The sequence below is a fragment of the Podarcis tiliguerta genome, assembly GCF_965153285.1.
Source record: "Podarcis tiliguerta genome assembly, chromosome: 9".
Lineage (NCBI taxonomy): Eukaryota > Metazoa > Chordata > Lepidosauria > Squamata > Lacertidae > Podarcis > Podarcis tiliguerta.
Genome location: NC_139542.1, coordinates 57,754,116 through 57,877,119, shown reverse-complemented (window position 1 = coordinate 57,877,119; position 123,004 = coordinate 57,754,116). Strand labels below are relative to the sequence as shown.

The 123,004-nt window shown below is 44.0% G+C and overlaps 1 protein-coding gene and 1 long non-coding RNA gene across 2 annotated transcripts; one reads left to right on the top strand and one right to left on the bottom strand.

Annotated features, from left to right (window-relative positions):
* Positions 1-16,630: 16,630 nt before the first annotated feature.
* On the bottom strand, positions 16,631-23,677 carry LOC310657428. The gene is made up of 2 exons (XR_014501775.1): positions 23,573-23,677; positions 16,631-17,729 (listed from the first exon to the last, which is right to left on the bottom strand). It is a non-coding gene; the product is annotated as an uncharacterized lncRNA (long non-coding RNA).
* On the top strand, positions 23,317-87,138 carry GABRA4 (gamma-aminobutyric acid type A receptor subunit alpha4). Its single transcript, XM_083458321.1, has 9 exons — positions 23,317-23,955; positions 24,172-24,290; positions 53,209-53,276; positions 55,588-55,808; positions 55,904-55,986; positions 59,336-59,479; positions 61,964-62,116; positions 70,338-70,597; positions 85,024-87,138. Exons 1-9 carry the CDS (start codon positions 23,873-23,875, stop codon positions 85,564-85,566), a joined length of 1,674 nt encoding a protein of 557 aa, XP_083314447.1. The 5' UTR covers positions 23,317-23,872; the 3' UTR covers positions 85,567-87,138.
* The last annotated feature ends 35,866 nt before the right edge of the window (positions 87,139-123,004 follow it).

Sequence of the window (123,004 nt, the reverse complement as noted above, 5' to 3'; positions counted from 1 at the left end):
GGTAGGTTCCATCGCTGGCCCCTCCCAGCCTGGCACTCTAAACAGAGGTGGGTGTCCAGTTCCGGCTGCCATTTTGAAATTCCCACAATGCATCAGAGAAACCCAGAACCCACTGATGAAGAAAAAAAGGGACCCACCATAGAGCACTTTGTTCAGGATGCTCTCAAATTTGGAGCCAGCCCTAAATTGATTAGACATCTATATTTACTAGAGCAGGCAAACTTTTAGAACTCTTACAGGAATTATTAGGCGTTTGGGATTGTATCCAGGGGTGGCTTTGCCCCATTTCTGCTTGTGTGTTCGTGCCCACAATGGACCTCAGGTTTCTGGATCTGAGGGAGACTGAGGCAATACTAACTGAGGGAAGTGCCAACACAACCCATTAATGTGGATGGGAAACAGTGAGATAAAGCTCAGTTGAAAGTGTTAACGTGTGTGTGGCACCTAGAGAGAATTTATTGAAAATGATGTATCGTTGGTACATCAGACCGAGTAAACTTGCCGAAATGTATAGAAATCAGGACAAAGCTTGTTGGAAATGCAAGGAGGAGGGGAATTTCCTCCATATGTGGTGGACTTGTACTAAGGTCAAAGCCTTCTGGGACATCATATATAATGAATTCAAAAAGGTATTTAAGTATAATTTCAGTAAAAAACCAGAGGCTTTTCTGTTGGGGTTAGTTAGTGAGGAAATGAAAAAAAAGAAGATGTAAATTTGTTTACATAGGCCACAACGGCTGCAAGAATACTTCTGGCCCAGAAATGGAAGCAGCAGCAACTTCCTACACTGGAAGACTGGCAGATAAAGATGGTTGAATACGTGGAGTTGGCAAAGTTGACGGGGAAGATCCGGATTCAGCGTGATGAACTGTTTCAAAAGGACTGGAGCAAATTTATATTTTATATGAAAGAAAACTGTAAACAGTTGAAAACGTTTGTAGGCCTGAGCTGAAATGTTTGGTAATGTGAAAATAAGGAGCTGGTTTACATATAAGGGGGTGAATGCTAAAAGATAGATATAAGGTAAAAAAGTGGTAACAGAAATGTGAAGAATTGGTAAAGCTGTGTGGAAGTCAGATAGAGGGAGGGAAGGAGGTTGATGCTTTGTGTAAGCAATGTCTTAAGTTATGGATTTGTGTTATGAAAATGTAATGAAATATGGAACACTCAATAAAAATCATGTTAAAAAGAAAGAAAGTGTTCACGTGTGGGTGGATGTGCACATGGAAATAATGGATCTGTGTGACCCATGTGTGCACTAAAACTCAAAGTGCTCAGGAAGCAGGAAAGAGTCTGCTCTGGTGCATCAGAGTGCTGGTGATGTGTGTGGGAAGGTAGGAGAGAATATATTGTTTTGATATTATCCCTCCTCACTCACGCTAGTGAGTAAACAGCAGAGCACACCCCCTTTGCAACTTATAGGAAGTAAGTTGATGATTCATTAGTGTCCTTTAATTAAGCAATCCAGTCTGGATTGTTCCTGGTAAGTTTCCCCTTTATTTTCCTCTTATCTTAAAATAATAATAGCACAACACAGTCTTCTTTAAAGAAGTTTTACTCACATTCAGTTCACAGCAGTGATCTGGAGGCAGGCTTTATCTTGTGGTTACAGTGAAAAGAAGTCTGAGCTACACCTCAGACTTACTGCTTGTGGGCTCCATCCTATGTGAAGGTTGAGCCATTCACTGGCCAAGAGCCAGCAGAGCGAGAGTCCAAGAGAGAGATGGTTGCGTGGCCAACCCTTTTATCTGGTCAGCTAGGGTCACACCCATCTACCTGGTCGCACACAGGGTGACGAAGCTGCAGAGCAAGTATGAGAGGAAGTCCTCCCTGTCTGGAGCCACATTCCCCTGTGTGTCCATTCTAGGCAACAAGAAAACGTTGTACTTGACTGCTCTAGTAATAATACATCCCACAATGTGAACATCAGAGCACTCCCTGTTTTCCAGCTGTGCTAATGTCCTTAGTTCCTGGGAATGAAAGAGGACAGTGCCAATGGCAACTGCATGCAACAGCCACCATCTTTACATGCTAGGCTTGTCATATGTCAGGAAAATTCTTAACATGTCCTGGTTTTCGGGTCTAAAAATGGAGTCCGGGGAAAATTTCGCTGAAATGGCAAAATGTCAGGGGAAACCCGGATGTATGGCAATGCAATGGAAAAAGCAGAAGAAACAGCTCAAAAAGCTTAAAATCACCATTTTTGGGGTAGGTTTCCTCCAAGATTTGGGTTTGTCCCCCCCCCCAAAGCTTAACAAAGCTCAACAACTTTGCGGGTGTCAGGAAATTTATTTTTTGAAATATGGCAACCCTATACATGCTGCAATCACTGCACTTCCAAATTCATAAATGCCAGAATGGGGGAGGAAGACCTGCCCTTTGGGTCAGCGACTTACAACTGTGGGCTTAATGTGACCTAAATTCCAAGCTTCTGCAAGGAAATGCATGAGACACATAAGAAACTGCCTTTTACTGACTCAGATCAATTGGACTATCCAACTCAGTACTGTCTACACTGGCTAGAGTGGCTGTTCAGGGTCCCAGACAGGGGGCAATACCTAGCCCTACCTGGAGATGCCAGGAATCCAGTCTGGTACTTTTTGCAAGGCAGATGCTCTTTCACTGAGCTACGCTACCACTTTAGCTGTGGCTTTTGGCTGCCTTGCACCATCACCCAAAGCATCTATTTTGGTAAAATAATAAATTTTAATTTATACCCCGCCCTTCCCAGTTTAAAAATCGGGCTCAGGGAGGCTAACAGCAAATATAAAACATGGATTAGAATGCAACTTTAAAACAGCATAGAATACAACAAAAAATGCAGCATCAATATCAACAGAATTCAAAAATTCAGGGGTCAATTTGGGGAGGGAAAACAACAGAACGTATGCACGTTGATCACAATGAAACATGCCTTCCATGCTTCACATTTCCAACTCAGTGTGGGGAAAAAGAGTCTGGGGGCCTAATTTATTAACTGCAGCCCAATTATTGAAGATGGCTTAATTTGCCTTTAATGTTCAGTGACTCCATGACAGAGGGTTTTGGTGCTCAAAAAACTTTGCTGCAAATGGGGAGCATGTTGCAGGATCTGTTCAGAACCATGCTATATCATTACTTTATGCAACATTAAATTAACAGCCTGGTGTTCCTTAATTGCATCAGCATGTTATTGGCTCTCTTGGAGCACTGGAGATGAGGAAGCTCTTCGGGGAATCGCAGCTGATTAATGAGAGTGCGTCAAAACTTGTCAGAAGCCAGCAACCCCAGTATGTTTCCCCTATGGGTGAAGATGATAATGAATGAGATATGAAGACAGGCATGGGGGAAGGGGCTATAATGAAAAACCGCTCACACCCTTAGCTAATGCATGCTTATTGGGAAGTAATTTCCTTTGAGTTCAATGGGATTTGCTCCCATCCAAGTGTGTATATAGTGCCCTGGCTCAACCAGTTGAGGGACCGTTCTGGTAACGGTTACTAGGAAAAGATGGTTCAGATGCTGGAAGTGTGAGGTTTGCAGCCTAATCACAAGTGCATGTTTTGCTAGGCAAGCACAGGGCTAGTACACAGAGAGATCTTTTGTTGTTGTTGAAATTTAATCTTTATTGATTTTAAATATTAAGTCCCTTCACCACAAAAAGAACAACAAAAACAGACCCCACCAATTACAAAGAAAATGTTACATATAAAATAAAACTCTTCCATATGTTGAGTCTTCCGTCGTCCTCAGTATGGGTCCTTTGTTTCCTTGTTGACTGCATATTTGTATAATCTTTAACTTAACATGGGACGCGGGTGGTGCTGTGGGTTAAACCACAGAGCCTAGGACTTGACAATCAGAAGGTTGGCGGTTCGAATCCCCATGAAGGGGTGAGCTCCCATTGCTCGGTCCCTGCTCCTGCCAACCTAGCAGTTCGAAAGCACGTCAAAGTGCAAGTAGATAAATAGGTACCACTCTGGCAGGAAGGTAAATGGCATTTCCTTGCGCTGCTTTGGTTCCCCAGAAGTGGCTTAGTCATGCTGGCCACATGACCTGGAAGCTGTATGCCGGCTCTCTCGGCCAATAAAGCGAGATGAACGCCGCAACCCCAGAGTCGGCCACAACTGGACCTAATGGTCAGGGATCCCATTACCTTTACCTAACTTAACATAAATTATCCATTGTACACAGAGTTCTTAAACTTCCTAGATAGGATCCTTTGTATGGCCTACTTCACAGACAAGATAATCCTTTACACTTCCTTCTGTCTCTGTTTCAATCATGCTTCCAAGCTAAGCAGACATGTTTTGCTGATGCTGATGGCTTCAGCCAGTTTTTCCTGAGACTACCAACATTTATTTTACTGCAACTTAGAATTATTTTCCTGCATACTACTTTTTATATTTTCTGCCTGCATTGAAATGTAAGTAAATCTTTTTTTGTTTATCATGCCAAAATGGCGACGAAGAGGGGGAGGTCAGCAGACCACAAATCAAAGGGCACAAAAGGGTGTGATTGCCTAATTCCAAGTTTTAGTAAGGTGCAAAGCTACAAGTGTTTTACTCTGCTAACAGACTTCAAAACCCACTAACTTTTTGTATGTCTCCCACACACCTAAGAAAGGAGGTTTACATTTTAATCTACAGATATAATCCATTTCCTACAGGAAGTATATGTGGCTGAAGCTTGAAAGCAACAAGGAGTTACAAAAAGTTACACTCCATCTTTGTACATTGCAAGGGGCGGTTACACTGGAAAATCTTTATGCCATCTGGCAGAATTTTATCTTGTACACAAATAAACTTCGCTTAACAATAACAACTTATACTGCCTTCCCGTCAGATCTGGAACTCTAGAGTTAACTTTAATTTTTGAATGCAATATACAGTGGTACCTCGGGTTACATACGCTTCATGTTACATACGCTTCAGGTTACAGACTCCGCTAACCCAGAAATAGTACCTCGGGTTAAGAACTTTGCTTCAGGATAAGAACAGAAATCGTGTTCCGGCGGCACGGCGGCAGCGGGAAGCCCCATTAGCTAAAGTGGTGCTTCAGGTTAAGAACTGTTTCAGGTTAAGAATGGACTTCCGGAACGAATTAAGTACTTAATCTGAGGTACCACTGTATGTGATTTGTACCATTCTTTGTCCCTATGCTTCTTAACTGGATTTCTCTTTCACTCTCTTTTTCTTTGGATAATATGGCTTGCTTTGCATTAAAATTGATTAAAAATGTTTGTGTTTTTTTAAAAAGGACACTGAGCATGGCGTTGAAGGTGAATAGGGTCAGGTAATCACTGAGAAAGTTAGCAAGATCAGCATCAGATTACGAAACAGAATCATGGATCTGAAGGAGGAAAAACCAAAGAAAAGATAGTAATCTATTCTGGCACTTTGGGGACAGGGAAGTGTGAATGGAGAAAGTTGGAGAAACAGAAACTGGGCTATTGGCAAAGCAATTAATAAATGTTAATAATATGTCTGTGGAAAAGACGTCCCCAGGAGCTTAAGAATTGGTCTAAGTGGAAAGCAGGACTGGTGGACACACACACACAGTTGGATTGATTTACCCTTGAGGAATAAGACAAAAGAATGGGATAAATTTGATTCTAAAATGGAAATATAGTTAGATAATATTCAGCTTTGTATCCCAGCATATGAGCATGATTCCTTTATCTACTTTTTGAATTAGCTGGTGCTTCAGCTATCACATTCCCAGTTTAAAACTGGTTTGCTTGGGAATTGAAGTAATGTGATTAAGCAACTCCTGTTTTAATAGACGTTTTGCAGATCTGGCTTGAGGTTCCTCGTGCTGCTTAGTGGTCAGTTTGTCACTTAAAACAAAATAGGAGGTAGGATCATCTGGTTGGCTGGATTCAGATGAACAGTTTTCTTCTACGAAGATGCACTGACTTTTGAAGTCTTATGGTGTTTGGAATTAAGGAACGCAATGCATTTCAAGCACCCCCGCCCCAAGAATCCCGGGAACTGTAATTTACCCATCACAGGGTTACAATACCCAACATCCTTAGCAATCTGCAGTTCCCATGATATTTGGGGGGGGGGGTATGTGCTAAATATGTAGTGTGTGTGCTAAACAACTCATCTTATAAGGTTGTGTCTAAGACTGAGCAAAAATCCCCTGCTTAAGAGTACAGGTATTTATGGGCTGTGGCCAGCAGTCCCAATATATTTGTCTTTTCCAAATCCATGCAGCCAAAATACAAACTGGCCGACTCTGGGGTTGTGGCGCTCATATCGCTTTATTGGCTGAGGGAGCCGGTGTACTGCTTCCAGGTCATGTGGCCAGCATGACTAAGCCGCTTCTGGCAAACCAGAGCAACACACGGAAACGCCGTTCACCTTCCCACCAGAGCGGTACCTTTTTATCTACTTGCACTTTGATGTGCTTTTGAACTGCTAGGTTGGCAGGAGCAGGGACCGAGCAATGAGTGCTCACCCCGTTGCGGGAATTCGAACTTCCGGCCTTCTGATAGGCAAGCCCTAGGCTCTGTGGTTGAACCCACAGCACCACCCGCATCCCACCCCTATTCTATACTCTCCTTTAATTTATTGTTAGAATGTCATTTTATGTGTATTGTTAAAAAAAATAAAGTTTTAGCAGAGCAGGTATTTTACAACCTTCAGAATGGACTTTTAGGATTACCATTTTACAATTTTGCTGCACTGGAGATGGGACGTGGCGATTTGCTATTATACATGAGCAGACATCTGAACCCAGGCAATTGCACATCTGAGTGCAATACTCCATTCAATGCGTCCTTTCACCATAGTGGGACTGATCATTATGCACAGTGTTGTGTGTGTGGGGAGAGGAATTATTTTATTTTGTAGTGAGGACCCTGTAGCAATCATTGTAAGCTGGAAATCAGACTTCCAAATCCCATATTGAGTCCACTGTTACTGTGAGCCGACCGCACTGCTGAAAAATCCGTCACTGTTGTTTTTCTGATGGGATACTATAATGGAGTTCTTTTCAGAGCTACATTTGCAAACACTGCTCTGTTCAGTAACCAGCAGATGGTAATCAAGAGCAGATTGGAAGCCTGTCCGTTGAGATTTAAGCACAATACTTCTGTGGCGTACTGAGCGTTTGCCAAATGAAGTTACAGTTTACAAGTTCAGTTCTAAATGCTGGATTGCTCAGCTCTTTCTAGTTCATTGAAGTGTACGGGAGTCTGAATTGTCTGGCCTATTTGGAATTACAGACCTTTTTTTCCCTGGGATGTCAAAGAAGTTTACATCTGCTGTCAAAGCATCCGCTCTGTTGCAAAGCGAACTGATTGCCTGTCCCGACTGAGGAATGGCTTGAATTTGAGAACGCATAACATATATTCCATCACAAACAACTTATAAGAGGTAAGATTTTGGGCTTGGGGGGGGGGAATCCTTCACTACAGGATGCAATAAATGTGATAGTAGTCATGCTGGTCCAGTAAACTGGTGATTATTAATGGATACTGCCAGATATAAAATAGTGGCATTAAATCTTAAGATTTAGAATGTTGTAAAGAAATTGGACTGTGTTCTCAGAATACTCTTAATGGAGGTATGAACAGTGTTTACTTTCTAAAAGAAGGGATTCTGGTTCTCGGACCTAATATGTTCACTCAGAAAATGTTATTTGAAGCCAAATGGTAAACTATCCTAATATATAGTGTTTAAAATCCGATATTCCCCTTCGATATAGCAAATTACACAGCATTGGCTGTGTGAATATTTCTCCTTGACATTTTGTGGTACTATCAATGGAGCTTGGTCCATTAGGGTAAATGGAGAACTGCCCCATTGACCTCAATGTGTCAATCTTCCTGCCTGTCAGTCTTCCTCTTCCTTGGCCACACTGTTGTCCTTGTAGAACTCAACAGATAAGTGGATGGGTGGGAATTAGAATCAATTGACTCTCCCGGTCACTGGGCCAGGCTCCACCTACTGTCCGGGTTCCCTGTATTCCACACCACCAAGCTTAATAGACACCAGCTACTACCACTGAATATGGGCAAGGGTGGCGCTGCGGTCTAAACCACAGAGCCTAGGACTTGCCGATCAGAAGGTCAGCAGTTTGAATCCCTGTGACGGGGTGAGCTTCCGTTGCTCAGTCCCTGCTCCTGCCAACCTAGCAGTTCAAAAGCACGTCAAAGTGCAAGTAGATAAATAGGTACCACTCCGGCGGGAAGGTAAACGGCATTTCCGTGCACTGCTCTGGTTCACCAGAAGGGGCTTAGTCATGCTGGCTACATGACCCGGAAGCTGTATGCCGGCTCCCTCAGCCAAGAAAGTGAGATGAGCGCCGCAACCCCAGAGTCGGCTACGACTGGACCTAATGGTCAGGGGTCCCTTTACCTTTACCACTGAATACTATTTACCAACTATGGACATTGTGCAAACTTATAAGGGCAAAACTATACCTTCCATGAAAAACAAGGGGTCTTCAAGAGCCATATTGGGCAGGGGTCGGCAACATTTATCTTGCCTGGGCCAGATCAGTCCCACAGAGATCTTTCTGTGGGCCGGATTGCCTGCGGTTTTCAGCGATTTTTGGCATCTGCACATGCAGATGCGATTTTCGGCACTGAGGAAGCGAGTCCCTGTGCCACACTGCACCGGTTTAGCACAGTGCACAAGCATGCAGCTTGGTTCAGGGGCGGCTCGGGGGCCGGTCAAATGACCTCCGTGGGCCTTAGATTGCTGACCCCTGCTATTGGGGCATGCTGCACTTGTGTGCAAACCTCACAGGTGAGCGAGGAATGGATGAGCACGGTAAGCTCAGCCTTTTCTCTTAAACGCCATTGTTTAAAGCAAGTAGCCTCCTCGACTTACAGAGGCTTCCTGCTTCACACAGTCACCCTGCATGAGCTGGAGGGTAATGGAGATAGCAGCATGGTATGTCCATGTGTGAGCTCAACATGCTCGTCTCTGCTCATGGCTAGGGTTTACCTGCAAGCAGAGTGCTGAAACGGGGATCTGGATTGCAGACAAACTTGCTGGCTCAAATATTGAAAGGTCCCTTCCAGATGAGCAGCTTATTGTGCATTCATCCCAATGTGTTTGCATGAAGATTGCATGGAGGTTAGATGAACTCAGCTATTTATCAAGGATTCATTCTAATTGGCCTGTGGGGAGGCTCTAGATGGCTTTAAGCAAGCACCCCCCCACACTTTCCTTGTCCTTGCCCAATCTTTGCAGGAAGCGGGTTTGTTGCGCAAGAGTGCCCAACTCGATTGCGCAGCCTGAGATTGCCAGAACATGATTGAGTCCCAGCTGTAAGTGGCAACAGCCTGGAAGCACCTGAAGCCACCACATTTTAAGAGTTTGGCTCAGAATGGCACCTGATCTGGGGGCACTGTTCTATTCATGGAGTGTGTGAGCAATAATGTGCTCCCCTTGCTAAATTTGGTTGAGAATCAAGAGCTTTGCCTTTATTGGTTCATCCTGGAGTTCACATTTCAGGTGGCACTTCCTCTAGGGAAAGGGGAGCTGGGAGCCGGGTTGAAAACTCTGGAGCCGCACCAGTTCTTGCTTCTAGCTGAGGGCAAAGGCTAAGTCTAGGTCTACGTTCGCCCCACTCTTTGCTCTCACCTTCACGGTCACAGAAGGAAATGTGGCCTTTTCCCTTCACTGCCTCGCCTCTGCCTGCCAGCCCCTTTTCCACAGCCCTGCAGCAGCGTGTGAAAACTGTAGAGGGATTGTTACAGTTGCTCAGGGCAACAGGAATTTATGATACGTTTTGCATCATAATTTAGAAGCCTCAGAAGGGGAACATTGTGTGCTGAACAGCTCTCCCCAAGACTCCTCCCAAACATCCTCGCTCTCTCTCTTGCTGCAGGCTATCAGAAGTCGAAATAGCCATTTAAGAAACAGCTGGGAGCAACCAGGAAGTAGACAGGACATATCCTTTAGGCCTCCTTTGTTTCATCGGCTTCCTTCTGTTTCTCATTTGTTCTTGCTTCCCTGAGCACTAGCAGAAGAAATGATCCCCTGCTCTGGATACTGCCAAGCGCATTGCATTTTCTTTCAAACAAACAAGCCAAACAAAATATCATCTAGCAGGACTTTCACAGAAATCCAGGGTGGAGACAGATGTCAAGCTACCTGCCGCTGAGGATAAGTCTAGATTTGCACAGAGGCTGTATCTGACATGACTGCCAGCAGTGTTGAGAGGTACCATTGGAGCAAGACTTGGGGGGCAGAGGTCCAGGGCCCCACTCAGCAGAATGAGCAGAAGGGACCCTAAACACAGCAAGGCTGCATTTATGGATGGGGGATGAAGTCAGTGCACATTAATAGGCGAAAAAATGAACCTGATCTGCACTTTCTGAAATGATATGTGAACAGAAACACAGCAATCCTTCACCGTCCACAGTTCTCCAAGCTTGCCATGGAGTTTTCTTACCAAATAATGTGTGCAAAAATACTTATATTCAGGGAATGTGTTCATAAAGGTGTACGCTAGGGGAAATAACACCATATCAGGGGGAATTGCTTGCAAAATATGCATCTTAGGAAAAACTGCATGCAAACAACAACAACAACAAAAAAAAAAACTTGAAATTGATTCCTCCCCAGCTACATTTAAAGTCAGTGGAGACACATTATCATCTAAAGAGCCCCTCTCATAATTCTTTTAAGACCAGAGTCCAAAACTACCCACCCGAAGTACTAGTAAAATCTCCAGGGCAACTTTACACAATCCATTTCCTATGGAATAGAAAGGCGGCACAAAAATGTCATGTTGTGTAATAATCCTTTAGTTTGAAAGACAGAGACTGAGCAGACAAGAGCCAAGCAGCCAATCCTAGTCCAAATCTGCTTCTGGCCCATAAACAACAGTACCATCCTTTGGACTCAAAGACTTTGAAAGTTTAGAAAAGCTTTCAGGTTTTTTTTTTATCTTGACAAACCTCTACTCCCAAACCAGTTCCTTCCACTTTCCCTGGCCAGGCTGGTTTTTTTAGCTTCCTCCCTGGTGAGGGGATGAGCTTTAGGATGGCACAACTGGGTTTGATTGCCATTCGGGACTCTGAGGCTCATTTCTTTTTCAGGCTCTGCCCTAAACTGTTGAGGCATTTCAGTTCCCAGGAGAATATTCTGGAAGGTGGCAAATTCTCTGCCTCAAAACTGAGTGAAGAATTTTAGGTGCATCCACGAATCTAGTTTTGATTCTATCTAATATTAATTTAACATTGTTGAAGGAAGCAGTTGGCTTGACCTGTTGGATCAACTCATCAACCTCTGATGGATGATCTAGAAGGATTGTTCCGGCATCACTTTCGCTGCCCTCCCCCCCTTCTTCCTTCCAGCCCTTAGTACATATTGCTTCCTTCATCTCCACCCCCAATGAAAAATGTTCAGAGACGGTTTCACTCTCAAATTGTGGAAGAATTCTGCCACTCTCCTCAAGTATACTCAGCAAACCTCTCTCCCCTCCATGCTTCATTAACTACAAATATGGTGGACAATTTGGGGAGCCATTATCATTCACACCATACATTGGTGGTGTGATATTGTTGCCTGCCACCCCAATCTCTGAGCGATGCAAGATTCCAGAGGTTCGAGGCTCTCACCAAAGGTTCCGTTTCATCGGAATGAGGGACAGCAGAGACTGTGGTTGTTGGTTAAAGCAGAGTTCCGTGCTCAGCGGAAGGATGAGGAGTACGTGCTGCATACTCTTGGTTGCTTTATTTACAGTTCAAAGCAGTTATATTACAGAAAGACATCTTGCCTCTGCCGGAGCAGAAAAGCATCCTCTCTCCTCGACAGCTTGGAGAGAAACAACACAGTGAAAAACAGGAAACCAGTGTACGTCACATCCAGTCTCCCTTTCCCGTGAGAAACTCCAACAGTACAGTACAGACTGTGGAATGTAAACACCTGTCTCGTGACAAGCCCTTTCGCTGCACAGTGAAGGAAAACAGAAACCAACATCCTCCCCCTTTCTGTGAACATCACTGGGCAGCGTGTTCGTACAATATCAGTACAAACCCAACTTCTGCACATAGGTACAGTGTTGATCCCTTGATACAATCTTGGATAATACATCAGCAGGAATTTTATTACCTGGCATATAGGACACCGTTACGAGTCCCTTCTGAATACATTCCCTAGCATGCTGCAATTTTAATTGCAAGTGCTTCGTGCTTTGCTTACAACCTTCAGACTTCAGCAAAGCCAAACATGCTTTGTTGTCCTGGTAAACCTGGATTGGACATTTGACAGGAATTTTCATATCTTTGCACAATTGTATCAACCATTCACAATCCTTAAGTGAATAAGACAGTGCATTCAGTTCAGCTTCACAAGTACTTAAGCTAACTTCTTGCATGACCAATCAAACAGACCCTGATTGTACATGTAGCAAACTCCAGACGTACTTTTCCTGTCTTCAGTGTCACTTCCAAAACTTGCATCTGCAAATATCTCAAGACCACCAGACTTCTGATTGTTAAATCTCAGTCTGTAATGCATAGTGCCTTTCAAATACCGCGCTATGCGTTTCAGAGCTTTCCAATCCTTGACACTAGGATTGTTGACTTGTCTGCTTAGCAAATTACAGCTAACAGCAATGTCTGGTCTTGAACATCTGGCAATGAAGTTTAGCTTGCCTAGCACACTTCTGTACAGTGTAGAGTCAGAAAATGCTTCTCCAGTGTCATCTACCTGATAACCTGTTGTCATCGGTGTGTCTACAGGGTTAGCATCCATCAGGTTTAGTTTGTTTAACACATCAGCAATTTTCCGTGACTGGTGTACTAGAATGTTACCATCTTGATCTCTCTCTATTTCTAGAGATAGGTAGTTGTTTACCTCACCAAGATCTTTCATGTCAAAGTGCTCTTTCAGTTGAGCTAGGGCGTTATTGTACATTGCGACATCTTTCCAAAAGAATAATAAATCATCAACATAAAACAAACAGTACAGTTTCTTTTGCCCCTCCTCTTTGACAAATACACATGGATCAGCTTTCCCTTGCTGAAAACCTAGAGAAAACAATACTTCAGTGAGTCTTGTGTGCCAACACCGTGCACTTTGTTTGAGACCATAAAGGGATTTCTTCAGAGCACAAACAAATCCCTGTTTTACCTGTACGCCATCAGGTGGAAGCATATAAAGTGATTCATCCAGAGATCCGTACAGAAAAGCTGTATTAATATCATGGTGACTAATGTGTAGATTTTCCTCTGCAGCTAGCTTGAGCATAAGCCTAATGCTTTCATACCTCACTGTGGGTGAGTAGGTCTCGTGATAGTCTTCACCTGGTACTTGTGCAAAACCTCTGGCTACCAATCTGGCTTTGTGTCTGACTATCTTGCCATTTTGATCAGTCTTCGCTTTGAAGACCCATTTGCTTCCAAGCAGTTTCATTCCTGGAACTACTGGAACTAGCTCCCATGTTTTGTTCCTTTCCAAGGAATCAAGCTCAGTCTTCATGGCATTTAACCATGGTTCAGCTTCCTTTGAATCCAAACCCTGGATTTCTTGGAAACTTGAAGGTTCAAATACCTTCTTGGAGCTTTTAACAGCTGTTACTGCTATCGTAGCAAATTCATCAGCAAATCTCTTTGGAGGTTTGCCTTTTGTGGCTCTCTGTGACCTACGAATTAGCCTTAAGTCTTCAACACTCTCCTCTTCCTTCTTAGGAGAAAAGCGACCTATTGTGAACAATGGTTCTTCCAATTCTTGATCAGAGCTTTCAGAGGGTCGCATAGAGGCTTTCGCACTCTTGAAATCCTCTGAATCACCCGATTCAGTTTCAGATTCAGACTCAGAACCTTCATCAGTGGGTGTGGGTTGTTGTGGTTGCTTCTGACTATCCTCAGTCTCATCACTGTCATCAGGATAACATTGGAAAATTCCCACATTCTCCCCCCACTTTGCATTGTATTCAACACTTCTCGTGAGCTTAATTGTCTTAGAGTCAGTCATCATTATTCTGTAAGACCCTTTCTGATAACCTAGAAAGATACCATGCAATCCACGCTTGTCTAACTTTGAATTTTGTGGTGAATGAACCCACATGTCAGAACCAAAAATTTTCATGTGTTTGATGTATGGCTTCTTGCCAAACATCTTCTCATAGGGGGTACAACCAATCGCTGAAGATAACCTGCGATTGTAACTGTAAACAAAACACGAGAGAGATTCGGCCCAATAACTCTCTGGAAGATTGGCATCATGCAGCAAGGTTTTTAACCCTTGAAGCAATGTCTGATTTGCCCGTTCCGCAAGTCCATTCTGCCATGGCGAGCGAGGACTAGACAAATCGTGTTGAATTCCTTTCTCAGTCAGAAAAGCTTCAAACTGCTGAGAAGTGAATTCTCCCCCGCGATCACTGAAAAGAGTCTTTATCTTCTTACCATGCACATTTTCCAACCAAGCACAGAATTCCTTGAACCTAGGAAAAGCCTCTGATTTCTGCTTGAGATTGTACACAAAAATATATCTAGAAAATGCGTCAATGAGAACCATGAAGTACCTATTTCCACCCAAAGAGGGCGCTAGTGGTCCAACCAAATCAGCATGAATGATCTGGTATGGTTCCGTAGCTTGCCTACTAGACACCTTACCTTTGGCAGCCATTTTCACCTTGTTTGCTGCGCATGCTTTGCACTTCATGTGGTACCTGCAGGGTCTAATAGTCATACCTTCAACCAAGGCAGGCATTTTAGATACTGCCTCAAAATGCAAATGACCAAATTTTCGATGAAAATCATGAATACATCCTGCATGCAAACTTTTGTTAGAACCTGCAATGCAACAAGTGTCATCCTGCACAACATCATCATAATACAAAACAAACAAACGATCAACATATTCAGCATGCAATTCATAGTCATTTTTCTTTGTGATGATGCACTTCTTGTTCTTGAAGGAAACGTCAATGTTCCGCTCATTCAGTTGTCCAACGCTGAGCAGATTATGTTTGGCGTCTGGCACGTAAAGGACATTCTGTATCGATAAGTCCAAACTGTGAAGAACAACAGTTCCGTAGCCTTTACTGGGAATAGTGTGGTCATCCGCCTGGTGAATCGCACCTTCCTGCGGTGTAAAAGACACAAAAAGTCTCTTATCGTTGCACATGTGGTGGGTCGCCGCCGAATCAACAACGAAGAAAGATCTAGACGTCTTCTGGACCTCTGCAACCTTTGGAGTGAAGCGTGAAACCATAGCCTTGTGCTGCGTTGTCCTAGACACCGGACCTTTGCCTTTGCCTCGGCCTTTTCCACGCGATGAGCTTTCGCTGCGCTGCTCTGTCTTGGCCCTGGGATATCTGCATTCCCTCTTCATATGGCCTAGACGTCCACACGAGTAGCATTTCACTGCCTTCAAAGCTTTGGCGCCATCTGGTGGTTCCACTGCACTATGGGATGACGTCTGTGAAGACTCCCCCTTGCCCATGCAGCTAGCACCCCGGCGATCTGCTTCATTTAACACCACGGCAGTAACAAAGTCCACTGTTAGCTGAGCTGTTGGCTGCACAGCAATCTGGGTTGCAACAGACTCCCAACCTGAACCCAAAGATTGTAGTATCATGAAAGAATACACAGCCTCTGGAAAGTTGAGTTCTCTCTGTTGCAGCTCATGTCTCAGATTTTGCATCTCCATCAGATGTAAACGCACATCTCCACCTTCAGCAAGAGCCATATTATGCAGCTTGTTAAAGTAAAACATAGTAGATCCAGCTTCTGTCCTTAAGTGAGCCTCTCTCAAAGAATCCCAAATTTCTCTGGCTGAGGTCTTATCACGCAATAGACAGAGCTCTTCTGGGGATACTATCAATGTAAGTGTTCCCCGTGCTTTGGAATCCTTAACTTTCCATGCATCTGTAACTGGAGCTGGGGGGGTTTCTGTAATGACCTCAAACAAACCCTCTTTCCGCAGAATTGCCTCTGCATACAAAACCCAGTCGGCATAATTTTTCTTGTTGAGCTTAGGAATCCCACAAGCATCCTGAAGGGCCATCATGACTCTGGCATTAGCCTTCAGCGTCATATATGCTGCTTTAAATCTTGCTGCGTCACTGCTGCACCTGCTTTATTCCAAAAGCGCACTTAAAAGTTACTTTCGATTTCCCCAGCATAGTAACTTGAGCCTGGGAGCCATTTTCCTATTCCCGGCAAAACGGCTTTAAAAGTTCAAAGTCCAGCCATAAAGCCATTAACTAGAAGCTGGCAGGCTGCCCGGAGCAGTAGCAACATACCTCATCAATCATGTTTATGCGCAGAGCAGATTCCAATCCGATCTGTCCCTCTGCATTCCGATCCTTTGCCGGCACTCCGATTCGACTTCTGGAGCCCATAACCACGTGTTGGTTAAAGCAGAGTTCCGTGCTCAGCGGAAGGATGAGGAGTACGTGCTGCATACTCTTGGTTGCTTTATTTACAGTTCAAAGCAGTTATATTACAGAAAGACATCTTGCCTCTGCCGGAGCAGAAAAGCATCCTCTCTCCTCGACAGCTTGGAGAGAAACAACACAGTGAAAAACAGGAAACCAGTGTACGTCACATCCAGTCTCCCTTTCCCGTGAGAAACTCCAACAGTACAGTACAGACTGTGGAATGTAAACACCTGTCTCGTGACAAGCCCTTTCGCTGCACAGTGAAGGAAAACAGAAACCAACAGTGGTGTCATTATGCTATATGGTTTATTTACACATATATACAACCTGAGCCTACAATGGAGAGGCTCACAGCATCAACAAGCCAAGAAGGTCTTGCTTCTCCCATAGCCACGGCCTTGGCTCTCAGCAGAAATCAGGCATGTCTCTGTCTCTCAAGTGCCCAGCCTGCTTCTAGCCTCTAGCTCACACAATTCAACCCTGGCTTTTGTCCTTCTAACTAGCAGCTAGTTGAAGGAGGGCCCCCACCCATTTTTCCTCTGGCACGGAACCACTTCCTTTCTTACCTTAATGACCCATATTTAGAGGGCATTGCCAAGAAATGTGTCTTGTTGAATTCAGGAATTAGAAGGCACTCAGGTACAGGCTCTCCCCACACCCCAAAACTCACAACACTATGTTCAGTCAGCGGGATCATGAGGTGTACAGTGCAGTCATGATCTGAAACAAGGTTTTAACCCCACACATTTACCACAACCCTCAGCCCAGCCTGTATTCTGAGTGCACTGCAGACATATAAACTAGGAAGAGTGGGAGTTATAAGCAAAGGATAACATGCAGAGATATGCATAGATGACAGCACCTTCTGTGGATGCCATAATCACCTCTACTGTCTCCTGTCCATCATCAGCAAAATAGTTTTGTGAAATATGTTTCCAGTACATTAAAATACATGGGTGTAGCTAAAGGACAGAAAATATGAACCCTATGATTGATTTAGAATTAGAGGGACTTGGAGACTGAAAGGTGGAGCAAACAGAGAGCACATGGCCTTTGGAGGAAGCATGAGCCTGAAAGCAAACTGATGTATGTAACCTGAAATGAAAGAAAGGGGAAATCACAAAGGAGGAGTATACATGAGTAGCCAACAGGTGCAGGGTGAATGTCAGGTGGGCTAAAGCTCAGAAAGAGCTCAGGCTTGCAAGAGAGATTAAAAATAATTTTAAAAGGTTTCTTCGGCTATGGTCAAAGCAAGAGGAAGAAGAAGCAAGCAATAGGTCCTCTGCGTGGAGAAGATGGAAAATTGCTATTGGGTGACAGACAGAAAGTGGAACTGTTCATCACCTACTTTGCCTTGGTCTTCACCCAAAAGGAAAGTGATGCCCAACCTGGTGATAAGAGAATAAACGATGGAAGGAACTGCAGCCCAAGAAAAGAGGTGGTAAGGGAACACCTAGCTATTTTAAATGAATTAAAATCTCCAGGGCCTGGTACTAAAGGAGCTTGTGGATGTAATCTCAGCGCCTCTGTCTATAGACTTTGATGATTCTTGGGGAACAGGGGAGGTCCCTGCAGAGTGGGCAAATGTTGTCCCTATCTTCAAAAAGGGGGGGAAAGAAGACCGGGGTAACTACCAACTGGTGTGCTTGGCAATGATACCAGGGAAGGTCCTAGAACAGATCATTCAACAGTCAGTCTGTGAACACTTTGTTGTTGTTTAGTCATTTAGTTGTGTCCGACTCTTCGTGACCCCCTGGACCAGAGCACTCCAGGCACTCCTGTCTTCCACTGCCTCCTGCAGTTTGGTCAAACTCATGCTGGTAGCTTCGAGAACACTGTCCAACCATCTTGTCCTCTGTCGTCCCCTTCTCCTTGTGCTCTCAATCTTTCCCAACATCAGGGTCTTTTCCAGAGAGTCTTCTCTTCTCATGAGGTGGCCAAAGTATTGGAGCCTCAGTTTAGGATCTGTCCTTCCAGTGAGCACTCAGGGCTGATTTCATTCAGAATGGATAGGTTTGCTCTTCTTGCAGTCCATGGGACTCTCAAGAGTCTCCCCTAGCACCATAATTCAAAAGCATCAATTCTTTGGCCATCAGCCTTCTTTATGGTCCAGCTCTCACTTCCATACATCACTACTGGGGAAACCATAGCTTTAACTATACGGACCTTTGTTGGCAAGGTGATGTCTCTGCTTTTAGAATCATAGAGTTGGAAAGTACCCCAAGGTTCATCTAGTCCAATGCAGGAATCTCAACTAAAGCATCCATAACTGATGACCATCCAACCTGTGCTTAAGAACCTCAAGTGAAGGATAGCCCACAATCTCCTGAGGGAGTCCATTCCAATGCTGAACAGCTCTTACTGTCAGAAAGTTCCTCCTGATGTTTAGTCAGAATCTCTCTTCTTGTAATTTGAAGCCATTGGTTTGTCTTCTACCCTCCAGAGCAGGAGAAAACAATCTTGTTCCCTCTTCCATGTGACAGCCCTTCATGTATTTGCAGATGGCTATCATATCTTCTCACAGTCTTTTCCAGGCATAGCAGCCACAAGGCCAGTAGCAAGTTCTTCTAACATCATCAGTCAGGACACCTCTATACAATATTTAGTGCTGAATTAATCTAGCACCACTTTAAGGATGTTCACTGCTTCCTCCCCTCATACAGTCTATGGGTGACTTTGTGCATTTCAAAGGCATTAGGAGCAGGACATTCACTGTTGCAGCACTTGCCTTATGGAAATCCCTTCCTACTGACCTTAGATAAGCACCAACTGTGTTAAACTTCCTTCAGAGTTTTCTGTTTCCATGGCCTTTCTCTGAAATGTGACCCCAGCAACATGCAACATTGATCAATGTGATTTTATTTTATTCTGAATTTCATGTGGCATGTTGCATTCTTCCGTTGTATGCTGCTCTGGTTTTTTTAAATGTGTGTAATTAATTAACTAAAATAATGTTTTTTATTTTATTGCAACTTGTGAAGTGCACATGTGTTTGATGAATTTACTGTCGCATTTTTCTCTATATGACAGAATCCAATATAACAATTTTATATGCCATTTGGTTGTATTTGAGTTTATTTCCAGTGGACATTTTATTTTTATTTTTTGCATTTATGGGGAAATCTTTGGCTATGATATCTATCACTGGAAAACAGTCACACTGGTTTATTGTTTTGGGTACAGAAAGGATTTGTACAAGAAGAAGAAGTCAAAATTAGCCATTCTATTAACAGGTGGAGCCTTCCTGTTGGCTGTAGGTGCAGTATGCAGGTGTCAATATCTGAAACAGATACACAAGAATGCAGGACACTGCTTTCTCTAATTCCTGAATGGTGTATGTGTGTGTGTATGAAAGAGAGAGAGAGAGAGAGAGCACATCAGGGTAAGTTGTAGGCAAGAGAACAGAACCAAGTCATCTGGACTGCAGCAGAGCAGAGCACTCACTTTGCTTTTGTGATGAGAGAAGGATTGTGTTTCGTTGAGAAGGTCTCTCTCCCAGCTCATCCAAGCAAATGACCAAATAACTCACAGCATTTCCAGACTGCCACTCTTTCCCTATTCAATCACACACTGGCAGGTTGCACAAGAAAGTTGATTTGGAACTCTTGCGTAACAAAACCCACCCGCTATTTTTTTTGCAACAAGGAAAGTGATGCCAAAATGCACTGGGGAGCATGAGATGATAACATTTGCTGAAGGCAACATTGTCTAACCTCCCTGCAGACAAATCAGAATGAATGATTGATTTAACAGCCATTGCTGTTACCCTTGATGCAAGCATAGCAGGATGACTGCTCAATAAAAGGTTGCTTCCTTTGCCTGTCTTCAAACTTACAACATTCAGTTTCACTGGATGATCCCAGGTTCTAGTATTATGAGAGAAGCAAAAAAACCCTCTCCTTATTAAATTCTCCATACCATCCATGTGTAAGGGACGCAGGTGGCACCACAGAGCCTAGGACTTGCCGATCAGAAGGTCGGCGGTTTGAATCCCTGCAATGGGGTGAGCTGCCGTTGTTTGGTCCCTGCTCCTGCTAACCTAGCAGTTCAAAAGCACATTGAAGTGCAAGTAGATAAATAGGTACCGCTCCAGCGGGAAGGTAAACGGCATTTCCGTGTGCTGCTCTAGTTCACCAGAAGCGGCTTAGTCATGCTGGCCACATGACCCGGAGGCTGTCTGCGGACAAACGCCGGCTTCCTTGGCCAATAAAGCGAGATGATCGCCGCAACCCCAGAGTCGGCCACAACTGGACCTAATGGTCAGGGGTCCCTTTACCTTTACCTTTACCATCCATGTGTAAATTTATACACTGTTATTCGTTCCCTTCCCTAAACTTATAAGCCCCAAATATTGTAGCTTCAGACTTGTCCACACAGGGAAGTTTTTCCAGCCCTTTGGTCATTTTAGTTGCCCATTTTCTGAACTTTCCCAAGATCTACCATAACATTTTGATGTGCAGCAGAGGCCCCAGAGTGAACTGCTAATCATTCCTGTTGCCAGTCACTGCTCTCTCCACACCCCTCTTCATTGGAGCAGGAACAGGGATGCCAGATTTAGCCATAGGTCCTCCAGTTGCTGGTCCCCAAACTAATGTGCATCCAGGACTATAAGACTGTAAATCTCATTTTCCTGTTTTGAAGAATACTGATACACTTCCATATAGCAGTAATAGAATTCATGCAGAATACTGTATGCAAAGAGACCAAATCTAGATGGGACCTAGTTGAATTTCCTAAGAAGAAGAAGAAGAAGAAGAAGAAGAAGAAGAGGAGGACGAAGAAAGAAATGCAGCCAGAGCAAATAAACCTGCAGTCTTCTCAAACTCAGGCAGGCCTTTGTTTTAAAGAGTTGCTTATCTAGATGGAAGCCCTCTGAATGAACAATAAAGCGAAGTAAAATTTAAGTATAGCATCACAGAGTCTCTCTGTGCGTTCTTTATCCAAAGGACTCAGGAGGGCACCTTTAGAGGAACAAGATCTGAAGTGCAATCTGGAAGAATTCAAGGGTACAACAGTACTGAAGATAATCAGATTCCATTTCAAAGGCAAAGAAGAAAAGAAAAAAGTAATGAGACGCTGATGTGTGCTGGTTGGTGATGCAGGGATAAATGAATCATTTAAGCCGTAGTTCTCTACAGACCTACCTGGAAGGTTAGCCTTAGTCGGCTCGGTGGAGCTTACTTCTGAGTAGACGTGCACAGGATTGTACTATTCAAGTTCTACCTCCACACCTGTATTTAAATAACATTTAAATACAGGGTGGCCTTTGGAGCCAAGAATCCCTGCTGTGGGTCTGGCTGGCTCAAACTGTTTGCATGAAGCACATTTTCCAGAAGAAATCCAGCCAGCTCTGAAATCTTTCTAAAATGGATCTGTGGAAGAGTTACCTAATCCCTTGGTGCTGGTGTGATGGAAATTATTTGGGTCACCAAAACCTGGACTTGATTGTGCCGTTCCAAAGGCACTTATCTGACTGCCACCCTCTCTGAAGCTGACATCTCTCTGTTGAGTGGCCAGGGATAATTAGCCGGATTATATGCATTTGGTAGGGAGAGCACTGTTTTTAGCATCGCAGTGCACTGGGAGGGCTCCTCTTCCTCTAGCCCCCTCCTCTTTAATTTTATGCCAGGATCTCTGTAGGAAGAAATCGCCTTGTCACCCAGCCTCTCCTATCAAAGGAGCGCACATGTGTTCAACCCAGCTCTTTATTCTCCCCTGGTTTCATTGTCTTTTTTTGGTGCCTCCCTCTCCCTCTCTCCCTCCCTCCAAAAGACAATCAAGACAAATGAAGACTTCATCACCATGATCACGGCCAGGACATCTGGGAAGGAATGGGAGAGAGAGACAGAGGCATGCACAGCTAGAATAGCTAGAGAGAAACTGTGACAGCAAGTCTGCGTCATTCTGGGATGTGGGGTTTCGAAGCAGAAGTGAAAGTGGTAGCGTTGCCCGTAGGCAATGAGGCTGGATAATGACAGGAAGAGGAGGGGGGATGAAGGTCCCTGAGGGCCATTGTAATGGAGGAAAGGGAAGCCAAAAAGAGGCGTCTGCACAGGCAGTTGATAGGGGTGTGTGTGTGTGTGTGTGTGTGTGTGTGTTTGAGAATGCGGGTCCTTGCTGGAATTTGCAAAATGACTTTTCTTGCCAATTGCTATGTGTGTGCTCTCTTCTCTCCCATGGGGAAACAAAATTGCTCTTGAGGGATACCACTAGCAGTTTTTAATCCACATTAAGGAAGGAACGATTAGTAGTGGCTGTTGCTGATCAGGTTGCGTTTTCTAAGGAGTCTGAAGCCAGTCCAAAGCGTATGGGTTTGGAAGTCTTTCCTACTGATCCCAGGTGTATAAAAGTTGGTCATTTCGTATCCATGGCTTGTGAAGGGAAGATGCTAAGCATATGCTGAAAGCCACTCTTTCCTGAGCGTTTCTTACGTTTCAGGACATATGACTTGGCCACGGGAACAGACTTAATAAGGAGATTCGTGTTTAAGCCTAAATGGGATCTCTGGAAAGTCTTCAGTTGCAAAGAAGAGGAGCTTTAATTAAACCGGTTTGCAAAGGGAGTCCTTCGGACTTGATGGTGGCGTAGCTCAGAGGCAGAGCACAATGCGAAAGGCTTCGGGTTCAATCCCAGACATCTCCAGTCAGGGTTGAGAGACACTCATTGTCTCCAGTTGACAATACTGAGGCAGAAGAAGGAATAGCCTCCTCGCTACAAACCATCTCCTTATGTTCCCAAGTGGGAGGGCGCTTGGAAGAAAAGGCGCTCTGCACACGCTCAGAGGTGCGGGATCAACAACACGTCATTGCCATCGCTTAAGATTTCCAGAGAATATGAGCCCCGAGGTTCTGGGGCAGGCCTCTTGACGGAGGACCCGCCGCCGCCCCAACTCTCGCTAGAAAGAGAAAAGTACAACATACACCCACAAGAGGGGCCCTGAAACCATGTTGCAAAATAAAATAAAAAATTAAAAATCCTCCTGGGGCGGAGTAGCGGGGCGGAGTCAACCAGGAGAGAGAAGAAGAAGAAAAAGAGGTGGGGTTTGGAAGCCTGTTGCCCCCTGGAGTGGAGGGAAAGGGACTTGGGAGCGGAGGCAACTTGCGCGCGCGTCCTGCGTCTGAGCGCGCCACGCGTTTGGCAACGGGAGAAACCGACGCGATGTAGGATCGGGGCGGCGGGGGTTTGGCTCAGGGGATCGGGGCCCCAGCCCAGCCCAGGCTCGCCCCCTCACCTCCTCCTCTGCTTTGGTCGATTGGCGTCTGCCAGGCTCCCTCGCTGGCTCTCCAAGGCAAGCAGCAGGCACATCGAGCTTGTGGCTGGGAAGAGCGGGTGCGCCGGTGGCAGTGGTGGTGGGTTCGCTTCCCTCCCTCTCCTCCTCTCCACTCCACCCCGCTCCTCTTCTTCTCCGTCTCTCTCTCTCTCTCTCCACCCCCCACCCCGCCTCTCCTCCTTTTCGCGGCTGTGTGATCTCTGGACAAGGCGTTTAGTGACGGGGGAACGTGCTACCAGGCTTAAAGTATGGCAAGCAAAGATGGTTTCTGCCAAGGAGCCAGCGATCGCGATGCCTTGGGGTCTGTCTGTCACCTTCCTACACTTCCTGTGCCTGACGACCTGGTGAGTAGCAGGGCAGCATCCCCACCCCCCCACCCCTCCGTCCAATTCCCTGGCACCCCTTACTTGATGCCCCGGATTTGGGAAGGGGAGAGAGAGGATGAAGGTGAGTTGGCGAGGGCTAAATCAAAGCTGCCACCTCCCTCTCCCCGCCTCTCCTTTCTTCTTGTCTCTTTCCCACTAAAATGCTTTTGTGCTTCTACCTCCACTCCCTTGTAGCCTCACCGTGCTCCCGGGACAGCTCAAAAAGGAGGAGAAATTATGGCCGGAGAATTTCACGCGCATCCTGGACCGTCTCCTGGATGGTTATGACAACAGGCTGCGTCCTGGATTTGGGGGTATGGTTACTGTGTACGGTCCCTGCTGTCTGTGCTGAGTCTGCCTGTGTGTCTTGTCTGTGGGGGAAATTCGCCTAGGTATGCTTCTGTGCCTTTCCAAACCAAAACAAAAACAAAGTAATGATGATGGTTGATTTTCTCTTGTTGTGCGCCTTCCACAAACCGCGTTGAACCCGTTTCCCTCCTCCAGCTCTGCTATATCTGATCACTTGGATGGGGAAGGGGGGGGAAGAAAAGGGAGGGAGAGCCTTCTGATTCTTTACATCCCCCCCCCCTACAAAAAAAAAGAGAGCCACATTCCAGATTGTGGCACCCAAAGCTGCTCCTTCGATGCTTAGAAACGCCACAGCCACCCACTGGTTCTAGCACAGCTGCTCAGACCAGTTTCCTGGGTCCTGTTTTGGATTTCGGGCGGCAGCTTGTCAATCAAAATTCCGCTACATGCTTAACATGAGTAGGGAGGAAGTTTGGTCTCCTCCTCTGAGTTCATATCCTTGGCGATCCAGCAGTGGCAAGGCGGCGCTGGGGAACATTCCTCCCTGCCAGTTTCGGCTACCTCCTCTCCCCTGCCCCTCTCTGATTCCACCACATTAAGCAGAGAAAACAGGGATTTAGCAGCTGGGCCCCCATTCCTCCCCACCCCCCGCCCAACCTCATCTGCAGATTGTGTACATGGTGGTAGGAGAGAAGTTGAGAGTTGGTTGCCTGGATCCTACCACTTTGGGGGCAGCAATCGCTTGGCATTCTGTCAAAGGAGAGCAAATGCAGCTGCTGCTTCTGATTAAAAACACACCCGCACACTCAGGCAGTGAGGCTATGGGAGGTTTTTTTGGTTTTTTAAAAAGAAATCTTGCACCTGCATCTGATGATCTTGGCAACAACGTTCACATCGAAAGCCCCATCCTTTGCAGGCGGTAGCAGCAGAAAGTGGAACGCCCCCTTCTTTAGCTCGCATTTATGCCCCCTCAAATTTTTTAGCTCTCGTCCAATACATGGGGACCTCCAGATTTTGTAGCAGCCGCTCATCCTGGCTTTGCTTAATTGCTGCCCTCGCCGCTGCGTTAATTATACTTGTTCATTTTTCTGATTTAGCAGGTTGGGTGGCTGAACTTTGAGTCAACCCATGGCCAGATTTGTGGGTTGGATTTGTGACATAGGAGGTGCAAAAAGTCCCACAGGATCAAGTAACACTCCGCCTCCCCTGTGCTTCCATGACAAAGTGTTGAGGGCTGGCTGCAGCGCTTCCTTGTTTCTGGAAACGGGCATGTGTCAAAATGTAGGATGAGGCGATGGAGTTATTTCGGAGGCTACTATGCAACCAGCACTGAGCAAAGACTTTGCTGAGGCTTGTTCTGTGAAAACATTGTGCTTCTTTCTTTAAGTGCTTAGTTTAGACATGTGATACACCTACGCTGGCATCTATGCCGGTAATTTCCAGATATGCTGTTACCCAGTGCAGTCATAATGGGAAGCAACTTGGCACTATCAGTTCCTGCTTATTTTAGACATCTTTTCAGTAGAGTTGGGCTGCTCTGAGGTCTGTTGAAGAACACGAAGCATAGATGAAGTTAACCTTATGACACTCAACCAGCGACACGATGGTTTTCTTGTCTCTTTTATACATTTCTGTCCAGCGTGCATGCGCAGATATTGTCTGATCAGAAATCACATAGATGTTTTGCATGTGTTTTTGTGAGATGATAGCTTTTACTTGATCCACTTTGGTTGGCATAAGGTTCTGGAAACTTTTGAGTTACAATAGAAAACTTTACCAAGATGATTAAAGGCAGCCAATTTTTTCTAGCTCAGCTCCAAAGAACCGTGGCCCAAGTTAGACATAAAGAGAGCTTTTGGATTTGTGGTTCATGAACAGCAGCTCTCCATGTCACATGGCAAAGTCCTTTTGAGGGAGATTATGAAAGTGGTTTGTGATACTGGATGCAGGACTAGTCTGAGATATTTTGCTGCCTGAATCCAAGGACAATAAGATGACCAGACTGGTAGCTGGATCTTATTTCCAACACTGGCGATGGGGCATTATGCTTCCATAGAGAGCAACAGACTAGCTGAGGGAGTGCAGGCCAGGTCAGGCCTCAAACACATCTCTGCCCCCCAGCAACTTGCTGCCACTCCCTGGCTCTCATGATTGGATACCCGAGGAAGCTGCCCCACACTGTCCAATGGTAGGGCCAGTCCTGATGGCATAGGAGACTACAATTCAAAGGGATGGGGAGGAATCAAAAAGTATACTGGACCCAACTGCTTAGGCACAGTATGAACTTATGCATGTTGTTCAAAACTAAGTCTCACTATAATCAGTGGGGGTTGCTGTCAAGTAAGTGAGTTTAAGACCGCAACCCTAAAACTGTTCTTTTGCCTATATGTGGAACAAAATCAGACAACTACATGTAATGTTTAGAATATTTTCTCTCATCCCAACTATTTAATTGCTTCAAACATGCGTGTTTGCTTCTTGAATAGCACACATGGGGCTTAAAGAGTTTAAGGTCTTTGAGTTATATGATGTTCTACTGACCCAAGAACTCAAAGGAATTGCTTCCTGCTAGTCTGTCCCCCGGCCACGTATCTTAAAAATGTTTAGAAGGCTAAAAATGGTGTACACACACAGTTAAGTCCAGTCGCACCAGAAGCGGTTTAGTCATGCTGGCCACATGACCCGGAAAGCTGTCTGAGGACAAACGCCGGCTCCCTTGGCCTGAAAGCAGAGATGAATGCTGCACCCCAAAGTCAAATTCAACTAGACTTAACCATCCAGAGGTCCTTTACACACACACACACAAACACACACACACTCAAAATGATAACTTTTTTGTCTCTAAAGTGAAGCAAACATTTGCATTAATAAGCAACTAGAGTCCCTACATGACTGAGAATCAGCTCCAGAAGTGTTGAATGAACAGATGTATCAGCTTCTGGCTCCACAATGATGTGTCCCACAAACCATAGCTGGCCTGCTAAAATGCATGATCTCATCTATTTTACATCTTGTGCAGATTTCATAGTCACCTGAGAAAGAGGCTGTTAATCTTTCTGGAATAAATGCCAATTTTAGGGTCCCATAAATGATTATATGTCACATTATCTATCTGAGGCACATAAAGTCATATAATTGAGAGGTACCCTCAGGGGCCATTTAATGGTTGGAGAGTCAGTGGTTCAGATAAATAGGAGTATTGCTACACAGGATTCACACTGAGATGACTCTAGATTGGGGTGGGATTCCTGTGACAAGAAGATTGCACACATGACGGTCTGCCTAATTTCCAAGTAGGGCAGCCATCACCAACAACATAAAGAAACAGAGTAAATGGATAACATAAAAATAGTTATAAAGGGCAGAGATTCGCATATAATTTTCATGGGCTGATAGAGTCCATTTTAGAAATAATTGCTATAATTTAAATACATCTCACCAGAGTGGAGAAGACTGTGACCAGGTGACTTGTCTACTTGCTCATCTTGTCTCCTAATGATAACTGCTGATGAACAAGTTCTGCCTTCACTTAAGTATATATTTAAATTGGGTCACACTGGGCAGCAGGAGTGCCATCTTGAATAAAATATTGGAGTGGCAGGTAAGGCCCACCCCACATAATCAATCACAGGACGCGATGCACGCACACCAATTGAATGGCAATGTCCATCAACTTTGGGGGCCGCCCCGCCCCCCTCAAAATTTTTATTGGGTGGTGGGCAAAGGGACCTTAGCTCCTAGGAGTTGTCTCCTATGCAGAGGAAGGTGCTTCCATATAGAGGAATGCTCTCTGTAAAGTATGGCGTATGGGTGTTCTCTGTCAAAATCCCAATGCAAGCAATTTGTTCAAACCTGTGGGAAGAGTGACCTGTTCCTCACCGGTGACCTACTAGCAGTGGCGTAGCGTGGGTTGTCAGCACCCGGGGCAAGGCAAGTAATTTGCGCCCCCCCCGCTGCACAGTCCCTCCCCCAGATAGTCCCTCGCTCTCTCTCCGCACCGCACCGCACGCCTGGCACCCTCCCCTCCACAGTGGGCGGTGACCCGGCGGCTCGGATCGGATTCGCACAGCCAGCACTGCAGTGAGAGAGAGAGAGAGTGAGCCAGGTAGGGGCAGAGAGCTGCGAGTGCGAGCGTGCCCCCCCCGATGTTGTGCCCGGTGCGGCCGGCCCCCCCTGCACCCCCCACACTACGCCACTGCCTACTAGGCATGGGGTGGAGGAGGGCTGGCAGAAAGAGAGAAAAGCAGGTGGCAGAGGGGGGGGGAGGGGGTGATTTGATCCATTTTCAGTTCCTAACCCTACCCACTGCTGGCTTTGTCCCCACCCACAGCTGGCTTGCAGCCCCTGAAAGATAAAAAGGTAAAGGTAAAAGACCCCTGACAGTTAAGTCCAGTCGCAGACGACTCTGGGGTTGTGGGGCTCATCTCGCTTTACAGGCCGAGGGAGCCGGCGTTTGTCCGCAGACAGTTTTCCCGGGTCATGTGACCAGCATGACTAAGCCGCTTCTGGCACAATGGAACACCGAAACCAGAGCAGCAAATGGAAACACCGTTTACCTTCCCACCACAGTGGTACCAATTTATCTACTCGCACTGGTATGCTTTCGAACTGCTATGTAGGTTGGCAGGAGCTGGGACCAAGCAACGGGAGCTCACCCCGTCGCAGGGATTCAAACTGCCAACCTTCTGATCGGCAAGCCCAAGAGGCACAGTGGTTTAGACCGCAGCGCCACCCGCACCCCAGAAAGATGGTGACCCTTAAAAGGAGAAAAGGTTGTCCACCCTGGTCCAACATGGGGCAGATAGTGGATATTTGGGCTGCTTCAACAATTACAGTTATAGGTTTACACCTTAAGGAGAAATGTGTGTAAATGATACAAGCATGTGTTTGGAAACACTTTGTCTAGTACAGGTATGTCCGCTTGAGAGGCGAAGGTGCATGTTTGATGGCAAGCCCGGGTTATAACACTATCCCTGTACTCTGTAGGCTTGGTAGGCCCTACTCCAAGGGACTTACAACCTCAAAAGAGACCCAAGCGGAACAGCAGAGGCAGAGGAAGGAAATTTAGGTAGGGTAAACAGGAGAAGGATGCAGTGGCGTAGCGTGGGGGGTGCAGGGGGGGCCGGCCGCACCGGGCGCAACATCTGGGGGTTAGGGTTAGGGGGTGCAAATCCACGGGTTAGGGGGCGCAAATTACTTGCCTTGCCCCGGGAGCTGACAATCCACGCTACGCCACTGGAAGGATGTGCAATTATTTCAAGTGCATGTACTTATTTTAGCTACATGTGACTGACAATGCAATCCTAGGCCCGTCTCCTTGAAAGTCAGTCCCACTAAGCCTTATTGCCGGCCGGGTGTGCACAGGACTGCAGTCTTAGATGCAGTATTGGGTATTGTGAATAGGGGTTTGTTCCAAAGGCTTTGCAGAAAAAGAAGAGCTTTGAGGAGGGATCTGGAGGAAGTGAAGGTAGTTGGCTTCCTAGGTGCATGCTAGGAGTGGATCCTAGGCAGCCAGGGAGAAAAGATGGAGGAGTTTCAGGGAGCATTTGGATAGCTAAGGGTGGTGAAGCTGGATAAGTGAAGGTTTGTTGGGATACAAGCGCAGAGAGATGAGGACTCTAAAGGTAAGAACAAGACACTTGTGCAAAATCTCATGACGAACAGGAAGCCAAAGCAGGAATTTAAGGATGGGCTTTATATGATCTTGAGTGATGAGGAAGGTGGAAAGTTTTGATAGCAGAATCATGGATGGACATAATGGACCAAGATGAAACAGTGGAAGACCACTTCAGGTGTGGAATGGGGCAGCTGATTCTTGTTGAATGAAGATCCAGCAGCAGACCTGGGGTTGCTGCCATGTAAATGAATGAAGCAACCTTGTAAACTAGGAATGTTGGAGAACGACCATGCATAAGATAGGGTTTACTTTGTGTTCACATTTGGAATGGAAGGAAAATTTAATGAAAGCCCTAGAAAGAAAACCTTTGAAATCCAAGTTGGGTGCTGGGCCATTTTTGTTGCTTCTTTGTCCAAACTCAAAAAGATGAACAGTTTTTAAAGCTCCTAAGAAGCAGATTGAATAAAAGACTCTGATTTGGGGAGATAGTATCTAGCCTTGTATTGTCCATTTTTGTGGTAAAGGTACCTTTCTGCTGAACTAGAAAGAACTCATATTATGATTTAATCGTGATTGTATGGCAGTGTGCAAAGGTTTGTTTCTTTGACATAACTCAGAATAGCAGCAGCTGATTAATCATTAAAATATTCTTTTTCTTCTTCGTTTTTTTCTTTTTTGCTGACAAACTTTTATGCCAAAAGTGTTTCACTTTTTTCTTTTCTTTTTTTTTGGAAACCATGTAATTCACCAATGAACACATAAGTAAACAAATGTCAGAGAGCATGGCAAGATTCAATGAGAAGAGAACATTTAATGTTAAAGTTGTGTTCCAGGTTGACAAGCAATGGAATATTTAATGTTCCTGCTGAATCATGTTCTCCAGCACATTTAGCTCTAGTTAAATTCTGTACGGATTTCGCAGGAGCTGGGTTGACATGTCACAGATTCTGTGAAAGCACCTGTGTGGCAGTTGTTATTATTCATAAAAACACAGAATCATAGAATTGTAGAGGGTACCCAAGGGTCATCTAGTCCAACGCCCTGCAATGCAGAAATCTCAGCTAAAGCATCCATGACAGATGGCCATCCAACCTCAGTTTAGAAGCCTCTGCTTAAACCTTCTTTTTAGTTTCATTTCAACCTTTTATTTAGTGTTAAGGGAGGGGTAGTATCTCTTGTTGGGGACACATTGTGCTCCTTCTGGGGGAGTTTGCCCACCTTTGGTCCACACCCTGCACTCAGCTTTCACCTGTGACTCCTAGAAGCTGCCAGCATGTGACCATGGCCACACCCAATATCAAGAAGAACACTTATCTGCAAGGGCTTAAGACCTAAAGGTGAAAGCACTTTCTTGAGGGGGCTGGGAGAGACTACCAGTGAGGCAACTTTTCCACGCCCCATCTCTCTCTCTCTCTCTCTCTTTCTCTCTCTCTCCAACATTATACCTCTATCATACTTCTGCCTGTGTCCATTTAGCTTAGTTTTAATCTCAACCCTAAAGGTAAAGGGACCCCTGACTGTTAGGTCCAGTCGCGGACGACTCTGGGGTTGTGGTGCTCATCTTGCTTTATTGGCCAAGGGAGCCGGTGTACAGCTTCCTGGTCATGTGGCCAGCATGACTAAGCCACTTCTGGCGAACCAGAGCAGCGCACGGAAACGCCATTTACCTTCCCGCCGGAGCGATACCTATTTATCTACTTGCACTTTGACGGGCTTTCGAACTTCTAGGTTGGCAGGAGCAGGGATTGAGCAACAGGCGCTCACCCCGTTGCGGGGATTCGAACTGCCGACCTTCTGATCGGCAAGTCCTAGGCTCTGTGGTTTAACCCACAGTGCCACCTGCATCCTAACCCTGATTAAAAGTGCACTGGCATGAAAAATGTAGAGGCTGAAACAGAATGGGTTGACTTCTGCTGATAAACACCTTGGGTAGGATCCGGCCAAATTTTAAGTCACATGGATTTCCTGCTGAAATTAATGGGCCTTAAATGTGTCAGCTTGGCTGGGCTGTGCCCCTTGTGAATTATAAATAAAATCCGACCGGTTTATTACAACAAATCATCATGTAACATTCTGCTTTCTAGGTTAGAGCAGAATGACGTGTAAGCGTCTGCTGAAGCCTGGATGTTTTCCAAACTCCCCACCCCCCCAACCCGATAAATATTTCCTTATCAGTAATTTTGTCATACAGCTTTCCTCGAATGTGGAGATACTGTTGGCTTTCTGTTGATTTCCTAAAGATGGCATGTACCCAGATTCAAAGAAATCTGAAACCATCTTGGCTTCAGTAGAGATTTCATCAATTGCAACATTGCCTTAGACTCTCAAAATTAGTCCTTGTCAGTACACTGCTTAGCATTTGTAGGGTAAAAGGCTGAAAAAATGAGTAGGAAGTGCCATCAGCTTGCTCATCTAGAGAAGGGGATTTGTACCACCCTGCTTTTTAAAAGTGGGCGTATGAATGGTTCTAACAGCCATCAGCCCAGCCCCCAGGCACTCTGAGTTCCAGCCACCCCTGGTTATCCACCCTCTGCTTCTTCTAGGAGTTCATACCCAAAAGAGGTATTTTAACCGGAAAACATAGAGAGACAGAGGCATTAAAAGACAGTCAATACAGAAAAGAAACCAGATGATAAAAAAACTCCTAACTTCTCTTTCGACTCTTCATTGATAATAATTTGCTGGGCTTGAACTTATAATTTTGGAAGTAAGAATGTCCATTCAGTTACAACAGGATTGGAACCATGATAGGTATTCTCTTCTCCAATCCTCTCTCCATCCCCCCTCTCTTCCTCCATGCTTTAGAGGTGAATTTTACTTCAAATCTCTTGATCAGCCAGACCAATGGGTTGGGCTTTGTGTGCCCAGCCACAGACTCCTCACCCCCCTGGGAGCCAAGGCCAGGAAAAACAAGACACAACGCAGTAGGATTAAAATTAGGCCACAACTTTATTAAATTTCAGATGTAGGAAACCTTGGCTTAGGCATTTCACGGTTATCCCTCTCAGCCCCCAATTGGGGACTGAGGCTGGGCAAGAGCGAGGGCGAGGCAGGAAATATGGGGGAGACTGCAAAATGGATGTTTACGCAGCTGCCCCCTCCAGTTCTGCGAGTTTGACCATACACTGAGCACTCGTGGCCAGTGACTCCCTGCGAAAACCCCTCTAACGGGGCCCTGCTAACAGCACTGCACGAGGGGTGCGTAACCATGCTACCCCTCCATTCCGTTGATGGACTAAAGAATACCACCCAAGGCCTAAAATCACCAAAGTTGTGACAATTGCTATGGGGAAGGCAAAACCTGCAGAATCTGGGAAACAAAATCTGGGAAACAGCAACCATCGTGCGACTGCAGCAATGCCCACGGACCTGAAAAGGAAAAGGTTAACCTGCAACAACCTTAAAACAGTTAGAGAGGGTGGGTGATAAGGGATGCGGGTGGCGTTGTGGGTTAAACCACAGAGCCTAGGACTTGCCAATCAGAAGGTCGGCGGTTCGAATTCCCATGACAGGGTGAGCTCCTGTTGCTCGGTCCCTGCTCCTGCCAACTTAGCAGTTCGAAAGCACCTCAAAGTGCAAGTAGATAAATAGGTACCGCTCCGGCGGGAAGGTAAACAGTGTTCCCATGCACTGCTCTGGTGCGCCAGAAGCGGCTTAGTCATGCTGGCCACATGACCCGGAAGCTGTATGCCAGCTCCCTTGGCCAATAAAGTGAGATGAGTGCCGCAACCCCAGAGTCGGCCAGGGGTCCCTTTACCTTTACCTTTGGTGGTCAAGGTGAGCAGTCATTACTGTTACTTGAAGTGACCAGCCATTGTGCAAGTTAACTTTGAAGATGGACCTTCCTTCTCTATTGTTAAAAGGGAAATGAAGCAGGAAAAGAGTCATTGTCTCTCACGACATAGATATTCCTTAAAGATCACCAATTATTCACCTGGCAGGAAGTGTATTGTGATGGAATGGGCATTGAGTGTAAGACAGCTCTCGAACCACTCTTTGTCTGCTTTTTTGGCGTAGGTGACTCACCCACGCCAAACAAAAAGTGGTTCGAGAGCTGTCTTACACTCAATAACCAGCACTTTGGACCAGCTTTTAATTTATAGCTAGACAGGATCTGAAAATGTAACTAAATTGTGTTTTCTCCGCGCTGTTACCTGAAATATTTTTGTAATGTTGATGGTGATTGGGATTTTCATGCTGTTGTGCAATTACAGTTCTACTATAGTTGGATACCTGTTTGGACATCTGGAGGGCTTTTATCGACTTATAAGTACAATCTTGGATGGAAGTACTGCTTGATATTGTATTATCAATGTGAGTTGACAGTGTTTATTGGCACTGTGTATTTTTCTTTCCTTTTTTAATATCATGTTTTCTTGGTCTTTTCCCCCTCAAGAATTTTTTGTCCAAGAGTTTGGAATCTGTGATTTTCAGGATACCAAGGAGGGATTTAGGCTTGTGTTTAAAGCTATGCTTAAGGAAAAAAACTATTGGATAACTAGCCAGAATATAAGCTGATGCAGGCCATATGATAAAGATAAATTCACGTGACTCCTGTAAAACGTTGTCAATCATAGCTTCTGATCTCAGTAAGAAAGGAATTCAATTTGCTGTAGGTTTCTTTCAGAAACATACATAATTTCTGGCTTCTCCTTCAACTGTATATGTTATAAATGACTTATATAATAACGTGAAACAAATGCCAGTCACGAAGCATGACTAGTTTGGTAATTTAAAGGGGGGGGGGGAATAAGAATTTGAGACTTGATGTGAGATATTAAAAAAAACTATGTTTCATATTTAATTATCAATATTTGATAGCCTATATTTTGTAACCGCATACCACTTGCTATTTTATGTTTGTAATCTGCTAGCTGCTGTTCCTTAATAGTCGACAATTTATCACTCAATAGTAATTGTTTAAAATCAGCATTGGCTTGTGCTAAAAGGAGTCACATTGGTTCTTTGCAACATCTGGAACAAACTCATTTATATCAGTCCTTCATTACAACACTTTACTGAAATACAGAAACATGGTCCTGGTTTGTACATCACAGTAAGCCATGCCAATCCCTGCATGCTTTGATCCTTCCCACTGGTGTGTGGGAGAAACAAACCATGATCCCTGGCTTAGCATCATAATTTGTTTCTTTCCAATCAAACCTAAATCTGTAGCCAGAGTTTGCTCTTGATTTATTCTTCAGGGTTTGTCTGGAGTGAAACAAATTACGATACCCAGTCTGAAGGTAACATTAAGCCAGGGATTTGGGTTTGTTGCTTCTGCACACAAGGCAGGTGAGATCTGTACATTCACAGCAAATCGTTAACTCTGGTTAACCGTGGGAAACAATATTTATTGGCCACCAGCTATATTTCACCCAGTATTAAGGAAATGGTTGTATTTAGAAAAAAAGAGAGAAGAAGAGATAAAAGGAAATACTTCTTGTCATCAAAATCTTTGGCTTAACAATGTTGCTTTGGAAGAAGTTGTTATCTTGGTTTGCCTCAAATATCTATCTATCTATCTATCTATCTATCTATCTATCTATCTATCTATCATCTATCTATCATCTATTTATCCATCATCTATCTATCTATCTATCTATCTATCTATCTATCTATCTATCTATCATCTATCTATCTATCTATCTATCTATCTATCATCTATCTATCTATCATCTATCTATCTATCATCTATCTATCTATACACACACACACATATATATGTATATGGCATATTTCACTGAGACAATTTAGGATGATGCACAGCACTTGTTCATTAGCAGAAAACCTGACACTACCTTATTCCAACGTGCAAAAGCAAGTCAGACTCTTGCCAACTACATTATATGATCATGAAGTATAGCTGTAAGTTAGAAAGCATGAGTCCCACTCAAATAATTTAAGTGGAATAGTTTGCTGATAGATTCCTGCCAATGGGTTAATCTTTCCTTGCATGGAAGACGATACTGTGTCCTCACATGGTTGATTCTGTGCCTGGTGCAGGGACCTGCAGAAATAGCTCCGTTTATGGAGCCTTCCCCTGCTAGCTCCCCCTAGTTAAGAATTGGGGGAAATGGAGCTGTCCATCTCCTGCTGATCTTCTGTATTCGCAAGGCTTTGGAATAACCTTTCAGCACCTTGGACAAGGCACGCATACAGACTGTCCGAAAGAGCTTTATTTATCTCTATCTCTTTGATTTAGGAGGGCATTTGTGAATAATGAACTTATGCATTGTGAACTTCGAATTTTCTTTTTCAACTGACTGCAGGATTTACAGCCTCTATGTATTTTTTTTAATAAAAAAAACATTTTATTGTATTTCGGCTATCATGCTAGCAGCAGTTTGATACATCAGTGATGCTTTATTATCTTTAATTCTAAAACACTCTGAGCTTCTCATCATGAATGTACAGGGGGAATATGAATCTGGGAAACAAGCAAAATGCCCCAAAGTCTTCAGGATTTGCCATATATTTGGAGTTGGGAGAGCCAAGACAGATGAGGCAATAACAAAGCTCTTCATGAATTAACACGCTAAAGTGTCTATTTTAATATATTAGCTCATTTTCAGATTGCTCACAAAGTGAGAAAAAGTTCTTTAATAGTTTCTCAGACCCTGTGTTTGCTTTGGAGTAGGAGCGGTCATTAAAGTCAGTGGGAGTTGAACCCACCAATTTTTGCTTTGGGGGGGGGGGACGACGACTCATATTTATAGGCTCCATGTGCACAGATGTATTGCTTGGTCCTTGAAAGCCTGGCGTCTCAGCAGTAATTCACTGATCAGCCATATCTCTACCTTAGAAGCAGGGGAGGGCTATAGTTCAGTGGCAAAGCAACTGTGTTACATGCAGAACAACTGGGATAGACCCCTGCCTGAAATATTGGAGAACTACAGCTATTCAGTCTAGAGTAGATGATATTGAGTTAGATAGACCATTGGGTTGACTTGGTATAGGGCAGCTTCCTATTTTCTTAAGGGCCTTAAACCACAGCTGTTCAAATTTACCATGTCACTGTTAACTTTCAGAATGTAATTCTTTGGTTCCTGGATGGGCATCCCAGGGGTCATAGCATTCTGCTGATCTTCCTCCCCATAAACCGAGAGAGGGGTTTGCTGGTGGGGCATGAGTCTGCTCGTAGTTTCCCCAATGCATTCCTGAATGAAAGGGAGGGCTATAAAAAGCCCAGCAAGACTTGGTGGTTCTGCCATCTTCAATTTTCTCTCTCTCACCCCCTTTGGATTATGTTTGCGTGAGGTGCTCAATTCCTTCTCCATAGCTGAGACATGCCACCATCTCAAAACTGATGGCTAACAAAATCAATAAGCTCTCAGTAAGGAAAACAATTGTCAGCCAACTATCTTGGGCCAATCTCCCTAACCGAAGGAAGGCCAGTCCTTAGTAATGGCAGAAAGAAGCAGAAACGTCAGGGTTATTATTGTAACAAAAAGTGCAGTGAGCAATTCAGAAAAATGTACCCAACACTTCAGAAATGGATTTGTGAGGAGCAAATGGGGTAGCCATTTTGTGGCCGTGGGCTATATCAATTTAGGCCTCTGACCTTGTTTCTCACTACAGTGGTACCGCAGGTTACATACGCTTGAGGTTACATACGCTTCAGACTCCGCTAACCCAGAAATAGTGCTTCAGGTTAAGAACTTTGCTTCAGGATGAGAACAGAAATCGTGCTCCGGCGGCACAGCGGCAGCAGGAGGCCCCATTAACTAATGTGGTGCTTCAGGTTAAGAACAGTTTCAGGTTAAGTACAGACCTCCGGAGCGAATTAAGTACTTAACCTGAGGTACCACTGTATTTATTGGTTGTTCAAGCTCATAGTAAACCAGTGTTATAATTACACCTGCTTATTTGGCTCCATACATTACCCATTGCTCAGTTCTAGAAAGGCTACCAAATCACTGCATAGTACCACTTCTTGTGCTGTATCCATACTTCCCAATGCTTTCCCCAAAGGATGGAAAACTTGTGGCCTTTCAGGTGATATTGGACCCCAGTTCCCCTCAGATTCCTACACATGAGTATGAGTCTGGCAGAGACACATGCCGGACTGGCATGTTCTCTCCCTCCTGGTCGTTCGTTCAGGAGATTCAAAATCTTTCTCCAGCCCGAACATTACAGCGACTGATGCCTTAGAGGCATCAGTACACGTCAGGAACAGCAGAGTATAGTCAGCCAGTGTACAGACTCAGTAGCCCAACATTTTGGCTAAACTACGTTTCTTTACATATACACACTCGGAGCATCGTAACTCAGCTCCTTCCTCTTCAGCATCAGACAGCAAAGAGAAAGAACAAAGGACAATTGTCCTACATCACAGAAACACAGTAATACAAACATCCTGTCTCTGTCACTTCCCACAACGTGGAATGAAAACATACACCATCATGTGATATAACCAATCCCATGACTGCGACACGGGGAAAGAATCCTAACAGGTCAGTGCTAGGGAAGATGGGAATTGGAGTTTATCAACTTTTGGAGGGACACAGGTTCCATATCCCTGTCCTACTGTCATACCAAAAGTTTCACCTGAGCTGTCAATTTACTAGACAAGCCACTATCCCCTTGAGTACAACCTTCTACAATATGATGATGATGATGGTGGTGATGATGATGATGATACAGATCAACCTTCTGGGGTTGTTGTAAGAACTACGAAGACGTTGCATGCAATGCACTTTGCCCACTTGAAGTTTGATATATACATGCCAAGAGTGATTATGGATTGGTTATTCTATAACTATAATTAGTTTTTTTATGGTTTATTTAAGTGTTAAGTGTTCTCAGGTTGGATTTGGTGGCTGTTCCTCACAGATACTGATTAAAGGATGTAGCCCTGACACGACTTACAAGTTTGCCTTCTCTTCAATGGGATTTGCAAGCTTGTAAGTATTACCCAGATGGTCGCCTTAATCTTTAACATGCCATTTTAATTGTTACTAATTTAATGCAACAGCATAGCTTATCCACTCCCACTTATCACTAGAGTTTGCTGTTCTTTCAGAAGGAAATAATCAGGGGGACTGCAGTGATGCTTATAGCCACACACACAAAGCGCTCAGTAATTTCTAAGTGAAGGATTTGGGACAAAAAAAGGATGGGGGACTGATACATGAAAGCAACCTTAACAAGAAAAGCTGAATGTGCACTTTAAAGCACACTCAGTGCACTTTTAAAGCACATGGCTCCCCCACCCCAAATCTTGGGAAACGTAGTTTGTTAAGGGTGCTGGGAATTGCAGTTCTGTAAGGGGGAGGGGTAGACTAGGGACACGGGTGGCGCTGTGGGTTAAACCACTGAGCCTAGGGCTTGCCGCTCAGAAGGTCGGTGGTTCGAATCGCCGCAACGGGGTGAGCTCCCGTTGCTCGGTCCCTGCTCCTGCCAACCTAGCAGTTTGAAAGCACGTCAAAGTGCAAGTAGATAAATAGGTACCGCTCTGGCGGGAAGGTAAACGGCGTTTCTGTGTGCTGCTGCGGCTTAGTCATTGCTGGCCACATGACCCGGAAGCTGCACGCTGGCTCCCTCAGCCAGTAAAGCGAGATGAGCGCCGCAACCCCAGAGTCGGCCACGACTGGACCTAATGGTCAGGGGTTCCTTTACCTTTACCTAGGGGGTAGACTACAGTTCCCAGCATTCTTTGGGGAAAGTAATGCATGTTGGATATACTTTAAGTGTATGGTGTGGAGAAGGCAAAAAGGATGTGGATTTAGCCCTGCTTTACCAGAGAAACCTACTTAGCCAATGAGCACAATGAGCACACACTTCACCTGCCAGGGAACGATCCCTTCCCTGGCTACATTTGACACCCACACGATCCCTTGTGATAAGTAGGAAAGAAAACTGGAGAAAAATGATACACAGTGAAATTCTGTTTGTGTTTACTCAGAAGCAGAAATGTTTTCTCTAGAGAACACTCTGGCGTTTTTAGCGGAACTCACATTGTGGTATGCCTAGGATTGCTAAGCCCCATTGAACACAACAGAGCTTCCTTCTGAGTAGGCATGCATAGGATTGCACTGAACAGAGGACGAATGCCAAAATATAGCTGTCCTTTGTCAACAACAAACTGTCACTGTTTTCTGTGTTGAATATATACTATATGGTAATTTATGGACCCAATAGGTATTTGCACATGTTGCCATGCAACCAGTCCACACAGATATATATAAATGAGCAAACCAGTGATATTTTAGGGAGCAGGCTAGCAGGCAGGGCCCATTACTTACGTACATCACAGGAGCCTACACAACACAAAACACTGTTGCCTTATGTAGCTTTTATTTTATTCGTTTTTATCTTATATTTTGGAAATGTACATCCACGTTTTTCCCCTTTAATTGTTTGGGGGGGTCCCCAAGAGAGTGGGGCCCTAAGCTACAGCTTGTTTAGCTTATACGTAAATCCGGCACTGAAATCCGTATCTCATAGGAGCAATCTAGGTGTTAGGTGCAAATGAGCCTAACCAAGCCTCTGTGTTCTTTTATTTGAAAATGAAAAACATTTTTGGAAAGGGCCAAGTCTGGGTGGAGGGGTGCTTATCCTATTTTCTGCTGACTGGTATTCAGTTCCACTTAACTCCCTGCTCCCTGCTTTTCCCCTCTGTGGCTTTGCAAGCTTCTTGGGCTCCTGTAGCAGTGGGCGGAGCTTGGGACCATAGCTGTCAACTTACAGATTTGAAAATAAGGGACCAGCCGCCTCAAAAATAAGGGATCAGCAGCCAAAATAAGGGATTTTTTGGGCACAGCTAGGTTCAGCTTCTAAGTCCCTCCGAGCCAAAGGCAGAAAGCCCAGCCAGCAGCCAAACGAAGCCTCAAGCTTCTTATATATTTATTATTTTGGAGATAGTTGGTAAGTCATTATTGTGTGCACTGGGAGTTTTGCCCCCAGTCCTGATCTGTAATATGGGTTTAAATATACTGACCTACCTTGAAGGCTTCTTTTAACCATTACTGTGATGATTATACACGGAGTGCTCTGACAGCTCAGAGAAAATGTAATAATTATAATACTCCAAAGAACTTCACCCTTTGGAAAACGTGACTGCATTTACCCTGGATCAAAAGACATTTCTCTGCAGGAGTTCTAACCCTTTTTTTTGTTTATTAAAAAATATATGATTTGATCTTAAGTTCCTTCTCCAGTAACCAGACAGATAATTGCAGCAGGGGTGTGTACGTGGGTGCAGTTAATCATAAATATAATGAGGGTTGGTTCAGGAGCTTGTGAACTGGGAAGCGACTATATCATTTGATGCTGATTGTTTTAAACTTTTAAAAATGTTGTATTTTGAATTGCTGTCACTCGCTCTGGGATGTTAGAATGAAGAATGGGTAATAATAATAATAATAATAATAATACTTGTTAAAAAGGTAAAGGGACCCCTGACCATTAGGTCAAGTTGTGACCGACTCTTGGGTTGCAGCACTCATCTCAATTTATTGGCCGAGGGAGCCGGTGTACAGCTTCCGGGTCATGCGGCCAGCATGACTAAGCCGCTTCTGGCGAACCAGAGCAGCGCACGGAAACGCCATTTACCTTCCCGCCAGAGCGGTACCTATTTATCTCCTTGCACTTTGTGCTTTCGAACCGCTAGGTTGGCAGGAGCAGGGACCAAGCAATGGGAGCTCACCCCGTTGCGGGGATTTGAACCACCAACCTTCTGATCGGCAAGTCCTAGGCTCTGTGGTTTAACCCACAGCACCACCCGAATCCTTTAATAATACTTGCTAGTGCTTGCAAAATGTTTTGTGTGTGCTATTCATCACCTGATGAAGCCTCTAGCCCACCTTTGACCCAGTCATATTTTTACCTGCCCTATAGCTAATGTCATATATGACATGTAGTCACCAACATGTAGTCCTTTTGGACCCAGAAGAGGGTGGAACTGTAGAAGGAATGGGGGTGGAGCAGAAGGGGTATAATGGGGTGGGGCGCACTTATATGCACTCCGTCAATGTGGGGGGGGGGGCTGGGAATGGAACCCCCATGTGAAATCCTCCCCACCTGTATTCAGTGCAAGCTTTCACTTAAGCCTTAGTAGCCAGCCTGTCGGAAAACAAGAGAAAAATTGGAAATGCAAAGAATGTGGTTTTCTACGATTCTTCGGAGATAATTTTCATACAACAAGTGTTCCAAGAAGCCATCCGTATAATTGGCTTCATACTTTTGTTATAAACTTATTCTGCTTACCTGGAAAACAAAATTGTCAGTGTCATTTAAGCCATGAAGTGAGGCTGATGGGTTTTCCAGGCAGCTGTCCAAATGGCAAAACTGGATGACTCAGATGACTGCTAAGAAGATATGGGCCTAGTATTTACCTATACATTGTCTTTCTTGATTTCTTTCCCAGGTTGGTAGTGACTGAAGTTATTACCATCTGTCTACTGCTCAGTGACCTTGGCAAAATTAGATGGTATTCTTAGCACTGTCCCCAGTGGACAGGTGTCCTGCTCGCGAAATTGGCCCCAGTTGATACCTTGTTGGCATCTTTAGCTGATAGGCTGAGTGTTGAATAACAGTGAAAAGCAAATTACCTCATAATTTCTTCAAATGACCTTCTTTGAATCAGGAAGATGTCATCGATGTGGTTGCAATCTTCAGTATATCTCCCCTACAGGAATGTTTTCAAACTTCTTTTCCTCTGGGGATGCTTTCTATGTAGACATCATATTTTTTTGTTTATTGAGGTGTCCCAGCACATACCTATTGTGTAACCTCTGCATGTGGTGGCCAATGAGTTGCTTTACAGATGAACTCCCATCAGCCAATGGTCAGGGATTGTAGTCGAACAACATCTGCAATCCAACTCCATGCTGGCTATCCTTGTTTCACGGGATTCTGGACAGGTCTTTGAGCACAGTCTCAGCTTGCGAGGGGAACTTGGCAGAGAGGTTGATATTTGCCTTTCCATCATATTAAACACCACACACTTGCCTGAGACTACTCACTGCAGAAAAGAAAAACCAATAATGGCATACAAACCTTAAGAGGAGGTTTCTTATGACCTCCCTCCCTAAGGAACATGCAGGGCCACACAGCTTCAAAACCATACCAAGAAAGTAGATCTATTTGGTACTGCATAAACTACTCAGCAGCAGGGCTACAGAGCTTCTGTGATTCTGAAGAACTGCCGCATACAGTTTGACCTGCTGAGAACTGCAGTTGTCTTTTTAAAAAATGCACAACCAAATTTCTAGGTAGTGTGGCTACAGATATATCGGCTTGAACGTGTGTGGAGAAACCATTTCAAGTCTATTATTGCAGCTACGCAGACTAAAACATCATTTTTTTCTGTGAGTAGGGTGTACAGTTATACAAAACGAGCAGCAAATATACGCTGACTTCATAGTTTTGTGGCTGTGGTGAACATTTGCTCTTCTAGTTGCATGTGTGTGTGTGTAGGTTAGTTCCTTTTGTATACAGTGGTACCTCGGGTTACATACGCTTCAGGTTACATACGCTTCAGGTTACAGACTCCGCTAACCCAGAAATAGTGCTTCAGGTTAAGTACTTTGCTTCAAGATGAGAACAGAAATCGTGCTCCGGCGGTGCAGCAGCAGCAGCAGGAGGCCCCATTAGCTAAAGTGGTGCTTCAGGTTAAGAACAGTTTCAGGTTAAGTACGGACCTCTGGAACGAATTGAGTACTTAACCCGAGGTACCACTGTATAAACCATGCTCAAATCGATGCACAGGTTGAAAATCCCATAGAAACACTAACAGCAAACTGAAAGATAAAAAACTAAAAAAAGGGGAGATCGGAGAGCACCATACTTACACCCTAAATAGTTGGGACCAAAATACTTCCAGGAATAGAAGTGGCTTCATTAGGGCAAACGAGGTATTGACTCACCAATTTCAGTGTACCCTCAGTAAGCCCCAGGCTGCCTCGTTTCTCACATGCAACCAGTCAGAGGGTGGCTCTGCCTGTGATTGGCTGTGGTGCCACCCACTGGAATTTGCTGCCAAGGAGTGTGGTGGAGTCTCCTTCTTTGGAGGTCTTTAAGCAGAGGCTTGACAACCATATGCCAGGAGTGCTCTGATGGTGTTTCCTGCTTGGCAGGGGGTTGGACTCGATGGCCCTTGTGGTCTATTCCAACTCTATGATTCTATTCTATGATTCTATGACCTTTCTGCCTCCCATCCTGCCAGCCCAAATGGGCACCGGTCATCACTAGCGCCAACTCTATGAGCCTGTCTGCCCACACAGAACTTTTGAGGAGCTCTGCTTGATTCCCCAGTGTGGTGTAGTGGTTAAGAGTGGTAGTCTCATAATCTGGGGAACCGGGTTCGCGTCTCCGCTCCTCCACATGCAGCTGCTGGGTGACCTTGGGCCAGTCACACTTCTCTGAAGTCTCTCAGCCCCACTCACCTCACAGAGTGTTTGTTGTGGGGGAGGAAGGGAAAGGAGAATGTTAGCCGCTTTGAGACTCTTTTGGGTAGTGATAAAGCGGGATATCTAATCCAAACTCCTCCTCCTCCTCCTCCTCCTCCTCCTCCTCCTCTTCTTCTTCTTCTTCTTTCCCCCCATTTGTCTGCCATACATGTTGTTGGGAGGGATTCAGGAAAAGGCCGTCTCTGTGGCAGCACCCAATTGATAGCACTCTCTTTCCCAAGAGAGCTGTTTGTGTTGGTTTTTTGCACAAAGTGAATTTTGTATGTTTGTGCGTGCTGGCAGGCCTTTCCGGTTACTGAATGCTAAAAATTTATCTTTTTTTCTTTTTAAAAAACTTGCTCTTTCTGTAAGCTTGCATCTCTGTATGTGTGTGCTATAAATAAAAATTATTAATCCTTATGGCTTATGTGTGTGGTACGGAAGCTGTACTACCCAGGACAGGATGGGGTTGTGCAGGGTTGTTAAGGCAGCAGAGAGCATTGTTGGCTGCCCACTCTCCACCTTAGAGCAGATTTATGCCACAAGGTGCCATAGGAAGGCACTGGACATAGTTAAAGATCCATCGCATCCTGGTCACTGTCTCTTCGAGCTCTTGCCATTGGGACGGAGATACAGGACGATGAAGACAAGAACGAGCCGTCTTAAGAACAGCTTCTTCTCCAGAGTGATCTCGGCTCTGAATGGGAAGCCCCGACTTTGAAAGTCAACTAATCTCCCTTGCTGTATCATACTGTATTGTTTAATTGGTGTTTTTATGGAGCAGTCAAGTGATTTTGTTGTCCCCGAAGGGGGCAATGACAATAAAGATTTATTATTATTATTATTATTATTATTATTATTATTAAATTCTGATGGTGTTCACCACCCTGGGCATCCTGGAGACGAACTGGGGAAGCAGGATATAAATATTTTTGTGTGCATTAAATGCATTATGAAAAAAAGAATAAGTACCATACCATCTTAGAGAAGTCCCGACTTTGTGCCTAGCGCCAGTAATGGGACATGGTCCAAGGTCACATTCAAAGAATTATAAATGCTAAGTGTTACTTAGTGCTTTCAAGTGTTCAAAGAGATTCAGATAGGTTATATAATCCTTACGCATCACTAGGCGACACCAGTTCTTCAAGAACAGGAAGCAGCATATTAGAGATGCTCCGTAAGGTGCGCAGGACAAAGGCTCTTGCGGGCTTTCAAGGCAGCCCCTTGAACTGGGCTGAGAAACTAACGAGGAGCTTGTGCAGGCCAAGAAGACTTGGAATACTAATGAATTGGAAGTCTGTTGCTGCTCTTGAGCAACCAGCCTAGATATCTGAGTAGGAGAGGGAGAAATGCAACTGCCCCCCCCCCCGTTAGCCCACCTATAAAAGCATTTTATATTCATAAATATTTATTATCAATTTAAAGGCGTGATTTGCTGGGAAGTTACAGATCTGCCTGCTCCAAATGTGCTTTCCCACACCGAAACAGTCCCTCTTCTGTTCTGTTCCCAGTTTGCCTGTTATCATCTCAGCTGAAACTGAGTGGCACAGAGTTAGGCTCAGCAGCCGACGTGAGATGGGGGGTGGGGCAGCCACTGGACACTCTCCCTGTCTGATGTGAAACTGAGTAATAATTGGATTTTGCACTCAGTTGCTTTCCATTCTTTGGAATGTTTCTTCCTCTGAACGGTGATTCATACTTGACAGTGCCCATTGCAGTGTGTGTAAAGCTCCCCTACTATTTAGCTGACATTAAAAATGCTCACCACGGAATCTATAAATAGTTCCTAGAAGGCAAACGGGGATTTTTTTTAGAAGGTCCACCAAGGAGCAGCTTTTAATTTTCTCCAACCCAGCATTAGCTTGCTCTTGTGTAATAACTGTATACCTTAGCATCAGAATGTTCAGCTGTACTGTGAGCAGATGTTTTTCTTTTCAATGTGGTAATAAAACAATTTCCCTCAGTAGCACCTTGTTGTGCCACGTTGCCTGGGTATGTTAAGTTCTAAACCAAAATAAATTTAGGTATTAAGGATAAGCAGGTCCTGGCTGGCATTTCATGTTTGTGTCTTACACTTCAGCACGCAAGCTGGCACCCAGGGTGTTCTGTACTGTCTGAAATGGTGTTAAATTAGTCTTTGAATTCCTAAACATTTCCCTCACTACTTTTGGTCTCACACTTCAGAGTATGTTTACTCCTTTAGGATTAGCTTGAGGTTCAGTTAGTAGATCTTACTATGGATGTTTTCTATTGCTGGTTGTTTACGTGTTGCATGCACTGGGTGGTTCAAAGTATATTATTATTTAATTTTCATAGTGCTTTTATGACACATGAAATTCCAGAGAACAACACATTAAAAAAGAGAGAGCAGATCTCTGCCAAAAAGAACTAACAATCAGTAGTGCAGGAAGCAGAGGGAGGGAAGCAATAGAAGGAATGTGGGCTTTAAAAAAATGTATCTATAAAGGCTTTAATCAGTGTTTTTTCAGTTGATGTGCACTGGAGCGCAGTTCCGGCACCTCTGTGCCAGGCGCCATTGTGGGCCAGCGCTCCCCACCCACTTCTTGCCTTTACATACTTCTGAGAAGCTCAAAACGGACATTTCAAGTCAAAATACAAGTCTACACTTTGTTAAGTTCTATGACTCCATCTTGAGGGACGCAGGTGGCGCTGTGGGTTAAACCGCAGAGCCTAGGACTTGCCGATCAGAAGGTCACGGTTTGAATCCCCGCGACGGGGTGAGCTCCCATTGCTCGGTCCCTGCTCCTGCCAACCTAGCAGTTCAAAAGCACACCAGTGCAAGTAGATAAATAGGTACCGCTCCGGTGGGAAGGTAAACGGCGTTTCCGTGCGATGCTCTGGTTCGCCAGAAGTGGCTTAGTCTTGCTGGCCACATGACCCAGAAACCAATAAAGCGAGATGAGCGCCGCAACCCCAGAGTCGGTCACAACTGGACCTAATGGTCAGGGGTCCCTTTACCTTTACCTTAAGACTCCACCTAGCTCCTAGCCACATTTGGTCAAGCTATGGGGTGGAGCCAATTCGTATTTCCTTTTCTTCATTCTGCCTCCTGTGTAGCAGCGGTGAGTTTTAAGCTTTCCAGCCAGGCCTCTACAATTGCACATGTCTTCTTCTTTTTCTTTGGCGATCACTTGTAGCCGAGAAAGATTGTCTTCCATAAACACGGTTTTAACAATGAGTCCATAAGTGACTTTGGAGGCCAATTCTGGATCCACACATCCTTCCACAGTGGGGACTTAAGTTTCTGGGCGGGAGTTGATCATGGTGAGGGTTTGCCAAGCGTGCCTTCCTCTTAGCACGTTTCTTCCTTTTGTCCTGAGTTTGAGCATCTTCAAAGTCTACGACACCTTTGGTAAAGGCTGTTCTCTAATTGGAGCACTCACAGGCCAGTGTTTCCCAGTTGCCGGTGTTTAGATAAATTTTAAAGATTTGTCTTGAGAAAGTCTTTAAACCTCTTTTGTTGACCACCAGCATTACGCTTTCCATTTTTAAGTTCGGAATAGAGTAGTTGCTTTGGAAGACGATAATCAGGCATGCGAACAACACGAGCCGTCCAACAAAGTTGATGTTGAAGAATCATTGCTTCGACACTGGTGATCTTTGCTTCTTCCAGTACACTAGCATTAGTGTGCCTGTCTTCCCAAGTGATATGAATTTTTTTCCAGAGACACCATTGATGGAATCTTTCGAGGAGTTGGTGATGGCATTTACAAGTGGTCCGTGTTTCACAAGCATACAGTAAGGCTGGTAGTACAATAGCTTTGTAAACAAGCATTTTGATTTCCCTGAGAATGTCCTGGTGCTCAAACACTCTGTGCTTCAGTTGGGAGAAAGCTGCACTTGCTGAGCTCAGGCAATGCTGAATTTCGTAATCAGTGTTGGCCCTTGTGGCAAGATAACTGCCCAGGTAGGAAAAGTGATTGACACTCTCCAACGTTACACCATTGAGTTGGATTTGTGGCACTGCAGAGGGGTTGTTTTGTCCTTGTTGGTGCCACACTTCGGGTTTTTTTGGATGTTGAATGATAGGCTTCTGTGAAGATATTTAGAATGGTTTGGAAGTCATCCTCTGAGTGTGCACACACTACATTGTCATCAGCATATTGAAGCTCTAAGATGGAAGTTATGGTAACTTACTCTTTGTTTCCAGCCTACTCAAGTTAAAGAGCTTTCCATCTGTTGATATATGATTTCTGCCCTGGTGGGGAGTTTCCTTTTGACAATGTGTAGGATCACGGCAATGAAAACAATTATTAGAGTTGGGGCTATAACGCAACCCTGCTTAACACTTGCTCCCACTGTGAGTGGGTCACTTTGAGAGCCATTGTTATCTGCAGTTGTTTCTATCATATTATCATGGAGGAGCTGAAGGATATTCACAAATTTATCTGGGCAGCCGATTTTCAGAAGGACAGTCCACAGGGCATTACGATTTAGTGTCAAAGGCCTTAGCCAGGTTGATAAATGCCATATAAAGGGGATGGTTTTGCTCTCTGCATTTTTCTTGAATCTGTCAAGCAGTGAAAATCATGTCCACTGTCCCCCTAGAAAGTCAAAAACCATTTTGGGATTCAGGAAGGATAGCCTCAGATATAGTTAGGAGGTGGTTTGCTAAGATCCTTACAAGAATTTTGCAGGCCGCAGTTAATAAAGAGGTGCCTCTATAGTTTCCGCAATCTATTCTCTCACCTTTTTTAAAAAAAGGTTGATAATTTTGGCATTCCTATAGTCTTCTGGGATCTCCTCTCTCTCCCAGATTTTTTCGATGAGCTTGTGAAGTTGTTGTGTCAGATCATTTCTGCCCACTTTGAAGAATTCGGCAGGTATCCCATCAGGTCCGCTGGCTTTGAATCAAACAAAAGCAATCCGTTGGATTTCCAATGACAGTTGAAGCATTAGTTCTGTGTGCTTTGGCATGTTAGCTTGACCACTGATACAAGATCTTCAGGTGTGTAAAAGAGAACCCAGCAATGCAAAAGCTTTACACACATGGAAGCAAATGCCCCACAATAAGCAATAAGTTTACGACAAGGACATCCAAGCCAGATGTAGAGTGAGTCCAAAATGGCCTTGCAGGTGAAGTAGGGAGGCCTGGCAAGCCTAATTTTGCCCATAGGCCAGAGGTTTGTCAACCCTGTGCTAAGCGAATAAAGTCATGTTCAGAAAAGCTGTCATTCCAACAGGAAGATGTGGGGACTTTCAGGAGTTGATTTCAAGCAGCTGCACAATCTTGATGACTTATGAATTAAAAATGGAAAGTCAGAAAAAAGAGATAGAAGGTGAAGACTTTTGAACTAGAAAATTGCAGGAGCTGATTGAGGTGACTGTGATCTGAACATAGCTTGTATATTGCTGCTTTGTTGGGAAAAGCTTCTAGTGATTCCTGCATTCATCTTCTTCCGAACTGAACTCTTAGGTGTAATTTACAAACTGTGAAGTGAGGTAATTTTACATGCTTTTGTTCTGTGTTCAGTTAGCAGCTTGAAACCTCCATATCGGGCCAATGGGAAATAATAATTTCACTTTTCTCATTGCTTATGCTTCCTTTCTGCATTTTGACACTAAGTGACATTTGCGCACACAACAATGTTAGGCACAAGGCACAATGCGCTTTACCTTTCAACAAAATCTTCACAATGTTGTCACATTGTGCCTGCTAGGCTGCAAGAGTTGTTTAAAAGAGCCCAATAAACTCAACAGCCTGGAAGTTTGAAGGCTTCAAAATATATGGAACGTCTTCCTCTTTGGTATAGCCAAAGAGAATAACAATTAGGGACGAATCAACAATGAAACTAACGAAGCTTAAGCTTCAGGGGCCCTAATCCTGGTGGGGGCCCAGAAGCGACTTTAGTCCACACTGCGACCCAATTAGAGTCACACGACTCAATCTGAATTGTATATATTTGTTGTATATATTTCAACCATCCCAAAGTTTGAGAGTCAGTAGAACAGATGTTGTAAAGGTGTGCTGATCTGTCGTGGAACAAGCCCATTGCAGAAGATAATAGTGGCTACCCAGACCCAAAGCTGTCAACTTACAGATTTGAAAATAAGGGACCAGCAGCCTCGAAAATAAGGGACCAGCAGCCAAAATAAGGGATTTTCCAAACACAGGCATGTTCAACTTCTGAGCCCCTCCAAGCCAAAGGCAGAAAGCCCAGCCAGCAGCCAAACGAAGCCTCAAGCGGTGGTTCCCACAGCGCAGCAACCCGGCAAAGGGGATGCAGCAAGGAAAACCACCGTCACCTCTCCGCTGGGAAGCCCTGAGCAAAGGCGAGTCCCCAGGCAATGCGGCCGATTTGATCGGCACAAGGCATGCAAGTTCCACCTCCCCAGTCGTTCTTAGACTCCTTATTGGGTGAGCAACGCAGCCAAGCAACACAGTTGGATCCTCCCTCCTCCCTGGCCGGCAGGGAGGGAGGGAGAGGAGCTGCTTCTTTTGAAACCCAGGAAATTTAAGGGACATCATCAATAAGGGACAGCAGTGGGACACAGCGCTGGGATAAGGGACTTTCCCACCAAATAAGGGACGGTTGACAGCTATGCCCAGACCTCATTGCTGGTTGTGAAAGGGCTTCCATGATGGTTCAAGCTTCAGGGCCCCCAAAATGTAGGTCCATCACTGATAGCATTGAGATTCCTGCATTAGACATTTATGTTGTGAACTGCCCTGAATCTATGAATGAAGGGGTGTGTGTGTATGCTAACTAACTAACTAACTAACCAAGCAAATAAAAAAATAAAAAATTAATATTGTATATGCCTGAGGTCTTTTTTAAGATACACAGTTTTGCAGCAGAACCCATCTATATTATTATCTCTGTCCACCTGCTAAAGTCATAAGAACATAAGAAAAGCTCTGCTAGATTGGACCAAAGGTTGGCCCCATGATACTATAAATATTTTTAACCTGGAGAGAGCATGGTGGAAGTTCCCACTTGCCTAGCTAAATAATTCTTTCCCATCACAGATTTACCTAAGTGTAAGTCTGTGTGCCTTTCAGGGGGGTTGAAGTAATAAATGTGTTATGGATAATAGTTTAAGGGGACAGAAGGATGTGCTCAAACAAGCACCAATAGATTGTGCCTTTCAAATATACCTACTTGAGACAAAATAGCTTTTGGAGGCAGCAAAGAATGCCAGCCAGTATGCTGATTTAAAAAAAAAATCTAATAAGGATAAATTGTTTTGTAGAAATATTGTGGACACTGTTGCTATTTTGTTTGCTGTAATCGTTTGAAAAACTAAAATGGTGCGTAGGGTATTAAGAGGCTATAATGGGCAATAGATGCTGGTGACTTGTTTTCCAGCTCTGTATGTGAACATGCTGGCTGTGTAACTTGGCTTAATAAACCATAACTTGGCTTATTAAGACAAAATATGTATGAGCATTTTGACTGCACGCACGGCCACTTTTCTCCTTCCTTTGCTGTGAACTGATTAACCTGGACATTAATTGCGGTCAAGGATGTTAAACTCAAATGACTTGGAGGGCAAATCCCCACCCCCACCCCCCGAAAATGCTTGGGAACCACAGTATTCTCATAAATAAATGCAGGTCCCACCTTCTGAACACAATGCATTCCCAGGAAATAATTTGTTAAGTGAGCATTCACATAATGAGCTGATGAGCCATTATTTCTTATGGGAACGTTTCTAATCCATGAGCTCTCTTCCTGCAGCCAACTAGCAAAAGAGAGGCAGAGGAAAAATCTGATTTGTCTAATGTCTCCTGTTCCCTGATTTGTCTGAATTATCCTGCTTGGTGATTTGTCCGAATCTTTCTCCCCACTCCTTCTCTCCATGGTTTTTGCTTAAAAATGGCAGCCCCTAGCCAGCAAAGCACAAAAAAAGGAAGGAAGTGGGCAAACTCTGGCTGTTTGGATATCTGAATCAGCCATGTGTGCAGCAAGGTTTTGGCATAATTCTTTGTGTTTGGATAAGCGAATTTTTGCATAATGAGCAGGTGGATAGTGGGACCTGTGTGTATTCTGAGTGAGGTGTGGTAGGATTGCATTGGGAATTCTAACTTCTTTATGTTTTCTGTTTCTCGTGTAGTTGGATCACACTCTGGATAGGTTCACATGCAGGAATGAACTCTGTGCCCACACCTTTACCCCCATCCTCCTCCCTCTACACTCCCTTATCAATTGATTACTTCCAGATTGTTGGTAAACCAGTTGGCCATTGCATCCAAACTTGCAAACTATGGCATGTACCTACGTTGCAGAATGGGACTGTAAAATAGTATTTGATCTTAGGGTGTTACACTGATTTGCAAAGCAAGCCCAAACCATAGTTTGCCAGCTTGGATGTAACTGCAAAATATGGTCTGTGGCAAATGGCATGGTCGGCAGCAGATGGAGCACAAAAGTGGAAGAGGGATAGGGAGTGTGAACAAGGGAGCAACTGTGTATAGGGTTTGCTCCTCTAGTGTCAAACCATGGTTTGGTGTTATATGTGAACTGAGTCTTTGCGAATGCAGTTGTATAGTCCCCATTAACCCAATTTGAAACAAACTTTGAAGGACCAGACCACTTTTCTCTATATAAAAAAGGAGCTTTTTCCAGATCTTCATGTGCATGTATTTTCTTGCCCATGTCAATCCGTGACAACGCATTACAAAAGCATTTCTGAATTATACCAGTGTACTTACGTAAGTCAAGAGATGGCATGAAAATCAACATTATGCAAGAATTTCCAAGTTCAGCAGGCTTGGTTGGAAGAACATGCTGCCTGCGCATTTTCCTCCGATTAGTCAAATGAATCGTCAAAGTGACAATTGCATAAGATGTGGCTTCTTCTTTTTTTTTTGCCAGTACAATCTTTCCTGCTTTTAAACCTGAAACATTCCAATTTTCCTTGCTCACTTCCTTTTTATATATGTATTAGGTCCTGTAACCGAAGTCAAAACAGATATCTATGTCACCAGTTTTGGACCTGTTTCTGATGTAGAGATGGTAGGTATCACTCGCTTTCTTTGATTTTGTAGGGTTGAGGTGGCAGTGAGGAAATGAACCCCAGTAATGAGTGAACGACAAATTCAGATGCCTTTGTGCACAGCTGTCAATCATGCAAAATAGGGAAGATTAGCAGCAGCCTAATTTTCAGGCTATTATTAGATGTGGCAGCCCTGATTCTGGTCCTCCCATGCAGGCTGGATTTAGACCTATGTGTGTGTGAGCTTTTTTGTTTTTTGTTTAAATCGCTTTCAGCAGATTTACAACAGCTATGGAAATGATATAGCCAGTTATTTGGAGAATAGTCACCCCAATATAGAATAATTCATAACCTTGTTGGATTTGAAGGACAACAATGGCAGGAACAGAGGCATTGGATACTGGCATCAAAGACTTGGTCTGAGCCACAGACTGAAGTCTGTGAACTGTACATATTAAACAAAAGACGCCCATTTCCCTGAGTTGCCTCATTTTGCACAATTTATACTACTCCTTTAAGTCATGGGGAGGGGCACGAAGCTAATGCAGAGCTATAAGCCTGTGCCCTCAGTTACTAGAAATCTTATTAATCTTCTGAGGTTTCATCAGGTATTGCCTGTTCTCATTCCAACAGTAAGGACTATAAATTCTCCCAATGGATAAACAAATACAGTGGTACCTTGGTTCTCAGACTTAATCCGTTCCGGAAGTCCATTCCAAAATGAAAGCGTTCCAAAACCAAGGCGCGCTTTCCCAATGCAAAATGGATTAATCCATTCCAGACTTTTAAAAACAACCCTAAAACAGCAATCTAACATGAATTTTGCTATCTAACGAGACCATTGATCCATAAAATGAAAGCAATAATCAATGTACTGTACTATAAAATAAATAAGAAAGTATTGTGGATGATAAAAATTAAAATTAAATTTTGTTCTTACCTGCACTGATGATAGTCATTGTTTGGAGGTTGGGGGGGGGTATCCATTTCCACAGTCACACAATCAATCAATCAATCAATCAATCAATGAATGAGTAGATGAACTGGGTTCTACACAGTCACAAAAACAAATTAACTGAAAAAGCCTCAAAAACAAAATTGCAAAATAAATAGCAAAAACAGAAGCTCCAAACTTAATCTGTTCCGGAAGTCTGTTTGACTTCCAAAATGTTCAAAAACCAAGGCGCAGCTTCTGATTGGTGCAGGCGCCCCAGAAACAACAGCTGACAGCTGCAATGGACACTCAACTTCCAAAAAATGTTCGAAAACTGGAATACTTACTTCTGGGTTTTCAGTGTTTGGGAACCAAGGCGTTTGAGTACCAAGGCGTTTGAGAACCAAGGTACCACTGTAAATGCAAGCTGAGGTTCTCAGGTAGTTGAGTTTCACACCCAGTTCCATCTTCCACACATTTTCTCTCCTCCTGCTTAGAAATCGCAGCAAATGCACAGTCGTGACGCTAGTCTATGCCTTGTTCTTGTTCAATCTGTGCATTTTCCAGTGCATGTTTTTCAAGTGCCCAGTGATTTCACAATTGGTTCACTAAGGTTTCAGACCTAGTCACATTTATTTGGGACTTGATTTCGGCTGAAAATATCAACTTTGTGTGCATATCTTTTTCCATATGGACTTGCCCTCTCTGCTGAGGTTTGTACTCATTTGCTCTGGAGCCTCTTTGCTCTAGATGTCCATATGACCTTTGCAGTTCACATAGGGTTCTGCATTAAGCCATATGCATGCACCTATAGATCTTTATCTACACACACACACATTTTTTTAGTCCTGTGAACGCATTTATGAAGGCCATTGGAAAGATGCGTGTACATAACTGGTGTCCAAATAAAGGGCTGCATGATCATTTTGTGACATGCTACTTCCCATTTGGATCATCCCATCTGTGTTTTATTTGTTGAAATTAGATAATATTCCTTTGATTTTGGCTGATATAATTAATCATGTGGCCCACTGCATATTTTAATTTGTCCATCTGTTTTAAAAAAATAGCGTGGACATGAAAACCATTAACATATGTTAATGAATTAATCATTCTGTTTCCAGTTCTGTGCTAGAGTACAAGTTTAATTGCGTGCTTCTTGCCATTCTATTAGATTATAGTAATTATTTTTGATTGATTTAATATGTATAGCAATTTATTTATATGAGTAATGTGGAAAATTAAAGTATTAAAGGAGTACATAGTTCTGTTTAATTGATAGAAATGTGTTTAGGGAGTTTACAGTTACCAGTGACTAATTTGTCCTTGAGGGATATTCATAGAAAGGATATGCTTATAAAACATATTAAGTTTGTGTCTCTTCCAAATTACTGTAGGAATACACGATGGATGTTTTCTTTCGTCAGACGTGGGTCGACAAAAGATTAAGATATGATGGTCCCATTGAAATTCTAAGACTTAACAACTTGATGGTTACCAAAGTGTGGACACCAGACACTTTCTTCCGGAATGGGAAAAAATCTGTCGCACATAATATGACAGCCCCAAATAAACTATTCAGAATCATGAGAAATGGTACCATCCTTTATACAATGAGGTAGTTGGTTTATCTATCTTTCCGTTCTTTTATTTTACTTTGCGTGAGAGAGGGAACACATCATTCTGGGGCTAATTCCATTTTGTTCCTTATAGGCTCACCATAAGTGCTGAGTGCCCCATGAGATTGGTCGATTTCCCAATGGATGGTCACGCCTGTCCTCTGAAATTTGGGAGTTGTAAGTCACACAGACCTTCTCTACTTAACGTTTTATGTATGAAACTGGTCAGATAATATCCAGAGCTGCATGGCTGAGGTCAATTGAAATTAATAGCAGGGGATATCACTGGACTGGTTGAGAAATGGCAGCTTAAAACAAGGGAGAAGGGAGTTGGGAAAAGTTCTGCTGTTTTGCTTCTTGGTGTTGGCTACTGTGTGGTACCCATCTCTGCCATTTCTCAAAGTTTTGTGTGTGTGTTAAAAACAACCACCCCTCAGTGTTTCTCCATCCCTGCTTTACTCAAAGTTGTGCGGCTATTTAAAACCACCATGTTCCTGTCAGTGTTTCTTCATCCCTGCCTTACTCAAACTTCTGCTATTGTTTAAAATAGCTGTCCCCCCCCTTTAAGTGTCTCTCCCTTCTCACTGTACTCAAAGCTCTCCCTCATCCATTTCTCGCCAGCTCAGGGGTGATATGATAGCCATGTTCAAATATATAAAAGGATGTCATATAGAGGAGGGAGAAAGGTTGTTTTCTGCTGCTCCAGAGAAGTGGACACGGAGCAATGGATCCAAACTACAAGAAAGAAGATTCCACCTAAACATTAGGAAGAACTTCCTGACAGTAAGAGCTGTTCGACAGTGGAATTTGCTGCCAAGGAGTGTGGTGGAGTCTCCTTCTTTGGAGGTCTTTAAGCAGAGGCTTGACAACCATATGTCAGGAGTGCTCTGATGGTGTTTCCTGCTTGGCAGGGGGTTGGACTCGATGGCCCTTGTGGTCTCTTCCAACTCTATGATTCTATGATTCTATGTGACAGAGATAAAGGTTGTGGAGCCCTCTAATATTCCATAGTACAATGTATTTCACTCCTGGTACCATGTGTTTTCTTCAGTGTGAAGTTCCAGGGGCAATGTAGTAATTTAGAATATATATATATTTCATTAACAAGAAGACACCCATATGTGCACAACACCCATCAACTGAACTTAACCTTCTCTAAGTGAACAAGTTCAATGGCAGACTTGCTCTTAAAATTCTGTTTCATCTTAAAGATACAGTAACATATATCATCATGGGGTGTGTGCACAAAGATGGCTGTGGGGGCAATCTGGGTGTAAAGAAGAGCTGAGAAAAGTGAGGAAGGGGGAGGAAATGTGGGGTGCAGGTAAAAATGGGGTGTTGCAAAAAAAAAAAAAAAAAGAGGGGAAAGGAGGCAAGGGAATGGGAGAAGTGCCATGAAAAGAAATGCAGAATAGAATGGGATGGTGGCTTCACAACTGATTGGAAGCTGAAACTGAAGCTAATTGCTATGTGTGGCTTGAGTAAGATTCAGGAGTTTACCAGTAGGGTAGTTTGTGTTCAAGAGGAAGTTGCACATAAGGAGGGAGAGGAAGAGGAGGCATGAATATACGGCCTCAGTCCTGTATTCCTGAAGGAGCATCTCCACCCCCATCATTCAGCCCAGACACTGAGATCCAGCGCCGAGGGCCTTCTGGCAGTTCCCTTGCTGCGAGAAGCCACGTTTCAGGGAACCAGGCAGAGGGCCTTCTCGGTAGTGACGCCCGCCCTGTGGAATGCCCTCCCTTCAGATGTGAAGGAAATAAGCAGCTATCTTCTTTTTAAAAGACATCTGAAGGCAGCCCTGTTTAGGAAAGTTTTTAATATTTAATGCTGTATTTTTTTTAACACTTGATTGGAAGCCACCCAGAGTTGCTGGGGAAACTCAGCCAGATGGGCGGGGTATAAATAAATTATTATTATTATTATTATTATTATTATTATGAAGGTGGAAATGGCTGTAAAGTGGAGTCACTGCAGAATTGAAGAGAGACACTGCTTCAGAAATGGGGTTGGGAAGGTGAAAAATTAGCTTAGTACCGTATTTTTCGCCCTATAGGACGCACCGTCCCATAAGGCGCACCATTTTTTGGGGGGGGGAAATAAAGGAAAAAAATTATTTCCCCCCCCAGGCGCGGGGTTGGGGAAGCCCGAGCTTCCCCCGACCCCAGCCCCCAAAGAGGCAGCTCTCTGCAAGCCGTGGGAGCCCAGTGCTGGCTCCCGCTGCTAGCGGAGAGTTCTGCGAAGCCTGGACGCGCTGAGCTCAGCGAGCGCAGGCTTCAGCATGCAGGCACCTCTCCGCCAGCAACGGGAGCGCTCCCGCTCCTGGCGGAGAGGTCCGCGAAGCCTGGACGCGCTGAGCTCAGCGCGCGCAGGCTTCAGCATGCAGGCACCTCTCCGCCAGCAGCGGGAGCGCTCCCGCTGCTGGCGGAGAGGTCCGCGAAGCCTGGACGCGCTGAGCTCAGCGCGCGCAGGCTTCAGCATGCAGGCACCTCTCCGCCAGCAGCGGGAGCGCTCCCGCTGCTGGCGGAGAGGTCCGCGAAGCCTGGACGCGCTGAGCTCAGCGCGCGCAGGCTTCAGCATGCAGGCACCTCTCCGCCAGCAGCGGGAGCGCTCCCGCTGCTGGCGGAGAGGTCCGCGAAGCCTGGACGCGCTGAGCTCAGCGCGCGCAGGCTTCAGCATGCAGGCACCTCTCCGCCAGCAGCGGGAGCGCTCCCGCTGCTGGCGGAGAGGTCCGCGAAGCCTGGACGCGCTGAGCTCAGCGCGCGCAGGCTTCAGCATGCAGGCACCTCTCCGCCAGCAGCGGGAGCGCTCCCGCTGCTGGCGGAGAGGTCCGCGAAGCCTGGACGCGCTGAGCTCAGCGCGCGCAGGCTTCAGCATGCAGGCACCTCTCCGCCAGCAGCGGGAGCGCTCCCGCTGCTGGCGGAGAGGTCCGCGAAGCCTGGACGCGCTGAGCTCAGCGCGCGCAGGCTTCAGCATGCAGGCACCTCTCCGCAAGCAGCGGGAGCGCTCCTGCTGTTTGCGGAGAGGTCCGCGAAGCCTGCATTCGCCCCATAGGACGCACCCAGATTTCCCCTTCATTTTTGGAGGGGAAAAAGTGCGTCCTATAGGGCGAAAAATACGGTAATTGTATGCAGTGGCGTAGCGTGGGTTGTCAGCACCCGGGGCAAGGCAAGTAATTTGCACCCCCTAACCCGTGGATTTGCGCCCCCTAACCCATGGATTTGCGCCCTCTAACCCTAACCCCCAGATGTTGCGCCCGGTGCGGCCGGCCCCCCCTGCACCCCCCACGCTACGCCACTGATTGTATGGGGTGGGAAGAGGAAGCTCTAGGGGTTAATATGGGGCGAATGGCAGTGGTGGGTCTGGCCAGCACAGCTGAGCAGCAGTTCACTCCTTAGTAAAAAAAATAAAAATATAATTATTAAGGTGACTGGCTAATCAAAGTAAAAAAAACCTGAAGCGCTCCAAAGGCCTGTTGGCATGAATAGGTTAAGACCCAACATTTTAATTGTATGTATTTTTCCAGATGCATATCCAAAGAGTGAAATGATTTACACCTGGACAAAAGGACCTAAGAATTCAGTGGAAGTTCCCGAAGAGTCTTCCAGTTTAGTTCAGTATGACCTGCTTGGGCATACAGCATCCACTGATACTGTTAAATCCATTACAGGTAAGAATCTAGTTGGTGATAATCAACTTAAGGGGTGGAGTTAGCGGTCTAATTTTGTTTTAGCCAAAGATGTTTTGGAAATCTCAGTGTAGCCTAAGAGGCATAATAAGCATATGGCAAACCCTAGACCATTTATCTCCAGGCTTACACTAAAGCAGATAGCCTGTTGCTACGTGCTGTGCTGTCTCCCTTCGGAAAGCAAAGTGAAAATGGTTGAAAATGCAAGATTGTAGCTACCGACATATTTTCATAGCCGTGCTGCTGGCAAGTGTTGATCTTTGTGATTTATCATGCTACAAATTGCATGCAGATTGGCCAACTAAATCCCTATTAGAATTGCTGCTGGAGCAAACACATTAAACATAACAGCTATTACTGCTGGGTTGTTTTTTTAATTTTTCAATATATTTTTGTGTAGTGATAAAAAATAGCAACAGGCAGCAGTGTGAGAAGTGGCAGTGTTTAAGATCTGTGGGTGTTTTTGTTTTTCATTTTTTAAAAAATGATGGCTGTTGGTTGGTTATATGATTGTATTGCTAAACGCTCTATTACTGGTGCAGTTTGAAACATGCTCTAGCAGAGATCACGACAGAATTAAGCAACAGAGGGAGCAGATGTAGGCGACAGATTTCCGAGTGTCGTTATTGATAGCAAGATGAAGCAATATTTTCCTAATGTATTGGATGTTATCTGTAAGTGAGATATCACTGATCTATAATGGAATATCAGGCCAAGATTCTTAGATTGCTCCTTAAGAAGGTGTCTCCATGATCTTGGTAAAAAATCTCAGTATGTACCGTATTTTTCGCTCTATAAGACGCACCAGACTACAAGACGCACCTAGTTTTTGGAGGAGGAAAACAAGAAAAAAAATAAATCTGAATCTCAGAAGTCAGAACAGCAAGAGGGATCGCTGCACAGTGAAAGCAGCAATCCCTCTTGCTGTTCTGGCTTCTGGGATAGCTGCGCAGCCTGCATTCGCTCCATAAGACGCACACACATTTCCCCTTACTTTTTAGGAGGGAAAAAGTGAATCTTATAGAGCAAAAAATACGGTAATTATAAAACAACTAGATCTGGAGTGTAATGGACTTCCCAGCAAGATGCCTTTACATTTCCTTCGGCTTCTTTTAAAATTGAGTTTGAATAGCAGCCCAAATCCGGAATGATGGTTTCATACCAGAATTTCCACCAGAAGGCTCAGGTTGTTTATAGCTTTCCTTTAAGTGGGTGGGTGGTACGTGGGAGGAGAAGATGGGCGGAAGTGAGGCAACTAATTGAGCATTTTGATCATGCTTTGGGTTTTGGCAGGCAATTTATTTTCACGGTGTGGAATGAAGAACATTGGTCTGGTTCTATCCTGCACACAGTTGCACTTTGGAACAGACCTGACCCATCATGGGCTTAATAAACCTCCTATTCTTAATGCATGCCCTAGACTGGAGAAACAGGGATGGAAAAACAGTGACAGGCAGGTGGCCAGCGACAACACATCTGGTCAACTATGTTTGGCTCTGTAGACTAGGACATGAGCATGGGAGAAGGCATGCAAGCCTGAAATATGTTTGATAATCCTTAGCTCTTTACTGTCTTGGCTTTGAAACTCATTTGCTCTTGTGCAGCATTTTTTGGTAGGCCCTAAGCCTGACTCCAAGTAGGATGGAGAGCCAGCCCATTTCTTTTCAGATGGACCTATAACCACCTCACTTCATTTCCCCCCCTCCTGCTTTGAGCATCAGACAGGTCCCAATGTCCCAAGCATACTTTCCATACAGCCACAGTTATGGGAAATTTCCCATTGCAGGCCCCCCTGAAATGAATGGGTACTCAACTACACAAGCCCATGGAGGTGCTTTTGTGCCGTCCCCATTCATTTCAATGGGGTTTAAACGGGAGATCTTCACCTGGTGAATAACAACTATGCTTGGTATTCATTGGCTAAAAAAAGTCAATGAAAGGAAGACATTTTCTTGGTGCATCTGTTGAAAATATAACCCTGAAGTAGTAATTATATGTTTTCCAGATGCTGCAGTATCAGAACAGACAGCTAATATTTTACTTATACTTATTTTCCCCTCCCTCCAGCGTATACCTACATATCTTTATGGTACGTGAAAGTATGAGGGATGTCAAACAGTCCCTATTGTTTCATGTTTTACATCCCACCTCCTGGATAGTATTTTAAGATCTACTTACTTTCCTTGGACTCATGTATGGCTTTTGTTTATTATTATATATCCTCTTCTTCCTATGTGGAGCTTGGAGTGACTCATGTTAGCTCCCACTGCTGTCTTAGCTAGGCTGAAACTTGTTTCACTTTAGTGAAACTTCATGTTTTCAGAGTCAAATGGACTGAATGCAATTTGAGTAGCTGGAGAATATGATAAAATAAATAAATAAATAAATAAATAAATAAATAAATAAATCTGGGTGTACTGAAAGTTTTTTTTTTTTTAATCACTTTTGGCTTTCCCCCCCTTTAAGGTGAATATGTCGTTATGACAGTACACTTCCACCTCAGACGAAAAATGGGTTATTTTATGATACAAACATACATCCCATGCATCATGACTGTGATCCTCTCCCAAGTTTCGTTTTGGATCAATAAGGAGTCTGTTCCTGCCAGAACTGTTTTTGGTAAGTCTCACCGCTGACTTTGTATGCCTTTTTAGTCTTCTTGAGGAGCCCGGCTGATTTGAATGAGAGATTTGGCCAAGTAAGGAGTATGCCCTCAGGCTCTGAATCTGTAATGTCAGCTTTGCTGATACGGGGCCCCTTTCTCCTCCTGCCTTGGCGAGAGTGAATTGAAAAAGCAATTAGGAAAATCGATTACGCGATATTAGAATGAAGCACATTAAAATGCAATTTGAAAGAGGATGCTCCAATTGACACTGAAAGCAAGAGGAGACAAACGGCATGGAGGCAGCGCACAGGGAGCTGAGGGGGAAATCTGGGTTTCTGACAAAGGAGAGGAGAATACAGATACGGCTGAAGCAATTTTCTAAAGAAGTTATCTTTCTAAACCTCAGCATTGCCATGCATTGGAGAAGGATTAATCAAGTGGAGACCATTGAACCAAAAGACCTATTAAGCAGTACATTGCAGAGAGAGAGATGAATAAAAGAGGTTAAAATTAGGCCTGGCAGGGGCGGACTTTCCATCTGAAAGAGAAATCTGAATATGTATGTATTACTTAGCCCTCCTCCATTTCATCCCAGCAAGAAATCGCAGAAGAAAACTCCAGTGGCGCCTTTTCTTGTTGAGGCTGTAGAAAGGTAATAGGTTTTACAGAATTGAAAGTGCTTTGATATAGATCCATTTTTGCTTGCGGTGTGTAGATTTATCCCCACCTAATCCTATGTTGTCTCTGCTCAGACAGGTTCCCATAATAAATTAAAGCCTGATAAATAGGTTTTGTCAGAGATGACGTTGATGTTTCATCGATGTTTTTATGGCTCTGCTGTTGATTTTGTCCTTATATGTTGTACTCCACCTTGCTTGATTTTTACAAAAGTGCAGATTATGCCCTGAACTCCTAATATGACTTGATCAGTGTTTCCCAAACGTGGGTCTCCAGCTGTTTTTGAACTACAGTTCCCATCATCCCTGACCACTGGTCCTGCTAGCTAGGGTTGATGAGAGTTGTAGTCCAAAAAATCCTGGAGACACAAGTTCAGGAAACCCTGATTTAGAGGGTTGATTGGAGACTCTACCTCACACACAGGCACCCCACACAAATGACCTGGGAGACAGGATTCTAAATTGGAGGAATTTTGGATTCTCCCCCCACCCCCATGGCTGACGTGACTATCTTTAGTGGGATAGTATTTGTATGTGCACCCAGCAGGCAGGTGGTGATGTGCATGCTGTGATGGGTTGTGGTGGGTGGCTGTCAATTACAAAGGGGGTTTGGGGTTGGCTTACCCATACCAAGTGGAGCTCAGATGGATGCAAAGGATCCATGGTAACTTAAATAACGTTGTTGCCTTTGACTGTCCTGTATAAGTAAGGCTGATGAGCATTTAGCAATGTGTTTGCTGTACTGTGTGTGTTGCCAGAGAACTGTTTGTTGTAGGATTGGTGCTGCTCCTGCAGGCAAGCTTCTTGAGGTCCACAAAATATCATCCAAATGCCAGCCTGTATTTTTTCCCTTATTTACCTAAGAAGCCTAGAAGTGTCTACTTGGAAGTCCCACCTAACTCAATGAGGCTTACTCCCAGGAAACTAGGTATTGCAGCTTTAATCTAGACTTACCCTTTCCATGGAAAATCTAATCAGTTAAAAAACCTTGTTGTTGTTGTTTAGTCGTGTCCGACTCTTCATGACCCCATGGACCAGAGCACGCCAGGCACTTCTGTCTTCCACTGCCTCCCGCAGTTTGGTCAAACTCATGCTGGTAGCTTCGAGAACACTATCCAACCATCTCGTCCTCTGTCATCCCCTTCTCCTTGTGCCCTCCATCTTTCCCAACATCAGGGTCTTTTCCAGGGAGTCTTCTCTTCTCATGAGGTGGCCAAAGTATTGGAGCCTCAGCTTCAGGATCTGTCCTTCCAGTTAGCACTCAGGGCTGATTTCCATAAGAATTGGTAGGTTTGATCTTCTTGCAATCCATGGGACTCTCAAGAGTCTCCTCCAGCACGATAATTCAAAAGCATCAATTCTTCGGCGATCAGCCTTCTTTATGGTCCAGCTCTCACTTCCATGCATCTCCACTGGGAATACCATAGCTTTAACTATATGGACCTTTGTTGGCAAGGTGATGTCTGCTTTTTAAGATGCTGTCTAGGTTTGTCATTGCTTTTCTCCCCCAAAGCAGGCGTCTTTTAATTTCATGACTGCTCTCACCATCTGCAGTGATCATGGAGCCCAAGAAAGTAAAATCTCTCACTGCCTCCATTTCTTCCCCTTCTATTTGCAAGGAGATGATGGGACCAAAAAACCTAGTTGCCAATAAACCATTGGTGGTATTAAGTCCCCATCTGAATGCACCCTGAAGTGATACATTTGTAGCAATAAACCATCATTTGCTGGTCTTTGTGCTCAAAGGTGAAAATGCTTTAAAAAAAAAATACTTTAGAGTTTCCTTGGATTTTTTTTCTAGCTAGCAGTCTTTCAGCAAGTTTGGAAAATTCCATTATTCCAGGAAGTACAGTTCAGTGTTTCCTGCTTTGTTCTCTTTCCCATCAAAGGAGCTTCAGGCTCCCAGCGGCCTGCCTTTGTCTTGTTAGATTTGATTATATGAGAAGCAGGGTCTTGCGTAGCCATTCAGATTACATTTCTCCATCTTCAAGCAGGCATGAAGAAGCTCTTTATATTTTTAATGTTTACAGAGACCCAGCAGCTTTTGTCTGGGTGAAAAGTTTTCAATGGGAAGCTCTTATAAGTACAGCTGATGCCAAGAGCCAGGGATAGCTAATGTGAGCCAGCTTCATGTAAAATAAACATGAACAATGGTTCAGGGTTTCATCATCCCCCTCCTTTGCAAAAAATGCTTATGAAACAGTGAGATGTTCTAGGTGTGAGACTAGAGGAAGGGCAAGGCCCAGCTAAGACATTTCTCTGTCTGAGGCAAATATTATGCCCCCCCCCCGCCATACCACTCACCAGAAGCAGACTAATCAAGTGTCTCTATTTTCCAGAGACAGTCCCAGATTTACAGAAGCCGTCTCGGTTTCTAATCTGATCCTGGAATGTTCCACTTTTCCTTAGACAGGGGTGCCCAAACCTTTTCCAAAAGGGCCAGATTTGATGAAGTGAACAGTATGAGGGCTGGCCAAAGTTGCTGAACTTTTTTTAGTAGGATTTTACCCAAGGACATATACTGCCACAGGGGCCGGATTAAATCGACTGGCGGGCTGGATTAGGCCCCCAAAATGGACACGCCTGCCTTAGGACATCTCTATTTTCATTGGAGAAATGTTGAAGGGTATGGTTATATGACCTCAAGCCAAGGAGATAAGTAACTATACAACCTTCATAGCCAGTGTGGTGTAGTGGTGTAGAGCGGTAGACTCGTAATCTGGTGAACCGGGTTCATGTCTCCACTCCTCCACATGCAGCTGCTGGGTCACCTTGGGCTAGTCACACTTCTTTGAAGTCTCTCAGCCCCACTCACCTCACAGAGTGTTTGTTGTGTGGGAGGAAGGGAAAGGAGAATGTTAGCCGCTTTGAGACTCCTTCGGGTAGTGATAAAGTGGGATATCAAATCCAAACTCCTCCTCCTCCTCCTCCTCCTCCTCCTCCTCCTCCTCCTCTTCTTCTTCTTCTTCTTCTGACATCTGAAGGCAGCCCTTTATAGGGAAGGGTTATTATGGGATAGGATGTCCCTATTTTCATTGGAGAAATGTTGGAGGGTATGCTCTCTTTCCATATTCCCAGATGAATCTCATTCCTAGTAGCCTTCCTGCAAAAAGATTTAACAGATAAAGAGCTTCCTTAAAAAGTGCCATTTCCCCTCCAAGAAGCAAAGTGAATTGTTCCCATTAATATCGATGTCAACAGTTCTATTTGGATTACGCGAGGAATAAGAACAGTCACAGTTTAGGCTACAACATAAATATATTAGCATTCATATGCCAATTAGGCAATCTGATACTCTCTTTAAAAAGACTTGAGTTTTTAATGAAATACACGATAGGATAATACTTAACAATTAAATATCCGGGGAGCACTTCTCTGCTGTGCGTCTGTGTATATACTCAGAGAGAATCAGAGAGTAGTCTTTTGTTATGTTTGGAATTACTATTTTAATCTGAAAGGCCCCTTCAAAATAAAATGTGTAAGTTCCCAAATCAAGGAATTGTCTTCCAGTAGGATACAATCCTTGTCTACACAATGCAACACACTTCCCCTCCCCTGTGCTTTCTGCCTGTACTGCCCAACTCCCCAGCATGAGATCTGGAAAGTGGCTGCCTCTTGGAGGCTGCCAGAAGGGAATCAACTCTTTGGGGTGATTCCTCATGGATCTGAGGCCAAGTCTCCAAACTTTTGCCCTGCTGGACACAGCAAGGAGAGCAGCTCCCTGCTAAGCTGTGGCAAGACTCCAGGGGGTTTCAGGAGCTCAACCAAGGGCCTGTGTTCCCATGAGAGTTAGGATGTGTCTTCAGAAAGATGGTTTCGTTACACATATTTACACCTTTAGTCAGCATGGTCAGCTCAAGAGGGGCTTGTTCCCCACAGCCGTACAGCACTGGAGTCCAAGGTATCTCACCCAGCCTGCCTTCAGCCAAGCTCTCAGCTGTCCCCAAGCCTCATGCCAAAGACCCCAACCTCTTCTTGTGACATCACACCCAGTTACCGTGGCAACCTTCCAAATTCCATGTCTCTGTTCACACCTCAGGCCGGGGTGGGGGGGGGGGAAGGACAGTTATCGCGCATTGCCAATGGTCCTCAGCAACCCTGCATTGTTTCTTAGTGCCCCCAGTTTGGCCAGATAGTTGATGTTGTCGATTGCTGAAACCTGGTTTGCTGATGTAGTGTGTGCCCCTTACAGTATCCGATCTTTATTTTATGAGGTATCTGGCCTGCCATTGTTAGAGGCACCAATCTTGAGTAAGGAAACTTGCTCCGAAATGAGAGTTTTCTACCCAAGATCCCTTGGGCTCAGCCTCATTTCAATGGACTGTAGTTAAGAAGAAGAAGAAGAAGAAGAAGAAGAAGAAGAAGAAGAAGAAGAACAACAACAACAACAACAACAACAACAACAACAATAATAATTTATTATTTATACCCCACCCATCTGGCTGGGTTTCCCCAGCCACTCTGGGCGACTTCCAACAAAACACTAAAATACAGTAACCTATTAAACATTAAAAGCTTCCCTAAACAGGGCTGCCTTCAGATGTCTTCTAAAAGTTTGGTACTGTAGTTATTTTTCTCTTTGACATCTGGTGGGAGGGCGTTCCACAGGGCGGGTGCCACTACCGAGAAGGCCCTCTGCCTGGTTCCCTGTAACTTGGCTTCTCGCAAGGAGGGAACCGCCAGAAGGCCCTCGGCACTGGATCTCAGTGTTCGGGTAGAACGATGGGGGTGGAGACGCTCCTTCAGGTATTCTGGGCTGAGGCCATTTAGGGCTTTAAGGGTCAGCACCAACACTTCGAATTGTGCTTGGAAACGTACTGGGAGCCAGTGTAGGTCTTTTCAGTGTAGGTCTAGCAAATGTTGAGGCCACCTCCTCTCTGCTTCCCCATACTTTTGATGCTCCTCTTAATTTCTTTATTCTCTTCTGCATCGCAAGGCAGATGTGAATGTGCATACCAAACCCATGCTTCAGGTGATCCTGAATCCACATTAAATATGTTTTTAGATGTGCTGTCAGATGCCCAGAGTGGCTGGGGAAACCCAGCCAGATGGGCGGGGTATAAAATAATAATAATAATAATAATAATAATAATAATAATAATAATAATGTCTCAAGTGTGCATTGTGACACAGATGCAGTTTTGAAAGTGTACAGTCTAAACACAAACTTTCCATGCACAGCTTTCCTTTTGCTGGAATGAGCACATGTGCGCATGCACACACATGCACACAGCATTGCAGAACACAGAGAGCCTTTCCCCGAGGTGGTTATGCTCTGTACTAATTCAAGCTGCAGCCTCAGTCCAAGAGCTGTAAGTGGATTGTTCCATATCATTAGAGCTATATTACAGAACTGTCAGGAGGAACACTGTACTGCTGTATTTGATCACATACCGCTGTCTCCCTGGCTGCTTTATTAAAATGTATAGTCTCTCATGTTATTTTAAAGCAATATTGAGTTCATTCTTCCTCTCTGCCTTCTGGTGGAGAGAGAAGGAGAGAGAGAGAGAGAGAGAGAGAGAGAGAGAGAGAGAGACATAAACAGAATTTGCAGTGGAATCACTGTCATTTAGAGCTCTGAGCTTCAGTGGAGCCTTTTAGGTTTGCAAAAAGTAGGTTTTTGCCACACACACAACCTCCTTGGATAAAGCACTTTAATTGCTATTGGGGTCAGGTAGACCACAACTAAGTAAGATTTTTAAAAAAGCAATAACAAGATGTATTGGACCAAGGGATTCAATCTGTGGTGGTATGTCTTTGAAAATACAATGGAAAATCATACAGCACATAGCACAACAGGTTTCAATTGCTAAAACAGGTGGAAAAATCATCAGTTGACTGGTCCACCAAGACCCTTATCAATTTTCAAGCATTAAAACTTTTTTGACCACAATCAGAGTTCTAAGCATTCTTTCACCGAAGTAACGACTCCATTTTAATGCAAAATTATGAATTTGTTTTCAGTGCTTATAATGAGTGCATGCAACTGTATCCAAATGATATTAGGGTGTGTATGTAATGGCAGCCCCCATGTTAATTCCCATGATGCCTCATGGATCCTGGCTATCTCTAGTAGCTAGGAATAAAAAATATGGAATGGGTGAGGCCATAGTTTTAACTTCTGCATTAATCTAAAATAGTTATGGTGCTGTTAAAGGAGAGTTTTCACCACACTGGAGTAACTTAGACACTAACAGTCAGTGTGGCATTGTGGCTAGAAGAAGAAGAAGAAGAAGAAGAAGAAGAAGAGTTTGGATTTGATATCCTGCTTTATCACTACCCGAAGGAGTCTCAAAGTGGCTAACATTCTCCTTTCCCTTCCTCCCCCACAACAAACACTCTGTGAGGTGAGTGGGGCTGAGAGACTTCAAAGAAGTGTGACTAGCCCAAGGTCACCCAGCAGCTGCATGTGGAGGAGCGGAGACGCGAACCCGGTTCACCAGATTATGAGACTACCACTCTTAACCACTACACCACACTGGCTCTCCAGTGAGTGCTGGACTAGTACCTGGGAGACCGAGGGTTCGATCTGCCCTTGACCATGAAGCTCATTGGGTGACCTCTCAGCCAAACCTACCTAGAAGCTTGTCGGGTGACCTCTCATTGCCTCTCAGCCAAACCTACTTTGCAGGGCTGTTGCGGGGATTAACTGAAGAGGGGGAGAACCATGTATGCCACCTGTCATGGACTGCCTGGATGATAAAGAGTGGTAGGAAGCATCAGGCGGGAGATCCCCATGGGAAACTCCAGAGGAGGAAGGCTTGGAGCCAGGAAATTGATGGAGGTCAGAGGGAGAAGAGTGGGAGGAGGGATTGGAGGCTGAGAGGCAGCAGGATATAGGGAGCAAGGAGAGTTGGTGACCAGGAACTGTTCTGACTCAGAGGCTAAAGTAGAAAAATTCCAGGGGCCTGCCTCTCCTACTGCGACAAACTCCCCTCTCCACTAGTCAAGGACATGCAAGGTGATGTGTAGAGTGGAGCAGAGATTACAGATGCCCAGTTGAAGTTTGAGACTGCTTGGAAAACATCCGGCAGAGGAGGAGCCCTAGAGGAAGTGGAAGGCGAGGACTGTCAGTCCTGGGAACTAGCAGGGCGAGTCCTGCTGGAAGTGTCGCTAAGTTGTATGCCATATTCTTGAATAAAGAATTAGCTGCACCAATAGTCTCTGCTTCCTGTGTGCTGACCGACATCTGGGCCCAGCCCTGACACTACCTTGAGTTCCTTGGGCTGGGAAAAGGGATATGATTGCAATCAATCAATCAATCAATCAATCAACCAACCAATCAATCAATCAATCAATCAATACCGCAGTGTTTCATCCTCCCCACTTTAATTTCAGCTGGGGTCTCATTTGTCTCAATGCTTTTTAATGAAATCCTCAAATGCACTCCCCCCCCCCTTTTTGGTAAGGAGAGTGTTGAAACACTCCCAAACTATTTCAACTTGCACCATTTTGTATTTGGCTATGGCCCCAAATATATTGGAGTGATTTTTTTATTTAAAAAATTGATATGATTCTCAAATGCAGCAGCGTTGCTTTGCTTCTTTTCTTTTTACAGGGATAACAACGGTTTTGACCATGACAACTCTGAGCATCAGTGCGCGGCATTCTTTGCCCAAAGTCTCCTACGCCACCGCCATGGACTGGTTCATTGCCGTGTGCTTTGCCTTCGTCTTCTCTGCGCTGATTGAGTTTGCAGCTGTCAACTATTTCACTAACATTCAGATGGAAAAAGCCAAAAGGAAGGCCGCGAGATCTGCTCCTGAAGTTCCAGCAACTCCTATGCAGAAGGAAAACTGTGCAGAAGAGGCACCCACGGTATTTAGCCTATTTAATATGCATTAAAACGTGACTAGTGAAATGTTGACCAAAAGTGCATTCAAAGCTGGGTCAGGGTTGAAGTGCATGGTCAGTTTCCGTTCTAGGGTGGTTTGAACCCATCTTGCTTTCCATTGTCTTCTAGCTTCCTTTGAGACTATTACTTTTGTCCACAGCCTAGACTGCACCCTTACTTAAACTGACTTCTTTGTCATTTCCCTTCAGTCTTACATTTCGGTGTTACTTAGTGTTACTAAGTGTTACTACAGTAACATTTCAGTGTTACTACAGTAACATTTCAGTGTTACTAAGGCAGAAAGCAGTGCATCTGCAACACCAGTAGCAATTACAGTGGTACCTCGGTTTTCGAGCGTAATCCGTTCCAGAAGACAGTTCGAGTTCTGAAACATTTGAAAACCAAAAACTCAACAGCCGAAAGCTAGGCCTCAGGATCTTGCACTCAGCGGAAGCTGCGTAGCATGTTCGACTTCTGAGGTGTGTTCAAAAACTGAAGCATTTTCGGGTTTATGGTGTTCGAAAACCGAAATGTTCGTCAGCGGAGACGTTCGAAAACTGAGATAGCCCTGTACACTCTTTTTCTCCCCTTAAAACCAGACCTCTTTGCTTTACTTCCTTGTTGCCATTTTCCTAGATAGGCAAGGAGGTCTGAAGGTCAAAAGTATAGATTATGTTAAAGAGTAGGCAGCTCTATGTGGCATATTTAAACTTAAAAGTAAGCTTGTGGGGCCCTTATTCAGATCAGGATCACTGCATGTGGCGAAGAAAGGTTTATTTATAATCTCCTGTACCATCATTCCCAGCTGCCTCCATGCTCTAAGTAGCTCCCATGGGCACCAATGGGAGCTTCCACCTACCTTTCACTACTTGGTGTTGGGCTGATTCTGGAGGAAATCGTAGTGGGGAAAGGAAGGATTGAACTTCCCTTCTTTGCATGCTGTGGTCTCAGTCTACCTTGCACCTCCATGATTACATTAAATATTGGATGCTGGGCTTGGTTTCTGGGACTGACTCCAACCTATGATCCTGGGACTCACAGTGTGACTCTTCTGTACACTTTTAACCAGGATTTTCAAAGCTAGAAAGCTTTGAAGCTGGGAAGGCTTCTCACAATTTTATCCTTCAAATTGGTGCCTACCATGTGTCAACGCCATTTTGGAAAATCCTTTCCGAGACCATTCTTCAGGCTGCATATTCTCAAAAAGTTTCCCTGGCCCAGTCCAAAGAAAGTGGATTGGATCCTGCAGGCAGAGATGGAGTTGTATAAAGTCCTTGTTTAGTGCCATGTTTTAAGGGTGCGATAAAACGAACAGGAAACGCAGAGGCTTTTATTTTCACTTGACGCATCCGAAGGAAATTACCCTCCATTAAACTGTTATCGGAAGCAGACATCCACATGAGACATTGCTGTATAAAATGAAGCCTCAGCTCATTTAGGCTGACCCTGAGATAAAGCCACATCATCAAAGTGCTATCACACAATCTGAACTGGCCGTCAAGCCTGGGGATCAGGTTGCTGCCTGTACTTTACATCCGGACTAAAAATATTACAGCAACAGAACAGCTGCCATATCCAGCGCATGCTCAGCTCAGGGGTGAGGAACAAGGGTTTAAGATCCATCCCAAGTGGAAAAGGTTCCTTTGCCAATCAGCCAAGAAGAGGGACACAACAGGGCTGATAAATACTACATGTCATGGAGCTGTAGTCTCCTTCCTCTTCACTCCCAGGCCCCACACTTAGTGTTCAAAGTCTCCCCTTGGGATCAGCCATCTCCGCCCCCCCCCCGAAGAATACTCCTGGGAATGATAACATAGCAAGGGTATTTTAAGAAGAAGAAGAAGAGTTTGGATTTGATATCCCGCCTTTCACTCCCCTTCAGGAGTCTCAAAGCGGCTAACATTCTCCTTTCCCTTCCTCCCCCACAACAAACACTCTGTGAGGTGAGTGGGGCTGAGAGACTTCAAAGAAGTGTGACTGGCCTAAGGTCACCCAGCAGCTGCATGTGGAGGAGCGGAGACGCAAACCCGGTTCCCCAGATTACGTGACTACCGCTCTTAACCACTACACCACACTGGCTCTTAACCACTACACCACACTTATTCCCAGGAAAGCCACAAGATTGCTGCAGCCAGTCAAGATGATGCTTGATGTGGTGGCAAGCCTTTAAAAAAGAAAGTGGTGATCAGGAAAGGAAAAGCACTTTGACTGCCCCATATTAAAACATCACCAGAAAAGAAGACGTATATAAGTAAATAGGAAGCGAGAAGGACATGGATTTGCATATAATATGAAAATGTATATGTATAGATGTCAGTCCAGATATAATTAAAGGTAAAGGTAAAAGGACCCCTGACCATTAGGTCCAGTCATGGCTGACTCTGGGGTTGCGGCGCTCATCTTGCTTTATTGGCCAAGGGAGCCGGCGTACAGCTTCCAGATCAGCACGACTAAGCCGCTTCTAGCGAACCAGAGCAGCGCACCGAAACGCCGTTTACCTTCCCGCTGGAGTGGTACCTATTTATCTACTTGCCCTTTGACGTGCTTTCGAACTGCTAGGTTGGCAGGAGCGGGGACCGAGCAACGGGAGCTCACCCTGTTGCGGGGATTCGAACCGCCGACCTTCTGATCGGCGAGTCCTAGGCTCTGTGGTTTAACCCACTGTGCCACCCGTGTCCCCCAGATATAATTACTATAATTTAAATAAGAACACATCTCACCACAGTGGAGGAGACTGGGGCAAGGTGGCCCACGTGCCTATTCAGGTGCTGGGCAACTTCAAAGCCTTTGTTCTCCTTTCTTATGGCTCCTCATTTTTAAACTGGACTTGGGCCAGGCTGCCCTTCAGATAGAGGTCTTCTTCAGTTAAAGGATTGTCATCTGTAAAGCAGGACGCAATGGCACCCTGTTGGAGCCATCCATGGCCAGTCTCATGTGATATGAATGCAAATGTAACGAAAGAGTTTGATGGGACTTGGAAATAATTTTAAACCTTCTGGTTGCTTCTGAGATTTACTTGTACTTCTGTAATTAAACTCTTCCCTGCCCCCGCTCTTTCCACCGCAAGTACCAACATTTGGCCTAAAGTATAAGCAATTATTATTTTTTTCTTGGTTAACCCAATGCAATAACTTCTCCTAACAGGCCTCCAAAGGCTATAAGTTTCACATGTCCCTTCGTAAGCTAATTTAATTTTGGTTACTTCATTGTATATGCACAAATACATTGGTTTTACTAGCCCTTTCCTTATGGGCACTGCAAAAGCAATCACCCTTTCTTGCATTTCCCCCCAGGTTCCCCCTCTTTTATTCATCCCCAGCTTCTCATAAAATAATAGCATTAAAAAAAAAAGCTTGCCGTGCTGCTTTATCTAAATTGTTTTTCTTTCGTTACCCATATTTTTGAGGCAACAAGTGAATAATTGGTTTCCACGAACTGGAAAATCATGCAAAATTCATGGGCCCTATTCTCCACTCCAGCAAGAAACTTTAGTTCATCTGAAATAAAAATTGGTTACATATAAGAGTTCATTTTGCCTCTGATTGCTTCTAGGTTCAGAGTTTCTTTGCTGGGGTGAAGTCATAAGAAGTAATTGGCTTGCAGGAGCTCATATTTATAGTATGCAGTCTGAAGATAATTGAAAAGAAAATACACAGGTGGAGTGTAGCTTGGGAGAAGATGCCTCAGAAGATTTGTGACAGGAAATACGGATCCAACAAGACTGATCTGAAGGTCACTTATGGTGACATTTCAAATTAGGCTTGTTAATCCATTTGTAGGAACACAGGAAACTTAAGATGTCTTCTAAAGGTTGTATTGTTACTTATCTCATTGGCTTGGGGGTCACATAACTCCATACCCTCTAACAATTCTCTGATGAAAATAGGGACATCCTAAGGAAAAGTGGGACATTCTGGGATAATAATAATAATAATAATAATAATAATAATAATAATAATAATAATAATATATTATTCATATCCCGCCCATCTGGCTGAGTTTCCCCAGCCACTCTGGGTGGCTTCCAATCGAGTGTTAAAAACAATACAGCATTAAATATTAAAAACTTCCCTAAACAGGGCTGCCTTCAGTTGTCTTTTAAGATAAGATAGCTACTTATTTCCTTCACATCTGAAGGGAGGGCGTTCTACAGGGCGGGCGCCACTACCAAGAAGGCCCTCTGTCTGGTTCCCCGTAACCTCACTTCTTGCAATGAGGGAACCGCCAGAAGGCCCTCGGCGCTGGATCTCAGTGTCCGGGCTGAACGATGGGTGTGGAGACGCTCCTTCAGGTATACAGGACCGAGGCCGTTTAGGGCTTTAAAGGTCAGCACCAACACTTTGAATTGTGCTCGGAAACGTACTGTGAGGCAATGTAGGTCTTTCAAGATAGGTGTTATGTGGTCTCGGTGGCCACTCCCAGTCACCAGTCTAGCTGCCACATTCTGGATTAATTGCAGTTTCCAGGTCACCTTCAAAGGTAGCCCCATGTAGAGCGCATTGCAGTAGTCTAAGTGGCAGATAACTAGAGCATGCATTACTCTGGCAAGACAGTCCGCGGGCAGGTAGGGTCTCAGCCTGTGTAGCAGGTGGAGCTGGTAGACAGCTGCCCTGGATCAAATCAGAAACAGGGATGGCTTCTGTAAATCTGTGACTGTCCCTGGAAAATAGGGACACTTGGAGGTCTGGGTCGCTCCCATTCATAACTGAAGGTACCTGCGATAGAAGCCTCTGCATGCAAGCAGATGCTGAGCCACTGATTTACAGCCCTCCCTACATTTAGTTTCTAAGAAGGAAAAGCACCTACTTGTTATTTGGAGGGTTAGTACCTTTTTGCTACTTGCTGCTTATACTCCCTACTTGCTAGGGACGCGGGTGGCGCTGTGGGTAAAAGCCTCAGCGCCTAGGGCTTGCCGATCGAAAGGTCGGCGGTTCGAATCCCCGTGGTGGGGTGCGCTCCCGTTGTTCAGTCCTAGCGCCTGCCAACCTAGCAGTTCGAAAGCACTCCCGGGTGCAAGTAGATAAATAGGGACCACTTACTAGCGGGAAGGTAAACGGCGTTTCCGTGTGCGGCTCTGGCTCGCCAGAGCAGCGATGTCACGCTGGCCACGTGACCCGGAAGTGTCTCCGGACAGCGCTGGCCCCCGGCCTCTTGAGTGAGATGGGCGCACAACCCTAGAGTCTGTCAAGACTGGCCCGTATGGGCAGGGGTACCTTTACCCTTTTTTACTTATAAACACCATGCTTTGGATTGTATGGATTACTGTGTGCGAGGCTGATAGATGGATGCCCTCCCTTGTGACAAGGAGTTTGACCTTGAGGGAGGTTGTTTTGCCCCTTCCAACAGTCTTGTAACACACACAGCACACACACACACACCTCAATCTTTTGCGGCTTCCCCAGTGGTTTTCAAATTATGCTGTGTGGAACCCTGGAGTTCCTCCGAAGCTTATTGAGAATCCTTAATGAGAAGATCAGAATTGCTGAGCAAGTTCTTCCTAAAGGCCTATCACTACTCATCATCTCCTGCAATGTGCAACTGCAGGGAATATGGGGTATTATTTTATAATTCTATTCCAGGGCATACCCTCTGTTTATATAAGGTAAAGTCAAGGAAGGCAAAGAAGCCTTGCCAGTAGCCAGGATGAACTGAGTGTTCACCTAAAAACGTCTCTGAATTATTCGCAGTCTTCAGGATTCCTGTTATCTCTTCTCATTAAGCATGCTGGCTGGGGCCGATGAAAGATACAGTCCAAAACATCTGGAAGGCACCACATTGGCTACTCCTGTCCTAGAGGGATGCTACAGAGATGCTCAATGAGTCTCCTAGGGGTTGAGAGTTTTTTTTTTGCCTTGCTTGAACTTCAGAAAGGGAAGTTTGTTAAGTATCTCACAAGCCACAATAGATGGTTGATAGGCCATGTGAGTCTGGCTTGGTGAATCATAATGTATAGTGTGAGAGTAAATAGTGTTAGCAAAGTCGCTTAAATGATGCAGGTGGAGACTGGAGAGAAAATTAAACCTGATAGCAAATAATAATAATAATAATAATAATAATAATAATAATAATAATATAATATTATTTATATCCCACCCATCTGGCTGGGTTTCCCCAGCCACTCTGGGCGGCTCCCAATTGAATATTAAAAACACAACACAGTGGTACCTCTGGTTGCGAATGGGATCCATTCCGGAGGTCCGGCCGTATCCTGAAGTTTTCGCTACTGGAGGTGCTGCTTCTGCGCATGCAAGTGCAGCGGTAGACCGCTTCTGTGAACGCAGCGAAACACTTCCAGGGGTACCGGTAATGTAACCCAAAGTTCCACTGTACAGCATTAAACATTAAAAACTTCCCTAAACAGGGCTGCCTTCAGATGTCTTTTAAAAGTAGGATAGTTTTGGGAGTCTAGTGGGAGGGTGTTCCACAGGGCGGGCACCGCTACTGAGAAGGCCCTCTGCCTGTTTCCCTGTAACCTCACTTCTCACAGTGAGGGAACCGCCAGAAGGTCCTCGGTGCTGGACCTCAGTGTACGGGCTGAACGATGGGGGTGGAGACACTCCTTCAGGTATACAGAACCGAGGCCGTTTAGGGCTTTAAATGTCAGCACCAGTACTGAGGACACTGGTATAATTTGAGAAGAAAGGAGCATAGAGGTCTTGTCTTTCTTTGTACATCAGAGGGAGACATTCAACCAAACACACAAGGGGGGAAAACTCCCTCTGAACTACAGAACTAATCAGGAAACATGGTACCTCAGCAAATTTATGCCCCTCTTCATGGTTGCTAAGCAACATCTCCAGCCTTATCCCTTTTGGCTACTTGACTTCAGCGCTAATGGAATTAACCCTTTAGTTGTGCCTGAATAGTGAATGAAGACATGAGCAGGGAGCAAAGGGAACGCGCATGCCAGTCCCACCCCAGCCTCCCCATGCCAAATTGCCCTGCCCAAGCCACCAAAGGGGGCTTCTTTGTGAGGACTTCCAACAAACAGAGCATTGGAGGACAACTGTGAGTGAAAGATAATGAGCATAACAGAAAACATTCTGAACTAGCATGCCTCCTTTTGTTCCAGCTTCAGAACAGAAGTTAAAACCCAACCTGTAGTTGCTACATGGGAAACCAGCCTAGATAATCAGAGAATAAACTCTGCTAGTTTGAATTGCCACTAACTTTTAGTTTGGGGCGGGGGGGGGGGATCCTATCATTTACTTTGAAGCAGACACCGAATGTTAGAAGAGGGTTTGCTGGAAGCTGACCTAGTTTCTAAGCTGTACTCTCCAGGGGTACATGACAAGGGTTAAATATTGTGCTAATAAAATTAGGAGATTACCAGAAAAGGAAACATTTTGCCTTGACCTGATTTGCAAGGAAATGCTTTATCACAAGAATTTCTTTTGTTTTTTTAAAAGAAAATCCATACATCTTTAAATATACAATTTAATGGAATAAAAACAAGAAGAACCTAACTCAGGAGCATGAAGACTATAATAATGTTTTCCATGAAAAATCCCATGTGGGAGCCTAACTAGTTCTTTTGGAGGATATGTGTCTGCTATCAGCATAAGGCTTTCCACCCATCTCCCTGCTGGTTTTTATCTATTTTATTTATTTAATAAAATGCATACGCTGCTTGATTGTAAGAAAACCTTTAGGCACTTTACAAAAATAAGGTCTAGTAAAAGAAAGACATAACTGTGGGATGGGATTTAATGGGCAGGAGAGGATATTAATTGTGATTTATCTCTCCAGGAGCCCATTTGTGGGGGTTGAGCGGAGTTTTTAAACCCCACCCTTGGCAGCAAAAAGCATAGAAATTAGACTGTAAAACTCTTTTTTTGAGCAAGTCCAGCCATGGAGTGAGCTATGGCTCTCCCTATCTCACCCTGCTCAACAAAGAATCAGGCAACAACTTGGGAAGTAAGTTTTAAAACATGAATTCCTCCCTTATAATACTGCGTTGGTTCACAGCAATGGCAGCAGTAAAAACTATGCAGGGGAAATACCTATACTTGCAGTATAGGTAAAGGTACAGCTTTTGGCATGTACCTAAAGTTGGAGCAAGTGGAGGCATGTCTTGCATCCATTGCTGGTCAACAGAAGAGAGAGAGGAACAGGAAATACCATTTTCTCCTTCCTTTCCAACAGCAGAGGGGAAATGACATCACACAAAGCCCTCCCTCCCAATTGTATTTTTATGGTTTGAGTACCTGAGTATCAGCAATGCAGTTCTGTTGTATTAGCCCCTTCTCATGCTAACTAGCAAGAACATGCATGCTAGGTCTGGCTACTAATCTCCCACAATAACATGATGCCATTGTATTGGCATCCATCCATCCATCTCCATGCCAGTTCAGTGCATGTTGCTTCCGGCGGAGAGCAAAACACTGAATGTGGTGTCACACTAACTACTGTGACAGTGCCATTCCTTCATTCAAGTTACCATTTTAGAATAATCATAGGCTATTCCAGTCTTCTCCAGCCTATTGTCTTCCAGATGTTGCTCCATTACCCCTAGGCAACATGACCAATGGTCAGATATGAGTCCAACAACATCTGGAAGACACCAGGTTGGGAAAGGCTGGGTTAGTCTTTCCCAGTAGACTGGGAGGGCAGGGTAGATTCTAGAATGAAGAATAAGAGTGTTGGCTGCTGTGGGCTAGGAAGATCCCAAATATTAAATTCTGCAGTTGTTCAGCTTGTGGGGCAGATACATATCTGAAGCAGCCTCGCATCCCTGCAATGTTTCTCTAGGCTGCTTAAGTGTCTAAGCCTTGGGCAGATTCTGCCCAGAAGCCTGCAAGCTATGCCTGCAAGAGATGCCCTGCAACTCGTAATTCATGGAGTATCATCTAGCCCAAGCTGAGCATGCTTAAGTCCTGTTTATTTCAATGTGTGAGAGCTAATGATCACAATACATATATTGGATTGTATGTCTGTGGACAGAGTTGCCTTCTTTTAGCTTTAGTATAGTGCTTAGTTTTTAAGTTATGTATAGGATCCTTATCATCATTGATCTCCAGCATTATAAGAGCTAAAGATTTACTCCTTATCTTCATATAATTGGATGTCATAGAATCATAGAATTGTAGAGTTGGAAGGGACCCCAGGGGTTATCTGTGTTAGGATATTTCCGTTCCACCTTAAAAGGGAGCAGGATGTTTGTGTCACAGCCTGCGTATTTCCTGTTTCACAGGATGTTTCTGTTGTGTCTTTGTTTTCGTCTCTCTCTCTGTGCCGGAACACTGAAGCAGGCAGTCATGTTTTTCTTTGTTCTGATCAACGCAGAAATAAACTTGTAAATAATGCTCTCCTGAGTGCATCTTTCGCTGTGCATTATCTGCTGATAGAGTGTGCATTGGCTCTGGAATGTCACAAGCTATTTCTGGAGCTCGTGTTGCTAATTGCTGATACTGTGTGTCTATGGGAGATCGATGGACGTCCGGAGACGACGTGGAGCCATGATGGACTTTGTCTCCCTGGCAGTATCCCAACAATCTGCTCCAACCCCTGCAATGCAGGAATCTCATCTAAAGCATCCATGAAAGATGGCCATCCAACCTCTGCTTCAAAACCTCCAAGGAAGGAGAGTCACAACCTCCTGAAGGAGACCGTTCCACCGTTGAACAGCTCTTATTGTCAGAAAGTTTTTCCTGACAATCTCCTTTCTTGTAACTTGAAGCCATTACTCAAACTGGGGGGGGGGGGGGAGATCAGTGTCCCATATACTGGAGGGGACATTTCAGCTGAACATTAGGAGAAACCTTTTGGTGGTTAGAGCAGTTCAGCAATGGAACCGATTACTTAGAAGAGAGATGGGGAACCAGTGGTCCTCCAGATATTTTTGGATGACAACACTCATCTTTGATTTAGAGCAGGGTTTCCCAAACTTGTGTCTCCAGCCGTTTTTGGACTACAGTTTCCATCACCCCTGACCACTGGCTAGCTAAGGGTCATGGGAGTTGTAGTCCAAAAACAGCTGGAGACACGTCTGGGAAACCCTGATTTAGAGGGTTGATAGGAGGCTTTCCCTTGCTGAAGGACTTCAAAGCAGGCTAGTCATCAGTTGAACATGATTCAGCTTTGGGTTTTCTGCACTGAACAGAAGGTTGGAGGAGATGCCCTCTAAGTCTATGGTTTTATGTTTCATGCTCCCCCATGTAAAATATTTCCTACACATTGTAAGCCATCACATATGAGGAAGCATTTAGATATACCATCTCCATGATATTCTGGAATTCTGTGTCTTGCTCTCTAAATCTACTGTGGTATGTTTTTTACTTGCTCATTTGGTTCCACTGTTTGTAATTTTTGTTTGTAATTTTTGTGGTGCTGATTAATAGGCAGGTGAGCTACCTGTTGCAAATCTCAGCTTTTGCTTGGATGCACAGTTTCAGCTCATGCTAAATTTGCAATCCGACTTCACTGGAGTGCAAAATTGGCTTGCTTGTCATAAGCTGCTAATACGAGCAAAACAATATAATACTTCTTTTTCTGGCTCAAGTGGAGGATTACGGTGGCTCAGAGGACTTTTTTCTTCTTCTTCTTCAAAATTTGCACTGCAGGTGAACAGCTGTTTCTAATGGGCAAACCTTGTTAAAAATCAAAGAGCATGGGTTGGCTTGTACTTGAGCACCACGTTTGCTTGATAACAAGCGGTCACACCTAGAGAGTTTAATTGGTGAGGAGGAAGCAGCGAAAGATCTGTGAGTTGTTTTTGCAAACAGAGATTAGTAGCTCCTCTCCCCCCACCCTTTGCCGCCCCTTATTGTATCAAGATGGATTTTGAACCATAAGGTGAGACACACAATCTTATTGAACAGAGCTGCCATAATGTTTAACAATAGATTAGACAGATTTGCAGCAAATTATGCCAACGGCATACTCCATTGCATTACACACGGTCAATTAAATGTGCTTCCATTTGGAAAGAGACGGCTGCAGCATTAATTACAATATTTATACATGCCTGCAAGGAAGTTTGCCTAGTTATCATACCTTTGTGCCAAATAGAGCTGATAAGATTCCCACAAGTGACTGTACTGATGAAAAGAGCATCTTGTGCGAGCCCTTGGGAGAAATCAAAAAAGTTAAAACTCTGCTGTTTCTGGCTGTCAAACACACACACACACACACACACACACACACACACACACCCCTTTTCAAAACAAAGAATATTCAAAACATTGTGTTGGATAGGTAATGACTAAATGCTTCTGGAAGGGGCAGCAGGGGGAGATCTCAGAAGTAAATTCTGCTTAATACTGCAAGTTTTGGCCTACCTGAAGTAAAGGCCTGGAGCAAACTGTCAGCTGAATGCATAACAGAGAACACCTCTGAGGAAAATTAAACTCTCTTTCCCCCCCATAATAAGGCGCTTCGGATTCCATTTTGAAAGGAAAGCATTTGCATGTCAATGTATTTTGTATCAGTTTCTGTGGGGAACAATATCAAAGGTTACCCTGTTTATAAAAAAAAACTCATCCTGTTCATCAAAACAACACCCCAACCCTGCATAATCACCACTCTAGTAAACAAACAATAATAACATATCAGGCAGAGGTCCTAAAAACAAACCTTTATCTTTTAACGGTATTATTTTTCACTGTTATTCTTCTTCTGTCTCTTCATGCAGTGCATTCTCAAGTGGCAGAAAAGCTGGCAGTAGGCTTAATAGTAATAGGGTTCAAAAGACCACATGCAAGAGGTCTTCCTATTTATTATACATTTTTGTGGCTGCACACAATCATATTTTTGGGTTCCTCTTCAAATGTAAATGATTTGTGCAGGAAACAAATTATGTTTCCTTCCTAACAAATCCCCACCCCATTGTGCCATCATGTAGCGCACTCGATGGCATAACCAAGTTTTCTTACCATTTAATTACTCTGTGTTTTCAAAGATGTGAACATTGCCACTGGATTTCTCTGCATTTTTGAAGGCTTAAAGTGCTTTACAGTGGTATCTCGGGTTAAGAACTTAATTCGTTCTGGAGGTCCGTTCTTAACCTGAAGCTGTTCTTAACCTGAAGCACCACTTTAGCTAATGGGGCCTCCTGCTGCTGCCGTGCCGCTGGAGCACGATTTCTGTTCTCATCCTGAAGCAAAGTACTTAACCTGAGGTACTATTTCTGGGTTAGCGGAGTCTGTAACCTGAAGCGTATGTAAACCTGAGGTACCACTGTATTGTCAAGGATTTCTTAAGTAGCAGTGAATGCTCTGCTCTCAGAGTGTTATAAACTTCTATGCACAATTACACAACCTGTGTGTACGTCCACATGGTACATTGCTCTTCCCCCCTTTTCGAGATGAAAGAATTGTGAAGCTCAGTTGTATACGTGTATATCCTGCCACATGTTAGGTTGTACGTGTAACAAAGGGACTCTACTAAGTGTATGCCATTCTGCAGGCATGCCATTCTTTTAACTCTCCTCAACGTTGCCTGTGCTTATTTCCGCTCCCCATTCCACTTACTCAAGCCAAGGCATAACCAATGTGGTTCTTGGGATGTTGATGGACTCCAGCTCCCATCAGCCCCAGCTAGGATGGCTAATGATCAGCCATGATGGGAGTTGTAGTCTAACAGCATGAACGCCTTAACAAATCAGCACACTGGAAAAATGGAGATGGATTTATACATCAAACTGCATGTTTGTACATGCAGAGGGTTGGTGGCATCCTTTTGCCTCACAAGACAATGGAGTGCACCTCTGAAACTGCTGGAGAATCACAGTGCCTGCTGTGGCTGCAGGCCTGGGCAGTGTGTTTGGACGTAAATGTGTGCATGGCTGCAACTAAAGACTACAAACCTATACCCATTTACCTGCAAATAAGTTCCTTTGAACTCAGAGACACTTAATTCTGAGTAGGCACATACAGAATTCTGCTGTAAAACCATTTGTCATCAGAAGCAATGCTGGATACAAAAAGATATCCACAGTGTTCAAAAAAATTCACAGACTCATCAAATTCCTATGTTCTTTGGTACTGCAAGAGACAGCATTACTGTGGGTCGAGATTTATTTTGTCAGGAAGAAAGAATGCTCAAATGAGTTACATCATCGGCATTTATTCAATTAAGATTTTTTATTTTTTACTCCCTGAAAATTGGAGCCACATTCAGTGGCGTAGCGTGGGGGGTGCAGGGGGGGCCGGCCACACCAGCCGCAACATCTGGGGGGGGCGCGCTCGCACTCGCAGCTCTCTGCCCCTACCTGGCTCACTCACAAATTACTTGCATTGCCCCGCGTGCTGACAACCCACGCTACGCCACTGGCCACATTTAGCCATAGCTGTGAGTATTAAGGTCAGTCACACTGAACCATTTCACACTGGGCTAAGCATACAAGCACTGCCAGAGGGAAGATTGGCACGTTCAATCTCTATGAACAAGCTTTACATCCAGATTTGAAATTCAGTCCGCATGAACTATGCAAATTACAGTGTGCTGAAAACATTTCCCACCCGGGAAACGGGCATAGAGTTGTGCTAGAACACAGCTGAGTACCTGGGCTATTTCCAGAAATATCGATGTGGCTTGCATTACATGGATCTTTCCCATGGATATTGTCCCTGTTGTCAGAGCCTTTCAACATATTACAAGAATGAGGTTGTAGACAGAAGTGGTAGAATAATGGACTGTACCACTTCTGACTGCACTTTGGAATGTTCCCTCACATTGAGAGGTTTGTCAATTGTATGCAACCTCTGTCTACTCTATGCAAAGTAGCTCTTCAGGCTTAAAGTTTTAGCATGGCCTTGATCGACTGGTTTATTACATTTTGGGAGGTCTTTATGTAAGGGAGCAGATAACTCCCTGTACTCTGAAAATGAAATGCTACAGTCTGGAATACTACCGTGATATAACTTTATGTAATATGCCAAATAGCTTCTCAATCGTCAGCAACCCAACCAAAATAGCTGTCTAGTGTCTACATTGCCAAATCTCAACAAAAATTCAGTGAGATAGTTTTCTAACTGTGATTGTCTAACTGGCCATATAAATATGTTGCTATGTAATGGGAATAAGAGATTTCATGTTGACCAACAAATCTGCACTAAATGCCCTAGCCGCATTCCTAAATTTCAGGATTTTGCTCATGCAAAATTCTTTCTAAAGCTGCAGATGTTCTTTTTGTGTCAATTTTTTATTAAACTTTAAAATCTTTAGATATAAATCCCAGATCCCAAATTTGTTATACATTTCTCTTTAAACTTTGACCTCCTGCTTTCCCCTCCGTGCGGTTTTTAATCCCATCCTATTTACATAGTGCATTTTAACAAACTTTTCGCCTAGGAAATTCTCTTCTATTTCATATATTATCAAATTTTCTACCGCTGCTCATATTTCAAATCCTGCTTGCGATTTCATCTGCTCATGGTATTTTCTGATGTTGTTCTTTTTCATATTGCAGAGCACGGACTCAAATTCAAATGTGAGAAAAAGAACTAATACCACCGTACAGACGGAAACGGAGAGCGTCAGGAGAATTGATACAGGGAACAGTTCCATGCCACCTTCAACGGTAACTCAGGGGCCTTCGGACACTATGCCCCGATCTCCTTCAGCATCAAGTCCGAACCCCTTCAGCCGAATTAGCATATCAGAAACATTGGCTTCTGCAAGAGCTACTCCTTCAGCTCCTCCCTCTACCCCAGTTTTAACAGGATATATACCCCAGCAAGCCACAGCTGGCTCTCCAACCATTCATCGTTTACTTGGATCTAGACTGGAGCAGATTCAGACTACAGCAAATACTTTGGGGGTGCCTTCAAAGTCATCAGCCGTCGCTCCTCCTCCTCCTCCTCCTCCTCCCCCACCCTCAAGCTCTGGCACCAGTAAGATAGACAAATATGCACGCATTTTGTTCCCCGTCACCTTTGGAGCATTTAATATGGTCTACTGGGTGGTGTATCTATCCAAGGACACGATGGAGAAATCGAAAAGTCTAATGTAGTCTTGCTGCTATGTAGTAGGTTTTTTCTGAAATTTATTCTACACACATTTGAATGCAGAGTTTCTTCTTTTAAAGCTATTTTTTAAAAAAGAAACCTTTAATGCTTATTTTATAAAAAAAAAGAGAGAGAAAAAAAGCTCTGTGCTCGTTTTCCCATGGTAAAGGGCAGGTATTATTAGGTAAATTAACGCAGCAAAATGGAGGGGCAGGGAGTATGGACACTGTCTTCCAGGCCTTCTTGAAATGGTGTTCTGTTTGAACAAAAATGCATAGGCCCTTGGGAAGAACAGAGATGGGAAGCAAATATATTATAGTGATATGCAGATACATGTATACAATAAATGTGGTCTGGCTTTCCCGAAAGTGTGCATCAGTAGGTAGAAGCTGATGTTTTCATGGCCTAGCTGCAGGACAGTATTCTCTCCTGTGAGTTGGGGTGGCTGTGAATTGGAGGTTATTCATACCTTCGCTGGTAAAGACACACCCTGGGGGGAAAAGCATGCATTCATGTAGTGGAAAGCAAAGCAAAAAAAAACTTGCTGTATGTGGGGAAGCTTTAGGAGAAAAGAGCTATGCAAATAAGGAGGTAGATAATTTCCACTAAACAAAATGCACAGGCAATTATGTTTTTGAACTAAGCTTGGGTGGGTCTTAAGGTAAAACACTTGCACAAAAAACTTTTTGGCTGACAAATTAGGGTCATGACCAAGCCCAGTTTAAGTCAGTTCCACTAATATGAATGGGACACAATAGTGCTAAGCTTGAATTGGATTGTATAACCTGTCTAAGTAAACTGGAACTCATTTAAATCAACTTGCTTGCCCTGCATTTCATGTGCATCCTCCATAAATCATTTAAGCATCATTCTTCCATTTAAGCTATGTTAGGCTCAAGTTCACTTAATGTTTGCCCTTCAACAGTTGTTTTATAGAAGAAGAGTACCAAATGGATGGATTTGCCACTCTACTTTCCGTGATATTTTTGTTTTTTCTTCCCTCGCTTGCCAGGATGTTTCTCCTCCTCACTTGCTTTGATGTCTTTAGCTTACATTTCTAATACATCTTACCTTGAATATGTGAATATTGAACCAGGGCCTGGTTGTTGTTCCTGTTTCAGTGGCCTTAGTCACAATAACTTCAGGTCTTTCCATTGTGGCACTGGGGCTGCTTCCTGTGGATTTTAACCTAGGTACTTCTGTGACATTTGTATGTAGGAACCTATGTTTCCCACATAAATGTTCAACAGCCTGTGTCTGACCATGGAACTGGGTCATGGCAAAGCGATTCCCATACCAGTGTCAGAACATAAGAAATGAGCCAATTCTGAGAATACCGTGTTTTAAGCACTTTACTGGTTTAGCTGAATTGTACAGCCTGCAGCACCGACCCATAAATATTTAGAATGTGGATTAGTGACAACTACAAACTACAAATGTTAAATTTTGGCAGCACTGCAGCAACATTATGATAACATTGCGCTGGAGCAAACATTTGTGACTTCTGTGGGCTAGTCCTACGGGATTGCTTTGGAGAGCCGTTTGTGTTTCTCTTGAGTTACAACTCTGAAAAGAAAGATCAAGCTCGGAAAGTATTGTTTCCATCAAAATCGTATCTCTCCTCATGTCTCCTCTCATTTCTGCATTTCTTATTTATCTGTCCATGAGTCTCCCCACTCCCTGGATTGAATGTTTCACCAAAAGGCAGACAGCCAATATGTTACAAGAGGGGTAGGTACAAGTTGTGAAGGTTCAGGTGAATGAATAACCTGCTAGGATCACCCCTAGAACACTACAGTGGTACCTTGGGTTACAAATGCTTCAGGTTACAAACTCTGCTAACCCGGAAGTAGTTGCTCTGGGTTGTGAACTTTGCCCCAGGATGAGAATGGAAATCGCACGCCGGCAGCGCAGCGGCAGTGGGAGGCCCCATTAGCGAAAGCGCGCCTCAGGTAAGAACAGTTTCGGGTTAAGAACGGACCTCTGGAACAAATTAAGTTCATAACCCGAGTTACTACTGTACTTCTGTCTTCTCTCTAGTAGTGTCTTCAGTGCCTTTAAAAGCAGGCAGCTGTTATTGCCCATGTTTTCTCAAGATATATGGACAAAGTCCCTTAAAAAAGGCCTGTTTCCAAGTTTTCTTCTTATAGTTCACCTGGTTTCATACTGTTCTAAAAAGAGGCTTCTACAGTGCCATGAAGAAGCACTGCCCATCACTGCGTGACTCTTGACTGTTTTTGATTATGCATAGTGCAGAGAATGTGAATTGAAACAAGTTTTCCTCCCTTTCTCATAAAAAAACAAGAAGTTGGGGTCCTCCAGTGAAGCTGAAAGTTGGAAGATTCAGGACAGAGAAGAGTGTTGTCACCCTCAGGTGTGGCTGGCCACTATAAGAACAGGATGCTAGACTAGATGGGTGCTTGGTCTGATATTAAAGTTACTTGCATTCTTACGGCCTTGGCCCAATATACCTGAAGGAGCATCTCCACCTCCATTGTTCAGCCCAGACACTGAGATCTACAGGTAGCTCTGAGGGCCTTCTGGTGGTTCCCCCACTGCGAGAAGTGAGGTTACAGGGAACCAGGCAGTGGGCCTTCTTGGTATTGGCACCCGCAATGTGGAATGCCCTCCCATCAGATGTCAAGGAAATAAACAACTCTTTGACTTTTAGAAGACATCTGAAGGCAGCCCTGTTTAGGAAAGTTTTTTATGTCTGATCTTTTATCGTGTTTTTGATGTTCTGTTGGAAGCCACCCAGAGTGGCTGAGGAAACCCAGCCAGATGGGTGGGGTATTAATAGTAATAATAATAATAATAATAATAATAATAATAATTCTACTTCTGAAATGGGAGGGGGGCTCCTGTTCTAATGGAGGGTCCCCATGCATTTGTGAATCCTGATCTTCCAGGGTTTTAAAACATGTGGGGCGTCTCTGTGAGTATTGGAGGTGCCTCATTTCAGAAGTAGTAGCCAAACAGAAGAGCAGTCAAAAGGAACAGCACAATAAAATAGGCAGACCAGGTGACCTTCATGGCAGTAACTCTGACTGTGGTACAGATGGCTCTATGCATGGCAGCTAGCTAGAATACTATCCTTAAATGACACCTTTCTTGCTTAACAGGCTCCACAGCTGGTAAGCCCAATGTTATTAGAATTCCATAGATGGTGGAACAAGTGAAATGAATTAATGGCTTTATTATTGCCCCATATCTAAGTTAGATTCTTAGAGGCGGCAGGTGGTAATCAGAGTTAAGCCTGAGCCCATATAGGTGATCAAATTGCCCTTAAATGAGTCCTCTCACTCTGAGGCAAACTTGTTTGAATCATTCAGGTGCAGATTCATGGTAAAATACGTGTCTGTGTCCACCTCCACATTCTGGAAATTTCAATATTGTAGCTGTCCAGTTGAAATGTTTTGTATTTATTTTGAGTCATGTAGTACATTTATGAAGCAAAGACTGGGGAAATCAGAGGAAATCAATGCATTACAGATGGCACTTACAGAAGCCTATTTCTCTATCATGCCTTGTGAATTTTGGACTGAAAGTACACCACAATGATTCAAAGATTTCAAAGACCTACAAGCAGTATATAGTAAAAGCTTTTTGGTTGGGTTACATTATTGTTTCTCTGCCTTTATGAAATCACATTGTTCATTTCCTCCATGCCATCTTGGGAGTTGGGCCTGTACAATGACTAAGCAAACAAGCTGTATATAGTCTGCTAGCCATAGTTAGTGCGCTACCAGGGGCTTGATAAATTATCATTTTTTGTAGTATGGTGGCAGATATCTGGCAGGCCACAGTGCATGATTGGTGGGCTGTGTTTGGCTTGGTGGGTCACGAGTTGTGCAGGCCTCTCTTGAGAGTCAACTAATTGTTTATATTCACTCATCAAGATGGCTGCAGCTGTCCTTGTGTAAGCAGCAGGTTCACACTGAAGTTTCTTTACATAGCCAGACACCCAAGTACACTGCTGTGCGTGGAAAAAGAATAGTCTGTTCATGTGAAGTAGGCTCCACCCAGCCTCCTACACTCCATGCTCCCACCATGGGTGCCATCTTTCTTGACTTCTTCACATCGTTCTTCTTGCACCATATGTGTCTTCAGCCCCACAAGTAGCTGGGCCCACTGCAGTTAATAACTCACAATCAAATCTCCTTCTTTCAGCTATCCAGGCAGAGTCACAGCCCACAAATACAGACAACATCTTTACTGGTTACTCCAATAAAGCATGCAAAATTCTTGCTTCCCCTCTGTTTGAGATGACCTGGGCTTCATTGAAGTAGTTTCTAGTCAGAGGAGACACAGATTTTTTGGGTGCCTCAGAAGCATAGCTGTCAACGTTTCCCTTTTTTAAGGGTAATTCCCTTATTCTGAATAGGATTCCTCGCAAGAAAAGGGAAAAGTTGACAGCTATGCTCAGAAGCCTGCAATATTGCTGTTAAGGTTGCCTTCATGACCAATCTACATTCTTCCCTCATCCGTCTTGTACTTCTTTCTTCATTTGAATGGTGATTGTCATTTCATGCTGTCATTGCTCACCAATGGCCATTTTAAAAAATGCTGGGAAATCATGAGTAAAGCCCCAGATTCCCTACAGTTGCCCACCTCCCAACTCTGGGATCAAACACAGTAGTGTCTAGGAAGTGGCAAAGGAATAGGACAACCAATATCCCTCTGGAACTGTACAACTTGAGAATGGAAGTAACCCCTTATAGATTTGAATACAGAGCAAGATTTACTGAAAACAAGCCCCTTCTCTCTTAAGAAAGGTTCTTATCTTTCAAATCTTTCCCCTTTTAATCTGTCATTTTACAAGGGATCATATAAATACCTCTAAACACCTGTGTGCTTACATCCAAAAAACACAGATAAAGATAATTCTATTCCAAGTCAAGAAGTAACAATCATCCTTATCATTTTTATACAGTGTTTTTTAAGTGTTCTGAGCTTAAGTCTCTGAGAAGCAAAATGTATTTTTTTTTGTTGATGTATAAGCACCGCCAGCTGAGCATGTTTGGTTTCCGGTACTGAATCTGCTGATGCAACAGATATGCTTTAAAAATATTTTCTATTGTGTTGCTTTGTAATGTGTAATTTGATTTACTTTTGGGGGACATCTTTCTGTGTTCTTGCATTATAAGGATTTTCAAAGCAAACCAGTCTATTGGAATGTGAAATTTGAAGTCGAATTGTGTCTTCAATCCTTTTGAAGAAGGCAATGAGAGAATCCTCCTTTTTAATTGGTGAATTAGCTTTTCTTTGTAAATTAGCTTCTTTTCCTTTGTAAATCAGCAAATGCATCAAGAACAGACGCAATTCTGTGAAGGTGGCTTCAGAAAACTTCTCAAATCCAAACAGGGATTCTTCAAAGGGCAGTGTGAAACGCTCATTTATTTATTTTTAAATCAAACATATGAATAATATAAACTAGAGCTCCTTGTTATCAAGAGCCCCTTGGGAACAGTGGGTTCCAGTGTGGTGTAGTGGTTAAGAGCGGTAGTCTCTTAATCTGGGGAACCGGGTTCGCGTCTCCGCTCCTCCACATGCAGCTGCTGGGTGACCTTGGGCCAGTCACACTTCTTTGAAGTCTCTCAGCCCCACTCACCTCACAGAGTGTTTGTTGTGGGGGAGGAAGGGAAAGGAAAAGAGAATGTTAGCCGCTTTGAGACTCCTTAAAGGGAGTGAAAGGCGGGATATCAATTCCAAACCCAAACTCTTCCATCCATAAAAAGGCATCTTTTGTGAAGACTGGTACTTTCACATAGGCGTTCAATATAGGATCAGTTGTGGCCTGTGCTCAATGGGAATGTTAGGGCAGAAGGTAGGGCAGAAGGTAGGGAGACCAACAGTAGGTGGAGGCACATCAACAGGCAGGGCCAACTAATTCATCTTTTGTCCCCATTTTCCTCCCTTTTGAGTTGTGGATGGGAAAGGAGAAGGAAACTGAGAGACAGTATCCACCCCCAGTCTCTTGTAAGTAGGTGGAGGGCTGGCTGAGAACAAAGTGAGGTTGGTGACACAGTACCTCTTTGACAAGTGGACCAGCCTCCAGTGTATGTGCTTAGCATGTTTTGTGTGATTTTTCCAATTCCAGCTGCACAAAGAACACACAACAGGGCGCTGCTGGTTCTCACAAATGGTGCCTTCTCATGATGCTTCTTGAGAGCAGCTTCCGCAAGGGGTAGGGGCTATCAACAGGCCCCTGACAAATACACTTTGCTGACTTTACAGCAAATGTCCTGGCCAGAGCAAGTCAAGTTGCATAGAATCTAAGGACTCATCTACACCTGTTTGTTATAATGTTAGAAATGTGACACCCGAGGGTGCTGCAGAACAGCGATCCACCAGCAATGGAAAAATGCATTGAGCATTATATAACATTATTTTTAATAATGTTTTTACGGATCAATGTAGATCCAGCCCAAGTGTGGCCAAGTTATTTCAGCACTTGAGGGGGGAAATCTCACTAGCACCTCTTCTTGGGAGTAGAAATACAACAACAATAAATAAACGAATTAATTAATTTAATCACAACCAGAATTACTTAGTGAATCCTCCCTCTGCCTACAGAACTGGGCGTAAATATCTGGGATCAGCCCAATGTAGAAAGTTTCATCAACAGTGCTCTCAGTCCAGCTATAGATTGCTAGTTAGGACTTACTCCCCTTGAAATCAATGGAACAAGATAGTGACTAACTCAAGGATGGTTGCTTTTAATGGGGCTTAGTCCTTACTAATAGGAGGTGGATTAGGGCCATTGGCTTGGGCCCTAAGATAAGTTGATTGAATTGAAGACAATTCTCCCATCCCTTCTTTTCCCCTGCAGCTGGGGGTAGGTGGGTGGGTGTCTTCCAAAATGATGTGAGGGGAGGACAGGTGGGAGAGGGAGGAAACACCTCAAACCAAAACTGGCTCCTAAATTAACTAAAGGAAGTTCATGGAAGGAAAGTTTCCTCCAAGCAGCAGCACCCATCCCAAATTGTTCAAGAGGGCAAGATCCAACTCATAGTTTTTAGCAGGCCTGGAGCCCAAGAAAGTTTGCCATGCTTAAGTCCTATTGAAAGGAATGAGCATTGAGTTAGTTCCCCCACTGGTTTCAATGCACCTAAGTACAACTATCTTTCTCCCAATATGTAGAGTTACAAAGTGTGTACACAGCCACAAGTTGTACATCTTAGCAACCAAAGCTCATTTGCAACTGGTTCCTTTTATTCCCCACCCCCCACACTTCTATTTGCAACATCAAATGTCTTGCAGGCATTGAGAAGTGGAAGATAATGAGACAAGAGAACTAATGTGTATTATGTGTACTGCTATAATTAACTTTGATTAGTTTGTTGATCTACTCTGATTTATTTATTTTTTAACTTGTTTCCGATTATCTGGTTTCAGCATGCTTGCTATACATTTAACAAAATTCTGTATCCACATTGTCTTCTGGAGTGACTTATCAAAAGCCACTGTTTTATTCTGCAAAGAAACAAGGACTGTATAACTGTGGTTGTCATACAGAACAAAAGGTGTTTCTTTTCAAGTCACTGTTATTTATAAGCATGTTTATTGGTTTTTTTAATGATTATTAAAAAAAAAAAGAGGTGGAATGGAGATTGATGGAGAAGGCAGAAACCTGCATGAATTGCTCGACAGGACTCCCAAACGCAGTCACTTTACGTGTTAAAATATTGTAGCTTGGCTTGTTGACTCTTAATTATGACAGCTTGTTGTCCTCTTATGTGAGAACATAAGAAACCAGGGAGCCTGGAAATCATGAATATTTTCCTTTCTTCCACATTTCAGCTGAAGGGGCTTATAAACCTCATCACTGCGCCAATTAATGTCAGAGTCTCCCTCCCCAGCAGCTCAGAGCTTATTCACTTTCATGGCAAGAGGAACCATGAATAATGTATTTTCAGAAGGGAAAAGATGACTATGTATGTGCTTCATTGTTTAGGTTGAATTGGAAGAGAGACAATCTTATTGTCTGGGGTTATTTTGTTGTTGTTCCTTTCAAATCTAGGGTTGGAAATATCGGAGACAAGAGCGTTTTAGGAGCTGACAGTAGTGTGATAGAGGCATTTGTGGTTTCTTTTCTCTCCTTGTTGCCTCTGGCCCAACTGGTTTTGAAGCACTACAAAAACTTTTAAAAATAAGACTTAGTTTATAGTTATTCAAAGTGTTTGGTCTGATTCTTAGACATCAGCTGGTGTTGCTTCCATCTTGCTGTGGTGGTAGTCCATTGAGGACAGGGCACAGCCAATGTTTCCTTGTTATATCCCACACTGTTAAACGGTTGTGATACTGAAGATGGAAGGCCCTAAGGTGATCCTTCCATCAGGGAAGACATTTTGGCTTGCCAGATGGAGCAATCTCCCTCCCCCCCCCCCTGTTCGCTGTTCCAGTGGTTCTCTTGACCCTTGAGTCAATTCTGAGGGGTGCAGGATGAGTAAAGGTGGGAAAGGCCCCTTGTCCTAGCAGAAACCCTTCCGTAGGACTTCCATTGACAGGACTCATTGGTTGAATCCTGTCCATAGAAAACACTTTTACCTCCCCTCTCCACCCCCCCCAGCAAAAACGTTCAGCGTGATCCACACAACCTGCGGGATTTCTGCATATCAACAATACATCACAAATGTGGTTCACCTACACTATCACGGATTTAGTTTTAAAGCCAGTAAACAACTTGTATGAACAAGTTGCAAACGTGTGCAACTAGATATTTGTACCATGTTCATTAGGAACAACTCTTGGGCAAGAGTACTGTAGCATTTTAATACAATTCACCCATTCATTCCCTTTGAACCTGCACAGGTGGCATGATGATAATAATAATATTTTTATAATAATAATAATTTATTATTCATACCCTCGCCCATCTGGCTGAGTTTCCCCAGCCACTCTGGGCGGCTCCCAATCGAGTGTTAATACAGCATTAAATATTAAAAACTTCCCTAAACAGGGCTGCCTTCAGATGTCTTTTAAAAATGGGATAGATGCTTATTTCCTTGACATCTGATGGGAGAGCTTCAATAGGGCGGATTGTGTTGACTGTCAGAAGAAAGAGCTGTCCTATGCCCAGTTACATGCCTGCTGGAATCAATAGCACAAAAACAACTCTTTAATTTGTCAATGTGTATTTTAAATAGAGGTAAAAGGTGCTTCTTAATACTGACTCGGACCAATGCCTCAAGTAGCACATTGATGTGGACTGGCTTCAGCGGCTCTTGACGGGCTCAGGCCGAAGCCATTCCCTGCTCTACTATCTGAAGTCTGGTTTACACGTGCAGCAGAATCTGTGGCACGATGGGAAAGATGCACTACACTGCAGGCAGAGAAGGCCACATTTTGGTGTGCGCCCTGTATAGAAAAAAGCACCTTGCACAGCTAGAGAATTAGCACAGTAGCAATGGGCTGTGTCACAACATTCCCCCTGCTGTGGTAGTTTTGTATATGTAGGGTGTTGTTGTTTAGTGTGGGAGACCATTGAAAGTGGCACTGACTACCTGCAGGTAGTTTGGTTCACTCTACCATTTCCGGAATCTGCCATCTTATCTTAACCCCTTAGATCAGGCCTCTTCAACGGGAGATGCCAGTAACTGAATTTGGGATCTTGTACACAAGAAGCTGTATGTTGAAACAGCCATGAACTGGAAGTTCCAGTGATGTTATACACACAAAACTATATGCTGAAATGTTAGACGGGGTGGGGAAAGAACACAGAAGACCTGGAACTGTGGCAGAGTAAAAAAAGGAGCTATCAAAAAGGGAAGGCCACAGCTGAGATTTCTAATATTGGCCATTTTATAGCACTTTCAGCAGTCACATTGACAAATCTCACTCTGGAGGATGGTAGGCCCAGCCCTGCAAGAAATTACAGCGGTACCTCGGTTTATGAAGTTAATCCGTTCCTGAAGTCCGTTCTTAAACCAAATCCGTTCTTAAACCAAGGCACACTTTCCCTAATGAGGGCTCCTGCCGTTGGTGCCCTTCCACCGTTTGGCTTCCATTCGTAGACTAAGGTAAAGTTATTAAACCGGAACACTACTTCTGGTTTTGCGGAGTTTGTAAACTGAATAGTTCATAAACAGGGCTGTTCATAAACCAAGGTACCACTGTACCCCATGACATCACCAAACTCCAAACTTTATCTGGATATTAACTCTGAATTTCTCAGGCACTCGAATCTTGCTTCATAACAAGGAAAACCTTCACAATTGGCAAAAAGAGAGCCCTGTTTACTGTCATATAAAGAGAGCCAGCATGGTGTAGTGGTTAAGAGCGGTGGACTCGTAATCTGGTGAACCGGGTTCGCTTCCCCACTCCTCCACATGCAGCTGCTGGGTGACCTTGGGCCAGTCACACTTCTTTGAAGTCTCTCAGCCCCACTCACCTCACAGAGTGTTTGTTGTGGGGGAGGAAGGGAAAGGAGAATGTTAGCCGCTTTGAGACTCCTTCGGGTAGTGATAAAGCGGGATATCAAATCCAAACTCTTCTTCTTCTTCTTCATGCCCTATTCAAGTGCATGAAGATTTTCGGGCTTGTGAAAAGCCAATCAGAGCAGCTTAAGGCATAACATCAAGTTGGATATCTGAATCTCAGCTTACTAGCCAAGGCAGATTTCTATTTAAAAGGGAGAAAACTCTGAGACTCATAGGCAGACAATACACAACCACATCCTAGAAACAACCTGATCAAGAAGAAAGATGTGACAGGTCCATTCAGCACTGAATTATGCAGAGGAAATCGAACTTCTGCACAGTCTAGTTTGGTTGTGCTAGTTTCAAGCTGGGGTGATTCTTAAAATGGAGTTTGGGGGCTGTTTGAAATGGACACAGCACATTCATCTGAGTCATCAAGTCCAAAAGCGTCCCAGTTCATTCATCACAAGTTGCAATTCTATACGCACTTTCTTATGAGTCCCATTGAACCAAATGGGGCTTACTTTTGCATGGACATGTATAGATTTGCACTGTACATGTGCAATCCTATACCTGTTTACTGGTGAGTAAGGCCCATTGAACTCAGTGGGACTAATGTTTGAGTAGATCCGAGTGTAGGTTTGCATGGTAAAGCAATGTGCCCAGAGGATTAATGAGTAAATAATAACGACGGTGATAAAATAACCCAGCTAATTATCGAATCTGAATGTACACATTCAGTCTCTGGCACCTGACCCGAACCACAAAAATCTAGAGTGGTGAAAATAACTGTAAACTTGTTTTGGTATTGTGCAGCTTAATTGTTACCTTACCTGTATTATGAACATCTGTGTCTTTTGAAAAAAAAAAAAAGAAATCCATCTTGAAAAGGGAGAGGTTGTGCAAAACTGTTCCTATTATATTCCAATGTATGCTGCTGATGTCAATAAAATACTATATTGTGAGAGTTCTTAACCAGTGTCGGCTCCAGATTCTGGAGGGCCCTTGGTCAAGACATCTTCCATGGGACCTTCTCCCCAAATGAGTCCACCCCCTCACTGTGGCAGTTCCATACCCTTCAACATTTTCCCAATGAAAAGGACATCCTATGGCCATACCCTCCAACATTTCTCTGATGAAAATAGGGACACCCAGGACTCAGCTAGATTGGCAAAGAAAAAGCAATTTATATGCGTTGTATATGCAATATAACATTGTGCCTCCAGATGGCGCAGTGGAGTCCTATTTTTCTCTACCTGTTTTCCCTGTTAAAATTTACAACGCGTGTAACACTTCTTCGATGTGTCTAGATACAGCCCCAGGGCTCTTTTTTTTCCAGAAAAAGAGGTGCTGGAACTCTTCATGAACACATCCCTCTTTCTCTTAGAATGGCAATGGTACCCACCCGAGAGGTGCTGGGACTGAGTTCTGGTGAGTTCTGGCTGGGAAAAAAGTCCTAGCCACGTCCTATTCCATATCCTGCAACATTTCTCCCATGACAATAGGGACATCCTAAGGAAAAGTGGGACATTCTGGGATCAAATCAGAAACGGGGATGGCTTCTGTAAATCCAGGACTGTCCTTGGAAAATAGGGGCACTTGGAGAGCCAGCAGTTCCAGGGAGCTTGTGTCAAAAGGCCCCTTCTGGTGTGTGCATGATTTTGGCTTGATGAGACACAAGTTGTGCAGGTCTATTCAGAGTACATCCTTTTATTTTTCCCCATGTAAGGGAATTGGTGCTATTCTGTCCTATGGAAAATCATCATCATGACCATCACCAACACCTGCTCTGGAGATCAGCATCAGGACAGAGACAAAGCCTACAACGATAGGATCCATCTAGGGGTGCAATATGTCTTCTTGCAGTATCTCTTTTCTCTTCATAAGAATACATTTTTTGCTCAAACTTCTGTAACCATGGGACTCAGAGCTCCTTTTTGTAGTCATGTTAAATCCTACACCCCACTGATTTATCGCTAAGATGTTGCAGATGGACAGGTAAGAGGATGGGCTTCATCAGTGAGATGATGAATGTTAAAGTGCTGTATAATTTATTGAAGTGGCACAGAAGCTGGCGAGCATCCTAATATTATTGTCAAGATGCAGCTCGGTCCATTAATCAGCTAAAAGCTAAACAAATTAAGCTAATTCTATGCCTGCAGTTGAAACCACTAAATGTGCATTTTCAACATCATTCTGGAAAAAAAATACATTTCCTGCTATTGTTGTTTTCATTCTGTCTCCACATCTCTCATTTATACATTCTTTGCCTTAAAAAAAAATGTGGAATTTGAAAATGATGCTTTATACTTCAATTTTTATACTTCTGTTATTATTATTGTTATTGTTGTTGTTGTTATTATTATTATTATTATTATTATTATTATTATTATTATGTGCATGCTCCATACTGCTACCGAATGTAGCAGCCCAATATTGATTTCTGCCTCTGTAATGTGTAGTGCGGGACGAGGGTGGCGCTGTGGGTTAAACCACAGAGCCTAGGACTTGCCGATCAGAAGGTCGGCGGTTTGAATCCCCGCAATGGGGTGAGCTCCCATTGCTCGGTTCCTGCTCCTGCCAACCTAGCAGTTTGAAAGCACGTCAAAGTGCAAGTAGATAAATAGGTACCGCTCTGGCGGGAAGGTAAACGGCGTTTCCCTGCGCTGCTCTGGTTCGCCAGAAGCGGCTTAGTCATGCTGGCCACATGACCCGGAAGCTGTACGCCAGCTCCCTCGGCCAGTAAAGCGAGATGAGCGTCGCAACCCCAGAGTCAGCCACGGCTGGACCTAATGGTCAGGGGTCCCTTTACCTTTACCTTTAATGCGTAGTGCAATTTGATATGTGTTCTGATGTCATAGGAGCACAGGAAATGAGCTAATACTTAGTTGGAGGCAGTATGCCTCTGAATACATGAGAACATGATTATGTGAGAGCGCAGTTACACTTCTGCATATTGTGCCCTGCATATGGGCTTCCCATGGGCCTCTTGTTGGCCTCTGTGAGATCAGAGTGCTTTTCTAGATGGGTCTTTGGCATGATCCAGTAGGGCAGGATAGAAATCTTACAAATAAAGAAACAAAGAAGTTTCTCTGGTACACTCAAGGCCAGCCAGCGTGAAAAATGGTAAGCCAAACAATTAGAAATGCTACTGAACGCCTCTCACTGTGGTTTGCTTCAGGATCAATATGTTCTCTCTCACCCTGATGCTAATTAGTGTTCAATATAGATGACACCCTGTCTGCTTGATAGATTTGTGGCTGTGGGCTGTTGTTTCCTTTCACCACATCCATGTCCCATTGAGTGCCAGTTGTCCACAAATTAGATGCATCAGTTACTATCATTTCATATTGTTCTGCAGCAAGCCCGCATATCCTGTGATGCACAGGGTAAAAGTAGCACACTAGCCATGTGTGGTGGCTCACCAATGGCTCCATAAGCTTCCAGTTTTTCAATTTTGGTTGGGAACTGTAAAACTGGGAAACGGAGCTTTCAGGAACATAGGACATCATTATGACTGGTGCATTAAACTTGGCAGGTCACAAAATTGGGCAATGAAGTTCTTCAGAATGAAACCAATCACATAATAATGTGATCCGGCCTTCTGGTTCTCTCTTTGTATGTATACCCACAGACCACCATGAGGGACGTGAGTGGCGCTGTGGTCTAAACCACTGAGCGTCTGGGGCTTGCTGATCGGAAAGTCAGTGGTTTGAATCCGTGCAATGGTGGTGAGTTCCCATTGCTCTGTCCCAGCTCCTGCCAACCTAGCAGTTCAAAAGCACACCAATGCAAGTAGATAAATAGGTACCACTGTGGTGGGAAGGTAAACAGTGTTTCCGTGTTCTCTGGCTTCCATCACGGTGTCCCGTTGTGCCAGAAGCGGTTTAGTCATGCTGGCCGCATGACCCAGAAAGCCATCTGGGGACAAATGCTGGCTCCCTCGGCCTGAAGTGAGATGAGCACCACACCCCATAGTTACCTTTGACTGGACTTAACCGTCCAGGGGTCATTTACCTTTACCTATTTACCTGCTTAGAAGCCATTTTGGCAAGTGATATCTATTTAAACTGATTGGGGATAAGGACATCTGCAGGATTATAGATTCCCCATCCCTGCTCTAGTTTAAGTGAGATCTGGCTCTTGAAAGCTTATCTCACAATACATTTAACAGTCTTTAAGGTGGCACATTGTTCTTCAGGGCTTTTTGTTGCCGCTGAACCAGACTGATAATTCTAGTGTTGTATTAATTGAGGTGGAGTCTCTAATGTGAGGGCACTAATTGCATTCTTCTCTGCCCTCTCCCAATTACTTTCAAGAAGTTCATTTTCTGTTCAGAGCTTTTAAGGGAGGTGTGATGGGTGTTCTTTTAAGATGTGTGCTATCCTCTCTATATGCAAGCTAATTAGGAGAAATTTGATGTCCTCGCCGGAATGCATGTTAATTTCAAACAAGCTCCCTTTGGTCATTTCATTGTCTCACTTCCTGGTCTGGCCACTTGGAAGCAGGGCTCGTATGTGAACAGAATATGGAGTTTTTAGGGTATGGGGTCATGACCTGTAGATAATGATAATAATAATAATAATAATAATAATAATAATAATAATAATAATAATAATTTTTATTTATATCCCGCCCTCACCAGCCGAAGCCGGGCTCAGGGCGGCTAACAACAATAAAACAGTACAAAAGTACAGCACAAACAACACTCTAAAATCATTCATTATAAAATTAATTAATTCAAGCCACTGGCAACCATTGGGCCAGAGCTCTGCGAAGATTGCCGAGGGAGGGAGTCAGGCTGTGCCCTGGCCAAAGGCCTGGTGGAACAGTTCTGTCTTGCAGGCCCTGCGGAAAGATGTCAAGTCCCGCAGGGCCCTGGTCTCTTGTAACAGAGTGTTCCACCAGATCGGAGCCACGGCCGAAAAAGCCCTGGCTCTAGTTGAGGCCAGCCTAACTTCTCTGTGGCCTGGGACCTTCAGATGTTTTTATTTGAAGACCGTAGGTTTCTCTGTGGGGCATACCAAGAGAGGCAGTCCCGTAGGTACGAGGGTCCTAGGCCGTATAGATGCCAGGTGAAGCTTTAAAAGAATTAAAGAGAGAAGAAAATTCATTGCCTCCTCCCTTCTCCCAGTCCATCATAGACCTAGGTCTCTCTGTTTGACATTTGGGACTCTTCCTGCACCACACTGACTCTGTTCCACCACCTCCTGAAAGTGTACAAACTGTGTACAAACTGTATCGAGTTTGTGAATTTGAAATGTGTGATATTTGCCATATCCTGTTGTTTCCAAAGGCATCAGTCCAGAGTTAAATCCAGATGCAGAAGGTCAAATTAGGAGTCTGCTTTGGTCAAAGAAATGACCAGTTTTGGAATGAAGCATCAACTACACTTGGCCTCTCCAAGTCCTCTAGCAGTGGATGGAGCCAGTGGCGTAGCGTGGGTTGTGAGCACCCGGGGCAAGGCAAGTAATTTGCGCCCCCTAACCCGTGGATTTGCGCCCCCTAACCTGTGGATTTGCGCCCCCTAATCCTAACCCCCAGATGTTGCGCCTGGTGCGGCCGGCCCCCCTGCACCCCCCACGCTACGCCACTGGATGTAGCCGTGAGGCACAGCTGATCAAGAAAACATAGTAGCCTTAAAGCTGGGTGTGAAAATATAGTATTAATCTGTCTTCCTTCCTGTAAATTGAAATAACCAATGATTGTACAGCCTCCTTCTTTTGTAAATTCCCCCTCTATCTGTAATATGGACATAAAAGTTGGCTATGGATATGAACTCTGGTGGGCTAAAATTATTTGGTAGCTCCATACGATGGTAGAACAAATCCCTTAGGCAGAAAGTATTATTACAGTTTGTCTTCCTTACAGGACAGAGTCTCAGAAGGAGCAGGGAAATAATGTGTCGCAATCTGAAGATGTGTTCAGGAAAGAGCAGTATGAGTAAACCAATATCTCTGGCTGAGTTGTCTCAAGAAGCTGCCTCTCAGCTTGAAACTAGTTCACGATCAAGGCTCCTATGCAAATTTCCTAGATCTGTGCTAAATATTCACTTCAGTTTTAGCTTTTAATACTGCAGTTTTGATGTAGAATTCCTCCTGTGCAACGGTGTTTGGATATTCACCCTCCGTCTGCCCCAAATCTGCTCAATGCCACTGTAACCCTCTCTGCCATTTTGGTCCTGTTTTCCCTCCTCCCTTACTGCTCCATTCTTTTTCAGAATTGTGGTCACATGGACTATGTCACCCAATCAGAATTCACAGAATATCACCCGGTTGAAGGCAATTGTCCTCAGTAGATGAAATGAAATCAGATTTGGCTGTGGAATGATGGGGGAAGGAATGGTAACTGAGGGCAGTTTAAATAAATAATATTGTTTGAAGGAGCATCAACCCCTCCCCTCCAAAGCACTAAGGAAAGGAGGCATTATTTAGCATCACTAAAAATATCCGTAAAAGTAGATGAATAATAATAATAATTTATTATTTGTACCCTGCCCATCTGGCTGGGTTTCCCCAGCCACTCTGGGCAGCTTCCAACAAAGACCAAAAATACACTAAAATGTCACACATTAAAAACTTCCCTGAACAGGGCTGCCTTCAGATGTCTTCTGAATATCAGGTAGTTGTTTATCTCTTTGACATCTGATGGGAGGGTGTTCCACAGGGCGGGCGCAACTACCAAGAAAGCCCTCTGCCTGGTTCCCTGTAGCTTTGCTTCTCGCAATGAGGGAACTGCCAGAAGGCCCTCGGCACTGGACCTCAGCGTCCGGGCAGAACGATGGGGGTGGAGACGCTCCTTCAGGTATACTGGGCCGAGGCTGTTTTGTCTTAGCCAGAGATTACAAATTATAAAATCAGAGTTTATTTTTTTCAGCTGGACTCAGTTCTGGCAATTCTTAGGTGGACGCTATTGCCATTATAAGGAAACAAGGAAGGCATTCATGGTGAGTTCTGGCACCTCTTTTTCTAGAAAAATAGCACCGTAAAAAATGTGTGTGAAAGAGAAATTAGTCAAAATGTAGCACCCTGCTTGTGGTTAACACTTAGCTGGAATGAAATATTCAACGCAGCAATAGAGAAATAAAAATTATTATTTATTTGTCAGACAAATAAATGATAGGCACAGTGGTATATGGTTACCAAAGCTCTGCACACTCCAACCCTGATGGCCAGCACTTATATTTCCTCAACCCAGCCCCCTTGCTCCTCCTTTGGCTGCCTCTGTCCAATCAGCCTGGTTGAAATTCCTATTGGCTGTTTGCTAGAACCAATCATAAAAGATACACCCATTTCCTATTACCTTTTATGGGAGACAAAGAGCTATATTTCCTTCTATTCATAAATGGCAGACAAGTAGCCATATATCTTACATTTGCCTCGACAAGGCACCTTAATTACCAGATCACCTTTTGCCCTATTGCCCTATTGCCCTTTTGGCAACAGGGGCAAATGGCTAAAACAGATGGCTCATGGTTTTAAATTCTATCTTAAACAGAGATCATGAGTTCACCTTCTCACACACCATCAATGAAATAAGAATCTAACATAAGAATCTAACATTTCTTACTTTCTACATCCTTTGCATTATTAAAGTCAACATATTTCATACATAACATAGATAGATTTTTAGCAGAAAGGCCTTTGCCTGAGAAACTCAGTAAAGAGAAACCTCTTCATTTTACACCCCCCTTTCCCAGCTAGCTGCTGTTCCTATTAGCTCTTGCCCTTTAACCTTAGGAAAATGTGGCTCGAGTCTGATGGGAGGCACATGGTATTATTTTCTGTTAAACTATTTACCAACTCTTAATTAGTGTTTTTGCAGCTTGATTGTATTCTGTAATTTGTAGGGGTCAATATAACCTTTGCTCCCTAGCCTGTAATTCCCTTCTATAACTTTGAGAAACTTGCCTCCTGCTGGTATTATAAATCAGTGGGGCCCTTATGCAGGAAGATAAACAACTGCAAAAGTACACAGCCAGCTGCTTTTCTGCCTGGCATGAAACATACAAACATTTTGCAAATATATTTTTAGGCTCATTTTAAAATACAGGCCTTGATCAGATGCCTCAATGTTAGTTCCTGGACAAATGGATATGTCATTTTGGGAGTGGAGAGATATGGAAGAAATTGGTAATCCCAACCTGGATGCAACTCTCAGGAGAAAGCAGAGCAGAGAGGGAGGGAGAACACACATTTGGTCTCAATGCTTTCTCTCTTAAATGTCACCAGGTGGCCCTGAGAATTGCCTCCCAACAGCAAGATGGTCAGGATATCCTCCTGATTAATCTTTTCGCAAGAATCTCCAAACTGTGTGCCAGGCAGACTTGTGTTCTTTGATGGAACCGCTGCAAGAAATATTAACAGCTCCAATCAGCCCGAAGTTCAACCGACAGATAAGGCTGATCACTGCATTTTTGCAGGATTCAAAACTCTGGCTTTGCTACTTTCTAGTCACCCTCCTGAGCTGAGTAACTCTTGGCCCTGATAGGGGCTGCCAAAATGACAGCAGTGCAACTTGGGCCACAATCCTATACAGTGGAGTAAGTCCCATTGAACTCATTGGGGCTTACTTCTGAATTGACATGCACTGGCTTGCACCGTAAAGCTAGGAACTATGAAATTTTACCAGGAAGATTTACTTCCACATTCTTTGTTTTCACCCCACCAGACAATTTTTTTTCACATTCTCTCCCTTCCCCTGCCATTTCTAGGTGTTATACTAAAATAGCCAACTATCCCTGGCATTTAAAAGACTGACCTGACTTCATAGCACTCCACAGAACAAGGCACTGTATTATTTAAAGCATGAATTATTTGTAATAATTATTTCATTTGCGAATCGTTTGCCATGATGCATCCCAAAGCAATTGACAGTAAGAACATCAGCAGTAAAAACACAAACACATTTTCTAGTCCAATGCAGATAAAAGACCAGGGTTAAAACCTCCATTTAAAAGCTTGTTGGAAGAAGATGGCAGAAGATAACAAAGGTAACTATAGATAATGGAGATAAGATGTGGCCCAGCTTTGGTTCCCAGGCAGCTTGGCCTCAGTTTCCTTCCCACTGCCCACTTTTTCAATCCATTGGGGACCTCTTCCATCCTTGCCTCATCTGCATCCTTCCTTCCTCTTTTTCAATTCAGTCCTATTCAACCTAGCTCTGTGGCCATTCTCACAAGATACCCACTGTTAGGTACTGAGTTGAATAGGATCCAAAAGGCAGCAGTCTGATTGGTCCTAGAACAATAGGGTCCAGAATGCAGCAGTCTGATTGGTCCTAGAACAATAGGGTCCAGAATGTGGCAGTCTGATTGGTCCACAGGAGCCACCCAATCCAGCTCCAGGTGGAAGTGAATCCGCAACCTGATTGGCCTACAGGTGAATCCCGGAATTAGCCAATCATGTGGGGACCATTTTGTAAATATTGTATATAAAGCAGACATTCTGGGGGAACTTCCATTCCTCCTCACCACTATGAGCTGAATAAAGAGCATGAAATCCACTCTTGACTCCGAGTATATTTCACCCACCCTAATTGTTGAAGCCTTGCAGAATGTGTTCCTTGCTAGCTCCATTTTTTAACACGAAGTATGCTGATTGCTAGGCATGCAAATAAGTTTGAGAGGAGGTGAGTGGTTGGTATAATGGCTGCCGATATCATAAAAGGGGCTGGTGTTTCCCTTAAGCAGAGGAAAACAGTGCAATTTTCCAAAGCAAATCTCAGTGGGGGAGGTCCAGGGCTTTTTTTTCAGCCAGAACTCACTGGTTCTCAGTTTTGGCACCTCTCTGGTGGGCGCCGTTGCCGTTATAAGAGATCAAGGGAGGCGTTTGTGTTGAATTCTGACACCTCTTTTTCAAGAAAAATAGCACTTGAAGTGCTCTTGGCAAAGCGAAAGACTGAGAATTCTCAAAATCCAGACCTTTACCTTCTCCCCATTCTCAACTTTCAGACAATGCCTCTTCTATCCACACCTGAAAAACACTTTGAGAGGATGAGATGGACAGACTTTCAGAGGTGTGATACATTATGACATAAGACCTAAGTTAAAATGCCCTAGATACATTCTGAATCCTATTACTCTTTTGCGAGAGTAATCTTTAAAAATTCAAATCCTGACGTTTTCAATCCTGACTGTCACCAGAATTTGTAATATGAGAGGCAGGATGAAAAACATAAGGATTTGGGTTTTTTTTTATTTCCCCCCAGAAAGACTACCCTTGAAAAGCAGTCCATTAATTTTAGACTGCTTTGCATCTGTTTTTACCATAGCTGCTTTTGCAAATTTAGCTGTGAAGCAAAATAGACTCCAGTGTTCTGACACTGAGCTTCCTCTAGAATTTGCAGGCTTGGCTAATCTTTTCCATCTCGAGGGAATCACTACGCCCATTGGAAGTGATGATTTTTACCTATAAAACCTTAAATGGTTCAGAAGGACAATACCTCAAGTACTGCATCTCACCATATGAACCTACTGAGGCCCTGCAATCATCATCTGAGGTCCTTCTTTGTGTGCCATGTCCATGAGAGGTCTGGAGGGTGGCAACACAAGAACAGGTCTTTTCTGTGGTGGCTCCTCACTTGTGGAACGTTCTTCCCAGGGAGACTTGCCTGGAGCCTTTGTGGGGTTCTACGTGGGGCTACCTTTGAAGGTGACCTGGAAACTCCAACCAATCCAGAATGCAGCAGCTAGACTGGTGACTGGGAGTGGCCGCCAAGACCACATAACACTGGTCTTGAAAGACCTACATTGGCTCCCAGTATGTTTCCGAGCACAATTCAAAGTGTTGGTGCTGACCTTTAAAGCACTAAACTGCCTCGGCCCAGTATGCCTGAAGGAGCGTCTCCACCCCCATCATTCTGCCTGGACACTGAGATCCAGCGCCGAGGGCCTTCTGGCGGTTCCCTCACTGCGAGAAGCAAAGCTACAGGGAACCAGGCAGAGGGCCTTCTGGGTAGCAGCGCCTGCCCTGTGGAACGCCCTCCCATCAGATATCAAAGAGATAAACAACTTCCTGACATTTGGAAGACATCTGAAGGCAGCCCTGTTCAGGGAAGTTTTTAATGTGTGACATTTTAATATTTTTTTAATCTTTGTGGGAAGCAACCCAGAGTGGCTGGGGAAACCTTGGGTTCATGTGAGGGGGGAAAGTGGGGTATAACAACAACAACAACAACAACAACAACAACAACAACAAAAGGAGCAGCAGCTTTATGTGAAGTTGTCTCCATCCCCCCAATTCAGTATTAACACATTAATCATCTACAGCAGCATATACTGACTGGTTTATTTACTGCATTCTCCACTTCCTCGAGTAACAGGATATTTTGGGGCACACTTTAGCAGGGACAGTCCCCTTGGCAAGCTTGTACTGCTGTGATAGCTGTTTATTTTGCCTATAGATGCTGAGCTGGGGGAACAAGCCAAGACTGTGACAGACGATGCTTGTGAAGAGCATAAAAAGAGCTCTGCTGGATTAAGCCAAAGACCTATCAGGTCCAGCATCCTGTTCTCACAGTGGCTAATTTGATGCTTATGGAAAGCCTGCAGGGATGATTTGAGTGAAACAACACTCTCCCATTTGTGGCTGCCAGCAATTCAGAGGTATAACGTCTCGGTCTGGAGGCAGCAGCATTTGTTTCCCCAAAAACAACAGCATTTACTTGCAACTCTTCCCAAATTTTATATGCCTGTTGTCTTTGTTCATGGAGTTTTCTTGGCAGGGATACTGAAGTGGCTTGCCGGTTCCTGCTCCAGGTGGATCACGTTTGGTCAAAACTCTCCACAATGACCTGTCCATCTTCGGTGGCCCTGCACGGCATAGCTCATAGCTTCTCTGAGTTATTCAAGCCCCTTCGCCACAGCAAGGCAGTGACAATGACAAACCTAGACAGCATCTTAAAAAGCAGAGACATCACCTTGCCAACAAAGGTCTGTATAGTTAAAGTTATGGTTTTCCCAGTAGAGATGTATGGAAGTGAGAGCTGGACCATAAAGAAGGCTGATTGCCGAAGAATTGATGCTTTTGAATTATGGTGCTGGAGGAGACTCTTGCAAGAAGATCAAACCTATCCATTCTGAAGGAAATCAGCCCTGAGTGCTCACTGGAAGGACAGATCGTGAAGCTGAGGCTCCAATACTTTGGCCACCTCATGAGAAGAAAAGACTCTCTGGAAAAGACCGTGATGTTGGGAAAGATGGAGGGCACAAGGAGAAGGGGACGACAGAAGACAAGATGGTTGGACAGTGCTCTCGAAGCTACCAGCATGAGTTTGACCAAACTGCGGGAGGCAGTGGAAGACAGGAGTGCCTGGCGTGCTCTGGTCCATGGGGTCACGAAGAGTCAGACACGACTAAACGACTAAACAACAAACAACTTCCCAAATTTGCTTCTTGCCCACTGTTTGTAAAACTTGGGTTGTCTTCTCTCACTGCCTAAACACAAACTGTTTTCCTATGGCACACAGACACATACAGGAAGCAGATTTCCCCCCCTGTCATCCTGCCTGGTGGGTGTGACCTTCAGGTTCTCAGCTGCCAATGGCTTTTAAAGCAAGCAATTAAGCTGAACAAAGAGGGGTCGCCTCTTCACTTGACACAACAGAGTTGCAATCCCATAACCCATCACTTAATTCTGGAGCACAGCAACTTCCTTGCACCCTTATACATGTTAACACTCACAGCCAACCTTTTGAAACAGAGAGATGCATTCAAATTGATGACAAGAATGATACACAACCATTTTATGTACACAACTTTGGCCGAAAAGTACATGTTTTGATGAATGCGTAGAGCTCCTGTACGCGTTCCAGCATCAACTCTTTATACCTATTCAAAACAGAGGTTAAAAGCTGAACATCTAAGTAATGCCTACCAACAGCAAAGTTTAAGCGACACAAATATAAGCAAATCTTCTATTTCCCCCTTATGATAGCTACATTCTGTCTGGAATGACATCATCCAAAGCAATACTGAGAGGACTGGAGACAGCTTGCTTGCCGCATCCAGTATTATTATTTTGATTATTTAATTTCCCTCCTTTATTTCATAAAATATTCCGGGCCCATTTTAGCTGCTGCCACAATGACAAGTTTCTGAAATATAAATCTTTAAAAAACCACCACCACCACCATAGCAGTAGCCTTTAAATCATCTTGTTTACATTCTTTGTAGGGATTCTATTCTCTCCCTGTTTTGCTGAAGCATCCTGTTGCGATGCTCAGAGAGTTTAGCTCAAACATTCAGCTCAGAATGTCCAAGATAATAAGTTTGGAACCAGAACCAGAAAGGACTTATATTTCATCTTCAAAATGACTCAGTACAGCAAGTTTAGCTGAGCCCCTGGCCCTCCAGATGTGTTTGATCTACACAGTGTCTATAACACCTGCCATTTGGAATTGAGTTTGACAACATCTGGAGGGCTATAGATTACCCATCGCTGTGGTCCAGGTTCTGCCATGGGTCAGAAACAAAAGCCCTGACTTGTGGAATTTAGCAACTATATTTTGTAGACACTTTGAGCCAAAAAAACACTATTCTTTGCTTGCATTATCCTTTTTGGCCCATTCTCTTCCAGACAAGGGCCACGTGGTCACAGGCCAGAGGCAACCGTGCATCAAGTCGTCAGACATACAACCTTAAAGACCTGCGACATGCATGGGAGCTTAGGCTTAGTGAGGGATCTCAGCCCAGAAGCATTGAATAGATATTCTGAAGTAGCAGAAGTCTATTTACATTTTTCAACTCCCAGCCATCACTTTTGTAAGCAAATGCACCTTTGGGGTGGGATGATTTGGAGCAGAAAAGTGGCAAGAGCAAAGGTGCTGAACTCTTTCTCTATTTTCTTCTGAGCTCCCAGTCACACACCTAGAAGCTACTCCCCCCCATTTGTGACTTCCAAACATGTGTAGTTACTAGAACATTGGAGTCTATCATCAGTTTTCGGAGCTATCCATGGTGCTAATACTTTACTTTTTTGTCTGTGCATCCAGATAGGGGCAAGGAGAGGTAATATGGAGTCCTTGATCCAAACCCTGCTGTCCTTGCTTAACAGTTGAAGGATGAGCAAACAGCGACACTCTGGACCCTTAAAAACCCAGTGCCCTTAGAATAGGGGAAATGTTCTAACAGACTGAAACCAACACCTGCAGTCATTGGAACACTTTTGTGACCAGCCAATCTCAGGATGTGGATTCCTACACTTTCCACCATTTTCAGTCATAACAGAGACATAAACAGAAATTCTAAATAAAGCACTTTACTACAGATCTACTACAGATCTAGCCATCTCCTCTCCAAACTACTGCTCTGTCAGATAATCATGGTAGTTATTTGTGAGTAAAATGGCTGATTTGCTCTCCCTTTCAGCAGCGCATGCTGATGCTTGAGAGGTGTTAATACAGCACGGCAGATAAAACTTCATTTCTTGATCAATTCTGCTCTCAGACTCGATATGCTTAAGTCCACATCTCATCTTTTCTCCCAGGCCCTTCTCACCTTACGTTCTTCATATCCATTGAAAATGCCACACTCCATTCTGTTATATATTCTTAAAGCCTTGGCTTTATCCCCGATTCTCTTCTCTCCCTTCAGTTCCCAGGCAATTGCCAAGTCATGTTGCTTTTCCATTTACAACACTGTGAAGCTACAGCACACTCTCTCCACCCTGTTGATGGAAACTCTGGTTCAGCCTCAGTTCATCTCTCGCCTTCATTACCGCAATTCGTTCCTTTGGAGACTCCCATTGTCTCTTCTCAGTTCCCTCACCTCTGTGGAACCCTGTCACACGATTCATTCATCTTTCTCATCACCACAATCTGACCACATGGTTGTTGTTGTTTAGTCGTTCAGTCGTGTCCGACTCTTTGTGACCCCATGGACCAGAGCACGCCAGGCACTTCTGTCTTCCACTGCCACCCGCAGTTTGGTCAGATTCATGTTTGTAGCTTCGAGAACACTGTCTAACCATCTCGTCCTCTGTCGTCCCCTTCTCCTTGTACCCTCCATCTTTCCCAGCATCAGGGTCTTTTCCAGGGAGTCTTCTCTTCTCATGAGGTGGCCAAAGTATTGGAGCCTCAGCTTCACGACCTGTCCTTCCAGTGAGCTCTCAGGGCTGATTTCCTTCAGAATGGATGCGTTTGATCTTATTGCAGTCCATGGGACTCTCAAGAGTCTCCTCCAGCACCATAATTCAAAAGCGTCAATTCTTCGGCGATCAGCCTTCTTTATGGTCCAGCTCTCACTTCCATACATCACTACTGGGAAAACCATAGCTTTTACTATACGGACCTTTGTTGGCAAGGTGATGTCTCTACTTTTTAAGATGCTGTCTAGGTTTGTCATTGCTTTCCTCCCAAGAAGCAGGCGTCTCTTAATTTTGTGGCTGCTGTCACCATCTGCAGTGATCATGGAGCCCAAGAAAGTAAAATCTCTCACTGCCTCCATTTCTTCCCCTTCTATTTGCCAGGGGACCACATGGTGCCCCTCCTTAAATCCCCACTCTGGCCCTGTATTCTCTATATGCTCTGTATTCTTGCACATGTGTCCTGTAGCCCTCCAGTTCCTTCAGTCCTCAAGCTCCACTAACCTCAGCCATTTGAAGGTCTCCTGCTCCCCTTAATGCAGGGCTGGGAAACCTTAGGCCTGTCCACAAAGAATGTTTGAGGAACCTGCAATCCATTCTTCTGGGACAGAACTGTGCCACCTCTATTTCCTGGAAGAATACTATGTTTTGTTTTGATATCAGCGCTTTTGTGACGGCAGCAGCCATTACTCCAAGGCTGACCCTCACCTCGGAACTATTTGCATGCCTGTGAACATAGCTCATTTCACATTAAGAGGCAAGAGGCTGAATTGTTTCATTCATTCATTTAATTTGTACTTTGATGTTCCTCTCAAAGAGCCCAAAGAGGGCACCAAACATTAAAATGTTAAAACAATACAATTATATATATATATATATATATATATATATATATATATATATATATAAACTGTTTTAATATCACTTGAAAACATTCCGGGTCATGTGGCCAGCATGACTAAGCCGCTTCTGGTGAACCAGAGCCGCACACGGAAACGCCGTTTACCTTCCCGCCAGAGCGGTACCTATTTATCTACTTGCACTTTGATGTGCTTTCAAACTGCTAGGTTGGCAGGAGCTGGGACCGAGCAATGGGAGCTCACCCCATTGTGGGGATTCAAACCACCGACCTTCTGATCGGCAAGTCCTAGACTCTGTGGTTTAACCCACAGCACCACCCACATCCCTATCTCCTTGACTATAGAGCCATCTAAATTACCACATTTCTCTATTCATTTGTCTCTCACTAGTATGTGACACATGCACACACACATACATGCACAAACTCACACATTTTCCAACAGGTCATTCGTGATCTACTGGTCAATCCCTGGGAGGCTCTAGTAGATCGCGGCCAATCGCCGGCTCCTCCGTCTGGCCCTGGCCCCTGGCCCCTCGCCCCACCCTCTAGATCACTATACCAAAAGACGGAGCTCTCGTTGCGAGGCTTAGTGTATCAATAGCATTCTCTTGGTGAGCGACTTTTAAAAATTCTCCATTCTCCCAGATCCCTAAAGAAAGCTCAACAATGTTGACCTGAACCCCCCCCAAAAATGACGTTCCTTCCTCAAAAAAGCTCAACAGCTTTGACCTGAGCCCCCTAAAAAAGGGGTAGATCACTGCCAGTTTTAATTGTGTGAGTAGATCACAGTTTCTTGGAAGTTGGCTGTCCCTGCATTAAAGTATAGTGGCACCTCAGGTTACATACACTTCAGGTTACATACGCTTCAGGTTACAGACTCCACTAACCCAGAAATAGTACCTTGGGTTAAGAACTTTGCTTCAGGATGAGAACAGAAATCGTGCTCCGGTGGCGTGGGGGCAGCAGGAGGCCGCATTAGCTAAAGTGGTGCTTCAGGTTAAGAACACTTTCAGGTTAAAAACGGACCTCCAGAACGAATTCAGTACTTAACCCGAGGTACCACTGTATTCACAGGCAGGTTGCCATATGTCCTCTTTTTCCAGGACGCGTCCTCTTTTTCATGGGTATGTAAAATGAGAGGTGTCATAGCGATCCATAGTTAAAAGTAGATGTTGGCAAGTGTGTCCTATATTTTGCTCTTCAAAATTTGCCTATTGAAAAAATAGTGCCCACCATTTTAACACACCTGTCATATCCACACTGTGCACTTTAAGATTAGTTAGGATGCAATCTTCTGCACACTTGCCCAGGAGTAAGCTCCATGCAACTCAGACATGGATGCCTAGGATTGCGTTGATAGTTTTACTGCCTGTATCCTGGGCTCTCTCTCCTTTCCCTGCTGCCAGCTGCCATCTCAGCAGGAGTTTGCATCTTTATCCATCTATTGTAGTCATTTAATTAGCTGGTATCTTGCTACTTCTTGTTTGAAGTTTGCAGTTATAGTGCTTTTTCATTCATCCAGCCAGAAAGCTTAAATAGGTCAAGTTCTAAACTACTAGATAAGTTTCATTCTTGACTGACTCATTAATGCTTCTTTCTTCCCGGGAAGATTTCTCTAGCCTCTCTTTCAACAAAAAAACATAAATAAATGTAAATCTTATTTTAGGTCCCAGTTTTGGTAGAATGTTTAAGGGTTCCTCTCTCAAAGGCAAGCTGTCTTTCAGATTTATAACCACAGTCACCAAGGAGCCTGTTTATTAAATCTTGCTTGACAGCTGTTTCCTTACTAAGATATTTTGCAATTGAAATCAGGCTGAACAGCACTGGCCTGGTTAACATTGTGGGTAGGAATATGTATGACCTAGGTGGGCAATGGGATGTGGGTGGCGCTGTGGGTTAAACCACAGACCCTAGGACTTGCCTATTGGAAGGTTGGCGGTTCAAATCCCTGCGACGGGGTGAGCTCCTGTTGCTCGGTCCTGCCAACCTAGCAGTTCGAAAGCACATCAAAGTGCAAGTAGATAAATAGGTACCGCTCCGGCAGGAAGGTAAATGGCATTTCCGTGTGCGGCTCTGGTTCGCCAGAAGCGGCTTAGTCATGCTGGCCACATTACATTTTTAAAAATTCAGTGTATGTCCAAGAACATATCCAATACTCTCCTGTGGCAATCTATGCCCTATAGTGGTGGGTCTTCTCACAGAAGAACATTGACAAGGTTCTAAGTAACTCCAGCATTCTCCAAACACAGTTTGAAAAACATTGATCTAGCAAAAGAGACTTCCGTTGCCTTTTTCTACTTCCAGGTTCTGTCCGCTTTTATTGCTCGGCAGACGTGCATTAATCCAACAAATAGGTCTAATTTTAGAGTGCCTTGAAAGCAGCCAATTCAGGTTAAAAATAACTCTTTGTATCGTTTAAATAGTGGCTCTCTCACATAAGGGGGCTTATGTGAGAGGGAGAGAGAAGGAATGCATTATGTGTGAAACTAATTGAGAATTATAAAATAAAGCTGAATTGACACTTCAGGCAATAGGGCCATAGTCTACGCCTCTCTCAGAGTTAGGCCATCAAGGAGACAAGATGACAGTCAAGTTCTCTGATTCTCTCTTCCATCTGGGAGGCATCTTGCGAGCTTGGACAAACCTCTCGATTGGAAGCTTGGAGACATGGGCACAATCTAGGGCACAGTCAATCTAGGGCACAGTCTAGATACTCAGACCCCTCCCATTTGTTCCTAAGCTTACCAAAACCAGTTTCTCTGGAAATTGCTTCAAATGTTTTACTGAAACAGGAACTATCAATTTACCCCTCAGATGATTTTGCTTCAGGTAAAACTGTGGCAAATGTGTGTAATTTTTTTGTCCAGTAACATGTCATATCATCTACACCTACCTTTTTCAGTTGACAGAATATCGACCCTTCTGCTTTGATACCCTTAATTTCTTCTTCTTCTTCTTCTTCTTCTTCTTCTTCTTCTTCTTCTTCTTCATCTAGGTTTTCAAGATAGCCTACAAAAGAGAACCATAAAACAAATGTAAAACAGATCAAAAACTTCAGAAACAAAAGCAGTTATCATAGCAACAGTGAAAATAAAAAAGCAATATATATAAAATCAGTTTAAATCCTGGGCAATCTTTTTTTAAAAAACAAACAAACAAAAACACACATGGATTTCCAGGCAAACCTGGTGGCATATAAATGATAGTAAATGTTATTAAGAAAGCCTACAGAGTGGCAGGGATATTTAGAGAAGAACCTCTGGTGTCAGACTTAACAAACAGGTAGGTTCCTTTTTTTAAAAAAAAGGCAAAGGGGAAAAAAAGGTAACATTTTCAATGAATATATCCCCTCCACAGACACCTCTGTGCTGATGATGGCATTAAAATATCCTGCCCTTCTTCAATAAAAGAGAAAAAGGGAGACCAGATTGTATCAAAGGCATATTTTTTGGAAATGCCTTTGATTAGTCACAAATGGTATGTGAGGTGTTCTGATAGAGCAATATTCCAGATATTATTAACCCAAACCTCTGCTGGTATATTAGAGGTTTCCTTCCATCGTTGGGCAATAAGTAGTCTAGCTGCTGTGAACAGGAAAGAAATTGATTCTTTAGATTTAAGGGTGGAGTTGCAAGGCATGTGGGATTCCAATGCTACCGAAAGATCATTTTAAGAGTAATTTCCTGGAGGTGAGCCAAAATTGTTTTTAGAGATGGATTATGCCATATAAGATTCCCATGCCTTTTTACTTATTAACCCTTCTGCTTTGATACCCAAAGAGTTTTTGCTAACATGTACTAATATATTGGCTGACGCGTGTGGCGCTGTGGGTTAAACCACAGAGCCTAGGACTTGCTGATCAGAAGGTTGGCAGTTCGAATCCCACAACGGGGTGAGCTCCCATTGCTCGGTCCCTGCTCCTGCCAACCTAGCAGTTCGAAAGCATGTCAAAGTGCAAGTAGATAAACAGGTACCGCTCCAGCAGGAAGGTAAACAGCATTTCCGTGCGCTGCTCTGGTTCGCCAGAAGCGGCTTAGTCATGCTGGCCACATGACCCGGAAGCTGTACGCCGGCTCCCTCTGCCAATAAAGCGAGATAAGCACCGCAACCCCAAAGACGGTCACTACTGGACCTAATGGTCAGGGGTCCCTTTACCTTTACTAATATAGTTAACTCTGGTACCCACATGCACATATATCACTTCATTTCTATGCATTTGATGACTAGCAAGTGAATGTAAATGAACTGAGCACTGTGTCTAAGAGAGGACATTAAAGAATATCTGTCTGTGTTGTGCCAACTGTGGCTGCCCATTCTCACCTGCAAATTATTAAGTGGTGACCATGGGTGCATGAACCAGACACCAACTTCATTTATTTCAGTGGGACACACTGGTTGTGTACATTAATATATATATATATTACGTGCATTGACTATAGAGATTTGGTTGGTGGAAGCAGAATCACGATCAGGAAATGCAAATTGGGAGACCTTGTTTAATAAAGGTTAAAAGGTAAAGGTAAAGGAACCCCTGGCATGCTAGATGGGCAGGAGCTGGGACCGAACAATGGGAGCTCACCCCGTCACTGGGATTCGAACCGCTGACCTTCTGATCGGCAAGCCCTAGGCTCTGTGGTTTAACCCACAGCACCACCCGCGTCCCTTCTTTAATAAAGGTTGCATCCACACACAAAAATGTGTAAGCATTATCAGTGAACACATATTATTTGACTTTGTTTTTCTAGTATGCAACATAGGCTATTGCATCTATCATTTATCTGTCTGTCCGTCTATTATCTATCTATCTATCTATCTATCATCTATCTATCTATCTATCTATCTATCTATCTATCTATCTATCTATCTCTATCTATCTATCATCTATCTATCATCTATCTATCTATCTATCTATCTATCTATCTATCTATCTATCTATCATCTATCTATCTATCATCTATCTATCTATCTATCTATCTATCTATCTATCTAATCTATCATCTATCTATCATCTCTCTATCATCTCTCTCTCTCTCTCTCTCTCTCTCTCTCTCTCTCTCTCTCTCTCATCTATCTATTTATCTATCTACACACACACACACACACACACACACACACACACACACACACACACACACATAATTTCTAGTTTGCCTCCAGTTCCAGAATGGTTGGGGTATACCTTTTCTGCCAGATTTACAGAGCAAAGAACGGAGAAATAATGCCTCACATTTGAAGCAAAGCAGTGATTATTGTTGCTGAAGTTATCCCTGTCAGAGGCAATGCTTTGTCAAATGTCCCCTGTTTTATAATGCTCATTATGTCCTCTAGTGGCGGGAGAAGCACAAAACGATGGAAGCAGATTGAATATTGCAGTGAAGGCACAGACTTGTCAGCAAACAAACAAAAGGAATTTGGGCTGGACACTGTGACTCTTCTCATTGTGACTGGAGTGGAGCGAGGTTGCGGCTGCACAGTCAAGAGTGCCTGGTGGACTCACCAGATTGACCCACGAGTGTGTTCATTACACTGCCCCAATCCAGTCCCATCCTGCATGAATGTGTTGGGAAGGGACCTTGGCAGCTTTGTCCCACCACACTGACTGCTACAGGTGCCTATAGTTTTCCTTATCTCTTTTGCTACCGTTCCAGCATTCTCAGTTATTCCATTCCATTCTTTTAGCCTTTATTTAGGGTCACACCAGGTATGGCCTTAAGCATTTTTTTAAAAATCATGCTTATTAGACCATGGTGGAATCTACACACATATAAAAAAACACTGTGAAAATGCTTTTCTTTGAAAAAAAAAAAAGGTTTGAAAAACAAGTTTAATTTTGCATAGCTCACTGTTGCCATCTAGTGTCTCATTTGTATATTGCACTTTGTTGTTGTTGTTTAGCCGTTTAGTTGTGTCTGACTCCTCATGACCCCATGGACCAGAGCATGCCAGGCAATCCTATTGCACTTTACAACATATTTAAAATGTTTTATTTGCAGCTGTGTAGATGAGTCCTATGTCTCCCCCTCCCTTCGAAGCAGTCTTGAACTGAACTGAAACTGTGGCACAGGTGGGACGGGGGATTTAATCCTTTCTCCCATGCTGCTCTCTGCTAAAATTCTCCCTGAAGCTATGTTCACCAATTTCCCATACCCTCCAACATTTCTCCAATGAAAATTGGGATGTCCCATTCCATTATTATTATTATTATTATTATTATTATTATTATTACCCTGCCCATCTGACTGGGTTCTCCCAGCCACTCTGGGCAGCTTCCAACATATAGAAAAACATAACAAAACATTAAACATTAACTTCCCTATACAGGGCTGCCTTTAGAGGTCTTCTAAAGGTTGTATAGTTATTTATTTCCTTGGCTCAGGGGTCACATAACTCCATATCCTCCAACATTTTCCCAATGAAAATAGGGATGTCTTACCATACCCTCCAACATTTATTTCTCTGATGAAAATATGGACGTCCCAAGGCAAAGCAGGACATTCCAGGATCAAATAAAAAACCAGGACAGCTTCTGTAAATCCAGGACTGTCCCTAGAAAACAGAAACATATATCTTCTCTTATGTTACCATAATACATTCTTTTATCTACTATATTGCTTCAGCAATGAGAAAGCTCCCAATAAAACCTTTGTTTTATATAAGTAATAGAGGAAGACCAATATGTTTCAAATGGTTCTCTTTGCTATATCTTAAGCTGTGCAATTTCTGTAAGCTTGGACATCATAGTGACATACCATATTTCGTTAAACCACACTTTCCATCAGTGGGCATTATTAGTGTGCATCATGTGGTGTCAAATAACATTTCCCCCTGTTCTTAAGTTTCTAGCTAAAATAGAATGTTTTAGTCACGGTTCATTTTTCAAAGAATCTATAAGAATTTTAAAAATATATAAAATATATTAAGTAGTGGAGAAAATTCCCTGCCAGCCCTCATGAATTCCTCACCAGTGAACTCAAACTTCCGCACCAGAAAAGTGTCATTTCCAGTTAACTCGGTTTCCTTCTTGAGTATGGGGACATGGGTCCTTTTGCTTCTCTGCCCATCTGTCACATCCTGTGCCCTTCTCAGTAAACTCAACTGCCCCACAATGCCCTTTTCACACTTCCCTCTCCAAAATATACTGTATACAGCACCACACAGACAGGGGACATACTACAGCAAATGGCAAGAATGCCCGTTGAAAACACCAAGTCCTTATCTGAAGGCCCATTGGAAATCATGAGAGCTGTGAATGTCAATTGAGATGGCATGGCTCAATTGAAATAAATGTAAGCATGAAATTTGATGTGATTTTTAACAGTCCAGTTGAATAACTTGCTGTCTTACAATAGGAACTGGACAGAAAAGAATCTGGAAGAATTCCTCATACCAGTGGAGTGCAGTGATTTATTTATTTTTGTAGGGGAACAGTAAGGCCAGAGGTGCCAGCTTGGGGGTGGGGGCAGCATCACGATGTCACGCATGTGAGCATCTTGAGCTTGTTTGGAGGTTCTAGCAGGGGAGCGCAGCTATCGTATACCCTTGACCGAAGAACGGTACACTCCTTCTATCTGGGATGGTCGTCCTCTTCCACCGAGCGCGCAGCTTCGGGAGGGACGCACATGGAGCGGTGAGGGAGGAAGGGGACACCCGCCTAGCCAGCCAGATCAGCCGAATCAACCCTGGCGATCAATGGGGTGACAGATGTCGCAGCCAGATCGCCCTCACATTTATTATTATTATTTTATTACTTCTGCCAAGTTTTAAGTACTGAGATTATTAATTTACCTAGGGTTTTAATAGGTCACAAGATTTTATGGTAACTATATCTGTAATGTATTTCTGTTGGTGTTTGTCCTTTGATGCTATGGCCTGTCGGCTACGCAAATAAAGTCTATTACCTTCCCTCACATACACATACACATACACAAGCTGGGCAGAAGTTTCCCAGGCTTTGGGAAGGATGCTGCAGCCCTCCTTGTTAGGGATTGTAAAACAAGACCTAAGAAGAAGAAGAAGAAGAAGAAGAAGAAGAAGAAGAAGAAGAAGAAAAAGAAGAGGAGGAGGAGGAAGAGTTTGGATTTGATATCTCGCCTTATCTCTTCCCGAAGGAGTCTCAAAGCAGCTAACATTCTCCTTTCCCCTTCCTCCTCCACAACAAACACTCTGTGAGGTGAGTGGGGCTGAGAGACTTCAGAGAAGTGTGACTGGCCCAAGGTCACCCAGCAGCTCCATGTGGAGGAGCGGAGACGCGAACCCAGTTCACCAGATTACGAGTCTACCACTCTTAACCACTACACCACTACACAAAGAACTTATTTATGTATGCTACAACAGTGGCAAAAGTCTTGCTAGCACAAGGATGGAAGAATGAGGAAATCCCAGAACAGTGGCAAAAAAATTGATGAGCTATGCAGAATTGGCCAAACTGAATGGGAGCTTTTTTTTTTTTTTACAAATTATCTAAAAAGATAACAAAATGAACTGGACTCCTTGGTAGGTTTTGAATAAACATACACAAATTTATTGGTTAATAACATGATAGTTAGATAAGGTGAGGATATGTATAATTTTATAACATGCAAAGAATAATATGTGCAGAAAAATCAGAGAGAGGAGCTGAGGGAAGTTCTTGGTGGGAGGCAGGAGGGAGGGATGGAAGTGGAGTAGGAAAAAGAGGGGGGGGGGAATAATGTATGGGATTATATGGTTTGACAATTTGTTATGTTGAAATTACTTAATAAAAACTTTTTTAAAAGAAGGATGCTGAAGCCCTCCTGCCTCCTTCCCAAAACTGGATAGGCTTTGGGAAGGTGGCAGAAGGGCTCTTGGACCCTGTCAGAGCATTGCACCTCCCTCCTAAGAGGTAAATTAATTTACCAGGAATATTTAGGGGACCAGCCTGGTCCCCCAATGTTAGGATATTTCCGTTCCACCTTAAAAGGGAGCAGGATGTTTGTGTCACAGCCTGCGTATTTCCTGTTTCACAGGATGTTTCTGTTGTGTCTTTGCTTTCGTCTCTCTCTCTGTGCCGGAACACTGAAGCAGGCAGTCATGTTTTTCTTTGTTCTGATCATAAACTTGTAAATAATGCTCTCCTGAGTGCATCTTTCGCTGTGTGCATTATCTGCTGATAGAGCGTGCATCGGCTCTGGAATGTGGCAAGCTATTTCTGGAGCTCGTGTCGCTCGTGTCGCTAATTGCTGATGCTGCGTGTCTACGGGAGATCGATGGACGTCCGGAGACAACGTGGAGTCATGATGGACTTTGTCTCCCTGGCAGTATCCCAACACCCTAGTCCAGTGACCACACACCACTGCCTCATACCTAGACTTCGGCATTGTTCCTGATATTAGAGAGGCTCAGGGAAGAACCTAACCTTGCTAAATACATGTAGATCCTTATAATAGGATCAATGTTTGCAAACTGCTGTGGAGTTAAAAATACCAGCAGTATATCCTCTTATAATTTGACACATGGTGATAAAGTGAAAATGATAGATAATATATATGCCCCATTAAAATCTAACAAACCTAGTATGCCAGGGTGTGGGTGGGTGGGAGATGTGAGCTGTGGATCAGGGGACCCTGCTTAAAAAAAGAGAACTCATAACCCACCTACTTTCAGCAGCCAGAAACATCATAACCAGATACTGGAGAGACCTGTCAGGAGTAAGCATGGACCAATGGTACCAAATAGTATGGGAAACAGCCTTACTAGAAAAACTAACCAAGAAACTGAAATTGACACGGGAACAAATAAAAGAAGACGCCTTCACCCCAGTATGGCTCCCCTTTATCACACACACAGCCCAACAAGACAATGACAAAAATCCACCCACAGCATACAAATCAATATGGCTAACCTGATCCAAAACACCCACTCACCCCACTCACACATGAAAACAAAGACCACCACAGCCAACCACAAATGAACAACCACACCCTAGTCCAACCCCAACCTCTCTCACCACCAAAGGAACACAAGTGAACAGCAAAGAACCTGCACAAGCAATGCTGACACCAAACTCTACATATATTAAGTAAAATAGAAACATCGTCACCCGACTCCACCCATCCTTCCCCCCACCTCTTTCCTCCTTTTCTTCCTAATGTCTCAACAAATGAAACTGATTTGTAAAAATGTTACATGGAAGGGGAAAAAAAATGAGAGAGAGACATTGCACATACATTTGTAAATCAAGAAAATCTTTAATAAAAATAAATTTTTAAAAAGTAGAAGAAAAAGAAAATCTGGCCACTCAGAAGCATATGATCAAAAGCATACTTAACGTTACACCTGCTTTACCCTAAGGCTGTATGCACACCCCTGTTTACTCTGCCTCCGGCGCACTCCTGCTGCTAGTTTGTGAAGCAGCGTGCGCACCAAGTTAACTGCAAGACACATATTTCCTGTAGTTCCTTGAGAAATACTGCATCTTCATGCCTTTCCCCTCAAACCAGCTTTGATCTGATATGACAATGAAAACAACACAAAGACATCCACACCTTGTCTCCACCCAGTGGTTTGGACAGATTGCGGGCAAATTGCAAACACATCAAACTACTGATGTGTACAGCAATGTGCAAATGTTATTTGAAATGCCATGGGGGGGGGCTTGCTACATTTTAAGCTGCTAACACGTACACAGCTTCTGTCTGAGGTGTGTAGCCTTGTAGGCATGCAAATAGGTCAGAGATGAGGGTGGGGATTGGTAGAATGGCTCCTGATGTCACAATGGCACTAGTGTCGTCCTTAAGGATGGGGAAGCAGTGATATTTCCCTATTTCTAAGAGGAAGAGGGTTTTTTGGGGGGCGGAGTTTCTTCCTGGTGAAACTTGGCAGGTCCCCCAAGCACAGCCTCATATCTTTCTGAGGGTCTCTTTCCCAGCCCTACCAAAAAAGTGATTCAAAAGCAGGAGTTGGACAGAGAGGGTGGCTGATGTGTACATTTTCACGGAACATGATATACTCCTAGCATGAAGACTTAACTTGGTAGAACAAGAAGTCATAGAAGTCAGCTGTTTATAGCTAGACCAAACAACATACTGCCCATAATTTTGTATTTAGTGGAGACAAG

Bases quoted from the DNA above. Each gene is read 5' to 3' on its own strand.
- GABRA4 (XM_083458321.1), top strand. From the start codon at position 23,873: ATGGTTTCTGCCAAGGAGCCAGCGATCGCGATGCCTTGGGGTCTGTCT. The intron at 55,987-59,335 runs GTAAGTCACACA...GTATTTTTCCAG, and splicing joins TCCTCTGAAATTTGGGAGTT to ATGCATATCCAAAGAGTGAA. The intron at 59,480-61,963 runs GTAAGAATCTAG...CCCCCCTTTAAG, and splicing joins TACTGTTAAATCCATTACAG to GTGAATATGTCGTTATGACA.